We start from the raw sequence: 112702 nt of genomic DNA on the forward strand, positions 1-112702 counted from the left end.
ATGGTCAAGTTAATATTAGTTATGGATACCTACAAAAAATAAACGTGTTTTCAAATCTAAACTTGGCATATTTGGCACTAACTACGCTCACTAGAATTTTTTGTTTTAATTTTGAGTTTTAATAAGATTTGATTAAACATTGACGTTGAAATGGGAGTGCTTTATATATATATATATATATATATTGATGTCTGTGATTACTTAGACATTTAAAATATATATATATTTGTCTCCTTACCCTTCTACTATTCATGACAAATGATACCCAGGTTTGAAATTGATTTGAATTTAGTTTTACTAGCAAAAGTCTATTAATTAATTATGACTAACAATAATAGTATTGACGAGCCCAAATGTCTCCTCTGCTTTCCAAAAAAAATAACATATGGACACTATAGAGGAACATCACAAACCTCTTACAAATGCAAGTTAAATTTAAATTAGACTACATACATTCCAACTCTGATCAATCAACTCAATATTCTTTACTCACCTTTGTCTTTAGATATCAAGGCACATTAAAGATGCTACTCCTTACCTTGATACTTTATCTACATAAAGTTTCCAATTTGTTAGGGCATTTCATGTATTGCTAGACGTGAGAGTACATGTTGTTTGTAGTTTAGAGATAATGTGTTTTTCTTTTTCTTTTTTTTTTTCTTTTTTCTTTCAGTTCAAGTAATGAGAAATCAAAAAAAAAAAAATGTTGGTAAGAAGTAATTTTAGTGATGGTATTAACTTGAGACTGTGCCCAAAAAAAGTTAAGTTCTTATAGCAAGTGACACCTTTGTTTTTTGTTTTTTGTTTTTTAAATTTTTAAATGTTAGTTAAGTTTTTATAGTAAGTGGTATGCTATAATATATGTACAACTTTCTCCAAAACCATATTACAAAAAACATTACAACATTATCTGTGCATCGCACGGGCAACTTACTAGTACCTGTAATTGCAAAGCACTTAGTGTTTGATATAAATGGTTCAATAGTGGACACAATTTTTTTTTTTTGGGATGCAAACGGAGTGGACTATATTAACTTAGCGAAGTACAGTCGAAGTGTTATGTTACAACCAACAAATATAGACACAAAAAGTTAGGGGTATGCGGTATGCCTTTGCATCATCCTTATATGGTCCCAAAAGAAAGAAGTAATAAAAAATGTGGGATATGTGTCATAAAGTATTTCCCTCTGCATTTGGTTGCTCCCTCTGTTAGTTAGTCTGTCTGCATGTCTATTTGTCTCTATAAAAACACGTTCTCAACTGAGGTCCTTGTTTGTGTAAATAGATACCTGCAATCATTGATTAAATTTGTTAGAAATGGAGGATATGAATTGTTCTCTGATGTAATCCATTGAACTGCTAGCTAGGAATCCGATTCTAATCCCAATTCCAAGCCAATTGTAATCCATAGTTCCAGATCCAGTGATACAGATATTCAGTTTAATACAGAATATCATTAGCCAACATCCTTTATCAACTCAAAGAATGACCCCTGTACTGGCCATTCCTGGATTTCCTTTTACACTTCCATTTTACAGTCGGCTCTTCTTGAATGGTTCATATTTCATTTCTAAAATTCCATTTATTAAACCATTTGGCAATTTCGGTGCCAACATTGGTAAGAAAGGCATCATTCTTTGCATAGTATGTCACGGCTTTCTATCTAGCCCATCTTTTTGCTTTCAGAAAAATAACAAGATTCCACCAAATCTCTTTTCAACTAAAGTATGCATTGAATAGTTAATTTACTTACACTTCAAGTCTTCAAGGAAAACGATTTCACCCAAACAAAATTAAAAGATATATACTTTGTCTCAATGCTTAAGTCATTCCTGTTCCATGCTTTGCCAATGGCCTAAAAACGAATCATGTGCCAAGCCAAGTCATGATCTTTGGTGCAATAAATCCACCTATGTACAATTTTGCCATCACTTATTTGCAATTATATCCAAACTCTGTGGATCGTATTGCCATAGAAACATATAAGGTCCCAAGGGCTGTCTAATTCAGAATTCCAAGATATAGGATTTCTGGTGATAAAAACAGCTACTAAGACTTTAAAGGCATTGATTTACTTTAAACAATAAATCTATTAAATGATGCATCTCAAGAATATTTTCAAAAAAATTGTTTATATAAAAAAAAGAATGTTTAAATTGCATCATTTGCTGATAGATTTTGATAAAATGATGCTCATTTACAAAGTGAAGGACTAATTGGGTTTTGTTGTAATCTCGATTCCAAGTCAATTGTAATGCAGAGTTCTGCAACTATACTACTAGTGATACCCAAATTAAGAGAGAATCTCATTAGCCAACATCCTTTATCGACTCAAAGAATGCCCCCTGCACCAGCCATTCCTGGATTTCCATTCACTTTCATTTAACAATCAACTGTTATAGAATAGTTCATATTTCATTTTTAAAATTCCATGTAATTAACCAAGAGCATATGAAATTTCAGTGCCAATATTGGTAAGAAAGGAATCATTCTTTGTATAGTATGTCATGGCTTCCAGCCCCTCCTTTTGCTATCAGACAGATAATGAGATTCCACTAAACTATCTAAATTACATTTCATAAATACAGTTTAAAAAAAAAAAAAAAAAATTTCAATTTAAAAAAAGAAATCTCAATTTAAAATAATACATTGTAACACTTTAAAATCTATATTACCTTCAATCACACCTAAAAAAAAACTCCCAGTCTCATATGATGAATTGAACTTAGGAATTTTGATATTCTCCTCAAGGTCATTCTCCACAAATCCTTTCTCCTTAATTACATGGCCTTCTAAATACCTCCTAACAGAGTCTAGAGCTAAACATAACTTTAGCTCTCTTGGAGCTTTAACCTCCACTTCTACAAAAGTTGTGGGATCCTTTACTATCCCCGGCAATGTGGTCAAATCCATCTCCACATGCAATTCAGTCATAGAGAAGAACGCTCCAAGAGAGCTAAAGTTATGTTTAGCTCTAGACTTTGTTAGGAGGTGTTTAGAAGGCCATATGATTAAGGAGAAAGGATTTGTGGAGAAGGACCTTGAGGAGAATATCAAAATTCCTAAGTTCAATTCATCAGATGAGACTGGGAGATTTTTTTTAGGTGTGATTGAAGGTAATATAGATTTTAAAGAGTTACAATGTATGATTTTAAATTGAGATTTCTTTTATTAAATTGAAATTTGTTTTTTGCAGATATAGGCCAAGGAATTGAAGATAAAGTTTTAGATGCTGTTGTACTCCAGGCTTGGAGTAAAAAGTTATTTGGGGATGATGGTACAGATGATATTTCTGATGAAATGATTATGAAGATGTGGATTGGATGGAGCTCATTCAAAGTTGGCCTTGCAAGAAAAAAGAGGATAATATAGGAGTGCTCTCTAGGGGTGCTGTGAGGGAAAGGTTTGTTCTTTCAGATCCTAGCATTAACTGTTTTTTCTCCTTGATTTTTTTCTGTGCATGTGCTTGGAATTGTTTGGTAGGATCATTTGAGCCTTTTTGGTGGAAGAGCAATATATCGTGTTTTTGAACTTTTTTTGATGTTTTTGGTTTGCTGCAAAATAAATTTATCTCAGGGAAAAGAAAATTACCATGAGGTCTCTCTTACAAGATAGGTTGTCATGAATTCTCCCCCTTTAGCAAAGATTTTGCATAACTTATAATAGATTGGGGCAAGGTAAGCCCTATGGGGTGGTACAGTTTTGGGTATCACGCTTCACGAACTGGTGGTCACTAGTTCAATTCCCTTCTGCTCTCACATGGGGCAAAACCTCACTAATGAACTAGAAAAGAAGAAACAATTTTGGGTGAAGTAAAACATTCAAAGCTCTCGTGTTTCATCCCTTGTGCGGGATTGATAAAAAATTTGTTCTTTCCTAAATCAAAATGTACTATTTATTAGATCTACTAATTTTGACTAGAGTACATGGTTTTGTGGGTCCATTTGAGCATTTGTTTTGCTGAAATCTTATCAGTGGAATGCACAGTTAAGTTTTACATGTTCAGGATCCCCATAAGTGTGGGAAAGCCCATAGGAAGAGGGATGAGGGCCCCCTTATTATGTGTTTTATCATGATGGATCCATTATTTATGTGCTTTGTCACCATTGAATTATTTTAAAGCTGCTGTTGGATGATGAATTGTATTAAAGTTTGTTATGATTAATTAAGGTTTCTTTGTCTTCTTGGTTCAGATGATTTTGATGAATGAACTTAGCAAGAATGCTCTGGAGGAGTTGTCAGCTGAAAAAAGTTCTGATGATCGCATACCCCACATTTGCAACAGTCCATAGGTTTGTGCTGCCTGAAATGATGTTCTTCAAATGACCTGAAGTTATTTTTACTTTGTAGATTTGCAAAAGATGTCACTCGATTTGCAGAACTGCCGTCATTGGAATTGTTTTCTTGAGTTAGAACTTTCTTTTGATGATTGTTACATTTATTAGGACCTCTTCAGTTACTCTGAATTTTTGTTACAACAATGAACATACTCGTTGTGGCTTTTGTAGCTTATTTCAATTGGCCTTTTGGGTTATCTAAGGTGGCTGACATTGACATGAATTTCTTCAATGCTTCTGCTTTATGTTTGATTTGTTTTCTTATTGAGATCTTAGTTTTATGAATCAGAAGATGATTTAATTGTCAAAACTTACACTAAATCATTAAATTAGCCTTATTATGGCCCTTGAAAGAGGACAGATTCTTACAGGGTTTTGGTTTGCAATTGGATTGTTGTCGTCCATTTGATTTCTTTTAATGCTTGTCAAAAAGTTTTCAATATGACAAGTGTTGTGCCAGTTGAGCTACATGCCTCTTGGCAAATCAAAATCATTATTTTGAAGATAAGTGATTTATAATTTTTTAGATTATGCTAATTTCATCAATTTTTGATAATAAAAAAAAATCAACTATTAATCATGTCAATTTAGACTTTTTGTGTCACTCTCTCTATTTTCCTCTCCATTTGAATCTATGTATGTCTCTCTCTCATCAATTCTACAAATCCACCAATGCTGTGTATGTCACCAAACAAGTCATGAAAAATATTTAATGTGTACTAGAGAGAAAAGAGGTTTCAAGGTTGTGTGAAAATTTTCTACTTTTGAGTGTTGCAATGTTTTTTCAAAAAACAGAGATATCATACGTATCTAGTACGAAGTAAGGATGTCCGAAACTCTCTTTATTGTTGCGACCTCAAAACTACAGAGAATTGAGGGTGCCTGTGGATTTGAAAGCACAAGTTTATTATTAGTATTTGTCGTTCTCTTTTCTAACAACTTGCAAAACTTTTTATCCAATTCTCAAAACCCTCTTTCCCTCACACAAATCCAAACAAAACCCTATTTTTTTTCTTGGGAAAACTCGCAAGAAAATCACTTACTTTCTCTGAAAAAAGCTTCCCCATACCCCAATGGGAAAGATCGGATTGTTTGACCTTGAAAAGCACTTTGCTTTCCATGGTGCTTCTCGTAGCAACCGAATAAACATAGCCATCCATATGGTGTTTGTGGCTGCTTTACTCTGTGCAATTTGTTGGGTTGCTAGCAGTTTTATTGCAAGTAGACTCGGGTTTTCACTAGCTTGGAAGGTACAATTCTTAGTTTATTATTAGTTTTTGTTCATAAATTTACTATGGCTTCCCTTTTGTATTTGAAATTGAAAGGGTCTTTTGTTTATAAACTGTTTTGTTATGGGAGAGTTATGCATTTATTAATGCTTGGAATCATTGAGAATCATTTGTGGTTGCCGCAGTAGATAGCTTACATGTGGTTTGGAATTTGGATAATCTATGGTGTTTTGCATAAGGGAATCCCTTTTGTTTTGGGACAATTTGTAGTAATTTTCAGGATTCTGAATGAAGAACATTTTTACATATTATAGCACTAACATAAGAAGAACAAGACACTCCAAAATTCCTGAGTGACTTTGTAGAACATGGACACACCGAGGACACACTACATGCGTGTCCTACTGGGTTACTGGGTCAAGAAGAAAAAATATAACTTATTCTTTTAAAAAATTCCTTCGATTTTAGATAAGTTTTTAAAGATTCTGATAGTTATTATTTATTTTGAAAACTTAGAATACACATGAAATATGCTTAAAAATAAATAGTATATACATAACGATATATTGATTAATGCCATATTGTCCTAATTTTTCAAGAATTGCAGTGTCACCGTGTCCCATGTAGTGTCGTGTCCACATCCATGTCCATACTTCTTAGACACTAACTTGCTTTTTAAAATATTTTGCAATTGAGCCGGTGTTTATTGTTGTCATATGGCCACTATGACAGTAAAAAACCACTCTTTTGTTTCCCCTTACTGTGCTGAATTAGTATTCAGTTTTGTTTATTACTGAATTTCGTTGGGAATTAATTGAGTTTAGGATCATTTTTATTTTCTGAAGGAATATGTGTTATTGGATGAATGGTTTTTGGTTCTATGTTGTGCTAGGAATGTACTAACCATATTTTGATGAAAGTAAAAGTGATTTAGCATCTTATTTTGTTTGTTGCTTTCATTGTTTTCTTGGCAGCCTTATTCTATGCTGAGATGAATGTTATTCTGTTCTACTGTCATATTCACATTAGACTAGTAATCAAGATTATGTAATACTAGAAATGCTAGAGCAGTTCTGCTTGGCATTCTTGTTGCATATTATGATATAATTCCTTATTCTGTCTTTTCTTAGTTGTTTCTTTGGGGCATATTGTCTTCCATTTTGTTTCCTTATATTTTACAAGAATAGTTAAGGAGAAGAATTTTTATCAAGTGAGGATGGCTTGTCATGCATTATACATAATTTGTCAAAATAAGCCCATTCATAACTAGCAAATAAATTTTTTTTTTTTTATTTTAAAATTTTTTTAAAAAGTTTTTCTCATAAACACATTCTTAGGTGTGCAGCATCAAGGTCCTTTGTGAATTGTAACAGGTCCTTCTTGAGGTTGTTTTATAGTTTTTAGCTATTGCCAGCTCAGTTGTGATGTCACTATATGAGGAAGGAACATAATCTCTGCTTGTTACAAAGGAACCCATTCAAAAAAAAAAAAAATCACTGAAAGCTTTCTGTAATACGTCTTTTTAATTGTATTGGACTGTGTGCCTTACTGATCTATCCAACGACCAATTGGTGAAGGATGAGGGGGCACAAATTTTTGATCGCAGACCAAGCCCATTGGTATTGGAGTGAATTGTGAAATCCCTCACAATTCCTCCCTCACAATGCGGCTCCAACAACTTGAACCTATGACCGGGCTCTGATACCACTTGTCGGACCGTGTGCCTTACCGATCCATCCAACGACTAATTGGTTAAGGATGAGAGGGCACAAATCTTTTATAACATTCGATCGCTGACCAATTCCATTGGTATTAGAGCGAATTGTGAAATCCCTCACAAATTGTTATATGAAAACATTGCAAGATGAATAAGTAAAAAATGTGGGGGGTACTCACATTTAGATTTGTTGACTCCTTTGTCTCTATCTGTTTATCATCTGGCACTAGTAATTTTATGAGTTTAAGATGTAGCTATTTGAGGAAAGAGCATAATATTTACTTGTTACAAGGGGCCAGTCCTTTTTTTTTTTTTTTTTTTTAAATTAAGCTGAAAGCTTTCTGTAATTGGTCTCTTTAATTGTTATATGAAAAAATTGCTAGATGAATTAGTAAAAATGTGGGGGTACTTCATATTTAGATTTATTGAGTTCGTGGGTTCCAGTTAGCTCAATTGGTTAAGTCTTTGATGGTTGAATAAGAAATCTGGGGTTCAATCTTACACCAAAAACCAATTAGTGTCTTGGTCTGATGATAAAGAGCATCATCAGGAGCGGACGCCATAGGTTAAAACTCTCTAAAAAAAAAAAGATTTATTGACTCTTTTATTTGTTTATTGATGTATACTCAATATAAACTGAAGTTTATAGCTCCAGAGACACACCTTGGAATCATCTCCTTCGATTTCCATCCATTGACAGTGACACATTGCACTATTACAACATGGCTCCAATATGCTTGTTCAAAACATGAAAGGAACTCATAAGTGTATTGACAAATAATAGCCTGTCACATTTTACATCTTGATGCTGTTTGGGAAGAAAACCAATACACTATGGGCTAGACAATATTAGGAATGCAAGCATTATAAGGTTAAAGCATCAGAAGTTTGCACCTGAATTAACGTTAAAGGTGCCCTTGGTCTCTGGTTTATTTAGGAGAGTGAAAGTGAATGATGTGTGAAACCCACACAGCTATGCTTCTATGAGTGAGAATGATTTCAAGAAAAGAGTGCATTGATGCTGAATGAGGCTTGTTTATGTTTGGACAATTAAAATCCCTTACATAATTTATACTATCAAGAAGAAAATAGCGCGTTAGTAAAAACTTAAAAGTACAGGAAATTGGTGCTAAAGCGAGCAACAGCTTTGTTTCAGAGAAACAAATTTAATATAAGCAAAAAACCTTCTCCTCCTGCACAGCATGGACTGATATACGTCCCTATGCCATCCACAAAATCTCCAATGAAAAATGAGAAGCACTGCCAACCAACTAGTAGGCCAAAACGTAGTTGTTAGCATTATTCTTATATGAACACACACACACACAAAAAGAAAAAGAAAAAAGAAAAAGAAAGACACAAATAAAAAAAATGGTAGTAGTAAGATCCGAAACAGCCATGCAACCATTATTCTTTGTAACCAAAGAAGATCCACATTTCTTAACCCAAGATTTTATGACTCTAAACTATGAAGGGAACTAGGGAAGTAGCATCCCTTTGATATTTAATTTTCTCAAGACTAATGTTCTGTGAAAATGGTTAAAGCTAAAGCAATATGCCCCCATTTCCATCCTATAAGACTTAAACGCTCTATTTGTTTCGATGTAAAATATTTGCAGGAAAATATTTTCATCTTACAGTGTTTGACAGTGTATATGAAAATGTTGTGTAAAAATATTTTCTGGTGTTTGGCACAATGTAAAATGGTAAAAAAAAAAAAAAAAAAAAAAAAAAACCAGTAAAAATTTAAAATTGTATTGAGACATCACTAATGGCTAAAAAGGTTGAATCTACTTACACACGTTCAAAATAATGAATAACATTCATCATGATCGTTAAAGCGATACTATAATAAATTGTACTGAGACATCACTGATGATTAAAAAGATTAGTCTACTTATAGTACCACTTCTTCGAGCTTTAGCTGAAGCTTGTAAATCATCTTCTTTTGTTGTAGAAAGTTGTGTAGAGAAAGTGTGTAATTAGCTAGTGCACAGAATTTTGTGCAATAAGCAATTGATCAAAACAATGAGACAAGCACACAATTATATTAAGCATATCACTAATTAACCTTTCAAAAAAATTATTCCAAAAATAACGTAGTTACAAATTTTCCAATTTAACTGAGAAACTAAGGGTTTGTTTGGATACTGCTTATTGCTGAAAATTGAAAATACAGTAACAATTTTTTTTTTAAAAAAAGTGTGAATAGTGCCGTGAGACCCAGTTTTCAAAAAAATTGCTAAAATCTGTACTTGCGGGTCTCGTAAACAGTGCACGGGACCCACAAAAAAAATGCCGATGCTCATTTTTTCCTTTTCATCGCAATCCAAACCCAGCCTAAAATTTAAAAAAAAAAAAATCCCAAAAAGTTAAAAACTCTTGAGCCAAAAAAAAAAAAAAAAAAAAATCCCTAGAATGCCACTGTTTGACTAAACTTCCTATGCAATCAAAAGACAAATGTACTATTCTCAACAAAATTGGAGCAAAAGGAGCAGTCACAAGCAACCTAGGTCATGCTGCCTTGACGGGATGGTGCAGCAGGTTTAACAGGTGGAACCCTCGATTGGAATGGAGCACTGCTGTCCTTCAATAATTGCACCTGGAACAAGCACAACAAAAGGTAATAAAGGGTCCGTTTGGATACAACTTATTGTTTCTTATTGTTGCTGAAAACACTGTAACAAAATAATTTTTAAATGTATAAATAGTATCGTGGGACCCATTTTTAATATTTTTTAATGTATAAACAGTGCATGAACACTGCGTGAACAGTGCCACACTGTTCATGCACAGTAATTTTTGTCCCTCAAAAGTCAAACAATGCGAAAAAAAAAAAAAAAAAAAAAAAGAAAAAGAGAAAACGCAACTGAGGTAAAACGCACCGCAACTATAAGTTCTATCCAAACCCTCACAAAGTATGTTTAGTGATAACAATATCTAGAGAACTATACAAGTATAGAGTTACTTACCACTGATGCAAAAGTTTTGTTTGGAACATTCTCAGACTTCTTTGAAAGATGCTCAGACTTTTTAGGAAGATCCTCAGCTTTCTTTGGAATATCAACAACCCTTTTTTCACTAAGAGGCATCTTCCCCTTGGCCAATGAGGTTGTTTGATTTGACACAGAAACAGTAGTTTCTGTAATCAAAGAAAATAATAAATCCTTTATAAATTCAAAAATAAGACACCCTTGCCCAAACAAAAAGAGGCAACCAGAGAGAATGAGACCAAAAAAAGAGAGCAAACAATTGGTAACATGACACTTACTAGGATCAGTCATCAAAGGAGCTTTTGGAGCACTTTCTTCAATATGATGATTTGCCACAGTATCAACCTCCACAGATTCAGATATGAACCTAAAAACATCATTCAAGACAAAGTAGTCATTCTCTTGAGGGGCTAAAAAGAAAACTTGACTGAATTTCGTTCCAGTATTTTCCTTTCCAGTTAAAATACCAGTAACTAGAACAATCACCCCATTGTTAAATGAAAGCTCAGAATCAGCAGTCAATATTTCAACCTGATAGTTCAGGTAATCCAAGGAGAGTATCTTGTCCTTAATGGCCTATTTCAAAATGAAAGAATCTGCAAAATATTTCTCAACCAATACAGCAGAACCTACAAAATATATCTGAACAAAATATAACATCTATATTCTATATATATCTAAAAGCTGAAGTGTAGTATTTATTATTGTTATGCTCCAGTTGAGCCACAGCAGCGTCCACGTTATTATCATTTTTCTTTCCAATTTTCCTATAATTTTTTTTTACATTTACTCATTTTTTAAATATTTATACTTTCTCCAACCTTTCTCTAACCTTTACCTTTTCATCTCTCCACTACCCTCTACCTTAATATCACTTTTCATCTTTCCCTTCATCTTCCTTTTTTTTGGTCATTTCTTATTCACACCCTCTTACTATAAATTTGTCATTCTCTCTTCCATTCTTTACTTACTTTTCCCTCACAAAAAAAAGGTTCTCTCTCTCTCTCTCTCTCTCTCTCTCTCTCACACACACAATTTTTTGGCGGATTTTTTATTTTTCTTGCATCTTTACTTTATGTTGATAAATTGTTGTGTTCTTTAGAACTTTATATTGAGCTGATACAATTTAGTTTTGTGATTTAAGTTTTTTTTTTCTCTCTTTAATTGTTAATTTTATTACATGTGTTTTCTGTAAATTCTTAGTTTGGGTTGCATTGGATTCATCTATTTAGTTATTCTATATATGTTATTTTTGTACAACATGACATTTGTTCTATGATATTCCTTTTAGACTTGATATGTTATCTTTTCATTTTATTATTATTTTTTCTCTCCTCATGTGCAGTGATTGACTTCCACCAAAACTATTCTATTTATATATTTAGAAATCTATTTCTTCTTAATTCCAACAGTTTAAATTTTGTATGGGCCATAAGGAACAAAGGGGTCCATAATGCATTCATGTTCTCCTTATATTGTTAAATCTGAGTAGTTGAATAATATTGTTGTTTAATTTACAACTACTACATATTTTTTTCTTGAAAGCTACATACCATCGATCGTAACACCAAATGGATATTTCAAAATTCATTTGCATGATTACTTTGCTGTGTGGTGAGTTGAAACATTTTTTAGCAATAGTGTACGTTAGATTGTATGTGTAACCTCTTGACTTGCAAAGGGTAAGCACTGATTTATACTAAGTTTTTGTTATTGGTATTCTTTAGAGATATAATGGTTGATAGGTCTAATGAGGCTCCATTAATTTATGTGAGGCTTCAATCTCACTCAAATGACAAGCAATAAAACAAGATAATTCATGTTCAACTTTCAAGTTTATTCTTTTTATAAAAATAAAAAAATGCTTAGTTTTCTGGTAACCACAAATTTGTTTTGTTAACTCAACATCATAAAGTAGCTTTAATTTAGTTATATGGATAGGGTTTATCATTTTTCATGTTGCAATATATATATATATATATAAGCTAATTATTTTTGTGTTTTAAGTTTTTTTTTTTTCTTTTTTTTTTCTTTGATTGTTAAATGTTATCCTATTGCATTATAAAGAATATAATATTATTCTATTACATAGCATGATTTGGATAATTTTATCATATAAGAATTTTACATAAGTCACATAGACAATAGTAAAACAATAATAATAAAATATATATTTATGAGATAACTCTAAAAAAATTATCACGTACAACACGCGAGTCTGCGACTAGTTATCATAATACTAATGAATCCAAAATATAACATTATTCCATAATAACTCCAAAACATGTCAATCAGTGTTGCATAACCATCCATAAGCACACTTACAATAACAAAACCCAAAGACTACGACAATATAGCTAACATTAACACATAACCTTCCAAAATATGGAATTGTTCCATAATTTTAATGACCTAAAGAATACCATGATACCACTAACATGTTTCACACAACATATCCAGCAACTTCAAGTTAGAAGGTTTTGTTGAAAAATTTCTCCAACCAAAGCATTCTCATTCTATCATTTTTATTTTTTTTTTTTTTTGTTTCTTTCACTGGGTTCTTCCTTCTTTCCTTTTTTTTTTCTTTTTCACCTGGGTTCACCGTCCCTGTTCTTCCTTCTTTCTTTTTTTCTTTTTTTTTTACCCACCTGGGTTCACCGTCCCTGGGTTTCTTCCTCTTTTTCTTTTTTTCTTTTTCTTTTTTTCATTGGGAAACTCACCGAACCCAGTGAAAAAAAAAAAGAAAAAAAAAGTTGCAGTGGGTGACAGAGCTAGGGCCCACAAAATAGTGTGAAAAATGTTGAGTTATTGCATTTCAGTGATGTGCCAAACGGATATTAATTTTAGAGTGATGGGTGATGAGTTATGAGTATTGAGTGATAAGTGATGAGTGATGAGTGACGGAAATTGAGTGACCAAAAAAAGGTGGCCAAACAGCCTCAAAGTGTCCATAAGAATCCCTTTATGCATGAATAAAAAATCTTTGAAATGCAAAAGTAATAGCATATGTTTGACCTTTATGCATTAGAAGAGTAGGTATGGAGGAATAAAATTTTTAGTAGAAGAGTAGAATGAAGGAATAAAATTTTTAGTTTGGGTATAGGTGCTATGGGTTTTGAGGACCTCAAAAGTCTCTTTTAGTTGAAAAATAAAGTTTTACTTGTTGAGCTACTGAAATTTTCTTTTAGTTGAGCAATTGGTTAAGAAAAGGAATACGTTAACATAAAAAGTGAGTTGTACACTCTTTAGTCTATACTAGAAGCCTCTCAATACTGTTGTTAGTCAATAGAAATCCAACTCACAAGATCGTGAAAACCCAAGTTTTTCAAAGTGTTTAGAACCACTGTGTTGTATCTGATGTGTTTTGGCAAGTTGGGTTTGCTTAAGAGGCCCAAGCCTGATAGGTTGACCCATGTGGTTTGCTTTGACACCTTTGGGCTGAACAAAGTGGGCCCACTTCACCAACCTCTAGCCTTCACCCTCCAAAGTAGCAGTGATTTTTAAAGAAAAGTGGGCCTTAGTTCAATTGAAAGAGGATACACGCATGGGCCTGTCAAAAATAAGTTGAGTTGGACAATTTGAATTCTGAATAAAATCAGATCCCCCAAACGTGACTCCTTGAATTACTGGTGGACTTTCTAGTCCCACAACCACTGGCAGCCACCTCCTTCCCCGGCCTTCTGGTAATAGTGCAGTAAACTAATGCAGTAGAACAGAAATTGAAAGGGAATTAATGGAGAAAGTGAAGAAGAATGTTGACTGGTTCGAGGGAGTCACCCTCCAAGAACGTAGAGAGGGAACACGGAGAAGAAGAGGAAACAAATTGTAGTCTTATTTCTGGTTGTTCTCTAAAAGGTCCATCACAAGTATTTAAGCTAGGCTCACCTTTACAACTGCCAATAGGAAGCCAGATTTAGCAACTAATTTCCCAATAGTCCAGTTGTAAAATTAACCCCACTATTAACTAATCTATATCTATATATATCTAAAAGCTGAAGCGTAGCATTTAATATTGCTACGCTCCTGTTGAGCCACATCAGCGACCACGTCATTATTTCTATTAATAAAAAAATATTTTATTTTCATTATTTTTCTATTAGTGTTTTATAAATTCCCACTTCAGCTTCCATAACACCCATGACTCTTTATCTCCATTGTTTTCAACTTCCCATGTAATTTCTTAAATGCCTGAGACTCTCTATTTCCTTCTTTCTTGCCTCTTCCTCTCCTCATTAAACTCAACCAGTTCATACCTATTCAGTTGCCACTGTCCCTATAAAATTCCGCACAAATTAGACTTGTAGGGAGCTCTGCAGTTAAAGCTCTCGAAAGGATAGAACTGCTATGCCTTAGGTAGTCCAAGATGGTCTAAATGATCGGCTTCACAAGTTCATGTCCTCATTGGAGAATCCAAATGCAATCAGTTACTCTTCACATCTACATATGGATAGCAGTGAATCACAAGTGACTGTAAGCAATTAGTTTTGACCAACCCCTTTCAAATGAATATGTATCCTTCATATTACTCGTTACTTTAGGCTTTTGCTCACATGAATCTGTATCCTTCATTAATCATTACTTTAGGCTTCTGTTGCTGTAACAAGCTAGATGATATTGTCGATGATCATGATAGTATTAGTTGGTGTTGAAATTTCTATTAAGAAAAATAGGACTTATGAATTAATTAATGAATTAGCTTTTTTTTTTTTTTTTAAATGATGGATTATCCAAGTATAGTCTCTTTCAAAATGGCGTTTTTTTCTTGGTTTACTTAAAAAGTCTCTTGTATTCTAAATGACCTCAGAAAGTTACCTTCTAACTTTAAATGTCAAATTGCTGCTGCTTGATCATCCCTAATTAGCCTGCCAATCTTTGTGATATTTTGTGAACTATTCATGTCGAACATGGCTGATTCTCCCACTGGGCCACTTAGTCAATTGGCTAAGGCTCCAAGTGGATGGTCCCATGATTTTGCATTAGCTAGATATGTGCATGTATGCATGGTAATTTCTTTAACTTGTAGAAATTAAGACTCAAAATACATATAAAATGCATTTTAATTTCAAATATGCCAATACATAAAAATATATTCATAGGAGGGATAAGGAAAAAAAAAAGAGGAAAATAATTCCCATAAAATGAAAAACTACGTCTTATACAATGGCCATAATCTGCTGCTCTCTCTAAATTTAATGTAATACTTCTTTTGGCATTCATGAAGAGAGTTATTTTCGATCCACGTCTCTAGATGCCAATAGCCATAAAGAGTTTTATACTTGATTCCACAGATCCCTCAGATCAAATGTGTTGCGAGAATTACTTGCATTCTCAGCAACATCACTGATCCTTCTTGAGAATCGTCAAGTTTGTCTCCCCCAATGCCCCATTATATTATAGTCCTCATTATCCTCAATATGATATGACTCCTCCAATGCCCCCATTATAGTCCTCATTACCCTCTTCATGAATGCCAGAAGAACCAAACGCCCATTTTCTAACATTATCATAATCTAAAATTAAAAATATATATTACATCACCTTAATTTCGTTACATTTCTAAACAATGTAACGTTGTATTCTTGTATTGAGATTAAATTAATGTAAGATTACAATAATGTAATATTACGGTGTAATGTAACATCACAGCAAACCAAATGCTCCCTAAATGTAGACTAAAAGAGTGATGGTTGATGTGCCTCCGAATAATATGAAGAGTACTAGAAAGTTGTTGGGGGCTAAGACTAGGAGTTTCTTTGTCCAATTCTACATCTTCACGCTTAGCGGATATAATCATGTTGTTCTCTAATTATTACGGTGTAATGTAACATCACAGCAAACCAAATGCTCCCTAAATGTAGACTAAAAGAGTGATGGTTGATGTGCCTCCGAATAATATGAAGAGTACTAGAAAGTTGTTGGGGGCTAAGACTAGGAGTTTCTTTGTCCAATTCTACATCTTCACGCTTAGCGGATATAATCATGTTGTTCTCTAATTCACATAGCTTATTTATTTTTATTATCCACATCATATTTGAATAAACTATCTAAATATTTTGTGATTCTAATGCATTAAAATAATAATAATCAAAGTCTTTTCTAAAATGCTTCATTGGATATAGAAGTCATCAAATATTTTAAGAATGACTCTTTGTTTGCATGGGTAATAATACAAATGTATGATTATATGAGTATATTCTTTATTGTTTTAATTAAATTAAATGACAATAAATTGTCTTCTCCATTATATCAGAGGAAAAAATGTTTTAGGTTTTAATTTTTATTTATTAATATTATCAATAAATCACAATAATCATTCTTATAATAGTTACATTCTTATATATATATATAGTCCACAAGTTTGAGAGTAATATTCAATAGTACAAAAATTTACACCATGATTCTTCTTTTCATTTTTCAACTTATTATTTTTTTTTTTTTTATCATCTCAATTTGAATTCATTATTTAGTTTTTGTAAAATCTATGTTTACTCTACACTATATTTAATTATGAAGTTTCTAGGGTATAATATTTGATGGCTGATTCGAATGATTTCTAGACAAAATTTTGTTTGAATAATTTGATAAGTTGTGTTATATTTCTTTGATTATTTTTTTTTAGTAATCGTAGTTGATTAACTTATGCCTTAAGTAATTTCTTTTGGCAATTCACAAAATGTTCCTTAAAGAACTTTCATTACAAAATTTTTACTTTTAAATAAGTTTAATTACAAATGATCATTAATAATATTCCCACGCATAGCGTGGGTCTGCGGCTAGTTAATATAAATTTCATAACAACACTTCAGCATCATAAGTTTGCTGGTCACATGTGATCATTTTCAAATTATCATCCCAACCAAATACACTTTTTTTTTTTCCCGAATCTCCTGGATGAGTTTCCACTCTTTTCTAACCATACGAAGACGGTTATGCAGATGTGATACATAAACTTCACACCAATTTCTTTTGCCACTTTGTCAAGGGATTGAGGCTTATATTTGTTTGAGGGCTTGTTGCCTTGTTCAGCCTCAACAACCAAGATTTTAAACAGCATGTCACACATTGGTTGTTGAAGAGGAAAAATTATACATGACGAACTAGCCTGTGTGGACTGGATGGAATTTTCCAAGCAATACTGATGTGGACAGATTCCATAAGGACGGACTCGACACGGACGGGTCAAGTGCCCGTATAGCATCCAACTTGTCATCTCATGTCCTCCAGGAAACCCTAGATGGAAAATCCTTGCGGCCCACGCTTGGACATCACAAAATCCTTGTATAAATGGAATTCCGATAGAAGAAGGATTCCGGAAGATGCGCTATTAATGAAGATCTTCTCTATAAGGAAAAGTCTTGTCCATCACATTTGGGATTACTCAAGAGAATTCCTATAAGGAAAAGAATTCTACACCAAGAAGGAGAGGTCAGCCTTCTACTACTATAAAAGCCCCAATACTCTCAGAAATCAAGGTACACATAATTTTACCTTTCTCTAGCACTCTAGAGTTGTGACAATAGTTCTAACTTGACCTTCGGAGGGTATTCGGCCGGCACCACACCGATGCTCTCTGTGAGGTTATATTTCTTCTTGCAGGTGATCGTTTCGAGCGTGTGAGGATCGTGTGATTTACTAGTGATTATTACGGCATCATCAGTTGTGTCCACCCAAGTTGAGATCCTAGTTCTTTCTCCTTGTTTTTTAGAACTTTTTTCCCTTTGTTCTTGGACATTGCTATAGCCAAAAGGACAATCTAATGAATCACAACCATTATGATAGTAACAACATAAAACATTATTACAAAAATAAAACTTGAAACTATGGAACAAAAAATTCATCATCCAAAAATAATGCAAAGCCATGTTGACTTGAACTTGAGGAACCAAATAAAAATTTTAACTATTTGCCCACAAAAATAATCAATTATTGCATTATAAAAAGTATACAGGATATCTACTTATGCTATGTTAGCAACCAAATACAAAGCCAAATAAAGTTGACAGCACATAATCATAGAAAGCTGTAATACACCATCAAAAAATAACTCCAAAAAACATAACCGAATAAATTTATGCATGTCTCCTAATTATGTAGTCAACCCACATTGCTTGACATATCTCATCCCTCTTATTATTCCATTCTCTACTTTCCACTATAGCTTCGCGTAGGCTAGGTTGGACTCGACCACTAGACTTTGTCTCACATGTTTCAACTTGCACAATTGGGTCATTAGGATCAACCCCCATGATGTGATTGTGAATAACACCACATGCTAAAACTACATCCACTTGTGTATTAAAAGACCAAAATGGTTTTGCATCCAAGACATGAAAACGTTTTTTTATAGCTCCAAACCCCCGCTCAATGGTAGTTCGCAAAGAAGAATGATGAAGGTTGAATAATTCTTTTGCATTTTCAGGTGGATGATCACTAAACTCTTTCAAATGATATCGAACACTTTGATAAGGAGACAAGATTTCAAGTCTATTTCCATAACCAACATCACCAAGGTAATATTTACCTACAAATTATAAATCAATTCTTTTTTAAAAATTCCAGCATAAAACCAAACGTAAAGGCTAGTTATCTATATAATACCTTCTGGTATATGTCCCCTTGGTCTACTAAGTGCATCATTTAAAATATGAGAATCATGAGCACTGCCTTCCCAACCAGCTAACATATAGGTGAATCCCAAGTTAAACATAATTGCACCTAACACATTTTGTGTTGTCCCCACCTTTCGACCACGAAACCTCCCTTGGATTTCAATTGGAACAAATGCACAAACATGAGTTCCATCAATTGCTTCCACACAATCCTAATGATGACCAATATTAAGTAATGTTCATTTCAAAAATCACCTAACAAATAAAAAAATAACAAACAAAATTTGAAAAGTTTACCTTAAAATAAGGATAAAACCTTCTACTATTCCTTATCTTTAGGGGTGTAGAGTTGTTAGGTAATCTAACAACATGCCTATATAACTGCAAAACTGCTTTAAGGACAATTTTAAAATATCAATGAGTTGTCTCAATCAATCTATGGAACTTGGCAGCAACGACTCGAAACCTAACATTATGGCCAATAGTATGCAAAAACATTAACACCTACTCTGAATAGGCATGTAGATAGTCTCATGTACCAAGTTTCTCTCAACAAGAATTCTACATAATTCATAGAAAGCTATAGGTCTCATTCTTATCATAAAATTGCAACATGTGTCACCTCAATGAAGAATAACACTTAAAAAACCATCTCTTTCATAATCCTGATTCACACAAGGTTGCCTAATTATAAATCTCCTAGACCTAATATCTTCTAATATTATAGCTCCCACAGCAAGGACAGATGCAACTATGGCAAGAACTGTTGCTCCGATTTTTTGGTTATCCATCTACATAACAAAACCAAGATAATGGGGTTTTTTAAACTTTTCTTTAGCCACACAAAACTAAAACAAAATAGATAAAGCCAACCACACAACCAAAAAGTAGAGGCTAGTACAATGAAGAAGATGCATTTTTATTCTTTTAGTCAGATTGCATGTTACAATTGTTTACATAAAATAAAATAAAATAAGGGATCAAAGTTGAGCGGCTGTAAATTTTTACATTTTTATTTATTATTTTTATTGACTACATGATGAGTTGTCACAGGGTCAATTTTTCTTTTAAATTTTCTGCCTATGATGGCACTAAGCCCCTAACTTAGTCTCAACCAATACACCACACACACACTATAGGAACACTTAGAACAGAATTATCAAGGGAATTCACACACACACAGAACACACAGTATTTACAAGGCACCAACCCCAACATTTATTACTTAATATCAAGTACAAAGGAAGCCTGGAGAATACACACGAAATTCTCTAAGCCAAAATTACACACCCTGTTGTTGATAACCCCAACAGTCGTGGCAATTACTGCCAAGTAACTGTCCCCTTGTCCAGGACTCGCTGCCACATGTGGTCTGACTTAGGACACCTTCAACTGATGCTGTCTTGGTCTGCTCTCACGTTTCTAGCCCTTTCTCACCAGGTTTGAACATTAGGAGAGGCAGGAACTGCTTGGTAATTGCTACTAACTGCTACTGCACACTCTACACATGTTAGCCCATGTCTCAACACATCATGGGGCTTCTACCCATGCTCCAACAGCCCATACACATCCAACACGTTTTAGAAGCCTTAGCCCCTGCCCAAGCCCTTTTCATCATCATCACAGCCTACACAGCATGCCCATATGCAGCACCTCAAGTAACTGCCATCAACCTACTCACATAAGTCCATGCATTCTGCTAGCATCAACTAACCCAATGCCTTGCACAACATATGATCATCACAGCAGTCCAGCACTGCCTTGCACTTAAGCCACCAAGCCCACACACAAAGCAACCATCAGCCAAGCCACCAATGCCATGCACCATTTTATAGGGTCAGCACCACCTGCTGCTGCCCAACATCATAATCCGTCTCTGCCCCCCATGGCCCTCCTCTGCCATTGGCCTTAGGGCATCATGTGGAGTAAGGTGCCTCCACATGTTGCCCCTCATCATGCTCATCATTCTGAATCCAGTAGGGAGACCGGGCTTGTCCCCCTCAAAGACCAGTTAGGAGCTTCACTAGATAGGCATGAGGAGCCATTGGTGTGTTGAGAAAACATTGAGTCAAGTGACTGCCCTAATGTTGCCCAAGCACTCCAATTCCTCATGCCATCATCAGCAACTCGTAAAGCTCCTAACATGAGTAGTTATTAGTTGGTATAGCTTAAAACACATATCAGAATACTCTCTCAACTTGATAACTCAGCAAGTTGAGGTATAAAAATACTCTGACTGACCCTCCTGCTTTATTGTCAAGTAGCCCTAAACTAAGGAGTAACTAATTAACCACTAATTATGGTTGTATAAAATATAAACAATTGATTAACTCAGACCCACCTGATTGATATGACCTATTTTGGATTATTTTAGCTAATGCTTTGGTTGGTATAAATATAAAAAACAGCCTTTAATCCAAGGAACAAAGTGCAAACATGGCCTCAAAGGGAATTAAACATTGAATTCATATTAGATAAGCTACTTCAAATTCTAACAAGGAATCTTGGATCTCAAACATATATCATAAACTAGTATACAATAACTTCATCACAAATTATCATAATGCCACACATAAATAAATCCTCCAAAAAAAAAAAAAAAACCTAGATTTGAAAATCATAAACCCTAATTCAATATGCCTCCATTTCCATAACAGTGTTTGGCACAACATAAAATGAAAAAAAAAAAAAAAAAAAAGGGTAAAAATTTAAAACATTTTTTTATTAACTTCCAAATAATACATAGTGACAGACGAATGACTAAAAAGGTTGAATCTACTTATACAAGTTCAAAATAATGAATATACATTGATCATGATTGTTTAAGAGGTACTATGATAAATTATACTAAGACATCACCAATGTTTAAAAAGGTTAATCTACTTATAGTACCACTTCTTTGAGCTTTAGCTGAAGCTTGTAAATCATCTTGTAAACTTCTTTTGTTATAGAAAGCTGTGTAGAGAAAGTGTGTAATTAACTAGTGCACAGAATTTTGTGCAATAAGCAATTGATCAAAACAAGGAGACAAGCACAAAATTATATTAAGCATATCACTAATTGACCTTTCAAAAAAATTATTCCAAAAATAACATAGTTACAAATTTTCCAATTTAATTGAGAAAATAAAATAAAAAATAAAACTACCAAAAAGTTAAAAACTCTTGAGCCAGAAAAGGAAAAAAAAAAACCTAGAATGCAGCTGTTTGACTAAACTTCCTATGTAATCAAAAGACGAAGTTACTATTCTCAACAAAACTGGAGCAAAAGGTGCAGTCGCAACCTAGCTCATGCTGCCTTGACTGGCTTGGCGTGTGGCCTTTCCTACACCATTTTGGTAGACCCTATGGACAGTTTCTTCATTCCGTCCAGCATTACCGTGAGTTCGATTTGAGAAATCACCTCGCCTCTCAAAGTCATTTCTCCCATAGCCACGGCCTCTGCTAAAATTCCCACCACTGAAGTTTCCACAGCCCCTAAAGTTATCATTTTGATAATGGTAGACCCTATGGACAGTTTCTTCATTCCGTCCAGCATTACCGTGAGTTTGATTTGAGAAATCACCTCGCCTCTCAAAGTCATTTCTCCCATAGCCACGGCCTCTGCTAAAATTCCCACCACTGAAGTTTCCACGGCCCCTAAAGTTATCATTTTGATAACCAGCCCGTCCTGAAAACCTCCCTCTGTCATTGTTAGCTGCAAGAAACACTAGACAATCAATTCCAACCATATGAAAAAGAAAGCAACAAAGGTAGCCATGGCCCATCCAGCAGGCACTCAAAGACTCCAGACTTTCATCACATAAAATAACCGAATCCATGAGACAAAAACACATAAGTTACTTCACAACATTAAGTTAACAAGCGTACCACACATATCCACAGTACGAAAAGTTAATCATGACAGCCATACAGAAAACAGAGGATGAAGTTTTGTGTGTCCTTGTTTGTGAAAAATGTGAGAATGAAGCTTAGACTGTACAACAGTAGTTTAGATAGGTAAGTTATTGTCGATTAAAAGGTTAATCCCCAATATACAAGATAACAAATTAGGTGGCGAAGGATATAAAACAGAAATGTCAATACCTCAATAGCACTTTGCATCGAACTGGCAGATTCAAATTCCACAAAACCAAAACATGTCCCCTGTTGCTGGATAGAAGATAGCAAAATAAAAAACATGTGAACATCATTATAAATAAGAAATCTAAATGGAGTTAACCAAGTTAAATATGAAACATACCTTGCTGCTTCTAACTTGAATACCATTATGCTTAATAGGCCCAAAATTGTTGAAAACCGCTTCAAGTTGTTCAACAGTTGCATTCATAGGCAGATTTGGTACAAATATGGCATGAGTCTTAGCTGGACATGTACAATCATAGATATTAGAAGAAACAAGCTGGGTATGAAAAGGGAAGTTTGTATAACATCTCAAATTGAACACCATTCCAGTTATCAATAAATAAGATCACGAGAAGAAATAAACACCTGCAGATATTTCTGGACAAAATATAATATTATCATAATACTAATGAATCCAAAATATAACATTATTCCATAATAACTCCAAAACATGTCAATCAGTGTTGCATAACCATCCATAAGCACACTTACAATAACAAAACCCAAAGACTACGACAATATAGCTAACATTAACACATAACCTTCCAAAATATGGAATTGTTCCATAATTATTAATAACCTAAAGAATACCAAGGTACCACTAACATGATTCACACAACATATCCAGCGACTTCAAGTTAGAAGGTTTTGTTGAAAAATTTCTCCAACCAAAGCTTTCTCATCCTATCATAATGCCACACATAAATAAAACCCCCCCAAAAAAATCCAGATCTGAAAATCATAAACCCTAACTCATATCAAACAACCAATGTCAAAATCATCAAATAAATAAATAAATCTCACACAAATAAATCAACACCGAAAAACCCATATGAAAAATGATAAGAAATCAAATATGTGTAAAAATTATGATTCATCAAAAATAAAACCTGAAATTTTGAGGAGTTTTTCCAGCAAGGAGTAGAAATCGAACCTAAGAAAAACCAGAGAAAGGTTAGAGATGAAGACAAACGAAAAGAAAAGGAGAAATCTAATTTAAAAACACAGAAAACTACTTGGATTTCGCCGGTGATGGGTGGCGCTAGTGGAAGCTGGAGCTGGCGGTGGTGCCTCAGATCTTGGAGCCAGGGATTGATTGGATCGGAGGTGGCTGGGTTTTTTTGGAGAGATCTGATCTGGGAGAGTTTGAGCGTAATGTGACCATGGGTGGGAGTGAAAAGAGGAGTGATAAATATCAGGGTGTGAGGGAGCAAGCAAATGTAAAATTACCAAAATTTTAAGCGTAAAATATTTTACATAAATTTGCTTAAGATTGATTTAATTAATTGAAAATATTTTACTTTTGATCAAATATTTTATTGCAAAACAAATATAGTAAAATTGGAAAATATTTTTTTGCAAATATATTACATCGAAACAAATGGATATTTACCAAAGTTTTGTGTTTGGGAATTTGCTGGACGTTGAGGTGTTTCATGGTTCTTGTTTTCTGTGTCCTCCAGGCTGGGCCAAGGATATGCCTTGGGAAGGACTCTGCATACCTCCAAATGAAGATGGCATTGGCCATTTTGTGTAGGTTCCACAAATTCAGTTTGGGGCCAGGTCATCCAGTAAAGTACAGGATGATGACAATACTATCAATGGCGCATGGCTTGAAGCTTACCATAGCAAGACGATCTTAAGATGCCATAGTAGCTGTTCTTCTGTCATGCAATTAGCATCAGACTGTAATGCAAGGGCTGAACAGTTTATTAACCATTTGAAAGCTAAAACAGAAAAAATTACTAACTATCTTGTGCAAAGAAGAGAAATATGGAACATTATAGCACTACATTTTGGGGGGAAAAGGGTAAGCTTGTAGTATCCACTAAACTAAGGAGTAATCTGGCGCATCTGATTCAAAACCAAAATAATAAAGGATCATGATTTTAGAGGGGCTACTTTACTTGCTTTCTTAATACTATGGGTGTTAAGGAGGAAGACTGGTAAATGTTGGGATGTTCAGCAAATAGCTATAAATTTGAATTCTTTCTTCAGCTTAAATCTGAAGTTGTTCCATAAATATAAAATCATGAAGTAATCTGATCTAATGCAAATAAATCACAGTGTGGATATTATATACATGGAAGTATGATGGTAGTAATTGTTTGCTTATTTATATTCACTTGAACTATAGTGAAACTGATCTTGATGAAGACAAACAGCAGAAACTAAGAAATGAATTTCTGCTTCTGGTCTTGCCATTCATTGATTTCAGCTTCTATCTATGCTTGCACTATCGCGTGAAAACCTGAGTATGGCTCATAACCGAAGAAGGTCTGAAGAGCCTGAAGCGATTTAAAATACCAGATATAAAGCATAGTCAGAAATGGAAAAGGAATCCTGTTAATTAAAATAAAATTACATACCTCCAGCAGCACAAACAAGGGAGCCATTATAAAGGCTTGAACAAAATTATCCAAAAGAGCTCATGATCATCCCTGCAGAACATGATTGAGTTTAAGCTATAATAGTCTGACAGATCATTAACCATGTCGCAAACAACAAAATTAGTTACCTCAAAGATCCCATGGCCAATAAACTGTACAATCCAACACAATAGCTGAGCCGCAAGCACAACCTTGAAATAATTTGGTTAACTGAAATGCAGTGAACTTGAATGGAGATGCATTTTGGAAGAATCCATCTTTGAGCCACCTCTCAGGTTTGAATGAAGCTGCATCAGGGCACCAGTTGTATTCCATTCTACCCATTGAGTAGGGAACACAAGTTACCATGCCTCCTGCTTTTACTTTGGTTCCATCTGGCAAGACATCATCTTTTTAAATGCCCTTGGGGTCCTATAAACAGAAAATTTTCATTCATTGAGTATGCTCTTGAAAGGAGCTTAGAGAAGTATAATTTATCTGAAAAGCAGGTCAATCTGCTTCATTCATGGAAGAAAGTTGTAGTCCAGTATAGAACATGAAATTCTAAATATTCCATACTCCATAGCCTACATGCTTTGGTACCATAATGCAGCTTTGTCCATTCTGCCCTTGCGGAAGAGCTATGAACTAGACCATTTGGAGTAGCTATAGGTGGACATCAAAATGATTTTTCCTTTGGATTTGCTTCTCACTCTTCAGCACACTCCAATCATTTTAACATGCAGAAGGGTTACTAAACAGGAGAAGCAATGTCCCATTCAAGTCATCTGTTATGTCAACTATTCTTGTTTTATCGAAAAAAGATAGGGAATTTAAACTGATTTACTTTCCCCGCAGAAGGTTTCATAGCATGCACCAGTTGAATGGAAAAAAAGAGGCCAAACCTGAGGGACTGCTGGGTACAAACGAAGTGTCTCTGTGATCACTGCATGCAAATAATATAACCTCCCCAGAGAATCATTATTCAAGAGTCCTGCAAATTGTGTTACTCTTTGATTGAATGATTCAGAGTCCTCAGTGTCACACTGAACCAATGATACATTCTCTTCTTTTGCTTGTTCTTTTTCAAAAGTTTTGAGCTCCAAGTAAAGCTTCTCAGCTACATCAGCATGGTCATTATCATGTATGTAGCCCATGAGAGAGTAGTTGCTGTTGTGTCACGGCCAGCAATCACAAAATTCAGAACATCTCTGAGATTCATGTCTGTTGAATTGCTTTCCATGTCTTCACTTAATTCAATAAATCTTGACAATGTATCATGCTTTATCTGATATTTTTATGGTGAAAAAAAACTTCTTAATAGTGAATTTGTACCTTTCAGTAATGCTAGAGAAACAAGCTTTAGAAAAAACATAAAGAGTTTCTATCATGTTAGCACATTTTTTTTGGGGAAAATGGGCATTTGCCCCTAATTTATAAACTATACAGCAAAATGTCCATGTTTTGAAATGATTTAGCAAAATGCCATTGTTTTTGAAACTTGATATCCTCAAAATCGAGTTATATGTATATTTTTAAGTAAAACTCGACAGTAGTGATGTCGAGTTTCACTTAAATTTTCAAAAAAATTTAAGTGGCAAAATATGCATAAAACTCGACACTGCTATTGTCGAGTTCTACCTGTAACTCGATTTTGTTAAAATCGAGTTTAAAAAATGGGGGCATTTTGCTAAATACTTTCAAAACCGGGGTATTTTGCTACATAGTTTGTAAATTAGGGGCAAATGTCCATTTTTCCCTGTTTCTTCTGCCACTCTCTCGAGCTTCTACTATTTCTGCTTCCCTTCTCCGAATAACTGAGTAGGTGAAGTCATCAATGATTTTAATGCACTTATCAAGTAAAGCTTCTTTGCCCACGATCAGAAGTTTCTTTATTTTTCCACAGTGGATCAATGAACCGAAGTGTCACAATGATGTTTGCATTGTCAAAAGCCTGAGCAAAGTGATTATCTGGTAGATTTGGACCCAAAGTCCCAATTTCCACGCCAAATCTAACCTTACATATAGAGTCCAAAGTCATCCTCATCAACAAATCTTAGAAAAGAAATTTTTTATATTTATTTAGACAAGGCAGTACTAAAGGGAGGAGCTTTTGAAAATATGAATTTAATGTCATTCCATTATGAATTTATTTGGCTAGATGTTTTTGATTTTTACAAAACCTAAATTTTAGATTTTCTTTTCTCGTCTTTTTAGTTTTATTTTTTATTTTTATGTTTTGGGAGGAGAGACATAAAAGGGGAGTAAAAATGAATATTTACCCCTATTTTGATAGAGGTTGGTTACGAAACCTCTAACGGAGCATACCTTAAGTGGGTAAAGTTGCACTTTTCAAACTACGGATAGGCAATATGAATTTAGGTCAAACCACATGTGGTTTTATTGTAATTATCTTCTAAGAACAAATCTTGGGTTAAATGTCTGTATACCATTGCCTATCCATGTTGGCTCTCGGCAGAAATGAATTTGGGGTCTTAGTATGCATAGTCCATTCAATTACAACAGCAACAAAAGCTGAGGTTTATCCATCTGGTTCAGGAAAAGAAAACTTATAATATGTAATATATGTGAGAGGACAATCCACAAGGACTTGAAGAAAAAATTTTTAGCACAAATTTGTGATTTTGGGTCACTATCATTGCTATATGTAATTTTATTTACAGCACATGTTACTAAGAGGGAGCCGGGGATGGCCCGTTTGGGCTGCCATTAGTATCCTTGACACCCAAAAGAGAAGGGGGCAGCAAAAACAACCTAGCAGACCTAATAAAAATATAATTTGCATAGAAGATTTGATATCACCAGGGCAGTGCCTCATTTGAAAGAGCCAGCAACATTACTTCTGACTGTTTTATGTTAGGGCACTCATGATGTGCTAATGCAAATGCTATACATCACTGGCTAGTTGCCTCTGCTATTTCATCACAAAGTTAAACATTGGGAAATTAAAATCTTAAGAGATGAGTAGCTTGATCCAAGTTATCCAGTCATTCCATCAGTGGATAAATGGTTATATAGCTAATGGATCTCAGTTTGGTTGCTGCAGCAAACAATGGTAACATTTATAAAAATCTAAATTCATTTCCCCCACAAGTAACCTTCCAACGAAAAAAAAAATATATATATATTGACAAAGAAAAAGAAAGGGAATAAAAGGAACAAGGTCATTTCAATTCTCTATTCACGTATGCAAGTTTGTGTGTCAACATTACAGAATTACCCTGTAAATGTAGGTATATTATATGTACTACATTTCATCCCCGGTTTATATAGGTTAATAAGTCATTACAATAAGAATACAACATAATGAGTTGAATGGTTGGGTTTACATGAGACTTCACACCCTAGATTGATTGTCATCAATAGAAGATTTGATGTTACCATAGAAACTGCTCAGCAGGGTGGGAAAAGGGCTAATTTTAGCAACTTCCTTGGATCTAAAGTCCAAACTTTACAAGGATCAGTTACTAAGAACACTACCAAATACAAACAATAACTTAGATCTTCAATCTCCAAATGCCTAGTGTTTTTGTGAGAATGTAAGGTTCAATCAATAATAAATTACATGATAAAACAGATTACATACAAAAAGACAAGTCTCGAGGTTTTCCAAGATCATCATTAAGACTTAGCACGAACAAATGGTCACCATTTGAAATTTAACTGAGCAAAGAGAGATAACAGAGAATCAGAAACAACCAATAAGCCTATTGCCATCTTTAAATGGTTAGTCATGTTATGTGTAATTCTGTTAAAACATTCTCTGCACATGAAGTATCTTGTTTTTCAATAAAATAAAAAAATTATATTCGAAAGAAAAAAAGAAGAAAAGAGTCAAGTTAGATTGCAGTCATTACACTCTGCGAAATTGTTTTGAAATGTAACAAGGAAATCACATCATATTCTACCAAGTTCATTTATGGAAAGACACCTGGAAGTCAGAAGTTCAGAAAAAAGGGGGGGGGGGGGGGGTGGAATTTTAACTTGCATGATTCTAATGAATTTTTCATTTTACTTTACTCACATATAACATGTCATGAAATAATGATATTAAAAACTAATTTTGTGGATTTAGTTTATGGTTTATACATTTGAAATTTAATCTATAATATGATAGCAAACAATAAGAGATATTGATTTATATTGGAGTGTATGGTGTATGTCCTAATTAAGAATAATCTTTTCCATTTGAAATATTGTAATAAAGTATCGAGATTTTCTTTGATTTTGTTGGATTGCAGTACATTAATTGCAACTTTTCGTCAAAGCCTGCAAAATTTGGTAGATGATTGCAGCCTTGCAGGCAGATGGCCTTTTGGATTGCCAAGTTAGATCAAATGTTGCTTTCGTGAAGCCAATAAACGTGCGCAGCTAATAAATGTGCAAATGTCTAGCTATTTAAATATTTATTTGAGATTTGTTTATTTTGTTAAAATTAAAAATAAAAATTTAAAAGTATTATAAATAAAAGTAAAAATTAACTAAAATAGTACAGTGAGACCTATAGATAATATTAAAAAATGCAATAAGAGATTCATAAATAGTATAAAAAATAAATTATAAAAAATAATTTTTATCAAACGCACACTGAAAGTGAATCTTGATAGAGATTTGTTTTGTATGATAATCCGCCTATAGAAGTCTTAAATATTGTAATTCTAAGGTACTAAACAGCCTCCATCTTGAATCTTATCTTGAGTTTTAGTTTTAATTAATTTCCATGTTGCCAACAAAAAAGAAAAAAAGAAAAAAGAAAAAGAGAAATAGAATGAGGGAATGGAGATACCAATTTGATTTTTTTTCTAAATATTTTTTTTTGGCGTGAATACTAATTCGATTTAACTTTTCATAATATCACAGAATTTGGCAAGATACAGTCATATATTAACGCTAAAGTAGTCTATTTAAGGGTTTGTTTAGATACTGCTTATTACTGAAAACTGAAGATACTGTAGTAAAATAAATTTTAAATGTGTGAATAGTGCCGTGTGACTTATTTTTAATGACAATTTTTCTAAAAAAAAGAAGTTTGTGGGTTCTGTAAATAATGCACAAGACCTACTAATAGACACAAACGCACAACACTAGCGTTGAAAACGCTATCCAAACTCCACCTAATAATTTTGCATGACTTGCTCAAATTCCCAGTGAATTTTAGCTCCTCTTTCTCAATATAACTATACAAGTTTACCAAGTTTGTCATAGTATATACAACAATGTTAGTTTCTCAAAAAAATATATACAACAATGTTAGAAAAGTTATATACCGCTAGTTCATAACCTATACAATGATAAGAGCATCCGTAGCAGCTGGTGCAAAAATTATGCTATTTTGCCACACCAAATGCCTACTTTATTATTTTACTACATCATTTTACAATATCTTATTTATCACATGTTATATAATTCAATTCTATACATTAAAATAATATTTACTACACATTAAAATGATATATTACCCCCTCCCCATTATCATCAACAACAGCAACAACAACAATAACCCACACCGCAGATCAACCGCCACAGCCCACAACCACTGGCCACCCCCACAGATCAACCACTGACCACCAATATCAGCCACTGCTACCAAAAAAAAAAAAACACCATCAACCAAAATCTTATACCTATCCCAATTCTCACACCCATAACCCCAATCTGAGACCATTCCAAATCTCATACCCATCCCAAATCTCACACCTACAACCTGATCAACCACCATCAACCAAATTTAGCCAACCACCAACAATCAAAACAACCTACCACCAAAAGAGAGAGAGAGAGAGGGAGAGATCGGCGAGATCAGAGCGGTGATGACGACGGTGATGACGATGGCGATGATCGGAGTGGCCTCGCCCATGCCGCTTGCGCCTCCAACGATGGTGATGATCCAATCAAAGTGGCGATGAGAGAAGAGCTGGGTTCGATCGGTGTGGCGATGGCGATGGTCCAATCAGAGTGGCAATGACGATGGCGATGATTCGATTGGAATGGTGATCCGATCAGAGTGACGATGGCGATGATCCACTTGCGCCTCGCCCATTTCGTTCTTTCTCTGTTGAGGGAAGAGCTGGGTCTGATGTGAGAGAGGGAGTCGGTGAGAGAGAGAGAAGAGAAAAGAAAAAATGAAGAGAGAGGAGAGAGAAAAGAGAATATAAAACAATAAAATTTTTGCAACAGATGTTCATATCGTTGCAAATTTGCAACGATACTGTAGTTTTTTGAGATTTGACACATCTCATAAAGTTTCATTTTTGTGTTTGGTGGTATTTGGCACATTTGCCACACCTGCTGTGGATGCTCTAAGCGGAGCCTCCCCCCCTCCCCCCCCAAAAAAAAGAGAGAGTATATATTATAGTATTAAACAATTATTATTATTACGTTTATATATGAAATTGTGGGGGGAAAAAGCTCAATCTAACGTAGTGGGCCTAAGGCCCTATTTGCGGAGTTTTGTGTGTCCGAAGAGAAAGAACCGGTTGAGATAAAATCCATCTGGAAGAAGGATACCCGAAAACGAATGATGGATACAATTCGAAGAGGTCCTACTCATCGGATATGAATAGTATTGATTAATCAAACGTGTAGAAGGTTCGAATGGTCTTCCTAGCGACCCTAATGATCAAGATAAGTTCTGAGTATATTTGGAGACGATAAGAACGAAGAAATATCTAAAGGAAAATCTGCTATCACCGTATTAAATGCACTATAACAACTTTTCTGGCCACATTTATGTGGAGAAGACCCCTGAACAGTGTAACCTCAGCTACCGCCACTTACAAAAAGCTGAGGAAGATACATGACATGACATGCACTCAAGTAGGGACCTAGATAAAGAACAAGTGGACAATGGGGATGATGGGGGAGGATGCTATAAAAAAGAAGGGAGAAAGAAAGGCCTTATTGTAGCCTTAAGAATTGTAACTAGTACTCAATTTATCATAAATCTCTTCGAACTTCAGCTTATTTGATCTTTACGTGTACTTTCATGCTGGTTTATACTTGTATGTTGTGATCAATCGTTGTAAGTTCCATAGATAACCTAGCTCTATCATCCACATTTTACAAATTTATTATTTTGGGCTTGGGCCACAAATCCTAAACCTACAGAAATTATATATATTATATCATTAAGTGAAAATATGATACACACACACACACACACACACACATATTAATAATTTAATAGTTAGGGATTGAGAGATTTAAATTCGGGACATTTATATTGGAAACACCAAAATATGTCAGTTGAGCCACAAAGACTCTTGACTAATGTGTTAAATATATAATGAAATTTAAATTAAATTAAAAATATAAATTAAAATAATATCATGTAAATTATGAGGCCTTGAAAGTTTGTGGCACAATATTATGAGTTTAATCAAAAGTTAAACTATTTTGGTTTTATATAGATTATTAGTCAACAACCCATGAAATTTATTAAAAAAAAACAATTTGATAAAATGGTTTTATTAAAAAAATGGTTTTCTCACTCTTATATTTTGTATGAAAAATGCTAGAGTTACAAACTTTTTTACAAACTGCTGATGTGGTAAGCAGTTATTGGTAAATAAAAAACTACTGTTATTGGTGGGTCCAAATGAGAACAAGGAAGAAATTGGCCACAATAACAATTTGTAAAAGTTTTGTGAAATAGTTTGTAGTTGTAACATTACTCATTTTGTAAATAAATACGAAATTTTATCATTATGATAGTTATTTATTAATATTTATTATGATTTTGTTAGCATATGAAATATTAAATTTGATAATTATGGTAGGCATTAATAGTTATTTATTATGATTTTTTTTTTATCTGGAGCTAATAAATATATAATTATGGTAATTATTATTAAGTATTTATTTTGATTGTATTCATATATGAACTAGCTATTATTACTTATTTGAAGAAATTATGATGCAACAAGATTCTAAGTGTGGGGTTAAATATAAATAACATACAAAATATATATGGAACGAACACCATAGATTTTTTTTTATTTTTATTTTTTATTTTTATAGAGTTTCAAATTTTGAGAATCTGAGACCATTCCAAATCTCATACCCATCCCAAATCTCACACCTACAACCTGATCAACCACCATCAACCAAATTTAGCCAACCACCAACAATCAAAACAACCTACCACCAAAAGAGAGAGAGAGAGAGGGAGAGATCGGCGAGATCAGAGCGGTGATGACGACGGTGATGACGATGGCGATGATCGGAGTGGCCTCGCCCATGCCGCTTGCGCCTCCAACGATGGTGATGATCCAATCAAAGTGGCGATGAGAGAAGAGCTGGGTTCGATCGGTGTGGCGATGGCGATGGTCCAATCAGAGTGGCAATGACGATGGCGATGATTCGATTGGAATGGTGATCCGATCAGAGTGACGATGGCGATGATCCACTTGCGCCTCGCCCATTTCGTTCTTTCTCTGTTGAGGGAAGAGCTGGGTCTGATGTGAGAGAGGGAGTCGGTGAGAGAGAGAGAAGAGAAAAGAAAAAATGAAGAGAGAGGAGAGAGAAAAGAGAATATAAAACAATAAAATTTTTGCAACAGATGTTCATATCGTTGCAAATTTGCAACGATACTGTAGTTTTTTGAGATTTGACACATCTCATAAAGTTTCATTTTTGTGTTTGGTGGTATTTGGCACATTTGCCACACCTGCTGTGGATGCTCTAAGCGGAGCCTCCCCCCCTCCCCCCCCAAAAAAAAGAGAGAGTATATATTATAGTATTAAACAATTATTATTATTACGTTTATATATGAAATTGTGGGGGGAAAAAGCTCAATCTAACGTAGTGGGCCTAAGGCCCTATTTGCGGAGTTTTGTGTGTCCGAAGAGAAAGAACCGGTTGAGATAAAATCCATCTGGAAGAAGGATACCCGAAAACGAATGATGGATACAATTCGAAGAGGTCCTACTCATCGGATATGAATAGTATTGATTAATCAAACGTGTAGAAGGTTCGAATGGTCTTCCTAGCGACCCTAATGATCAAGATAAGTTCTGAGTATATTTGGAGACGATAAGAACGAAGAAATATCTAAAGGAAAATCTGCTATCACCGTATTAAATGCACTATAACAACTTTTCTGGCCACATTTATGTGGAGAAGACCCCTGAACAGTGTAACCTCAGCTACCGCCACTTACAAAAAGCTGAGGAAGATACATGACATGACATGCACTCAAGTAGGGACCTAGATAAAGAACAAGTGGACAATGGGGATGATGGGGGAGGATGCTATAAAAAAGAAGGGAGAAAGAAAGGCCTTATTGTAGCCTTAAGAATTGTAACTAGTACTCAATTTATCATAAATCTCTTCGAACTTCAGCTTATTTGATCTTTACGTGTACTTTCATGCTGGTTTATACTTGTATGTTGTGATCAATCGTTGTAAGTTCCATAGATAACCTAGCTCTATCATCCACATTTTACAAATTTATTATTTTGGGCTTGGGCCACAAATCCTAAACCTACAGAAATTATATATATTATATCATTAAGTGAAAATATGATACACACACACACACACACACACACATATTAATAATTTAATAGTTAGGGATTGAGAGATTTAAATTCGGGACATTTATATTGGAAACACCAAAATATGTCAGTTGAGCCACAAAGACTCTTGACTAATGTGTTAAATATATAATGAAATTTAAATTAAATTAAAAATATAAATTAAAATAATATCATGTAAATTATGAGGCCTTGAAAGTTTGTGGCACAATATTATGAGTTTAATCAAAAGTTAAACTATTTTGGTTTTATATAGATTATTAGTCAACAACCCATGAAATTTATTAAAAAAAAACAATTTGATAAAATGGTTTTATTAAAAAAATGGTTTTCTCACTCTTATATTTTGTATGAAAAATGCTAGAGTTACAAACTTTTTTACAAACTGCTGATGTGGTAAGCAGTTATTGGTAAATAAAAAACTACTGTTATTGGTGGGTCCAAATGAGAACAAGGAAGAAATTGGCCACAATAACAATTTGTAAAAGTTTTGTGAAATAGTTTGTAGTTGTAACATTACTCATTTTGTAAATAAATACGAAATTTTATCATTATGATAGTTATTTATTAATATTTATTATGATTTTGTTAGCATATGAAATATTAAATTTGATAATTATGGTAGGCATTAATAGTTATTTATTATGATTTTTTTTTTATCTGGAGCTAATAAATATATAATTATGGTAATTATTATTAAGTATTTATTTTGATTGTATTCATATATGAACTAGCTATTATTACTTATTTGAAGAAATTATGATGCAACAAGATTCTAAGTGTGGGGTTAAATATAAATAACATACAAAATATATATGGAACGAACACCATAGATTTTTTTTTATTTTTATTTTTTATTTTTATAGAGTTTCAAATTTTGAGAATTGAACCTCATATCTCTTATTTAACTATTAAAGATTTTACTAGTTGAGTTAACTGGAACCCACTTCTAATTAAGGGGTCATATATATTATTGTAGAATATTAATGTGTAAATTTGTATGGTCTCAAAAGCTTATGTGACAAAAATTATAAATTCAGTCGAAAATCAAATGGTATTTGGTTTTATATATATATATATATATAAGATTATAGATTATAAATGACATAAGTCATGAGTTCCAGTTAACTAATTTGGTAAAATCTCTTGATGTCCAATAAGACATATGTGGTTCAAACCCATCTACAATAAAAACCAATTAATGTTTTAACCTAACGATAAAGAGCAAAAACTATGGAACGGACACCATAAATTAAATTTTGTCATATATATATATATATATATAATGACACAATTCAAAATGCAATGATATATAATTTGTATAAATTCCAAGAATACAATATTAGTTCATTTTTGCTTATATATTAAAATTATTCTATCTAATTATCTCAAATAAAATATTCCCAAGCATAATTTAATTATTAGTCATTAGCATAGATTATATTCATGGTATTGATTTATATGAGAAAACAATTAGTTGATCAAGTATTTCATATACAAGTTAGAATTTGTTAAACTAAATAATAAACCAATTAAAATTTTGAAATCTAATTTGACGATGAGCTCAAGCTCATTCAATATTTGATATTTCACTAAGGTAGTTTGACACTTAACCCCATCCCCCTTTTCCCATATTATGCTTGAAAATATGTAAAAACTTGGTGAAACATCAAATATATAGAAGCAAACATTATCTTGATTATTTACTTTACACAAGTATCTTGTAAATAATAAGTTTTAGATAGATTAATTGGTGTCATCGAATAAGAGATATAAGATTCAAATTCCATCTACACTATAAAACTAATTAGTGTTTTAACTTGATGATAAAAAATAATCATTATAAAATAGATGTCATAAGTTAAAAATCTACCGTTTAAGCCAGCAGAAGAGCAAGACTGACTCCTTTGGGCTATATGCCTCATAATGAACAAATGGGTTGTTTCCTGTCTGACTACAAGTCATTCCTTGAAGCCCAAGTCAGTAGATGAGTAAAAACAGGCCCAAAGGGTTGTGGATCTATTTATGGACGAAAGAGCACCTTTTTTTTTTTTTTTTTTTTCTGTATCAGACCATTAGACAACACTCAGCCCCGTTAGGCCATTAATCTTATGTCTCTAACACAGGCGACTTGAAGGGCCCAATAGCTCCATTAATCACGCACGATATAGGCCAGAAATGTTATGGCCACGAGCCATCCATTAGTCAAGGTGAAAGGCCACAAGAATCCTGTGCAACACAACCTAACTCATGGCCCAAACATATGATGAGTTCAAGAACAAAAGTAAAGATTATAGAGATTATGAAATTTTTATTTAATTTCATAATAATTCCTATAAAAAAAATTTCATACCAATTGAGTTGGTATTAAATTTTTATTAGTTCTCAACAAGTATTAATAAATCAGTAGTTGTGAATTTTATGTGTTTATAAGAGCAATGCTAAAGACACAACAAATTTCACAACAATTGAGCCGATAAGTTTTTATTAATTTCCAACAAACACTAAATCAATAGTTGTGATTTTTTTTTTGTTGGGTGCCTATAGACTTTATTATTGGTTGGTGGGTTTTCTATTTATTTTATCACCATGTTAGCTTAGAACACATGAATTGAGGGGTTGTCTTTAAAAAAGACAAATAAATAAAAACTGTGTTTATAAACTTTCTCATTGGTTGGTCTGTTTCTTATGCATTTTTTCAACGTGTTAGCTTAGGACACATGAATCGAGGGGCTGTCTTCAAAAAAAAAAAAAAATTTTAGGGGTGTAAAAAGTGTAGGAGTTAAGACGAATAAAAAAGAGGCAAAGAATTAGAGAAGAGCTCCCGGCGAGGATCGAACTCGCGACCTTTCGCTTACGAAGCGAACGCACTACCACTATGCTACGGAAGCTTTTTGACTTCGCTGGTCACATGATAATTATATATAACCATCATCATCACCTGCTAAAACCCTCAAATACACGCCATGCCAATGAAAACCAAAGGTTTTAGCGTAGAACAACTCAAAAACCCAGAACTGAGAACTGAAAGCTGAGAGAGAGAGAGAGAGAGAGATGTGTGGAATAGCTTTGATTATCTCTGGAACTCGTATTGACTTGTCATCTCTGCTTCTCGACTCTGTACCTTCAGCCTCCTCTACTTCCATTGATGACCAAGTAGGTTTTTCTAGTTTTAATTTTTATTATTATATTTTTAAATTCTTGTTTGTCAATTTTTTTTTTCATTTTTATATTTAGAGAACAAGAATTTGATATTGCCAATGTGTCATAAAGTGGTTCATAATTTAATTAGATTTTTAGACCCAAAAAAAGAAAAGAAAAAGAGTGGAGCAATCAAAAATATGTACCAGAATTTAGTTATAGTAGTTTTTTTTTTTGTTTTGTTTTGGGAAATGTGAGGTATTATTCACTTATGGGAAATCTTTTTCAATTTTAGACTTATTGCTTTTTTGAGTGGAGTGATAAACTACTGCTTGTCCCAAAAGCTCGAGTTTTAACTAATACTCCTGCTCATGTGTGCGCCCAGACTCCCCGACATGTGGGTTTTTAAATGGGGGTAAAGTGGGGGACAGTGTTCGACTTATACTCATCTATTATGATTTAATTATATTTAGACAAAAAAAGTGTAGCATAATTTAGTTAATAGTTTTTTTTTTTTTTTGGAATGTGGGGTGTTATTCACTTATAGGGAATATTTTCAATTTTAGAATGATTGCTTTTGAATGTGGGGGGAAGAGCTTGTTGTAGATATTGTCTATATGAGTGGCAAACTGGCAATAGTTTTTGCGTGTGTGTGTGTGTTTTGGTTGTTTTTGCTAAAGGGCTATGACTCTGATGACATTTATTTCTTGAAACACAAGAATTGAGTGGAGTGATAAACTGCTGCTTGTCCCAAAAGCTTGAGTTTTTTTTTGGAAATGTGATTAATTTAATCATTTAATTGTTACTAACACTCCTCCTTACGTTTGGGCTAGACTCCCCGACACGTGGCTTTATAACTTTTTAAATGGGAGGTCAAGTGGAGACAGTGTTCAACTTATGATCATCTATTATGATATCGTAATAAATTGTCATTGATCCCAAAAGCTTAAATGGTTAGGAAATGGAAGTTTAATTATTTGATCCCAATTCTAACATGAAAGGTGATTTTGTGGGTTCAAAAGCCACTGGTTAAAAAATAGCATGTTGTGGTTTTTTTTTTTTGGGTTAATCTCTCTCTCTCTCTCTCAATATATTGCTTGTGAAAGTATATGATTTAGTGACTTAATTGAGTTTTGATAGTGTGCTAATTATTTTATAATCCTTGCTGTTTCAAAAAAAAGTGACTAATATTTTTTATTGGTGCACTGTGCATCAGCTGGTATTCTCGATAGATGATCTTAAAGCAGCTCTAGGGAGGAGGGGTCCTGATAGCTTGGGTAGCAAGAAGGTTTTCCTTTATTCAAAGACTTCAAGCTCCATTGAGGAGCGAGAAATTGTATCCTTCACTGGTGGAGAAGAGGCGAAAGAAAGGGACGAGTCCTGTTCACAACATGTTGAGGAGAAAAATGATTGTTGCTTTGATACACATGGACAAACTCGTGAGGTAGAGAATGGTTTTAGCATGTCCAATGTTGTGGCAGAACTTCACTTTATTGGTGCCACATTACAGCTCCGGGGGATAAATCCTATTGTTCAGCCCTTGATGGATACATATGGGAATATTTTTGTGTATAATGGTATGCTTACTTGTCTCTTAATGGATTAGATCAGAGGGATTGTATTCATCATGGTTTGACCTTTGTGCTGCATATATTTCTTTCACAAACTTTTGGCCTATTTTGTCACACTGAGTTTTTGTTGGATATGGGTCCTACTTGTGTTTCTTGTTGGTACTTGACATTCTTCAAGTAGATGTAATCTCATATTGTTTGATTGGTATATCTTTATTTTCATTTTACTTTGCTTAAAAAATAGGCAGGGCAAAAGTATAGCTATACCTAGAAAAAGGTGAGGCTTTAAAAGGATGTCCATTCTAAGTTATTTTAAAAAAAAAAAAAAACAATGTACATCCTATTTAAGGATGAATAAGCTAAATTAAACAAGAAATTAATGATCAAATGCATTTGATTTTATATAAGACACTTGATGTTTAAAACTGGTCTCTTCAATTTCATTCATTTAGTTTTCAGATATAATCTTGGGTTCTGATTTTATGTTCTACTTTGAAGGAGAAATATTTGGAGGAATTAACATTGATAGTGATAGCAATGATACTGAAATTCTAATGCAAGCTCTTGGAAACTGCTGCTCGTGCAATTCCCATTTACACAAAAGAACAAGCTACTGTCTTGAAAAAGGAAAAAGTTCTGTTCCAGAGGTTCTCTCTACAATTAAGGGGCCATGGGCTGTCATCTATTGGCAGGTAACTCAGAGTGGTAAGTTTCTATTTATTTCGATTAAATTTTTGCAGTATCTCTCGTTTCCAGAATCTTATTTCTGAAGTTTACTTGTCACATTATGTATAGGAAAGTTCAAGAACCCTGTGGTTTGGTCGCGATGCATTTGGCAGACGGAGCCTTCTTGTTCACTGGCCTACTTTGGAGGACCATCGGTTCCTGCTATCTTCTGTATCACCATTTTCTTCCACTGAGGAGAGTTCTGGTATACTATGCTTAGTAGAACTTTACTCATTTGGTTCTTAGGGTTTGGCTTATGTTGTTTAGTGCATTGTAATGATGATTGATAATACAATGTGCTGAAGCTGATTTCTGTTCTGGAGTAATTCTGAAACAAAATGTCAAGTAAATTATGCATGCTGTTTTATTTTTCATTCTCCCATTTCTATTCCCTGATCTTTAAACATTGTGTGATACGATATTTCTTCACGTCGCTCTCCTTGTATTCCATGTCTTTTCCTTTCTGAAATTTTGTTCTCCACACCAGTCTCCTTGTGTCTATTAGTTCAGATGTACACATTGCTTTAGTGGATCTCACTACTTTGAAAATAGATTCCCCTCTAAACATTGCTCAATATGACATTTCTCCAAGCTGAGTGAATTTGGGCAATCTGAAATGACATGCTATGAACTTTTAAATGCATAAGGTGATCATAGAATGTGCAGGGTGGGAGGTATTCTTTATGGATTGTTGCTTGATAAACCTTCTTTTTGATAATTGTAATTAATGGCAAAGGAAGGGAGTTTATTGGCAAGACTCTTAATAAAGCTGTTGCTTATAATTAGCCATAGGCTTTATTGAGCCAAAGTGAGCAAGTACTGCCATGAATATATAAATATATATATATATATATATTTTAAGGGCACTGCATACATGTATACTGTTGGCCAAATGCATAAGTTTTTACCATTGTTGCATTTAGTACCATTAAAATTACAAGAATATTAACCCACAAGTCCCTTTAATTTTTCTTGCAGTTTTGTCAATTTTTGACTCTTGATATGAGTGAGATTTTTATATCAAGTGATGTTATTTTAATCCAGGCTTTGAAGCTGAAAATGAAATTAACAACCACAATTTTTGGGAAGAGCTTACATGTGGGATATACAGCATATCTTTTGATGCTCCAAAATTGGATGGGTGCCTGGTTGGTGAGGTCAGAAAACATGAATGGACAAATTCCATGCTAAAAGAACTGATTGTTTGGGAGAGAACTTCTGTTGAACCCAAACCTGAAGATTTATACTCTTCTCATGGCAAGATTCTTATGGAGCAACATGATGTGCATTCAGCTTGTTCAAATATATTGCCATCCAAATCAGGTGATTATCATACCATTCTGTAAACAGTTGCATGTGGAACCTCCAAATTTTAGTTAAAATATACTACTTACCACTTTTGTCTCATGAATATGATTACTAATTATAATTCTAGGTTTTGTTGCAATGATGCTGTAACTGTCGTTTTGTATTGATTAAGTAGGGCCCATCCAAGCTTCAATTTCAGGGACGGCAGAGACTGTACTGTTTGCTTTAAGGGAATCTGTGATGCGGCGCACTTCACTGCATAGAATATTTAAGGTTCAAGATCTGATTGAACTGAATTACATTTGCATTAGTTTCATGCTATAGAGTAGTGGGACAGATATTTTTCTTAAACATTTTATTGTAAAATGGAAAATTAGGGAATATTTTCCAACTAAATAACCTTGAGTAGGCTCAATTATTTCTTTTTTGGGTTATTTGATTTATTGCCTTTTGTATTAATAGAATTCTTTTGACATGAAATGCATAGGCAGTTACTTGTGATATAAGACAAGAGGTACTCACACCAGTGGCAGTTCTTTTCTCCGGAGGATTAGATTCTATGATACTTTCAGCATTACTAGATGAATGCCTTGATCCCAGCTGTGAGTGTTCAGTAAAAGCTACATTTATTTATTTTTCCCCCTTCTTAATGTTGTGTGTTATATTTGTATGAATCTCAATGAGCTGCAATTTTTAGAGTTGAAACTGTAAAGCTAAATAATGACATGCATTATAAAATCCTTTTGTCAATCCTACCTGTAAGCTCATGTCCTATCAATTTTAATGACAGATGAGATTGATCTACTTAATGTGAGTTTTGACGGTCAGTCTGCTCCTGATAGAATCTCTGCCAAGGCAGGAGTAATGGAGTTGAGAAGAATTGCACCCTTGAGAAGGTATGGACTATGATTTCCCATACTAAAAAGCTTTCTGTTTAATGAATTTCTGCAATTGTCTTGCCTTGTGCTATCAGTTAACATGATATTTTAATTGCAGGTGGAAACTTGTAGAGATTGATGCTGATTTATCAACATTGGACCTTGAAACAAAGCACGTCATGTCACTAATAAATCCTGCAAATACTTACATGGTACAAAGTTTCTTTCAATAGATAATGCAGTTTTTCCTTATTCTAGATATGTTTTGTTTTAAGCTTCCACTGAATCAGATAAATGGCCTTGTAATCTTTTGTTGTTCTAACTTATACATGTTTCCTGACATTATGGGAGGACATCATAGATACACATAATTATCCCTTTTGTGTCTTAAGAAACGACTAAGGAGAGTTACTTATTTTCCAATACTTTTGATGTTCCTTTAGCATAAGCTTTTATTGTAATTCACCTTTAGATCTCAAAAAGTGTCTTATGATCTTTAAGCTTTTTTTTTCCCATGAAATAACAAAATAACAGAGTAAATGTCATGTTTCTAGATCTCCCTTCTCACCAACATAAGTGCTATTGATCTGAATGGATAGAGTCTTATATCTTATTTAATATTGCTGGACCTGAATATAGGAATAGCTTTATGGCTGGCTGCTAGAGGCAGTGGCTGGGTGTATGAAGGAAATAACAATAATTGTGATGAGGATCTTCAGTGCAATGAATGTGTTAAATACAAGTCACAGGCCAGGATTGTCCTTGTTGGTTCTGGTGCTGATGAGCAATGTGCTGGATATGGTAGGCATAAGACAAATTATTGAAAGGGAAGGTATGCATTTTTCATAAATAAATTAAATAATCTCATGACTTTTTTTTTGCATGTTTGAAAACCAATTTGTGTGTGTATTCACGCATGTGTGGATCTATGTTTATGTTCACGTAATTACTTTGCTGTAAAGTAGTTCTTTTGTTAATATCAGTGTGTATCATATAGGTCTTGAAGTTGCTGTAATATTCTAACCTGTTTTTGAATATCATGTAAGTCTTCACCTACTAGCAATTTAAGGTGTGGAACTGGCTCCTAATGCTTCTTTCAAGAGGCTGTAAAGAATCTGTGGCCCCTAGATACTTTGCTACTAAAGTAGGTGAATGTTATCACATTATTATAGTAATGAGAAAATAAGTGTGGTAATAAAATGGTTGAGAATGTTCAAACAAAATTTAGTTGCTGAAAATTTCTGAACTTGGGCCTCAGAATCTAGGCAAAGCTCCTAAAATTTCTTTTGGTACTTGCATTAATCCTTGTCAATTTGATAGCTAATCATGACCAAATGATGCGGCAGAAAAGAGTATCCTATATGCACCTGCTGCCGGTACAATCCTTTGGCAAGCTTACTTATTTTAAAAAAAGCCTTGGCAAATTCAAACTGATTTTGGATCAATGCCTTCAGAAATACTGTATTCAGCTTGTTCGTTTGTGAATGCGCATGCATGTGCGAGGGTGTCTGTGTGTGTGGTTCAGTGGCTACTGGGCTTCACTAATAGGAACTGTGTTCTTCTGTTGTATGTATTAGTTTTAGCGCCCGTTTGGCATCCTGTTTTGAAAAGTAGTCTTCTTTTAAAAACTTCATTTTTTTTCTAGATACAGGCTTTTCAAACAATCCATTTTCAGAAGGCCGAAAAGATAAGCTGTGCCAAATGGATCCACAGGGATAGGATCTTCTGGAATTTCAGTACTAAATTCATTCTAAGAAACTGAAAGAATTACCGGCTTCCTGTGCATTATTATTTGATTTTCTCCTATTTAGAGCAGCAGTGATTTGATATCATTCAGTATATTTGTGACCTATCACTGAACAAAGTAATGTTTGGAGTAATTGATGTTTATATACCTACTTGTTTTGGTGGTCTCATATGCTGCCTTCAGTTGGCTTGGGCTACATGAGGAAATGAAATTGGACATGCAAAGAATTTGGAAGAGAAACCTAGGAAGAGACGATAGATGTATTGCTGATAATGGGAAGGAGGTATTGCTCACATCTTGAACAAAAACACTTTCTTACATCATTGACTGGTCACATGTGGCAACTATCTAATTCTTCCTTTTCTGCTTTTAAAAAAAAGGCTAGATTTCCTTTCTTGGATGAAGATGTTATAAGGACTTTGCTTGATATTCCTTTGTGGGAGATTGCCAACCTTGATCAACCTAGTGGAATCGGTGATAAAAAGATTCTGAGAGAGGTCAGTGCTATATCTTTTTTTAGGTTTACATTCTCTGTCGTGCCCTAACATATGAGACATGATACGGGCACAGAAATACGGTTATGTACATGTTTCTATATATATATATATATATATATCATCTGGGAATGTGCCAGCATACATGCATGTTTTGTAAGAGCATCTGCTTCTGGGTTTTATGCATGATATTTACATTTGTACTTTACAATGCATAACACTATATGATGTGATTGAATTCCTTCTATGCCCCAGAGAAATGTAGTGTTAAAAATGAATACAGTTTTATTAAGGAAATGGCTTTGTAGTTGTTGTCAACATGAGTATTGTGCTGATGGGTATTTGACAAACCATCTGTAGGGAGAAGTTCCATATGTTGCATTGTAGCATCTCAATCTCTATTGATATTATATTCTTGAATTTGGGGAGTCATCTAGCTTAAAATTGGTGATGGTTGGGATTCAAATGATAGCCTAGTGGTAATGGTATCCTTTGAAGTGCCTCATACCTGTGGTTTGAAGCCCACGTCCCCCTTTCCCCTACCTAGCTATCTCAAAAATTGGTGATGGTTGAAGGAATATGATTACCATGACCGACAAGTTGAAGCTGTGTGTGGTGGAAACTGAAGGTTGTCATTTGAAAATATTAGACCATAATTTGGTTAAATAAGTCACTGTTTATTCATTGCCCATTATTATACCAAAAGATATCTTGTTCATGGTTATAGTTGAGATGTCAAGCCAAACGTGTGGGTGACGCAAAGTTCTGTGGAAAGAAAATTTATTGCTGTCTAACAGGATTTAACTTTGAACTGCTCTATTACCTATCCAAAAAAAGAACTTTGAACTGCTCTATTGAATGAAGTGGACTCTGATGGAGTGTAGGGAATATAAAAACCTTATACGGGCTTAGGGATACATTCTGGTTTGATCCAAGTTGAAGTTTCTTGAGGTTCCATTCCAATTCATCACCTTGCTATCTTAATATAATCAAGGGGAAATGACAGTTTTCCCCCCTGAGCTATACCCCATTTTACACTTTGCCCCTTAAACCATCAAAATGCACGATTGACCCCCCAAAGTTATAACGCTATAATATTTAACCCCCTTATCGTCTGTTTTAGGGTTAAGTCTAACGGAATTTAGCATTAAAATACCAATTTGCCCCTTCCTCCAAAACATACGGTAGACGGTAGCCAAGCTAATGGTGCTTAGTTGGTCTTTTTGGATGATCAGAACTAGGACTAAGACATGGCCCAGATTCCCATGAGGGACAACAGCGGGGAAATCTTGGACAATGGATGAAAGCCGGATCTAGCAAACCAATGCCTTAAGCCACTCAAATACCTCCAAGTTGTTGATCAAAATTTGATCTGCAAGTTTTGGTTGGTTGCCCAAAGGGTTATTGACTCCGATCAACAGCGTAATCCATTATTCATGAATTCAAAATAGTTTCACCTGACTCATCATTTTATTAAGAATAGACTCATATCATCTCAATTCAAAAGGAATTATTCTCCCATGTTATAAAAAATTATGAAAAAAAAAAAACCTATGATTTTGTACGAGTTGGAAACAACCGAAACAATCTGTGTAGGCTGAAACATCCTGGTATTTAAACCCGATACATTTCAAGGGTCTAAGTGTACAGGGTTACTAACTAGTATGAAATCTATTGACCACTGTAGCTGGTATGGTACAGTAATTATAACTTTGGTACTGATTTCTCTTTTACTGTTATATGCAAAGTAATCTTACATGTTCATTTTTGGATTTGAAATCCATTACTAAATCAATGGCTCTCAATTCGGGCTTAGTATCTCATGTCATGAATTCTGGCCAGATGTTTAATTGTTTATGCATTATGTTTGTTGAAGGTTGCTCAATTGCTTGGTTTATATGAAGCAGCAGTTCTGCCCAAAAGAGCAATTCAGGTATGCATACCTATACAGATGTTATAACATTTAAATGTATGAATTGCCATGCTTTGGGTTTATGCAGCACTTAGCACTACGAATTCTTTTCTTTTTCTAGGTAGATAATAATATCTCTTCTCAAGGGGATGCTGTGTTTTTTAAATTTTACTATACATATAGCATTTAACAGTCAATCTATCTGATTATGCTATTACCAGCATTCTGTCATTTTGAACAATGATTAAATCCATAGTATCAATTGGACTAGTTTTCTAGTTATAAAAATCTCTCTGAATTGGTTCTGCAATGAAGTCGTAAGTCAAATACATGCAAAAGAACTTTCAAGCTGGGTTAAATACAAATTGTTCATGAGCTTTATCTAGAAGAAAGTTCTGTTGCTAAACACTATTTGATTCTTAAGTGATTTACTCTTTTTCTCAAAAAAAAAAAAAAAAGTGATTTAATCTTTGTTCTTTACTGGTGTAGTTTGGTTCAAGAATTGCAAGGGAGTCAAATCGAAAGAATTTTGGTAGTAACCATGCAGCAAATCAGGCGTCTGCTGGAAGTGCAGTAATTCAATTGCCATCAAACTTGACTTAATACCGCCCTTGGGTTAATTCTTCACATGTGTTCCTCTCTTTCTTTCTGGAGCTTTGATCTGCTCCAATCTGGAGTTCCTGCATTTTTGGTCTCGGCTCTATAAATGAATGACGACAATGAGCCATCACCAACATTGTTTTTGTGCACATGCACACAGATCTCCGTTCCTCCGGCATCATAAAGCACCTTATTACTTTGTAACTAGAATTTAAATGATTTTGTTGTATGAATTGAGATTCGAGAAGATTTAGTCTTTTTAATTGATCCTAAGTTATTCTTTAATTAGAGTTGGAAGAGTCATTTCACAGCCATGGCTTTGACTAATTCTTACACTTTGCATTTTATCATAGCCACCAGTTGAGCTTAAATAATGAATTATCTGACAATTAAGTGCCATAATTTCTGATTACAAGTCTCTGGTGAGAAAAATTGAAGCAACTTGCATATAAAGTACAAAATTATGCAGATTAGTTAGCTGAGGAAGGATGTCACCTTAATATATTTTTGCTGTTTATCATGAGCCATCTTATTTGTAAAAACCAGTGTATGTTTGATGTTCAGGGTAAGCTGTACCTAAATTTTTTACTTTGAAGAGATTTTTTTTTTTCTCTCCTTATTTATTGCAAATCATACTCATCCCAAAGTTTATGGGTGAAGAATTGTTGAATTCTCTTTTGGAGGAAGCTCGAAATGTCAAGGATAAGTTTCAGATAATCCAGTGGCACACAACGACAAAGACCAACATACAAAGGAGGCATCTCATCAAAAAAAAAAAAAAAACATACAAAGAGGCCAAACACTGCATGAAAATGAAACACTATCAAATTGCACTACATAAACCACCGACACCCAGAGAGTTAATCAAATTCTTTGAGTGAGAGAGAGAAGCCAAAATGTCTTTCTATTTATTTCTTTTAAAAAAAAAATGTTAAGTCTTGTTTATTCTGTTCATTCTTTCATTGGATTAAATATGTTAGTCACATTATTTTGTTGTTTTTGTTAATTCTGGTTTGTTTGCAATGTTATATGTGAGGAATTTGCATCTCTGCTAATTTTATTAGAGATCTTAAGTGCAGTATTTCTGTATTTGTATTATTCTATTTAATGGGTTGTATTATTCTATTTACAAGCATAGAAATCTTATTCTTTTACTAGTCTTCTTGGCTGGAATCATAAATGGGTAGTTTCTATAGGCAAAGTAGGAGTGTCATTCTTCATGGACGGAGTATAATTTTAGGAAAAGCATTCAGTTGGGGGGAGATAACGTTCTATCGTTAGGGATGTGATCAAAATGTCGTCCAGTTTGAATCTTGTTATTGAATATATTTTGATGATCTTAATAATTAAATCATAAATGTCTAGATACAAGAACCCTTAAACTAGTTAAATTATTCTTGTGTGTACCGTACATTTTTTTCACATAAAAGTAGACCCTACATGTGGGTCTTGCACATAAATCCATGTTTATGTGAGAGAAAAATGTTATACCCTAAGTGTAAGCGTACATAATATTTTCTCAAAAGCTAACCCCTAAATTTGTCTAAATATCCATTATACCAACATTGAGCACTTAATATATTCATTTGCTCAAGGTAGCTGCATTTTTTAGCATTCATAATAGTTTGTGCAAAATTTTATTTTATTTTTTATCTATTTTAACATAAGAAGCTACTTTTTTCTATTTTAAAAAACTGTTTTTCAGAACTCTTATATCAGATTATTTATTCTAAAATCTATTTAATTAAAATATCAAATTTTCTTGATTTTTAAAATTGCTCATCTCTCTTCCCACACTACAACTAGCATTCACTCTTTTCCTACATCATTGGGAAACACACAAAAAAGAATAAAAAAACAAAATGCACAATCGCAATGCTTGTGTATATTTGCATAAGTCTTGTAGCAAACATGTGATTTGCACAATTGATGTGTAAGTTGATGTGGGTAATTTTTGGGTTTGATTTAGCAAAATTTGGGGCTTATGCTATTTTACATACACAGATGTGAATGCTCTTAATTGTATGTTTCAACATTGTTTTCAATAATCTAAACATCAAAAATTTTTTTTTTTTGGCCCTAGGTTAATTTTTTGTGATTGGTTCTTAAACATTTTCCCATGTCTTCACTCACGTACTGCATGCAACCAAGCTGTGTGTGATCTATATCACCAAGTTCTTATGCGCACCATTGTGTTAGTTTGCATGTGAAGGAAAATGATAGATTAACTCCTCGTGTTCGTAGCTTATGGTGTCATATTTTATACTAAATGAATTGGAGAATTCTTTTACTTTCAAATCAATTCCATATCAAGTTTCAGATTGATGGTAATTCCCATGAGAAAAAGCATCTTGAGCATCTCCTTCTACTATTGCATCGTGACATCTCTACCTTATCTGCACCGAGCTCATTAAGGCTAGTCAAAATGATGACTTACTACATGCTTTAGAGAGGAATATTTACTGCATTTCAGTGTTTTCATTTCAGTCATACGTACATCATTAGCATGTTCACTGTTGCTGGGTCAGCATTCTATTTTGAAAGGCATAGTTTGTCCAATATGCGTTTTTGTGTGTGTTTTGAGTACACCATTTGTCCCTCTTCGAACTATGTGATCCTCGTAGGTGCTTGTTTGAACTTTTGCAAATTTTGAGATATGAACCATCAAATAACTTGGGGCAGGTTTATTAAAGAGATCCTTATACTAGATATGGAAGAGGTTGGTTTTCTGGTGGAAAGAAATGAAATGTATCCCCGAGTGGCTTGAAGGTGTTATCAAGATCTTGCCCCATAGATTGCCATAGAGAGGAACACACAATGGTAAATATTGAAATTTGATGGTGATCATGAGAGAATGATACCAAATTTCAATTGCTTGGAAATTAATGCACAAGTAACTTCTTTTTTTTTTTTTTTTGTGGAGAAACGTGCTCAAGTAACTTTTAGAAAGAGTAGGTAGATATACCAATGGAATGCTTTGTTTGCTAATGTGGCACTTAACAGACATGTTAGCAAACCACTAACGGAGAGGTTAATTTTGCTAACAAAAATAAATTTTAAGGTGTAAAATTCAAGTAACTCCAAATGTTAGTTTTGTTGGCTATGTTTGGTTCTCAAAAAGAAAACAAGGAACAAAGTGAAAATTTTTGCTACAATTTTTTTGGGTGAATTTTTTGTAACTCTTTCTTTTGCACAATCAATGGAGGCTGACTCTTTGCAGGGAATGGTTAGGACAGGGTTCACAACTAAGTCCATGTTCTTTATTTAGATTCTCTTTTTGCCTACATGTATGCTTATCTAGGTTTTTCTGTCTAATTCAAGTCTGAGTAGCTTATAGTTGGCAATGAGATGATGTCTTGGTTTGGTTTGCTTGTATTCGAAGTTATGAGATTAATTCCTTTTTTTTTTTTCTTTCTTTTTTTTTTTTTCTTGCTATCCTAGACAAGTTTGGTACGGGCAGTTGTTCAGGAATGTGGTGCACATTTAATCATTATCAGGTATCGGATCATCACTTATTTGTATGTTCTTTGCTTTAGATTTTGAAGACTCTGTTCTTTGTGTGGTGCTGAAGCCTTTATTCTCTTAAAGTTTTATAGTTTCATGTCCTCCAGACTTTTTATTTGTTTCATCATTTTGTGATTGATTTTATTCGTGGGTGTGTTCTGCAGTCCACACTCTGTTCATAGAGCACATGCTGGAGAAAGTGAGAAAGTTTTGCGGGAGGCATTTTCAGAGGCATCATCCCACGCAATGTTGGGCAAGCCATCAGTCATCTTTATCGATGACATAGATGCACTCTGTCCTCGTTGTGATTTTAGGTATGTAGATGAGAACGTTGATGTATTCGTTACGTCACCATTTGATGTATGGACTTTTGAACTGCACTATCTATTAATATGCGTGGCAAAAAAATTAATAACATAAGGAAATTGAGTACTTGAAGGTTATAAGGAGAGGAGAGGAGAGGAAGATTCTTTTTTTTTTCCTCTGTAAGTTGGGGCTTATGATGTAAGTGGGTTGAGGTGGGTATATGTTTATTGAAAAATATGGTATTAGGTAGTGTTGTAAATCAAGGCTTTGTTAGGTTGGCTTTGTTTGAGTTTCTGGCCCTTTGGAATTGGGATTATTGTAGTTTCATTAGGCTCTAATCAAGGGGTGTGGTATTGTGAGTATCATATCCTTGGTAATTGAACTGTGGATGATGTTGATCATGAGCAATGAGATAAAATTTCTAGTGTCTTGTTGATTAAATTTCTAGTGGCCAAAAACTCAAGCTTTTCTGATCTCTATCTTCTCTTCAACACCTATCTTTCTAACTGTTCTGTGCGTGCACTTGTGTTGACATTTGAGGCACACTGCAGATATAATGCCATATGCTTTTTTCATTATTTGCCTATAAGGTGATGTGGAACATGGCATTAGCTGAACTGTGTCCCTGTGACACTGATTGTAATAGCTGCACTAGGTGATGTTTCATATGCAGAAGGGAGCAAGATGTTCGTGTAGCCTCTCAGCTCTTTACACTAATGGACTCCAGTAAACCTTCCTCAAATTCTGCACCACAAGTTGTCATAGTTGCCTCCACTAACAGGTTATTGTCTCTCTCAGATCTATAGAGTTAGAGTTTCTGCTGCTCTATTTTCCTACAAACTTGATTATTGTACATCTATAAGAGTTTCTTAAGAAATTTACTTTGTCAACATATTTTTCATTATTGGTTATTAACTTATAGAATATATTTGGAGTTGCTACAAATATATGATTTCAGGTTGCCTTAGCGCATTTTTCTGTAGCTTTCCTGCTGTAATTTTGTGATTTTTTTTTATTGTATCTTGATTGTAGCAATTTCTTAAATTGAATTGTGTGAAAATTTTATAATTGGTTATTACCATTTGTTCTATGTCAAAGCTTATTTCAAAAGGCTTATTGTGGGCAGTGAGCTGTTGTTTCGTAGTGATTTAAACTTTTGAGTCTACCTGATCTTCTACAGAACTTAAGGCACTTGAATTATACTATGAGTTTAATATCATATAATTTCCAGTTCCATTTCCTTTGTTTTGTATTTTGTACTGTTTGTATAAACCTTTAAATGTATTTTTAATATCTGATTTTTGTGTACGAAGAGTGGATGCAATTGACCCTGCACTAAGAAGATCAGGGCGCTTTGATGCTGAAGTTGAAGTTACTACACCTACTGAGGAACGCCTTCGAATTCTCAAGGTTAGCTTGAGTCTCTTAAATTTATGAGCCATCCTTGGGTCCATTATTCTATGACACTCATCAGTCTCCCAAAATGCTGCCAGTAGTGCTTCAAACTAATTTTAAATCTTTTAGCTAGTTTGATAGGAGGTTGGATAGTTAAGTACACTATTATTGGCTGAAGGTTGACATTATTTGTGTTAATTAATTTTCAGCTCTACACAAAGAAGGTTCCTTTAGATCCCAATGTTGACTTAAGGACCATAGCTACATCTTGCAATGGCTATGTTGGGGCTGATTTGGAAGCTTTATGTCGTGAGGCTACCATAATTGCGGTCAAAAGGTCTTCTGATGCAAATGAAGATGCCGGTGTGCTCAGCTTAACAATTGAAGACTGGGAACATGCAAGATCCATAGTTGGGCCCAGCATAACAAGAGGTGTTACTGTGGAAATCCCAAAGGTGACTTGGGAAGATATTGGAGGACTAAAGGATTTGAAGGTTTGTAATATAAACTTCTCATTTTGCATTGAAAGCCTCATGGAACTCCTAAGGACACCTTTTTTCAATTCTTGGGCAGAAAAAGCTCTGGCAAGCTGTTGAGTGGCCTATTAAACATTCTGCTGCATTTTCAAGGCTGGGAATATCTCCTGTACGAGGAATTCTTCTCCATGGGCCTCCAGGATGCTCAAAAACCACCCTTGCTAAAGCTGCAACTCATGCCGCCCAAGCTTCTTTTTTTTCCCTAAGGTTCGAACTTTTTGCTTGTCCCAACAACTGATATGTAGACTCATCAGGAGTATTTTATATAATTAAGAAATTAACAATTCTTACTTGGAAGACCTTACAAGCTGCTTTCATGCTGCATTTGATGTATGTTATTATATGCTTTGCGTTGAAGTCCACCTGTTTTATGAATCACCTGCTATAAGCACATCGAGATTACTCATCAGAAAATTAAAAAGAAGCATTTGAGACTGAAAGCTTCAAATTTAACTATCTGGTTTCTCAATCAAAGTGGTTGACAAAATAATTTTTTACCATCACAAAACAATCTTGAGTTTAGCAAATGGGCTAGTCAATGAGCTGCACCCTATGGAGAGATTTTGGGTAGTAAACAGTGCCCAAGGAGACTGAACCTATAATGAACTAAGAGGTTAAAACAATCCCTTAATTCCTCCAAATCAAGTGGCACTTAGAGCGACTAGACTGATTTAGATTTGACTCGACTAAACTTAGCACATGCTTCCATTTTTACTAAAATTTTATTACAATTCTTTCATGTGGTTTGTTCAAAATTAGTTCAATTTTTAAAGGTTTTAGTACTACCTATCTGTGACAAGGAAATATCTATTGCTTAATGAGTTAATGTGCATGCATGTGCAATGAACACTATAAATTGATTACTACTACATTAACAAAATTGCCAAAAACAGATGATAATTATGGAATACTAGCCTTTGAGCACACGCTTACACACATGTTTAAAGACTCTTTTATTTTGTTGGATAAAAGTTAATAATTTGTATCTATTATAATTTGGGATTATTACATTTTTCAATAAAAAAAAAAACATATAGGTGTGATAAAAATTTATTTCACCTACAATCGTATAATACTCATCAGACCCTAGGCTTTTTTTTATGATTGGAAAAAGTAGTAATCTCAAATTATATTGAATGCAAATTATTTATCTTTATCTAACAAAATAGAACAGTCTCTGAGCGTTATTAAAGTCCTATATTTCTTTTTTTCTAACATAAACAATATATTTACTTTTTTTTTTAGAAGAAAAAAATATATGTACTTATATATACTTCCTCTTTAGGTCTTTCAAGACGTATAAAAGGCAAAATGTTTGTGAGGTACTAGAAACAAATTTCAACCACAAATTATATTATTTACAAAATATCTTACCTTATATAATACTAATTGAATATAAAATACATTATGTTTTCTTAAAAATAATTACTAAATTTAAAATAATTTCAAATAACAAATATAGATGGCTTAATATAAAAAAATCTAATATATTGTAACAACTATAATTTGTTATAAAATATTTTAAAAAGGGTTTAAATTATTATAAAACTCTTTATCAAATTTTCAATTAACTTTAAATTATGGTATAATAATAAAAAGTAAAATTTATATTATAAAAAGTTTGAAATTTTTTATTTTATTTTTATTGAAACGGTGGGCATTGGACTATAAACCGTTATACAAGCAAAATCTGTGTCTCTCTGAGCTTCATCAACCTTAAACCCCATCTCTCTTCTCATTCTCTTCAGTCTTCATCACGCAGAACACACAGCCTCCTCTCACGCTCAGCCTCTCTGTGTGCATCGGCGTTTGGTGGGTTTCGGGGTTGTCGGCGTTTGAGTCCGTGGAGTTCTGATTGTGTTGGTGCTGAAAGGTATATTTTATCGCTATGCCTTCAATGGCGCAAGGAGGTCTCAGAAACTCTACGGAAAACCCTAACCAACTCAACCGCAAGTTCCCCAACCACGAAGCCAAAGTTGACCCCTTTTCCAGGTTTTTTTTTTTTTTTTTTTTTTTTTTGTTTCTGTTTGGTTGCTACGAAAATTAGCGCTTTTCCGTGAAAGAAAAAACGGATATATAAAGTTTTAAGTCTTTCAATTATGTTTTGTAGATAAACGAATAAAAATTGACCCTTTTTTTTTGTTTAATTTTTATAAAAATTATAATGCAGGAAGCAAAAGATTGCACAACATAGAAAGTCTCTTCCAATCGCTTCGGGTATTTGACTTATTACACTGTTGCTTTCTGTTTTTTCTTTTTCTTTTTTTTTTGCTGTTTTTTAGTTTAAAGTTTCAATCTTTGTTTTTGGGCTTTGCTTATTAATGGGGTTGTTGTTTTTTGTTTTCTTAGTTGAGAAAAGACTAGTTGATGAGGTGAGAAAGAATGATACTTTGATTATTGTTGGTGAAACTGGCAGTGGAAAAACTACCCGTAAGTTTACTTGTCTAGAAAGAATGTCATGGTGATTATTATTATTATTATCAATGAATGGTGTATTGTGTGAATGGTGCATGATAAAGGTGGTGTTGGTGGAACCATGTGAAAGTAAGGTTGCTCCAATCACAACTTGCCACATTAGCAAGTTGTGAAAAAAGACATGTCCCTAGTATTGTGTGTCTTTTTACCCCCAAAAGTACCCTGAGCGATTTTAGTTCCTAAAGTTTAAAGCGATCGCCTTTAGTCAACAAACTTAAAATGATCACTTTTATTTGCGAAAAACTTCAAAGTAATTGATTTTATTCCCGGACACAGCTTAAAGTGATTGCTTTTTAGTCTATAATGTTTCAAATGGAATGATAACGTGTGAGTTTTTGGTTTGGCCATGTAATCTAAAGGACTAAGAGCGTTCACTTTAAACTTATATGGACTAAATTGCTTATGGGTTACTAACTATATATTTCTGCCTTTTTTTTTAAATAAAATAAAAATGATACAGTGGATTTTATTTTGTAGAGTTGCCACAGTTTCTATTTAACGCGGGATTTTGTCGGGATGGGAGGACTATTGGGATTACTCAACCTAGACGTGTTGCAGCTGTGACCGTTGCCAAACGGGTTGCTGAGGAATGTGATGTGCAGTTGGGGCAAAGAGTTGGGTACTCCATTAGATTTGATGATACGACTTCTGGCTCAACTAGGATCAAATACATGACGGATGGGTTGCTATTGAGGTAAAAAAGTGTTACCACTTGGTTTCCTTTTTGTCATTGTGTCACATTTTCACCTAGAAGCTGCATTCAGAAATTTTTTATTATTTGTGGTGATAATTGTAATGACCTAAGGAAAAGTGCTAGTCACATTTGAGCTATACCTCAAAAGGACTAGCACAGATGTGGCTAGCACTTTTCCTTGGGTCGTTACAGTAAAATTTGAAACTGTATTTTGATTAATGTGTTGCTTGTTGGCTGGTGTCTCGATGCTACTAGAGATGTGAAAATATTATATCGTTTGATGAAGGAGATAATGGATCATAATATAAACTAGCACAGGTTTCAAAGAAAAAATTCATTACACTAATTTATTACCAGCATAAATAATATATTGAAGTTTGTGGGTTTGTTGGGTGAATAGATCAACCAAGGATTGGTAAAAATGAGGCCGTGGAATATGAGAAGGAAAAAAGAGCTGACTAAGTACTAAGAATCCTGTGAAATGTTTTGGATTGTGTTGTGAAGTTGGCCCGGAAGTTCAAAATATCACATTTTTTGCTTTGTTGTAAAAGGGTTTGTCAATATGACTTTCTATCCCTGAGATTTTCTCATGTTTGAACTGATATGAGTTTTGATGCATTCACAGGGAAGCATTATTGGATCCATATCTCTCTAAGTATTCGGTGATTATTGTTGATGAAGCCCATGAGAGGACTGTCCATACTGATGTTTTGCTGGGCTTGCTTAAAAATGTGCAAAAAGCAAGGTCAAAAACTTCCAATGACCGCCTTAATATTGAAAACAAGAGGACAAATGATCGCACTTTGCTGGGTAAAGATAATGAAGATCAGACCATTAGTTTTCTCAAGCAGTGCCAAGGCAGCAAATTCCCTCCATTAAAGTTAGTCATCATGTCTGCCAGCTTGGATGCACGTGGTTTCTCTGAGTACTTTGGCGGTGCAAAAGCTGTTCATATCCAGGGTCGACAATTTCCTGTGGATATTTTTTACACTCATTATGCTGAGCCAGATTATTTAGATGCAGCCTTAATCACCATATTCCAGGTTCTTAAATAGCTTTCCTTTTGTGTCTCAATTAGCTCAACTTCTGCGTGAAAGTTTTTCAAATTTTGTCACTGAGTTTCTTTGGTCATTTGAGTTTTATTTTATCTTGACAAAGGGTAGTTTGCATTATCAAGCATTCGTATTTTGTACTAAGGCTGTTTATAATTTACTTAAGTTAACTTTTATGTTTTTAAATTCTTTCCATGTTATTTGATGTGATTCTATCATTTAAACGAGTTAAGTTCTATCCCAAAGATTGTTATTAAGAACAATTTAACAGAAACCAATCTTTTCCCTAGCATTTTTCTCCTCCAAATGCACCACATCAAGCATAAAGGTATAGCATTCCACATATCAAGACTTTGATGTCGTTTGAAGCTGTGTCCCTAGCAGCCCAAAAGCTCTCTGACCCAAGAGATCCAGAAGATTTTGAAAACTAGCAACCAAAGCTCCTTAGCAATAACACAATAACAGTTTTTTTTTTACTTATCAAAAAAATAAAACTGTCTTCCTATTTGCTTTTCACATGCAGTACCAATCAACAACAATTTTTAGTTTGTGCTTTTTTAAATTTTGACTTTAAAATTATACCCATGTGTTTTCTTCTTGTAGATTCATCTGGAGGAGGGCCCTGGTGACATACTTGTATTTTTGACTGGGCAAGAAGAGATTGAATCTGTTGAAAGACTTATCAAGGAACGACTTCAACAATTACCTGAAGGTAGACAAAAGTTGTTAACTGCTCCCATATTTTCGGCTCTTCCATCAGAAAAGCAGATGCGAGTTTTTGCACCAGCTCCAACCAGTTTTCGTAAGGTCGTTTACTGTTGCATGTCAGCTTTTATTTAGTGTCTTGTGCAAAGATTTAATTTGATGCTCGTTGATTTTAAATATCTATGATACTTTTAAATTATCTGAATCTGGGAAATGTGATGATTTTTTAGGCAGTGAACATTGATCCTATTTCAATGTAAGACATAGCTGTTGTGCCTAATGCCATTTGGCATACAGAATGTTTACGCATCAAGACAGCATTGTGTTGTAGAACTCCTTTATTGAGCAGACCAGCCAGTCTGCCCTTGGGGTGACTATTTTTTTTGTATTCTCAGATAACAAAACTGTCAGCATCCCTGACACCACTGATAACTTCTATAATTTCTAATTTTCTATAGATTTTACTAAAAAACATCACTGTTACCATCCATTTTAACACAACTGTGACTACCTCAACCATCATTGGTCTTTTTCTTTTTCATTTTTGTGTTTATTAGCTAACTAAAATTGTTAATAGCACCTTTCACCATCACCACTGCAATTGCTGTCACCACCACTTACTCTACTACACTGCACCTACCACCTTTGCCACAGCACCATTTTAGCTGCTATTAGTGCTGCTTCTGCAGCTGGCAGTACATCCAAAAAAGCTAACATGATTCCCACCTTTTCTAAACCTTTTTCTACATTATCATTGCTGCTGCCACTAATGACATAACGGCAATATGCCACCTTTGTCACTTCTCCTGTTATTGCTTCACTGCTATGAGTAACAGTTTCTTTCACTACTGGCCCTGTCACTACCAACTGCTGCAATTGCCACCATCACTCTATCCATCTTTATATTGTCTGGTCTTCTAAGGGTCTGCACAGCCATCACCATGATGGCCCTGCTGATGAAACTCCAATCATTATGGGAATGAATTTTTCAAATAAACTGACAACTTATCTATGTTTTATTCTTATGACCGAAGAAATTAATTGAACTTTGTCAATTAGCCAGCCGACTGAATTTTACATTGTTAAATGTAAGAGCCACTTCTGTTATGTAATGTTTTTGTGTTATTGAGATATAATATATAACAATACTAAAGCCATCACAGAATGAGTTATGATATCTGATCAAGACAATACGTTCTGTTTTAAGTGGTAGTGAAAACTACAGACTGATTGGTTAAACAGCATGCCTCCTCCCTCTATGAAAATATGATACATTTCGAAATTCTTTTAGCCCTCTGTTATAGTGCCAAGCATAAATGACCCAACTATACTTGAAATGTCTCTAGATAATCTTGCAGTTGGTAATCTAGCTTTTTTTTATCTCCCCTTTTTATTTCCAAATTGTCATTCTGTTGTAATAATTAGTCCTTTTTTTTTTTTCTTTTTTTTTCATTTTGACTAACAACTTAATCTTATCAATGCATTGGTTTTTTAGGTAATATTAGCAACAAACATTGCTGAGACATCAGTTACAATACCTGGAATCAAGTATGTTGTAGATCCTGGATTTGTAAAAGCACGCTCCTATGATCCACTCAAAGGGATGGAATCTTTGATTATTGTTCCAACGTCTAAATCTCAAGCTCTTCAAAGGAGGTAAGCATAGAGGAGCAGTTGAGTTTGTATGATGATCATGAAGAAGGTTTAACTGATTTTTAATTGCTTGCTGATTAATTTTATCTTGCACGCTTATTTACTAAATTTACAACCATCTTCATCACCAATTGAGCTTCTGCTTCTCTTTTCACTTAATCATGGGTCCGTGCTTGTTATAACAGCAGTTGCCTCTATGAATTGAGTGTTTAACTTAATAGGGTCTTGCTTATATCTTAACAACACCTGTACTTTGTAGTCACCAATTGAAATTCCTTTCAATTAATACAAGGTTTTGTTTGCCAAAAGAAAAAATGGTGACATAGTTTATTACTTGTAGTTGTACTATTAATTTGAATTTGGACACCAGCCATATATACCCTGTTTTTATTATCTTCGTCTTAATGCATGCATATGGTTATCTCTCTTTCTTCCTCATTTCTTTTTTGTTTTTTTGGTGTTCTGATCCCACGGTTAGATTGGTATTCCCATGGAAACTTAGAAGGATGTTTATGCACATTAATCCAGGATGACTACTGATATCCTACTGCAGTGGACGTGCAGGGCGTGAAGGACCTGGAAAGTGCTTTCGTCTCTACCCGGAGGGTGAATTTGAGAAACTTGAGGATTCAACAAAGCCTGAGATCAAGCGATGCAACCTCTCTAATGTCATTTTGCAGCTCAAGGCTCTGGGTGTTGATGATATTCTTGGGTTTGACTTCATGGAGAAACCATCAAGGTAAATATTTGTAGACATTTCAGCATTTTTGGGTGTGTGCAGGTTTATGTATTATGATGACTTGAACCCCTAAAATTTACGACTTGACTTGGATTATTTTTGGCTGTATGCATCTTCTTAGTTAGCTCCATCTTAGAAAAACCCCAAGCCAACCTATTAATTCATTTGAAAAAATATGTAAAATGTCAGGAAGTAAAATAGAGTGAAAATGTACTTGGGTTGATTCCAGCAGTTGCAGATTCGTTGTAGCTGACTATTATGAGAATCATTATTACTTAAGTGCACATCTGTAATTAATGGCTTCATATTTGTATTTAAAACTGGCTTGAGGTTTCAGTGAGATGCTTTGGCAGTCTTTTGATTCTTTTTCCGTTTTCTTTAATTGGTAAGTTATAATGCACCAAGTGGGTCTTGAACCCTTGACTTTGTCCTCCATCCCATTCTTAGGGGATGAGGTGCCATTTGAGCTAGAGACCTCATTAGCTTGGTAGTCTCTGTTTCTCAATGCTGCTACCTCTTGGAATCTGTATTGTTTTCTAGAAGGCGTGTAGCTATTCTTATGATCTTCATTTTATAATCTGTTATGTTGTTCCTGGGGGGGGGGGGGGGTTCTTTTTCCTTTTGCTTTATTATCTTTCAACGATGTCCATTGGTACATGATTCATTTTCATTTTTGAGCAGGGCATCTATTGTCAAATCACTGGAGCAGTTGTACTTGCTAGGTGCTTTAACAGATGAGTGTAAGCTGTCAAATCCAGTTGGCCATCAAATGGCTCGGCTCCCATTAGACCCTATTTATGCCAAAGCTCTTATCCTGGCTAGTCAGTTCAACTGCTTGGAAGAAATGTTGATAACTGTTGCCATGCTTTCCGTGGAATCTATTTTTTACACTCCTCGTGAGAAGTTAGAAGAGGTATGTGTGCATATCAACTAATGTATTTGTTAAAGACATTGGGTTTATGTTAATGTAATGACCCAAGAGGCCCAACATATTGTAAACCCATATAGGGTAACCCTAGCTCTTATATATAACCTAATAGGGTTCATTGTAATAAATAATTGAGAATATAGTAAAGATGTAGCTGTAGGGTTTTATCTCGTGGATGTAGGCCATTGACCGAACCACATAACTCGTGTTCTTCTCTCTTTCAACTTTCCCAAGGATATTGACTTATGAGAATTCACATAATGTAAAATTCCATAAAAGAGCCACAGGTTGAGTAATAAAACGCCCAAAACTTCATTGACTCTACAGCTCATAAAGCAACGTGATGTTTGCCTATTGCAATCAATGCAGACGCATGAGATAGACCCGTAGGTCTTGAATTATTATTATTTTATTTTAAACGTAGTGGCCTGCAAGAAATAGGATGGAGATGGCGGCTGTGAGAAGTTGTGAAGGATTTTCAGATTTGTGGTTTTGGAGAAACAAAAGGACAGATTGTGAAAGAGTGGAAGCAGTTGAAGGCCACAAGAAAGTGGCTTTGATACCATGTTAAAATTAAAGATGAAATAGAAGAGTATGTGGAAGCAAGCGAGAAAGAGAGAGAACAAGAACACACAAGGGTTTTCGTGGTTCAGCCTAACGACTTATGTCCATCGTGTAAAGCCCTAGTGGCTTCATTGTTAGAATATGATGAAGTGTAGATAACAATGATCCCAATAGGATTTATATAGGAGTAGAGTCTATGGTTAGCCCTAGACGGGCTTTACACTAAATTTGGCCTCTTGGGCCATTACATTAACATAAACTCAATATCTTTAACAGTATTCCTTATTATCTCCTCATTGGTATTATTGTTGGGCAATAATACTTTAATGACTGAATGAATGCCTTGATATCATTTACATTAGCCAGATGTTAAGTAATATAAGCAAGTGGTAATTAGCAAGATTTTTAATCTATAGTTCTGATGGTTCTGTTTGGTAAAGCTATTAGATATAGCCAAAGGGCCCAGTAATATTATGTGGATCTGTTGAGTAGGATTTCAATACTTCAATGAGTAGTAGGAACATTAGTCTTGGCAAGAATTGTGGAATGTAGTTACAGATTAAGTCATTTATGGAACTCTTTGATATGGATTTATTATCAGCTATTTTGTGTGTATATTAGAGAGGACTATTGCAGCTCCTTGTTGCTTTGATGTGATTGAACCCCACCCTCCCCCCCGTATCCCCTTTTTCTCAATAAAACCCCACCCTCCCCCCCGAATCCCCTTTTTCTCAATAGTTCTTTCAGCTGAAAGTTCCATGTTATTTCTATATTGGTCAGGCAAGAACTGCAACAAAATGCTTTTCAAGTCCGGATGGAGACCACCTTACTATGATTAATGTATATCGTGCATCAAATGAGTTCTTAGAGAAGAAAACGGTAGGGCTTAGCAAGGAGAAGAGTGAAAAAATTCTGAGGAAGTGGTGTAAGGATAATTTTATCAACAGTCGTTCTCTAAGGCATGCTCGTGATATTCACGGGTCAGTTTACTATTATCCTTGTCAGGTTTATATGTAATTTCTTATGTCTTGTTTTCAAAATGATATTCTGTCAAATGGTCTCAAACCTTCAGAACTTACTATCTGATCTGTTATAGTTTCCATCGCATCAAATCTGCATTCTTAAGTTGGTTAGGTGCTTTGTTGTAGTCAAATTCAAGGGCATGTTGAACAAATGGGTCTTTGTGTGGCTTCTTGTGGAGATGACATGCTTCAGTTCCGCAGATGCCTTGCTGCTTCCTTTTTCATCAATGCAGCTTTGAAGCAGCCTGAGGGAACATACAGGTATTGGATGTCACCTTGACACGAATGATATTTTAAATTCATTTGGCAAATCTTCAAGGTTTCATTTCTGCTTATAACCCTCTAATGAGGTCAACCTTCACTATTTGAGGGTGTTCCTTTAGGGTTTTTTTTTTTTTAATGTTTTTTTTTATGGATAGTCACTATATTTGACCTTCACTTGTCATATGTTTGTATTTTTGGTTAATATAAAATGGTCTGTTAATTAGACTTCTCATATTTGCCTGATTGATTGACAGGGCTTTGGCAAGCGGTCAGGTGGTGCAGATCCACCCTTCTTCTGTGTTATTCCAGGCTAAACCAGAGTGTATTATTTTCAATGAACTAGTCCAAACTAATCATAAATACATCCGCAACATAACCAGAATCGATTACTTGTGGTTATCTGAGCTGGCTCCTCAGTATTATTGCATGCAGAATTAAATCTTGGTGTAAATACTAATAGGTAAGACCACGAATTGTCTCAATTTATTTGATCATTCTGTGGATGATCTTTTTGGGTGCATTATTTAGATGGTTACGTCTATCACCCTTGGAATGCTTAATTTATCATAAATATAATCAGAAAATCCAACCATGTTCTATCTGTATGGGTCCAGGCCTAAGTCAATTAGATAAAAGCAAACTCTAAGCCACTTTTACTAACACGTGTAGGCATGGAAGGTTGCTTCCCATATTGGCTCTTCAATGTCAGAAGATTAACTTGGTTGGATAGCTGTACTGTACTAATCAAAATCTCACCCTTTTCTAAAAACCAATATGATTTATAATGTAGATGGGGAAATTTTAAAATTTTGGAGTTACTCTATGAGTCGCCTTGGTTAAAAAAATGCTCCTTAAAAAATAAATTTATGCCAGAAATTTTAAAGAATGCCAAATGCTGCAGTTTAATTTTTAAAATTTTTCTACTGAAACAGGGGAAAAGAGGTTAGAGAATTGGCATTCTGTAGCGGATATTATTCATTGTTCAGAGAAGTGGCTGTATTTTGATGAATCTCCCTAGAAGGTTGAACTCGATGGTTCCTGGATCATTTGCTTGACAATGACTTTTCAATCTCGTCCAGCCACTAGTTTCTGGCTGCTGTTTCATGCTATTCACAATGAGGGGCTTCTTTACACCCCTGGTCCTCGTTCATCTATGGACATTGTGACCAATGTGACGGAAGCTTTTACTGTGGCTTTTGTATCATAATATGTAAAAGCAAGCATGCTTTTACTTATAGCCTATAGGCATCTAAGCAGACTGAATTAGTTGCAGCTTTTTGAGTGCCTTTTACAGTTTACTTGCTTTGACATACGTACATGTTTCAGTTTAGAACACGACTACAGTTGATCCAGATGGGATTGTGGCAGCCTTGAGCATTGTGTGAGTAACTGGAGTCATCCAGCCAGAATGGTTTGAAAGATAGCAGGAATGAAGCTCAGTTTGCCCTTGTATTATTTAATTTTGTTTTAGGAATACAGACATTGCTCTTGAATGTCGATGATGCTGTATGTAAATTTATAGCAATTTTATAAACTTATTGGCCTCCTTATCTTTGTAGAACCTCAAGTCTAATCAAATTATAGAGGATCACCTTTGATGAATCAATGAGGCCAATCCCTTTTGCTCTGGCGATAGAGACACTCTTTACTTTCTGATGTAAACTAAGGTTCTATCCAATGATTTTATATTGTAACTCAAGATGATTGTCCATACCAATCTCTCTACAAGAGAACATGATAAACACAAATCCCCCAGAATGGGATTTTTGGCTAAAAGGTTCTGGTCATGCACCTCTCTTCTCAAGGCCTCAATCCTTACACAAAATAGTAGTAGAGATTATCATAAATTCCACCAAAGTCAATCTGAATCCTAGTGCACCTAGGCCTAGCATGGTAAATATTTGGCATTTTGTGGCTGGCATATGGTAAACAGCATGATGCATATCTGGTCAAAGTTAATCAAGTACAATTTAGCATGATCATGTGCATGCATATGCCATTGTTCCCCTTGTGTAGCTGTAACATGGATGGTGATACCTTTGGCATCTTCCAGCCTTCATAATACATGTATTTTGTAAGCATGTTAGTACCAATCTGCATGTATGAATTTTAGCTTTTCAGGTTTGGAAATGAAGGAAATATGGAGTATTAAAGAAGGAAAATGAAGAAAATTCAGTGACAATATTTATTTTGTAATGTTCATGCCAAATATTAAATAAGGTATTACTCATGAAATAGATAAATTTAAAATTTTGAATAGAAATGAACTTGCAACAGTACTCACTCTGTGCCATGATATGGCACATTTAGCAACTGGCTTTAATTAAAGTGAGACTGCACTCCATTTGGTTAACCTTGATCAATGGCCTGCCCAATAAATGGAACAAGAAATGTTACAAATAAATTGAGAGGTCAAAATAAAGCTTTTGTGGGCTTGTACTAAACTCATTATGAAACAAGCATTCATCAGTCATTTCTAGAGTTTTCTATCCTATTCAGATTGAACTGTCACTAATATTTGCCCTTTTTCATAACCTCCTGAGGTGGTAAGTTATAATTGGTTTAACATCATTTTAATACGAGCTCACCACTAACACAAAATTTTCACATAGCAAGTTGTGAAATTATATGTAAAATTTGTGTTAGCATTGGTGTTCGTATTTAAGTGATGTTAGATTAGGAAGTTATGAAATTGTGTGTGAATAAATATGTATCCTCTTTTTGAGTTAAATTTAAATACAAAAGCATATATGGTACATACATTCAAAAGGAATATTTTGAAATCGATTTAGTTTTACAATTTCATATCCATTTATTGAGGTTGCAAGTTGTTAATGATAGATAATAAAATAACGTCAATAATGGGCCCAAATAAGAATTTTTAAAAACTACAAACTTAGATGTGTATCATTACTCTAAGAAATATGTGGATCAAAAATACGAAAGTAAAATAAAACTTTAAAAATTATACATAATTAAAAATTATCTTATGAGACATCTCTCTCACAACATGTGAGACCCACATATGTTGTGAGAGATATCTCAAAAGACACCTTCTTACACATAACATAATATAATGTCTTTTATTAACGGATATTGAATACTAATATACTATTGGGTTTCAATTAAAGATAAATTTATTGAGTATTACAGTATTAAGAAGTAACAAAATTTAATAAATAATTACTTCTTTAACATCCATGTGTGATAGCACCCAAAAAAACAAATCAATTACCACCAAAAAAAAAAAAAACCTCAACCTTAATCACGAGCTACTCTAATGTGGGTTTCAGTTAACTCAACTGGTAAAGTTTTTGAGGGTTAAATAAGAGATTTGGAGTTCAATCCATACATACACCAAAAGCTGATTGGTATCTTAGTTTGATGATAAAAAACTATCATAAAAAATGGACTTTATAAGTTGATACTATCTTAAAAATAAAATTAAAAAAGCTACCCTAAATATAAAATAGACACTTGTTAAAATGGCCTACCCTAAATTTAAAATAAATTGTGGCAAATGACTCTTAAAAGTCTTTAGTGTGAAAAAGTAAAAAAGAAAGAAACAGTAAAAAGTGAAAAAGTGTGATAAACAAAGGGCGCGTTTTTATGTTCAATCACATGCGATGTGACATGCCAGCCAGGTCATCTTCCGCCACATGATCCACAGTTTATTAGCCGCTAAGTACAATTATTTATTATCTGCACCCACTTTTTTCCTCATCCCATACGTCTAAAGACTTTTTGTCTTGCCTTTTTTATTTGTTGATCTTGATTCTTAATAACGCCCTTCATTATTTCTTTTTCTTTTTCTTTTTATAAATAAAATGTTTATCCTCCACCATCTTACATTTAATTTAAGGGCGTTGTTAATAAGTACCATAAGGTGCCTGTTAATTGCAATTTTTGACCCTTTTTTGTAGTTTGTTTGTCTCTTTATACATATTAAAATAAGCTATGAGACTAGTTTTATGTTTTTTTCTTTTATTTATCTAATTTTTTTATTAAATGAGACTCACATTAATCCAACCTTAACAAACACTGCACAGTACTTGTTAACATTTGCCTTAATTTAATTCCATTACAAATTTCTCTTGACAAAAGTGAAAAACATCTAAAATTGTCTTAATTAAGTTTTCAAAATGAGCAATATTTTGAGGCATTTTAAAATTTAAAAAAATTAATATTATAACATGATTTCATCAAATTAAGTCATGGCAAACAAAATTATGACAATAAAAGTCTATGAAATGACCATCTTTTAAAAACCAAAAAGAATTGCTTCTCAATTTTAACATATTAATTGTGGGAGAGAGGGACCTAAACACAATATAAAACCATGGGCCCAATCCGAGGATGAGCAAAGGCCCATCCATGTGCCAATCCAGATTTGACATGTGGACTAAGTCTGTGGAGAGCAAACATGAAGACCATGTTGATTTAGAATAAACATATGAATAGAGGTCCAAGGAGGGAAATCTGACAGACCCATCGTGCGAGGAGCGAATGCACCTCGAGAATGCCTTAGTTGGTCACCTACACCAAAGAATAGGACATCGTGGAAAACTTCAGAGACATGCAAGTAAAAAAGATAGGAAATATCAAGCGAAGGAAGTCATTACCTCCACATTCAATACATTGCACCAACTAAACTAGCTGCATTTATAAGGAAAAAACACCTAAATAGTAGTTCCACAGCTCACAACACTCTCTACCGCCTCTAGAAGGGTCTTGATGGGATAAACATCCCAATTACTACCTTAAGACATACAAGTGAAATGTTGAGATTCATTAAGGGAAACTATATAAAGGAAAGGAGCCTCTTTAGAAAATGGGTTGAAAGACAGAAACAAAAGGAACAGGATAAGGAGAATCAATTTGTATGAAGCTAGTAGCAAAAAATATATGAACATTCCCTCCTTGGACCATCCCGAGGAAGAGTTTGTACACAAATTGTGTTTAATTTCATCGTACTAAGAATCACAACTTCATTGATTTCATGCTTAGACCATACAAAGCATCACAATTGACTTCGAAAGCCCACTCTCTTACAAATTAATTGTGTTGGACCGAAAATACTTAGTACCACTATTCTAAGTGAATTGGGCCATTTTTTGAGCTCCTACATTAATCATTCAATAATTTTGTAATTCATTAATATTATTATAAGAGAATTGCAATTCAAATCTCTCATTCCTATTTATTATAACCATTAATTATAATCAAAATTGTAATTCAATTGACATTTTAAAGTGTTTTAAACGAAAATATTCAAGATTCAAGACTCTCTTTCCCAACTGACGGACTTACCAGGTTGAATGGTACCTCCCGTGTATAGAGGATTGGAAGGATCCTAATTCCACCCACATGGGGCGCGATGTTAACTATTTCAAATATATATATATATATATATCTTAATTATTGAATAATAAAGTTTAAAAAAATTAAATTATTAAAAAAAAAAGCATTAAAAATTTAAAAACCATAGGTAAAAGTTCAAAGAATCAATCTCTCTCTCTCTCTCTCTCTTTCACCAGCTCTACAATAAATACTAAACTCACTCACGTTGCTCTCTCTCTCTTACTCTCTCGCTTAACTCACTTTCTCTCTCTCTGGTGCTTTCAGAGAACTTGCCTTCAGATCTGATCCCCAGCAACAAAGGTAAACCAATTCACCAAACCCTAAACCTTCCTCGATCTCCATTTTCTAGGGTTTCACTTTCATTCACAACACTATGCTCTCTCATCAATTCCTGCTTTCAATTTTTTTTTTTACTGTTTTCACTCTCACTGATTTGATACTTCCAAAAAAAAAAAAAAGATTTTGTCAATTTGGATTGAAATTTTCGTTTTTTGTTTGGTTGAAAGTAAAATCAGTGGGATTTTGTTGGGTTAGTAGTGGCAAAATGATTGCTATATATATATATATATATATATAACGAGTGACGTGCATGTTTGTTTCTGTTTCAGATCTATATTAATTTTTTTTTTTTTTGCTTTTCTTTTTTTTTTTGGTCCTTCTTTCTAACCAAACCTTTAAATATATTGTTATTAAAATACTAATAACAGCTTTAAGTGAAAAAGATGCCAGCTTTTGCAACAGCGTCTACTCTTTTAATGTTACACAAAATTTTGTACTATTTTTAGAATGACAATGTCCCTGTGAATTGCATTAGGAAAGTGGCAAAGATATCGTGAGTATAGTCATACCGTGATGAAATTCCCAGTGTTTTGACCATCTGCTCGCATGTAGTTATTTGTAGAAGTACTATGGATACCAGCAGGGATCTGCTTGGTAACATCTACTGGTGGAGAAGCCGTGGCAGGTTTGGGAGCAGGTGAATTATTCACAGCTGGCGCTTCACTTGGAGCAGCTTCAACATTAGTTTGGACAGGTTTAGGAGCAGGAGCCTCTCCACTGCCAAACAGATAGCCCAAGGAACTCTGTCCTCCACCGCTGCTAACTCCGCGACCCATGCTCTCTCAGTTCCTCTAAAACAAGTTAAGAGTCTGACATGCAGGCAAATAAGAAAAAAGGAGTCAGAATCTAGATCAAAAGTTAAAAGAAAATATCATAAATCATAATAAGCTATGATGCTAAAGGATGTCTTCAACATATGCCTTCATATGCAAGTACCAAGCATGAACACTTGATCAAAATTCACCTCAATCTCTAACTACCACCCAACATAACTGCTCTATGTTACGCTAATGAAAACATCAGTAAATAAGTAAAATCTGCTCTGTCCTACAGAAGCCAGTCAATTGTAGACTACCTTAGACCAAGCAATATTATTATAGTGACCAAATCCTAAAACCTTTACCATTAACTTGATTCTCAAACTACAAGGTGTTACTACCTTTGAATTAGTAATGGGACTAAAGAGTGAACTTGTACATAACAAAAACAGGGGGTGAAAAAAAAAAAAAAAAAAGCACAATCACCCCATGCTCACAACTCACGAGATTAACAAAGCTCACCAAATTTCTAGTTAAATACCTACATTGTCTTCACCCCACCCCCCTTTTTGGTTTAATCTAAGTTAATACCATGATTATGACAATCGAAATCCACCTCAGTTTTGCTCAATTACTACATTAAATGTATATCTCTATAACTATCAAAAGAGGCATAAACCAAATTACAAACTATTAACAATGGCAAAAAATTTCATCCAACAACAACAAAACCTTAGTCCCAAACCTATGGGATCAACTATGGATCCTCAACAGACTAATCAGGATTGTTCACATGCACTCTTCTCAGCCATTCTAACCTACCTAAAACCACACCTTAATTAAATGTCCCTTTATTTACTTCTTCTACTAGTATTATTTTATGTCTTCCTCAAACTCTCTTTTCATTTCCTCCACTTGAAACCTACCACTGGTCGCGACCACATGAGTAATTTTTGAAAAATTATAATATAACAAGAGCAGATACGAAACCAGAATGACATGGGTACGACGCCCCAGATGAAGTTTGCACATTACCAAACCATTCAGATAAATTTCATCCATTTCACATAAAAAGAATGAATTTTTCACATGAATAAATAAATAAAAATCAGATCCACAATCATTGTGAAACCCTAAAAAAAAGATACCCAATCAAATCAAATCAAAGCAAGATAAATGTCCAATCACAGACGTACACTGTACAAAAAAGAAAAGCAAAAAAAAAAAAAATTAATATAGATCTGAAACAGAAACAAACATGCACGTCACTCATNTTGCAATGCTTTGCATGCAATATTCATATGTTTTGGTTTCTTTTCATCTTTCAGACCTGTTTTTCCCTTTTTTGTGTTCCAATTTTTGTTTTTGCTGTTATTGATTTATGCTGCCGGGGAGTCTGAATGTTTGAAGGTTTCTTTTCCCTTCCCTAGCTCTCGCTCTCTCTCTCTCTCACAGCATAATGTTTAGGTTATAGATGTTTTTGAAGGAAGAGCTCTGCATTTAGACTCGTACTTGAGCCTGTTAAGGATATAACAGCCTTGTAATTTGGTAGAATGGCGAGAACACTCGATACCTCATTTTCCAATATGTGTATATTTAGTCTCAGCTTGTGTATCATACATTGAATCATACGTGAAGGGCTTTGTTTATCTCTGCTTTATCTTTGTTTTCATGAAGTTTGATTATAAATATTTAGAAAGAATTGTCTTTAAAGCATCAATCTTTACCCTTTTTGAGGTTCAAGATGATGTTTTCTTTTTGCTAGTATTAAGCATTATGTTAATGAACGTCAGTTTTGCAAAAGTAGATTTGATTACAATTCTTATCAAGTTTTTTGGGGACATTATGGAGTTGAGAGAAGGTATTTAACGTTTGTGGCTTATGTAGTAGGTAATTGAATATTACTAATGTTACAGTTGAGTTATTTTTCCCGATATAACTAAACTGTAAATAGGTAAATAACTTAGCATAAGTACTTACTAAAAAATAAGGATAAAGATTGATATGTTTTATTCCTGGATGCAGGATCGGCCCTCTACTAAGGTCCATTCTGCCCCTGGTGGTGGATCTTCTCTGGGCTACCTCTTTGGTGGAGGACCGGCTGGTGGTGGCGGTAACTGAGATATGCTGGCATATCTGCAAAATGGAAGTACTGTTTATTGATTTTTGTGGAACCTGTAATTTGGACGAAGCAGTGCTGTCTTCTTTTATGTAAACAATGAAAACTTGCTGGGGTCATTTTATGTAATATATTGGTTTTGTGGTTGTTTGGATAATTCAATCAAGAGTTCCTTATTCTATATGCATAAACATTTGTTACAAAGCTCAGTTACTGTTAAGCACAAAGTTACATTTAATGCATAATTGTTTCATACTGTGTTTTGAGTCACATTTTGGTGTCTTCCTTTTTCCCTCATTGCAATCTATTTCTGCTTCCTCCCCCCACTGAATCCTTTGAGACTTGCACACATTTTTCCAAAATCCATTGGCAGGTTTATTAGCTGTTGACTCACTCCTTTGTGAGATTGCATCAGGCTTGGTAGTGTTTAAAGTTTGGATCCAGCTTGGTTGGAGTCATAGTGGTGTTTTGAGCCATATGAGCATCTGCCATCTGTGACAGTGGTTACAGACATCTAGGCTTCTGAATTTGTTTCTTCCACTAGCTTGTCCAGGTGTTCTATTGTTATGACTTATTAGGCACATACTGCCTACCTGAATTCTCCCTCTGGTTTCGGAGGGGGTATATTGCATAATGGGTATACATTCCTCTCACATAGATATGGATCTCCCCTTTGTTGGGTTCACCCCCACATGAGAGAGGTGTTGCATATATCTATTACTCGCTTTTAATTGGAAAAAAGTAAAATGTATTTCCATTTAAGTTTATTTATTTCGCAACAGATTTTCATGCATTTGTACTCCGTATGAACCGTGGAGTATTGTTCAAATTTCTGTTAAACACATCAACTTCAACAATGGAGCAATCGGTTTTAAACAAATTATCCCCTTGGAAGTTTTAATCCATTACCAATATGGATTATGGAATCCAATTTGTGCACTTGTTAACTCCATAATTCATTATGGGTCAGGCTTGTCTAATGTCACGTTTGTTGTGGAGTCCCCCCAAGTAAAATTTGTCAAAATTGACACATAAATTGCTGTGGCAGCAGATACTGTAAGCTAGAGGTCATGGTACAAACGTTCCAGATCTCTTTCAAAATAGTTTTATTTGTATGACTAATGCAGAAAGTTTAATTCCGTCTAACTAAACATCTGGTCAGGGTCTGCCTCACTAATAAAAAAAATGCAGATTATATGTTTGCTTCATGGTGCGTTTCTGCATAAGTTGCTGTTGGTACAAGTAGAAGTTGTATAAAACTCAAAATCCAGCAAAGCAACTATCCACCAAACTAGGTGCAGTTGCTGTTGTTCAGATAGCGTCTTATGTAGGAGGAATAGGAGCAGGAAGTATCCCCCATTTCCTCCGAACATCCTCCAAATCCTCATGAAAATGCTGTTCATAATATATACACATGAGATCTGTACACTGCAGGCCAGCCCGGACGGCCCATGGAAAGTAGTGCTGGAAAAACAATTTCCTTTGCTTCTCATTGAATCTTGCAGTGCCCCCTACAACAGACAGCATGCACATGGGAAGGTACATTTGCTCAAACTCTATCACCTTGAGTGCTGACTCACCAATTAAGTTGGTAGGGAGATCAAAAAGGGTGTGCCAGAAATCATGCACCTCACGAGCCCGCGTGGCTACATATGCCAGTTCATCTGTGTCCATGAACCGCACCGGTGGTCTGTCATCGGGAGAAAAATTTCTTGATCCCATGAAGTTTGCATAGGCAGCACCAAATGTGTTCGGTGGTAGGTCCCAAGCATGCCCCACTTCTGTAGATATCACACGTGGTTGCTCCAACAAAACAGCCTGTCAAGTAGATAAATTGTTCTTGGTTATGAACAATAAAATTAGAGGCAATACTCATGGCCATAGAGTTAAGAAGATGCCAGCAACAAAATGAGAAAAAAGAAATGTAGCATTAGCTAGGGGGCCAACAGAGAAGATTTAACATTAAAAGAATGGTCTATCTTCCAGAAAGGATTTCTCATTGATCTGCGCATCATACAAAACACTATCAACACAGTATCACTGGGGGTTTCACAAAAATGAAAATTCCAGTCTCAAAATTAAACTGAAATTTCAATCTTTTTGGGGGTCACATATCATCTGTTTATGAATGGGAAAAAGATTAGAAGTACAGAAAAGTCAGTTACAAATGCAAGATAAATATGAAAGAATTGGAAGCATAAGTACATTGAAACAATGACAAAATGTAGGTTGAAGGATCGAAGAGGCTGTTCTAACTAGTTTGACCCTTCATGAATCAAGATACAAAAATTTTGGTCGATGGGCAATTTGTATCCCACCCAAATTTATACACTGACAAATTCTTTTTCTTGATAAGTAAGATTGTTATATAAACGAAAGGCTACTCTATGCATGAAGAACATAGAGCAAACCCAGAAAATACAAAAAGGAGAAAACAGAGAAAAAACAAAAAAGAAAACCAATCAACAAATTAATTACAAAGAGAAAGAGAGCTAAGGAAAGAAGGGAGAGAATCACTAGTTGTGAGTCCCCATGCCCGAGACCAATCAAAAAGAGTCCCACTAAAAGAAGCAAGCATCTGATCACCGGAACTATCCAAATCCTCAAAAGTCTGCCAATTCCGTTCCTTCCAAATACACCAAAGGATGCACAACGGAACTAAATTCCAAATCTGAGACGAGTACTTTCCCAACCAATTCCACCAGCCAAAAAGCAAATCTGGGATCGATCTAGGTACAACCCAAGACAGGCCAAAAGTTATAAAGACAAAACTCCATAACCGATAAGCCATCTCACAACGAAGAAGTAAGTGGTCTACTGACTAGGTTTGGATAGCGCTTCTTCTTGCTGAAGGTAGAGTTGCGTTTTTTTTTTTTTTTTTTTTTTTTTTTTTTTATTTGAGCCATATGAGCATCTGCCATCTGTGACAGTGGTTACAGACATCTAGGCTTCTGAATTTGTTTCTTCCACTAGCTTGTCCAGGTGTTCTATTGTTATGACTTATTAGGCACATACTGCCTACCTGAATTCTCCCTCTGGTTTCGGAGGGGGTATATTGCATAATGGGTATACATTCCTCTCACATAGATATGGATCTCCCCTTTGTTGGGTTCACCCCCACATGGGAGAGGTGTTGCATATATCTATTGGGTTCACCCCCACATGGGAGAGGTGTTGCATATATCTATTACTCATATCTATTGGGTTCACCCCCACATGGGAGAGGTGTTGCATATATCTATTACTCGCTTTTAATTGGAAAAAAGTAAAATTTATTTACATTTAAGTTTATTTATTTCGCAACAGATTTTCATGCATTTGTACTCCGTATGAACCGTGGAGTATTGTTCAAATTTCTGTTAAACACATCAACTTCAACAATGGAGCAATCGGTTTTAAACAAATTATCCCCTTGGAAGTTTTAATCCATTACCAATATGGATTATGGAATCCAATTTGTGCACTTGTTAACTCCATAATTCATTATGGGTCAGGCTTGTCTAATGTCACGTTTGTTGTGGAGTCCCCCCAAGTAAAATTTGTCAAAATTGACACATAAATTGCTGTGGCAGCAGATACTGTAAGCTAGAGGTCATGGTACAAACGTTCCAGATCTCTTTCAAAATAGTTTTATTTGTATGACTAATGCAGAAAGTTTAATTCCGTCTAACTAAACATCTGGTCAGGGTCTGCCTCACTATCCACCAAGTAGAAGTTGTATAAAACTCAAAATCCAGCAAAGCAACTATCCACCAAACTAGGTGCAGTTGCTGTTGTTCAGATAGCGTCTTATGTAGGAGGAATAGGAGCAGGAAGTATCCCCCATTTCCTCCGAACATCCTCCAAATCCTCATGAAAATGCTGTTCATAATATATACACATGAGATCTGTACACTGCAGGCCAGCCCGGACGGCCCATGGAAAGTAGTGCTGGAAAAACAATTTCCTTTGCTTCTCATTGAATCTTGCAGTGCCCCCTACAACAGACAGCATGCACATGGGAAGGTACATTTGCTCAAACTCTATCACCTTGAGTGCTGACTCACCAATTAAGTTGGTAGGGAGATCAAAAAGGGTGTGCCAGAAATCATGCACCTCACGAGCCCGCGTGGCTACATATGCCAGTTCATCTGTGTCCATGAACCGCACCGGTGGTCTGTCATCGGGAGAAAAATTTCTTGATCCCATGAAGTTTGCATAGGCAGCACCAAATGTGTTCGGTGGTAGGTCCCAAGCATGCCCCACTTCTGTAGATATCACACGTGGTCGCTCCAACAAAACAGCCTGTCAAGTAGATAAATTGTTCTTGGTTATGAACAATAAAATTAGAGGCAATACTCATGGCCATAGAGTTAAGAAGATGCCAGCAACAAAATGAGAAAAAAGAAATGTAGCATTAGCTAGGGGGCCAACAGAGAAGATTTAACATTAAAACAATGGTCTATCTTCCAGAAAGGATTTCTCATTGATCTGCGCATCATACAAAACACTATCAACACAGTATCACTGGGGGTTTCACAAAAATGAAAATTCCAGTCTCAAAATTAAACTGAAATTTCAATCTTTTTGGGGGTCACATATCATCTGTTTATGAATGGGAAAAAGATTAGAAGTACAGAAAAGTCAGTTACAAATGCAAGATAAATATGAAAGAATTGGAAGCATAAGTACATTGAAACAATGACAAAATGTAGGTTGAAGGATCGAAGAGGCTGTTCTAACTAGTTTGACCCTTCATGAATCAAGATACAAAAATTTTGGTCGATGGGCAATTTGTATCCCACCCAAATTTATACACTGACAAATTCTTTTTCTTGATAAGTAAGATTGTTATATAAACGAAAGGCTACTCTATGCATGAAGAACATAGAGCAAACCCAGAAAATACAAAAAGGAGAAAACAGAGAAAAAACAAAAAAGAAAACCAATCAACAAATTAATTACAAAGAGAAAGAGAGCTAAGGAAAGAAGGGAGAGAATCACTAGTTGTGAGTCCCCATGCCCGAGACCAATCAAAAAGAGTCCCACTAAAAGAAGCAAGCATCTGATCACCGGAACTATCCAAATCCTCAAAAGTCCGCCGATTCCATTCCTTCCAAATACACCAAAGGATGCACAACGGAACTAAATTCCAAATCTGAGACGAGTACTTCCAACCAATTCCACCAACCAAAAAGCAAATCTGGGATCGATCTAGGTACAACCCAAGACAGGCCAAAAGTTATAAAGACAAAACTCCATAACCGATAAGCCATCTCACAATGAAGAAGTAAGTGGTCTACTGTCTCTCCACAATGTCGGCACATAATACACCAATCCACAAAAAACAATCTCCTCATGGTAGTGATCAAATTATAAAAAATGCATTCATAGTGCAGCAAAGTTTTGACAATTACGTTCTGGATGTGTTGCAAAGTACCAATTAAAAACCTAAGAGAAAAATTGAGTGACTCTTTCACTTTTCTAATAACATAAAATGTATCTCCACAAATATTGCAAACTTGACTCAATAAGTATTCAGTCCCTCATGGGCCTCATTAGTCATCAAATGCATAATATAAGAGCGAAACGGAAATATATTTAATCTTTCTTTTCCTATAACATGGATGTTTTTCATCATGACTGTTCTTCAATTTATGACACTGATGCTCTGATACTTCAAAATACGACACATTCCTATTAGAAGAAATTAAAAATTCATTGATAAGATCCCAAAGAAAATTAAGGGATCTTCTCGCTAGCAATACAATTGTTCATTCATAGTGACCTCCAAGCTTTGCAGCCTTCCAAAATTTAAAGCAATGCATTTGCACCAGCAATTCTATATAGTTGTACAAAATTCTGTGATTTTTCTTCTTTAAATATTCTCATTCCCTCAGCATATGAATGAAGAAAGTATCAATCATGGATTGATCAGCATTAGCATGGTTCATAATGAAGCATCATAGGGAACAGAAAATAACTAGTTCCTTTGCAAGAACAGAAACAATCAATACCCATAAACACAAAAGTAAAATTTAAATTTCGACCTTCCAATAAGCAAATTTAACAGTAACACGTGGGATATACCAGGAGTATCAAAAGGCACCAGCAAGCTAATTTCTATAGAACATGTTTTCATTCAAAATGAACCCAAAAAAAATCTAGTTTAAACACTATGAAATTTCGGTAATCAAAATACTTCATTTTCATGACAACAAAAACATAAAGACAGGCTTGTCAAGTAGAAACAATGGCCACGACTATGAATACCATAACAATCAACATTCACACAAATACACAACAGGCTATCCAGTAAATTCAATGTCATCATTCATTATCAAATCTAAATATGTCATAAACAACTAATAAGTTTGGAGAATAGACTTACTCTGCCTTCTGGGCTCCTCTTCATCCTCTCGAGAACTCTTTCAAAAGAAGGCTTTCCAGTAGTCTCCCCAAGGGCTGCTATTAGATCTGCTCTTCGTGGATTCAGCAATGCACCTACTGCCGAGCCGACTGCAACAGCAGCCTGCTGCCATCTTTTAAGCGGGGTACGAGCACCTACTATCATCCTATCTATCCTCCTCACTATCAAATTCTAACCAAATCCAAACAACGACAATAACAACCCCCAAAAAAAAAAAAAAAAATTCAGTACCTTACACTAACATGAAAGTCCCCAAAAAACAAATAAGAATATAGAGCCACAACAAGTCTTGACAAACTTATACTCAATGAAGCATTTCAATCCACTCATTGTCAAATTCTAACCACACCAAAATAAAAACCCAAAAATTGAAAAGGTAGAATATGAATCCACAACAAGTTTGCACGAACTTAAACTCTAAGAGGCATTTCAACAAGCACCTTCTGTGCCCAAAAGAGGCAAAGCAAGAATTCTATGTTTTCTTAAAAATAATCTAACCAAAAAAAAAAAAAAAACTACTAAAAATATCATAAGTTTTAGATTTTGATGCATAATAATAATAATAATAAATATATCATAGCAACCAACAAGAAATGGATATAAGTAAATGGACAATGCAAGTTCAGGACCCACTTCTCAATATAAAACTTCTTTTTGTTTCTTGACAATTTTCTAGGCAAACAAACAGAAAACTAAGATGAAAAGTTTAGAATTACCTGAAAGTTTCTGTCGGTGGAACAAAAAAAATTATGTGAACACAAACGTTATTCTGACTAAACCCAGGCGGCGATGGCGGCGAAGGCTTCAGGGAAATCGAATCGCACTTAATGTGGGTGTGGTTTCTCGCCGCCACCGCTCCAGTGGAGAAGAAGAACACGTTGGAGTTCTAGAGAAGAAGAAGAGCAAGAGGAGACGATCCGATCAGGTATTTGATATGTTTTGGGTTTTGTATTTGGTTTTGTTCATGGGTCTTTGGGGCTTGGTACTATTTGATATGTTTTTTTTTTCTTTTTCTAAATAATTCTATTTCACAGTAAGTTAAATAAATAAATAAAAAGTTAAAAAATTACTTTTCAATCCATTTTAAAATAATTACTAAAATGAAATAGTTTCACATAAAATATATTTTAGAAAATAACTTATTTTTTAGAAAATGTTTTTGTCTAAACAAACAGGGCAAAGTGGCAAAACTAAATACAAAACTCGAGTTCAAGTGACTCGAGTTTTATGTGCATTCCGAAATTGAGTAATTTTTTAAATAATTTTAAAAACGTGCTAACTAAGGGATGTGTTTGAAAAATGCATATATAATTCTTCAAAAATATCTGGGCTTTTACTATTTCAATTCGGGCCACTCCATATTGGGGCTTGATAATTGGGCCTTAAGACGTATATAAATCAGCTGAAACATCTAAAATCATTGCTTGATTATCTAAAAATAACAAAATTCTTCACATGATGATACAGCTCTTCTGGTAATTCATGACTCTTAATAGTCTCTTTTTGACTTTTTCAATTTTTTCTCTAGGCTTCGAGTCTAGTTTTTCAACAACAACAAAAAAGTTACATTATATGCACACCCCACATTCTTTTGAGCTCATTTTGTTACAATATATATATAGAAATTGTTGTAGGTATTATGAGTGAGAAAGGGTTTCATAAAAATAAAAATAGAAAATAAAAAGAATGAGAAAGAGAAAAGCACATACCAAAAAAAGGTACATTATGTGTATTTACATTGAGGGATTTATATAGTAGATGAACTCTACTTAGCCCTAACCAACCATATGTTACCCTAGGTTTACAATGAGTTGCAATCTTAACCCTAGTTGAGTTCTCTAACATCCCATCATGGTTAATACGAAAACTTGAATTTAATTGAAAATACTTCAATGCCCATTGACCGAAATAGGATTGTTGTCAATTGAATGTTGGAGGAAAAGGATGTTGGATATATTTCAACAGTTTATTTTTGTGATAAAGTAACATGAACAACATACAGATCTAAATATAAGCAATAACACAAATAGATATGATAGAATAAGAAGAAATCTGCAAATAATTAAAAAAACTCACAAGCCAAATACGTGAAGGATGAATGATTCAGATTAAGTCTTGTGTTTAACACAATCTCCTAAAAGCATATTTCGCCTCTCATAAATCATTGTGGTGCTTTGAGACTCACAAGCGTTTGCCTCCCAAGATAAAATGATTTATAACATGAAAATGAAGCACACAAGGTCGTGCTCTGCGAACTACTTAATGTCTCTTTCTCTCTCTTTGACACAAAATGAAAATGCAAAAAATATTCTCACTGAGAGAGTTGTTTGAAAAGTAGTTTTTATGAATGAGAGAATATGAAAATTATACGTTCCTAAACAGGTACTCTATTTCTATAATAACTGCTGTGCATAGACTAACTGGCTCAAAAATTAAAATAATAAAATATTATTATTTGGACAAGTAGGCCCAGTCCACGTATGCCAAACGCCCAACCCAATGTCCAACTCATGAGCATATAAACTTATATATTATCTCTTTCCTTTCCTATGTGGGACTCATGATTTTTTGACCACTTTTAATAACATCTTTAAGTGAACATAGAAAACATCAATTTATTATTCACTCCATACTATTTTTCTAACAAGTCCACACATGAATAGAAATTGATAAACACAATGCAAATGATGATGCAGACACAGAAAGAGTAGAAGAAAAGTTATTGTATCGGGAGAAGTAGTTTGTGGCTTTGAACTTTCCTTTGTGAAAGACTATCAGATATACTAGATATACTAGTTAACTAGTGAACATGATGTCTTGAACTGTTCAGCCGTTTGTGTATACCAAGACAATAGAATTCACACAGCTCCTTTTCGAACATATTCCGTTCTTATAGTTGTGTTCATTTTGGCCCTAAACATATCCTAGTAAATTCATGAAGTGCTTTAGAGAATTCAGCCTTAAAACTCTCATGGAAGCGGCCCACTTCACACTCATATAGGTGAATCTTATTAAGAGTATCCTGCTATACCCCACTTGGAATTCCAAGATATAAGAATCATTAAAGGCAAAGCTTACCCTCAACATTGCTTACAAGCATCACTGGGTGGGAGATGTAATCTCCATAGTGATAAAAACTAGTCTCCACGATTCGGTTGTCCCTTTGAACCTATATCTTAGGATCTCTAGTCAACTAGGTTAGGTTGCCATCTTGAAGACTTTTATGTCATAGGCTTTAATCCCATTCCCATTGATGAGCAGTTACTTGCTTCCTATTCAAACCTTTGGTTAACGGGTCCGCTATATTCTCTTTCGACTTTATGAAATCAATGGAAATAATTCCATTGGAGAGCAATTGCCTCATGGTATTACATATGCGACGTATATGTCGAGACTTACCATTGTACATATGACTCTGTGCCCTAGCAACAGTTGATTTGCTATCACAATGTATACAAATAGAGGGCACAAGTTTCATCCACATTGGCATATCCTCCAGAAAATGACAAAGTCACTCTGCTTCTCCTACTTTGTCCAATGCGATAAATTATGATTTCATTGTGGATCTAGCAATGCATGTTTGCTTAGAAGACTTCCAAGATACTGCTGCACCACCAAGTGTAAAGACATATCCACTCATGAATTTGGTGTCTTTTTTGTCGGATATCCAATTAGCATCACTATACCTTTTTAGTACAGCTAGATACCGAGTGTAGTGCAATCCATGGTTTAGGGTGTATTTCAAATACCTCAAAATCCTAACTAATGCCTTTCAGTGGTCTTCCCCTGGATTACTAGTGTATTTACTCAACTTGCTGAAAAAATATGTTATGTTCGGTCTAGTGCAGTTTATTATATACATAAGACTGCCTATTATTCACAAATACTCTAACTGAGATATGCCTTGCCCTTTATTCTTAGTTAGATGTAAATTTACATCTACAAGTGTTCTTACTGGACTGTCATCATATTTCTTGAATTTCTAAAGAACTTTCTTAATATAATGTGATTGAGATAAGGCAAGTCCATCAATTTTTCTATAAATTTTCATTCCTAGAATCACATCTACAACACCTAAATCTTTCATGTCGAACTCACTAGTCAACATTCTCTTGGTAGCTTTAATGATATAATTATTGCTACCTGTAATGAGCATATCATCAACATAAAGACACACAATGACATAGCCATTTGCAGTATCTTTAATATACACACATTTGTCACACTCATTGATTCTAAACCCATTTGACATCATTGCTTTGTCAAATTTTTCATGCCATTGCTTTGGAACTTGCTTTAATCCATAAAGTGATTTAACCAGCAAGCACACTTTCTTTTCTTGACCAAGAACAATGAACCCCTCTGGTTGTTTCATATAAATCTTCTCATTTAATTCACCATTTAAGAATGTAGTTTTTACATCCATTTGATGTATTTCAAGGTTATGCAACGCTGCAATAGGTATCAACATCCGAATGGATGTTATTCTTGTAACATGTGAATATATGTCAAAATAATCCACACCTTCCTTTTGTTTGTAACCCTTTACTACAAGTCTTGCCTTGTACTTGTCAATAGATCTATCAGATTTTAGTTTCCTCTTAAAATCCATTTATATCCTAGAGGTTTACAACCTGGTAGAAGATCCATTAGTTCCCATGTATGATTTTGTAAGATGGATTCAATCTCACTATTGACAGTTTCTCTCCAGAAAGGCGCCTCAGGTGTAGAAATAGCTTCCTTTAAGCTTTGAGATTCATCTTCTAACATATAAGTTAGAAAATTTGGATCAAACAATTTTGACGTTTTAGTCCTCTTACTTCGTCTAGGCTCAACCTCATTCCTCTCTTCCATCAACTCTTGATCATGAGAGGTACTAGATGTAGGCTCAAAATTTCTCATAAGGGAACTTGATACTTGTGTGGATTTGTAAGGAAATATTTCTTCAAAAAATACTACATTCATTGATTCAATAATGGTATTCACGTTCATGTCAGGAACGTTAGATTTATGAATTAGAAACCAATATGCACTACTATTATGAGCATACCCAACAAAAACACAATCCACTGAATTTAATCCTATCTTTATCCTTTTAGGAATAGGGACAACCACCTTTGCCAAACACTCCCACACCTTTAAGAATTGATAGCAAGACTTTTTACCTTTTCATAATTCATATAGCGTCTTATTGGTTTTCTTTCTAGGCAATTTATTAAGAATATAATTGGCGGAAAGAATAACTTCCCCCTACAAGTTATGTGGTAAACCGGAACTTATCAACATTGCATTCATCATTTCATTTCTTTTAAGGTTCTATTTTTCCTTTCAGCAACTCCATTTTGCTGAGGTGAATAAGGTGAAGTGGTTTGATGAACAATATCGTGCTGTAAACAAAACTCACCAAAAGATGATTCATATTCCCCACCTCTATTACTCCTTAGAACCTTAATCTTCTTGTTGAGTTGATTCTCAACCTCATTCTTATATTGCATGAATGCCTTAATTGCCTCATCCTTGCTCCTTAGCAAGTACACATAAAAGTATCTAGAGCAATCATCTATGAAAGTGATGAAATATTTCTTACCACCTCTAGTTTGTATAGATTTCATGTCACATGCATCACTATGTATTAAATCTAGAGGTTCAGTGATTTTTTTAACTGATCTAAAAGATGCTCTAGCCATCTTAGCTTCCACACAAGTTACACACTTCTAGGCAATAAATTTAAATTGATTAGTTTATGTAAAGCATGATAATTAACACGACCCAATCTAGCATGCCATACATTAGATGACTCAAGCATGTAAACAGAAGATATACCCTTATTATTATTAATAGTAGGAAAAGCAGTCATTACATTCATCTTAAATAAGCCATTGCTCAAATATTCTCTGTCCACATACATTCCACTCTTAAAGAGTGAAAATTAATCAGTCTAAAAAACCAACTTAAAACCATTTTTGCTCAACAATGAACCAGAATAGAAGGTTCCTTTGAATGTCTAGCACATGCAATACATCCTTCAAAGTAAGATACTTGCCCATAGTCATCTTTAGCACAACCTTTCCATTTCTTTCAATCTTAGAGGTTGAAGAATTACCCATGAAATTTTTTTCTCCACCATTCCTTGGTATTTCTTACTACTATGTTCACTTCAAAAATCATTGCAGAAAGGTTCATGTTGGTTTGAGCCACAATAGGATTCACAACAATTTTGTTTGACATTTGTGTTCAACAAAATTCAAACAAATTGAATCCTCAAAAGTCAAAACCAGCCAAGTTTAAAAAATAAATATAAATATTTATAGAGTGTTTGGTATATGCACTTAAAAATTAAAAATATGTGTTTGAAAATATGTGTAAAAATATATATGAGAAAAAAGTGTGTGAATATACATATAACATTATTTAGAAATTAAAAAATGAGTGTACTAAACAGACCTTCCCTTCAAAAGTTACTGTGCAAAATAGAAAGTCAAACCAACTATTATTATTATTATTATTTTTTTTTTTTCTTCAAAACCGAATTGCTGAAATAGAGCACGCACAGTACGAACAAACACAGAATATCTTTCGCAATAAACGATAAACTCAAACCAGTTTTTTCCAGCTTTTATAGAATACACAAGAAATTGCATGAAATGATGCCAACACGAAAAAAGAGATAAGAGATTGCAGATACAAAGCAAACAGACCTTCCTTTCAAAAGTTACTGTGCAAAATAGAAAGCCAAACCAACTATTATTATTATTTGTTTTTTTCTTCAAAACCGAATTGCTGAAATAGAGCACGCACAGTACGAACAAACACAGAATATCCTTCGCAATAAACGATAAACTCAAACCAGTTTTTTCCAGCTTTTATAGAATGCACAAGAAATTGCATGAAATGATGCCAACCCGAAAAAAGAGATAAGAGATTGCAGATACGTACAAAGCAAACATCAATCATATGGTCTACACGCATGACTCTACACCATGCCCAGTCAATCAAAAATCCAAAGGGACAAATATCCTAATATTATATAATATAATTAAAAAAGGTAGATAGCCTTGAAAAATCAATATCACTAGCACAGTCAAACACGTAATCAACTTTTGAAAATGGACGAGTTCTCGGTCAAATTCTACAGGATATTAGATCTTCAGCTCTTGTCTTCAACTGCTGGAGCACCTTTCATCATCTGAAAAGGGATGGCAACAGGGCGCCTAAGAGTTAGCCAGAGATTCAGAGCTCACGGGTCAATCTCACATATGGAAGGACTAAGGAGGTCCTCACCACCTTTCGTTCAGCAGATTTTAATTGATGACCTATTGTAATTCTTTCTCTTGTCCTGCTGTAATCCAATTTCAGATCAATGAAATCCATATTTTCCTATATAAAAAAAAAAAGTTTTGAAAATCATAAATCAATTTATAATATAAACAAGTAGATATTCATGCTCAGCGGTAAACATTAATCCCAGTTTTTTCAAGTTTTGCGTAGAGTATGTGCAACTGTCGATTTAGTGTTCTTCAACAAATACAAAATTCCTTACACCGTAAATCACAAAAATATATATATATATATATATATATTTTAAATCTGCTTTAATATGGTTGGATATATTTCAACAACTTATTTTTGTGATAAAGTAAAAAGAATAACATACCGATCTGAATATAAGCAATAACACAAATAGATGTGATAGACGAAATAATAAATAGATACTATATATATAGAAGAAATCTGCAAATAATTAAAAAACTCACCGATCAAATGCGTGAAAGATGAATGATTCAGATTAAATCTTGTGTTTAACACAATCTTCTTAAATCAAATTTTGTCCCTCACACAATCACTATGGTACTTTGAGAGTCACAAACATCTGCCTCCCATGATAAAATGACCTATAGCACGAAAACGAAGCATACAAGGTCGTACTCTGCAAACTACTCAATGTCTCTTTCTCTTTCTTTGACACAAAATGAAAATGCACAAAATATTCTCACTGGGAAGGTTTTCTGAAAAGTAGTTTTTATGAACGAGAGACTATGAATTTATACAATTCTGAACAAGTACTTTGTTTCAATAATAATTGTTATGCACAGACTAACTGACTCAAAAATTAAAATAATAAAATATTATTATTTGGACAAATAGGCTTTCCACATATGCCAAAAACTCAACTCAATGTCCAACTCATAAGTATATAAACTCATATACTGTCTATTTCCTTTCTTATGTGGGACTCAATATTTTTTTTACCACTTTTAATAATATCTTCAAGTGAATATAAAAAATATCAATTTTTTATTCACTCCATGCTATTTTTCCAATAAAGGATAGCTACATCAAAGGGGAAAAAGATGAGAAAAAAAGAACAGCAAATAATGCGATAAACTTAATGGATGTCAACTTTGTAAGTCTATTAAAAAAGTAATGTGTGAATCACATAAATAATGACTCATGATTTATTAATTTAAAAAGTGCCGCTTAATAGTTTGAAGGAAATTCCTTCAAATCAATCTTGAGGAAAAATTTTCAAATCTAGTAGGGAAAAAAAATTGGATTTTGTTAATAAGTATTCTTAGAGTAATTATTAATAAATCATTTTAAAAACTTTTAACACCACATTCATAAAAAAAAACTACCTTTTCTAAAAATATTTCTTAAACCAATATGTTCATTAACTTTTTCCAAATCGCTATTCCCAAGTTAGGCTGAAGCTAAAAAATAAAATTATATGCTATTAAGGAACGTTCATGAATCATGATAGCTTGAGGTTTTTATGGGTTTGATGATTGTCCTTTTGGTGTTAATAATTCATTTTAGAAAAGTTTTGAAACTATTTTTATGGAAAACGAAAAAAATTGTCAAAATATTAATTACTTTTTTTTTATAAAAATTTTATTTAAATTGATTATTAACCAGTGCCTTAAAAAAATTCGTTAACATTTTCCTTATTCTTTATTGTAAAACCAAACACTAATTGGTTTTTCAAAAAGATTTTTCACAAGAAACTTGAGTTCTGTTCTAATGGAAATCGAGTTTCACAAACTCGATTTCCACATTTTTTTTTTGGTCCATGTCAGACTTCACGCAAGAGGAATTGGGTTGGAACTCGAGTTTGTTAAACTCGAGTTCAAAAAACAGTCCAACTTACTAAAATGTTTCATCCGCATGCTCTCAAGGACAGAACTAGGATTCATACCTGGGGGGGGGGGGGCAAAGCTTAAAGTTAAACCAAAAAAAACTTATGAAAAAAAAACTAATATCTATTTCATATTCAACAAAATACTACATACAAAATAAGTATTTCTTAACATTTTATATTATAAACATATCAACAAAGTATAACATATAAAATAGTGCTTCTTATTTTGTCCACGATTTTGTTTTAGTCCATATATATATATATATATATATATATATATATTTTTTTTGTAGTTAAAGGGGCATGAATTTTATTTATTTATTTATTTTATTGTAGGTCAATATCTAAATATTTTAGATGAGAAGAGACAAATATATATATATATATATATAAAAGAGCAAATCTTAATTTTCTTTTATACTAGTTTTTTTTTTTAATTTGGTTTTTGGGGGGGGGGGGGGAATGGCCCCCCTCTGCCGAACATGGGTCCGTCCCTGCATGCTCTGCACCAATTTTTTTCTAAAATTCTACTATTTGACAAATTTTGCCCATGAACCAATGTCATTGTTTATTTATTTATTTTTGTGAGGCTAGGTGAACCTAATGTCGCCATGTGAGTATGTGAAATGGACCATTCATTGGAAGATTTTCAATGACTTGGGACTTGGGACTTGGGAGAGCGCCCTACCCACAAGAATGCATACCCGAACCAGTCCACGCATGAACAAGTCCTTTTCAGGTGGCTGAAGAAGTGAATTATCAAAAAAAAAAAAAACAAAGGTTCACGAAGGAGTAATTGCAGTACTTGTGTTTTGGTTTTTTTTTTTTTGGTAGGATCGTGTTTTGGTTTTTTCGATTAACGAAGACACGTGTGTTGTTCAAGAGTACCATTTTAGGTGATTTTCTTTTTTCATTAATGACACTTTAATGAATGAAGGATGCAACCAAACATAATAAATGATGGTTAGTTAAGTTTACAAACTATTTTATAATATTTTTACTAATTTTTATTAATGTTAATTTTTGTACTTACTAATAATTATTTATTATATTAACCGTTTGTAAAATAATTTATGATTTTAGTTTTTTTTTTTTTTAAGCTTATTATATGAAGGTCTAGCTCTAATTAATGCTCTGTCGTCACTTCATTTGGGCTAATCTTGCTCTTTTTGAAAAACCAATTAGTGTTTGGTNTACTACATACAAAATAAGTATTCTTAAACATTTTATATTATAAAACTATCAACAAAGTATAACATATAAAATAAGTGTCTTATTTTGTCCACGATTTTGTTTTAGTCCAATAAATATATATATATATATATATATATTTTTTTGTAGTTAAAGGGGCATGAATTTTATTTATTTATTTATTTTATTGTAGGTCAATATCTAATATTTTAGATGAGAAGAGACAAATATATATATATATATATATAAAAGAGCAAATCTTAATTTTCTTTTATACTAGTTTTTTTTTTTAATTTGGTTTTGGGGGGGGGGGGGGGGGAATGGCCCCCCTCTGCCGAACATGGGTCCGTCCCTGCATGCTCTGCACCAAATTTTTTTCTAAAATTCTACTATTTGACAAATTTTGCCCATGAACCAATGTCATTGTTTATTTATTTATTTTTGTGAGGCTAGGTGAACCTAATGTCGCCATGTGAGTATGTGAAATGGACCATTCATTGGAAGATTTTCAATGACTTGGGACTTGGGACTTGGGAGAGCGCCCTACCCCAAAATGCATACCCGAACCAGTCCACGCATGAACAAGTCCTTTTCAGGTGGCTGAAGAAGTGAATTATCAAAAAAAAAAAAAACAAAGGTTCACGAAGGAGTAATTTTTTGTTGAATATGAAATAGATATTAGTTTTTTTTTTCATAAGTTTTTTTTTGGTTTTAAGCTTTGCCCCCTCCCCCCCCAGGTATGAATCCTAGTTCTGTCCTTGAGAGCATGCGGATGAAACATTTTAGTAAGTTGGACTGTTTTTTGAACTCGAGTTTAACAAACTCGAGTTCCAACCCAATTCCCTCTTGCGTGAAGTCTGACATGGACCCAAAAAAAAAATGTGGAAATCGAGTTTGTGAAACTCGATTTCCATTAGAACAGAACTCAAGTTTCTTGTGAAAAATCTTGGAACTCGAGTTTCATAGACTCGAGTTCCACTTTTTTTTTTTTTTTTTAAAGGTCTAACTTACTAAAATGTTTCATCCGCAAGCCTTTTTGCTAGTATTTTTTCAAAAAGATGCTTTTCTGCAAATTTTGCCTTGGTTCATGAATATAAAACAAAGCTCTACGTCCCTTAAAAAAAAAAAACAAAGCTCTATGACTATCAATTGCTTAAAATGGTATGTAGTGTATAATAGTATAAAACTTACATTACCCTCCTTTAAAAATTATTGTAACTTTTAAGTAACGTTTATAGTGTGTTTTTGTATTAAATTTTTTTTTTCTCTCTCATCTATGTGTGTTTCTAAAAGAAAAGAGTTCGGGATAGTTGCTTCTAGGACTAAATTGTAAACAATTGCTTATTACTTTTAAAATGATTCACTATATTTTGGCACTGCTTATGATAGAGTCTTTTTGCTTAATATTGGTAGAAATAGAGTTTATTTGTGATATGTGTATTGTTCAAAGTTATTTAGGTGTTTGAGGAGAGAGATAAATTTTGGCAATAATATTGTTGAAATTGTGAGAAAAAGTAAAAGAGATGAGAGATAAATGATATGACGAAGGAGGAGAGAGAAAAGTAATTTCGGCAATAGTGTTGCCGAAATTGCTATTGACCAATAAATTAGTATTATGGTAATATCATTGCCAAAATAGGTGAAAAAAAAAAATGAAGAAGAAGATTATGACAATTTAAGTGCCGAAATAGGAGAGATGAGAGAGGAAACAATTTTTTTTTTGGGCAATCCCAATGCCAAAATAAGAGAGAAGAAAGATAATTCATATATCCTAATATTATATACATATTTATATAATTTCAACCTAACATAGATAGTGGCAGCCAACATGCAAGCCAGGGTGGTTATAGGACCACCCTGACTTGCAAAAAAAATGTATATAAACACTTGCCAAAAAATTATTATATGCTAAACTAATCTATTGTGACCATCCTAGTAAAAATTTTGAACACCCTAACTTGAGAATTACAAAAATTTGTGTTAAAAAAAAATAAGAGTAGACAAATTTTTTATTTTGGGCAATCACAGTGCCGAAATAAGAGAGAAGAAAGATAATTCATATATTCGAATATTCGAATATTATATACATATTTATATAGTTTTTGCCTAACATAGACAGTGGCGGCTCTATGACCACCCTGACTTGCAAAAAAATGTATATATACACTTGCCAACAAAATATTATATGCTAAACTAATCTATTGTGACCATCTTAATAAAAAATTTGAACACCCTAACTTTAGAATTATAAAAATTTGGGTACAACAAAAATAAGAGTAGTGCTACTACATTCACAACATTTTCATAATAATTTTAGAACAAATTTAATGTAGTAAGCTATTACTGATTCTAATTTATGCCAAATACTAATATTAATTTTTTACTCACCAATAACAGCTTTTTGCATAAGATTTATTGTAAAAATGTTATGGACGTAGCATTACTCCAAAATTAATTCTGCCTCCAAACTTAATTCTTAATCCCTATTTCTTTAAAACTTAAATAACAACAATAAATATTAGCTCAAATAACAACAAACCTAAACCAAACAAAAACAAGATAAAACCAAACAACAAGTGAAAAAAATTATTCAATGAAATGCCTATTATAAAACAAAAATAAATAAAATTTGTAACTCGTTCAACCTATTCAATACAAAAAATTTCTAATTTTATTTTTCTTTAAAAAAAATGGCTCCAAGAAAAATATTACGATAAGTTAAATTTCTTAGTGACCACCCTAACCACAATTCCTAGAGCTACCATTAAACATAGATTTTATACCTATTAGAGCAACTGCATCAATCCGGCCAAATTTTTCCGTCTATTTTACATTAAAAACCTACTTTTTCTATTTTACACTGCCACTTTTCCAAAATACTTATATCAGTTCATCTATTTTACAATCCCCTCTATTTAAATAATAATATTTTTTAATTTTTATTTTATATTTTTATTTTTCCCTATCTTTTTATCTTTTCTTTTGTACTTATCTTTTTTTTCTTTGTCCTTATCTCATCTCTCAAACCAATCTTTGTCCTTCTTCTACTTCTTTCTTCTTCTTTTCACGGTAAACTCCTCCTTCTTCATTTCAAGGTCATGGTTAGATCACCTCCCTCCACAAGCATCTTCTTCTTCTTTTTCCTCTCATGGTGAAATCATTTATCCACCACAAGCACCAATCTCCACCACAAGAACCACAAGAATCAAAACCCACAAGTACAGACTTCATCAACCCACAAGCACCGATCCACGAGCATTAAAACCCATTCCCGTCGATCCACAAGCACCGATCTCCGCTGTAACACCAATCCACAAGCATCTAGACCCATATCCGTCAACCCACGAACTCTGGTCTAGTGCTACTAGCACCACAAATTTTTTTTAAAGGTCTAACTTACTAAAATGTTTCATCCGCAAGCCTTTTTGCTAGTATTTTTTCAAAAAGATGCTTTTCTGCAAATTTTGCCTTGGTTCATGAATATAAAACAAAGCTCTACGTCCCTTAAAAAAAAAAAACAAAGCTCTATGACTATCAATTGCTTAAAATGGTATGTAGTGTATAATAGTATAAAACTTACATTACCCTCCTTTAAAAATTATTGTAACTTTTAAGTAACGTTTATAGTGTGTTTTTGTATTAAATTTTTTTTTTCTCTCTCATCTATGTGTGTTTCTAAAAGAAAAGAGTTCGGGATAGTTGCTTCTAGGACTAAATTGTAAACAATTGCTTATTACTTTTAAAATGATTCACTATATTTTGGCACTGCTTATGATAGAGTCTTTTTGCTTAATATTGGTAGAAATAGAGTTTATTTGTGATATGTGTATTGTTCAAAGTTATTTAGGTGTTTGAGGAGAGAGATAAATTTTGGCAATAATATTGTTGAAATTGTGAGAAAAAGTAAAAGAGATGAGAGATAAATGATATGACGAAGGAGGAGAGAGAAAAGTAATTTCGGCAATAGTGTTGCCGAAATTGCTATTGACCAATAAATTAGTATTATGGTAATATCATTGCCAAAATAGGTGAAAAAAAAAAATGAAGAAGAAGATTATGACAATTTAAGTGCCGAAATAGGAGAGATGAGAGAGGAAACAATTTTTTTTTTGGGCAATCCCAATGCCAAAATAAGAGAGAAGAAAGATAATTCATATATCCTAATATTATATACATATTTATATAATTTCAACCTAACATAGATAGTGGCAGCCAACATGCAAGCCAGGGTGGTTATAGGACCACCCTGACTTGCAAAAAAAATGTATATAAACACTTGCCAAAAAATTATTATATGCTAAACTAATCTATTGTGACCATCCTAGTAAAAATTTTGAACACCCTAACTTGAGAATTACAAAAATTTGTGTTAAAAAAAAATAAGAGTAGACAAATTTTTTATTTTGGGCAATCACAGTGCCGAAATAAGAGAGAAGAAAGATAATTCATATATTCGAATATTCGAATATTATATACATATTTATATAGTTTTTGCCTAACATAGACAGTGGCGGCTCTATGACCACCCTGACTTGCAAAAAAATGTATATATACACTTGCCAACAAAATATTATATGCTAAACTAATCTATTGTGACCATCTTAATAAAAAATTTGAACACCCTAACTTTAGAATTATAAAAATTTGGGTACAACAAAAATAAGAGTAGTGCTACTACATTCACAACATTTTCATAATAATTTTAGAACAAATTTAATGTAGTAAGCTATTACTGATTCTAATTTATGCCAAATACTAATATTAATTTTTTACTCACCAATAACAGCTTTTTGCATAAGATTTATTGTAAAAATGTTATGGACGTAGCATTACTCCAAAATTAATTCTGCCTCCAAACTTAATTCTTAATCCCTATTTCTTTAAAACTTAAATAACAACAATAAATATTAGCTCAAATAACAACAAACCTAAACCAAACAAAAACAAGATAAAACCAAACAACAAGTGAAAAAAATTATTCAATGAAATGCCTATTATAAAACAAAAATAAATAAAATTTGTAACTCGTTCAACCTATTCAATACAAAAAATTTCTAATTTTATTTTTCTTTAAAAAAAATGGCTCCAAGAAAAATATTACGATAAGTTAAATTTCTTAGTGACCACCCTAACCACAATTCCTAGAGCTACCATTAAACATAGATTTTATACCTATTAGAGCAACTGCATCAATTCGGCCAAATTTTTCCGTCTATTTTACATTAAAAACCTACTTTTTCTATTTTACACTGCCACTTTTCCAAAATACTTATATCAGTTCATCTATTTTACAATCCCCTCTATTTAAATAATAATATTTTTTAATTTTTATTTTATATTTTTATTTTTCCCTATCTTTTTATCTTTTCTTTTGTACTTATCTTTTTTTTCTTTGTCCTTATCTCATCTCTCAAACCAATCTTTGTCCTTCTTCTACTTCTTTCTTCTTCTTTTCACGGTAAACTCCTCCTTCTTCATTTCAAGGTCATGGTTAGATCACCTCCCTCCACAAGCATCTTCTTCTTCTTTTTCCTCTCATGGTGAAATCATTTATCCACCACAAGCACCAATCTCCACCACAAGAACCACAAGAATCAAAACCCACAAGTACAGACTTCATCAACCCACAAGCACCGATCCACGAGCATTAAAACCCATTCCCGTCGATCCACAAGCACCGATCTCCGCTGTAACACCAATCCACAAGCATCTAGACCCATATCCGTCAACCCACGAACTCTGGTCTAGTGCTACTAGCACCACAAGAATCAAAACTCACAAGCACGGACTCCATCGATCCACCGATCCACATGTGACCAACACCAGCACCGATCTGTCTCTCTGTTGGTTTGTCCACGTTGGTGTGTTTGTGTTTGTGTGTATTTGAGGAAAAAGAAGACGAGGAGAGAAGAAATCGACTCGTTTTGCATGGAGAAGAAAAAAAAAAGGTGTGAAATGTGAAATTAATAAAATAATAGTATACATAGCTACAGTAACCGTGCATATATGCATGGTTACTATAGCAAATATGTAAATATACACAATTTTAAAAGGACTGATGTGAAAGATTTTTTGAGCAAAATTTGTAAAATTTGTTGCTTTTTGTATTTTGCAAAAATTTGCATCCACTAATGTGGATGCTTTTACCATGATATATATATATAGACTATAAAAATTGGAATCTCTCTTTAGTAAACATTCAAGGCCCATTTGGTTTCCCCATCACTCAATTTTCTTAACTCAGTTTCCAAAACTCATAACTAAAATTCAAAACTCATCACTCGGTTCTCAAATTCTACTTTCCTTGAAAATCTCAAAACTCCTATTTGGTTTAAAAACCCACTCACATAACTCATTTTTTTAGTCAACTTTTTGCTAAAGCTGTGGACCCCATCCACTGACACTACACAATGGTGAAACCGTTTCCTACCTGCGCGTCCAGGTTCTTTTCTTCTTTTATTTTTTTCCTCTTCTTCATTTCATCCCATCAGAAAACCACTTATTTTCTTTTCTTCCCTTGCCTCCCACATCAACACAAAAGCACAACAGAACAGGTCCTCTTATGGTTTCCGATCTTCCTTCATTTTTCAATTTCAGTTTCCTACCCATAAGACCCACTTAATACACCTCTTTCTAGCACTGAAATTGTATGCCTCGCCCTCCGTTGAACCGAGATCATGGTCAGGGGCAGTAAGCACATGATGGTGACGATCTGGTCTTTCTCTCTCTTTGATGCCACACAAAAAAATCGAAAAGAATGCATAGCAAACCCAAACCACAAACATAGCAAACCCAAACTCAGAATCCTTAGATCGAAAATCCAAATCACGAAATTACACACAAAGATGAACCGATTTGGGCTAAGCTTGAACTGATCTCACGGTGGCTTGTGGTGGTGATGGTGGTTGCTCGTGGTGGTTTCTCTGTATCTCCCCTCTTCAATTTGCATTTGATTTTTGTTTCTCTCTTCTTTGTTTCTTTCTCAATTGTTTTTTGTTGGTTTAAATCAGTGATTATTGGGTTTAAAGTGGTGGGTTGTTCAGGTTCGGATTGGTGATGGTGGGTTTCGGTGGTGGTCATTTGGGTGTTGGCTGGGTTTCACGGTGGAGATCTAGTTTAAGTCACGGTGGAGGTCGAGTTTGAGATTGGGTTTTTGGGTTTCAATTGTTTCTCGGTCTCAATTCTTGCGGTGGAGGCATGGCTTGAATCGGTTGGGGCTGGTTTTGTGTTTCGATGGTGTGGATTAGCGGTTGGTTTTGTGGGTTGATTTTGGCGATGGTTGAGTTTCAATTTCACAGTGGTTGTCGGCGGCGCTGGGTTTGTTGTGGTGGTGCTTGCAACAATAATGTCAAACAGCCTTTGAACGGACATGACAACACACAAGTTACGGGCCCCACAAAGTTCGAAAATTTACGTTGGTGCCATTGAGTTATGTATCTCAGTTTTTGAAAACACCCGTTTCCTGTTTTCTATTTCCATCACTCTGGCTCAAATTTTTGAGTTTTGAGTGATTAAAATACAATATGAAAATCAAGTCAAACAAAAAAAATTTGTGTAAATCTCACATGTTTTGAAAATTTAATTATGAATTTTGAGTGATATAATTCAAAACTGCTCTAAACCAAACATGTATTCAAAGTTCATGTAAAGTATCAATAAAAAATTGTGCGTACTGAATTTCAGTTGGAACATGTAATTTTAACTCTTTACCTCGATGAATGAAAAACATGGGCTACAAACAGGTTGGACTAAGTCCAAGAGTTTTATTTTTTATTTTTTTCTCTACCACTCCTAATTTTTCACGTAAATAATTATCGCAAAAGTCAGCATGTTTTACGTGGTTGTATAATTTTTTTATCATGGGAGCATTGACCCTGACAAGTAATGCGGCGCCGACCTATATATATAGCTGCAGTGCCCTTTAATTAATTAAGACTGGCTAGAAGTGTACGCAACGTAAATCTACGAAAGATATGATGCGTATGAATTGATTTGCTTCTGACTCTCTCTCCCTTAAAAGAAGAAAAAAAGGAAAAAGCTGTGTATATTGCTCAGCCTATTAGCTGCACGCCTGAACTGCACACAGTGATTAACTTGCTGCATGGGATTGGCCACTGATATACGATATCGTACTTCCTTCAGTCTGCACTCTGCAATGCATGCCTCACCCAAATCCTTGGAAAAGGAAATTGCACGATCATATTTGTCATTCATTACTGCATAAATTTAACGTCCTACCAAGGTCTCTCATTTCTTGACTCTCCCTTCTTTTTTTCTTTTTTTTTTAATGCTTTCTGGATAATTGTTTATGCAGGGGCTCCATTCCTTGAGTTAAAGGTCATATTAACTAATGTTTTTTTTGGCATTAGTTAACAATTTAGTTAAATAAAATTTTTATGAAAAAAAATAATTAATATTTTGATAATTTTTTTATTTTTTATAAAAGTGATGTCAAATTTTTTTTAAAATTGATTGTTAACTAATACTCTATGAGCATTCGTTATTAAATTTTTTTTTTTTGTAAGACGTATATAGACTTTTAATTTAAGAGTATATATTGCAGCTTGATGGTAGGAGTTATTATATTATTTTATATAGTGGGTGTTGAGTCTATGAGTCCATACTAAAAATTTCATTTTTTATTCAACGAAAAAAATCAAGAGTGTATAAAATGAATATGTCACGTTATTTTTATATAAATTCTACAATAAAATCTAGTTCATAAGCATTAGCATTCACTTTAGTCCGTATATAATAGAAAAATATGTAAAATTTACATTGTTTTGCCAATAAATGACCTATATCAGTCTGTGTATAATTTTGTAAATTTGTATGTTTGCTATAGTAACCGTGTAAATTTACACTGATTTTATTCATTTTCTATTTAGTTGTTTATTCTTTCTTCACATATATTGATGATGAAGGAAGAGAATGGATGGTGGTTGTTGTGTATGAAGGAAGAGAAACAATTTAAAAAAATAAAGAAAAATTGATATTTTAATAAAATGTTGTGTAAAATAGATAATATGATATCGGGTGTTTTGAAAAATGAGTATGTAAAATAAAAAAAGTAGGTTATTACGCTAAATAAACAGAAAATTTTGCACTAGCTGATATAAATGCTCTTAACATGCTTTACCCAAGTGTGTAAATCCAAACGTTTTTCATTGTAGCCAATTTGTAAAAGTTTTTATTCTCAAATATTTTCTCTCTCCTCTCTCTTTTCTCACATCACTCTCGAATTGATTTATTTATATTATTTGTCGGTATAGTTTATATTATTGTCTCGCTCGGCTCTTTTTTTTTTAGGAGATGAAAGTGTATTTTTTAGTTAAGTAGCCACATGACATAATTTTAAAAGGGGAATCGAAAGAACAATATATAAGGTACTGTACATAAGTTTTGTTCTTATTTTAATGAGTTGTATGTAAAAATAGAATCTGAGATGTTGGGTAAGTTATAAAATGGAATAGTAAAATAGATAAATTAGATTTTAAGGATGTAAAATGGATACATTTTTGCATCTCCGGATGCTAATGTTCTAAGTTATTAATGGTGAATAAAAAGGTTGTGTTACTAACGAATTCAAATTATAATCAACAACAATTTAACATCTAGACTTTGTTCATATAACAATTTAACACATAAGCTTTGTTGTAAAATTATTGTGAATACACTATGTCAGTAGCATATATATTACTCTACTCATGGTTTATATGAGCATGAATATAAACCCTACCACTTCCTTTACACTTCAACCTAATTTCTATGTTTTGATTTTGCAATAGTATTAATTGTTCTTCATTGTGTTACAAAATGAAGGATGTCTAAGTAGTTCATGATTATTTTGTAATTTGTACTACAATATATTGTTATTCTTGGTTAGTAAAAGATCCTGTCCCATATATATTTGTTTTGGAATTATTTAAATATATAGATAAATTTAAATGTTTTCTACTAACATTATGGTAACTTGAAAATATTCTAGTAACTCCGTTGGACCTGTTTTATAGCTTTCCTTCATCCATAGGCAACCTTGAATCCTTTTGTAAGCTTGTGCTCTCTTGTTCTTGCTATTTGCTCAAAAGAAAAAAATTCATGGACAAAATTAATTTTCATAGTATTTGATACTCATGTCACCAAAAAAAGCGGAAGATAATCTGACATGGAATTATATATGTAAGAAAATTGTCAACCAATTCATTTGCTTCTATCTGCCTTTATCTATTGCAAGACCTATTGTTTGTAATCACTTGGATTTGCTTTTAGCTTTCAATTGTGCTCTTCAACCAATCAACAAAAAGTTTATTCAAACAACAATAACTATCAACTCATAATTCTAACTGAGGTAGATGTATACAAATTCTTACTCACTTTTCACTAGCTACATCCAAAGTTTGATGCAACCCTGCACTAACAATGGAATTTTACTTTAGTCTTTAACTTACTATAAGGGTCTGTTTGGGATCTGCTTATTTTGCTGAAATTGAAAATTTTTTGTTGAAAATACTATAAATAAAGGTAAAAGTTAGCTGAAATAGTACAGTGAAACCCATAAATAATACTAAAAATAAGTTGAATAGTAAAATAAGTGCCCCTTTTTTTTGGGCGTTTTGCAAAAAGCTGAAGCAATATTTGCGTTTTGAGCCAAGGCAAATAACGCTCTGGGAACGCGCAAACTTTATGGAGCTGAGGAGGTCCATAAACAAAAAGGGAATGCGCGTTCTGGAAGCTATCCGTTGGCTCTTCCAAAAATTACCAAATTACCCTTGAAGGTCCATAAACATCAGTTCTCAGTCTGTGCTCTTCTCTGCTCTGCCGAAAGCCTTGAAGCTCACTCACGCTCATCTTTTCTTTGCTTTGCCCTCTTCGTGGTAAGTCATCCGTGCGCCTCATTCCTCTCCTCTCATCTCATCTCTCTGCTCTTCCCTCACCATTTTGCTACAAACACAGCACCACCTAACAAAATCAACACCACAATCAACCCAAAACACAATCAACAAAATCAACAATCAACCCACCGGTCTACCACCACAATCAACAAAACCCATTTCAAACCCAACTCAAAATCAACCCAAAACAAAATCAACTCAAAATCAAACCCAAAATCTACAGAAAATCAACACAAAATTTAACCCATTAACTGAAAACCCATAACCCAAACCCAAAATCAAAATCAAATACAAACCCAATGTTTCAATCATCTTCATCTTCATCATCATCATCATCTTCTCTCTTCCTCTCGGCTTTCAAATTGTCAAAAAAAAAAAAAAAGAGCTCAGCGGTGGAAGTGTGGAACGCTCTGGAGGAAGTGAAAGAGAAAAAGGAGAAAGAAAGAACAAAAAATGAAAAGTAAAGTGAAATGTTCTGGAGGGAAAAAAGGGGAAAAAGGGAAAAAGAAAAAAGAATAAAGAGAAGTGTACGAGTGTGGAGGTGTGTGGAGGAGAAAAAAAGAGGGGGAAAAAAAGAAAAAAAAAACGAAAGAAACAAATGTTATCACAGTATTTTCACAATTTTTTCACAAGAAATTTTAAGGAGTAGGTTATTATTAGCTAATATTGGTAAGAAAAAAATAATTTTTTTTTGAAAGAGAAAAAAATGATTTTAATAGTACGTTAAAAAATCAAAATCAATATCATTTTTTATCACAATATTTTCACAATACTTTCACAATAAATCTTAAAGGGTAGGTTATTATTAGCTAATATTGGTGAGAAAAAAATAATTTTTTTAAAAAGAGAAAAATTGATTTAAGTATATGAAGTAGTTGATTTAAGTATGAAATAAACTCACGTCCAAAAAAAAAAAATTATCTTATATATACATCGTCCTTTTTAGTAATTTATTCCTCAAACTGCCGCTTTTATAAGTGCTAACAAAACACTCAATTTTTTCAAAAAACACTTTTTAATAGCTTTTACCAAACACTCAGCTTTTTAAAAATGCACTTTTTCATTATGCACTTTTTGAAAACTCAACTTTTTCATTATGCACTTTTACAAAAAGCTGAACCAAACTCACCCTAAGTTGGTATCACCTTCAACTTTTAACTTTTAACTTTTAGATTTTAGTTTTTATGAATAACTTTTTAAAACTTTACTTTTTCATTTTTTTCTCACTTTTTCAAAAAATTTCAAGGTACAAGTATATTTTCAATAAAAAGCTAGATAAATTGTCCTAAGTGAACACTAAAACTAGTTTAGGGCTAGCTTAAAAGTTAGTTTTTTTTTTTAGATGTTATGTACAGTATTTTAAATTCTCATTTTTTTTTTTCACTTTTTGAAAGTAAAAATACAGTTTAACATATTTTTTATATAAAAAAAATAAAAAATTAAATAAGTTATTTCTAAACGGACACTAATAAAAATGCCGACACACTAATATTTAAAATTGTTCCAGTTCTATCCAAAATTTTAAGAAAAGACACCAAATTAAAAACGACAAAAAGACTTTTTGCTAATATTATCTTCTCCAATTCTAATAAAAATAGACGATATTTAGGAGCACACAAAACAAATTATGCTATTTCTAGAATCACTATACAATTCTAAATAAAGTTGACGGTCCTGATTATCTTATCACTATGATCCGATAGCAATAAGTGGGACCCTAATCTCCAAAAACTTTAAATCTCTTAAAAAAAAAAAACTTTAAATCTTAAATTCTTTATATACTCACGATCTTGCCCACACAAATAGTATCCCAAACAATATCCTATGATAAAACTTTGGCATTTTTTAGCTGTGGGGATGACAGAAAAGACAGGCTACGATTTAAAAATTGATTCGCATCCCCCAAAAATCTGTACTTGTTTGTTTTCGTGTTTCATTTTTTGCAATTTTAACCAGGGTTGAAAATCTTCTAAGTTTTAACAAATCTATAACTTTTAGAAATTGGTCTCCATCATGGTTGCAAACAAGATGAGCCGAATAGAATATTCAAAGTTTAACTTATTTTATTTTGAACACGAGTTGAGCACACGCTTTGTTTCACACTCTCTTTTCCAACTTTCTACCTTAACACGGCCGTCGATTGTCCCTATAGTTGTTGATCATCCCCTGTATTTGAGTCATCGTTAGTCGTCCTCCTTCATGGTCTCTACGAAGGGTCTAAAGCGATTATGGGGTTTGATTTGGAGGTCAATGAATATTTTGGTTTTGAGGTGGAGGTGGAGGTAGAGGTGGATTTTTAGTTTGATTTGGAGGTGGATTTTTCGGTTTCAATTTTGGGTGAGAATCTCAATGTTTGTTGAGAAAACAAAGGATAGCTAATGGGGAAAAATTTTATGAAAAAAATAATATAAATAATGAAAAATAATTATTTAAATAAAATATAATGTATAATGTATAATATATAATTTTATTTTAGGTTAATTTTAAAGAAGATGGAATAGATAACATGACGTAGCATTTTGGAAAATTATTTAGGTAATTTTTTTTTCTAAAATAGACATAAAATTTTGTATGAGCTAATGCGAATTCAATAACAATTAAAATTCAAGTCAGATTCCACATGTAACCTCAATTTCATGAATTCATTTTTTTCAAGTTAACATTTTCTATCCATTAAAGGATTTGATAAGTTTTTTTTTTTTTTTTTTAATTTTATTTAAAAAACATGTTACTAAAATGAGAATTATATATGTTCTGCTCCTATTTGTTCACTTATACTCCATTAATTACAATATGCATTTAATGGAATAGATAAAATAGAATAATAAGGGTGAAGCAATAGACTTCTAGACTTTTATCTCATTTTACTCTATATATTTATTATTTGTTTGTTTTGAAGTAAAATATTTTTCAAAAAATGTTTTCTCATTTTTCAAGTGTATGTTTGTAAGTAAAATATGATCAAACTTATAAATATTTTCCGTTGACTGTAAAATCATTGGTTCGGTGGGATGTGCAGCCGAAGCCACTGCTCTGATTACCGTCGCCAACAGTTTGACCATTGAAGACATTATTTCGATGATCAATGCTGGAGGTTGTTCCAGTGGTTGGAGACACTGTTTTCGGTCACCAGTGATGGCAATTCGGTTACTAGAGACACTGCTCCATCAACGATCACTTGCAGTTAGGTGCTAAAGCCACCGTTTCAGCAATTGGTCATCAGACCTCTAGCACCAACGGTTTAGCCACCAATTTTGGTGGTTTGTTTGTAAAATTTTTTTGGTTAAAATTTTTTTACAAACAAACCGCCAAATTTTTTTTACAAACGTACCTTGTAAATTTACGAACGTACCCTGTGAGGGTGCAGCCTGAAACAAAGTAGAAGTGGAGGACCAACTATACAATTTTTTTTGTTTTTGTTTTTTAGGAACAAATACAATTTATTTAACCTCACCCTTGTCTACCGACTTCCAAGCTCTATAGTTTCTCAAAAAAAAAAAAAAAAAAAAAAAAAAAAGACTTCCAAAGCTCTATTTATTGAACTCCATTCCTCACTGTCTTCTCGTGCGTCGTCTCAACTTCTCTCTCTCTCTCTCTCTCACTCTGAACCAAAGACAACCTTTTCTTGAACGTCTATAGTTGAAAATGTCGCTGGAAAACGAGTTTTTGTTATTCATTCCCAGTATGTTTCATTCATCCACTATTAGCTACAAAGCTCTTCTTTGCTTCATGCTTTTCATGGCCATCTTAGCTTTCTGGTTGGCTCCAGGTGGGCTAGGGTGGGCTCTCTCCAAGTCCAAAACTCCTTCTTTCATTCCTGGTCCGCCAGGGTTCCCACTCACTGGCTTACTCACTGTTTTCACTGGGCTAACCCCACACCGAGTTCTTGCCAACCTTGCACATAGATTCAAGGCCATGCCTTTAATGGCTTTCTCTGTGGGGTTCACTCGGTTTGTCATCTCTAGCCACCCTGAGACTGCTAAAGAAATCCTCAATAGCTCTGCTTTTGCTGATAGGCCTGTGAAAGAGTCAGCCTATGAGTTGCTCTTTCATAGGGCTATGGGCTTTGCTCCATATGGTGAGTATTGGAGGAACCTAAGGAGGATCTCAGCTACCCATTTGTTTAGTCCGAAAAGGATTGCTGGGTTTGAGGGTTTTAGAGGTGAAGTAGGTCTTAAAATGGTGGAACAGATTAAGGCTTTGATGGTTGAGAATGGTGGTGTCGAGGCTAAAAAGGTGCTTCATTTTGGGTCTTTGAATAATGTGATGATGACTGTGTTTGGAAAGTGCTATGAGTTTAAGGAAAAGGGAGATGGGTTTGAGCTCGAGAAGTTGGTGAGTGAAGGGTATGAGTTGCTGGGGATATTCAACTGGAGTGACCATTTTCCTCTCTTGGGTTGGTTGGATTTGCAAGGTGTGAGGAGGAGGTGCAAGACTTTGGTCTCGAAGGTGAATGCTTTTGTTAGAAAGATCATAGAGGAGCATAGGACGAAAAGGGTTGGTGGGACTTTGGCTGATAAGGAAACTCTTGGGGACTTTGTTGATGTCCTGCTTGATCTGGAGAATGATGAAAAACTCAGTGACTCTGACATGATTGCTGTTCTCTGGGTATTTCTCTTTTTCCTTTACAAAGTTCTTACCTCTATACTTAGTGTAGCTTTCTAGGACCTTTTCAAATCCAACTTCATATTGAACATTTGAATATATGTTGTTGTTGTTGTTGGTGTTTATTTTATGCAGATATATTTCTAACATGATAAGAAAACAGTATCAAAGTTTTCAACTTTATGTTAGTTCTAGCTTTCTAAGGTCTTAGTCTAGTCTAACTTTATGTTGAATATATTGTTGGTGGTGTTGTCATGCCAGATGTTTCAACAGATAAACATCGGGAGCTATTTTATTCACACTTGATTAAAGTAACTATGAAAAGTTTTAGACTTTATGTTACTTTCTAGCTTTCTACGGTCCAATATCACAAATGAAGCTTTCTACGGTCCAATCCCGTACTAAGGTGTATTGTTGTTGTGTAGGAAATGATTTTTAGAGGAACTGATACAGTGGCTATACTCTTGGAATGGATTCTTGCAAGAATGGTTTTACACCCAGAAATCCAGCTGAAGGCTCAGGCTGAAATAGAAAATATAGTTGGAAGCTCAAGGGTTGTTTCTGATTCTGACATTCCCAACCTGCCTTATCTGCAAGCCATTGTCAAGGAGTGTCTCAGGGTTCACCCACCAGGGCCTTTGCTCTCATGGGCTCGTCTAGCTATCCATGATGTTCATGTTGGTGGCCACTTTGTTCCAGCTGGGACAACAGCTATGGTTAACATGTGGGCTATCACTCATGATGAGAAAGTGTGGTCAGAGCCAGAGATGTTCAAGCCAGAGAGGTTCATTGATGAAGATGTGAGTATCATGGGGTCTAATCTAAAGCTGGCTCCTTTTGGTTCAGGAAGGAGGGTCTGTCCAGGAAAAGCAATGGGTTTGGCAACTGTGCACCTCTGGTTGGCTATATTGCTTCAGAGCTTCAAATGGGTTCCTTCTGATGACAAAGTTGATGTGGACTTGTCTGAGCGCCTTAAGCTGTCTATGGAAATGAAGAGTCCACTGCTCTGCAAGGCTATTCCTAGGGGTGCTTGACACATGTTGCTCTGGGGTTGGGTTGTGCTGAAAAAAAATGTGGGCCTGGTTCTATTTCCTAAAATATAGGTGCTTAAAAAATTAGGTCTAGGTTTTAGTAGTCAGTTATCTTCCAGCTTTATATTATTATATATAGTACGCCAGGGTTTATGGGTCTGTGCCAGCTTCGTTTTGTGCTATTATGAGAGTGAAGTTACATAATACTTTCTTAATGTGGACCTTATTGCTGCTGCGGCATGTTTGTTTTTTCTTTTTTTTTGGGCTTATGTGTGTAGAAATGGACCTGATGGTGGCCCCAGCACAGCCTTACCTATCATATGGCATTAGCTATAAAATATAGGCTTTATGTATGCATGGCTCTGTAGTCTTCAAGTCTGTACATAGTTTTAAATGCTTTGATGTGGAATGACAATCTTAGGTATATTGTTCTATCTAGTAGTGGTTTTATTTTTTATTTTTGTCTCTTTTGTTTTAGTTTTTTAGTCTGGTCACTCGAAACAATTGGACTCTTGGAGGTCCAACCCCTGAATGTTAGGAATAGTTTCATTGTATGAAGGTCGTATGCATGGGAAAATAAAGGCAATTGCATGCGTTTATTTTAAAGGTACAAATCATAACAATTTAGTACTAACATATCCATTCCAACAGTAACTCCAACACAGAGAGAGAGAGAGAGAGAGAGAGAGGTATCTCTCTTATATGGTCTAGATCGAAATTATTAACATTATTTCGTTACTTTATGTAGGTCATATTGTCACAATTTGATGTGATAAAGACATATTTGAAAGAATGAGAACCTTCATCTAAATAAAAATGATGAGAATATAAAAAATAAACAAGTCTAGCTTGTAATGAAAACCAAATAAACAATATTGGGGCTGGCCCCAAGAAACACAAAAGAATGTGCTATAACCAAGAATTAATTGGGAAGAATTGTGTCAAGAAAATTCTCAGCAAAAATATCTTCTAGGTTGTAATTTTTTAACTCCTAATAATCTCTCTCCACAAGTTGTTTATAGTGCGTTGTGACTCGTAACCTTTATGCTTTCGGTGATTTAGCCAAATAGAGTGAGTGCTAAACAATTCATATTTCAAAATTTAGTGCATTCCACGGGAGTGACACACAATACTAACATTGATATAGCATGTTATTATATACTAATATTGCAAATAGCATTCTCATTAGGTAATGTTAAAAATTAGACATGGCAAAACGGGCGGGTCGGGTCGGGTTGACCCGTATTTTTCACATGAATTTTTTTTTATTTAATTTTTATATAGAAAACAACATGTATCTGTCATTTGGAAAGTTATGCAACAAATTACTTAATGTAAAATGCATTATTTTGAATTCACCACTTATATCAAGAATGAACTCAATTAAACTTATTAATACTTATTCAACAATTTTAAATTATACAAATCCTAACATTACTATCTAAAACAAAATAACACAAAGATAAGTTAAAACAAATACACAAGTTTTATTTCTACACAATATCAACATTCCAAATATAAAACAAAATTACAAATGACTTATTGGATAACTCATTTGATAAAGAATATAAAAATATAAGAAATTTACAATCTTGAAAATTAATTTTATAATCTATTATCAGTTGTGGTTGATACTCTATTTCAATTTGAGATATACTTTAAAATTTGATTGCTTACTTATTTATACATGGTCTCTTTTATGAATATCATATTATTGTTAAGCACACACACTCTAGGATATATCATAATTTATTTTGAAAAGCTGTTTATTTTGGACATAAATTATTAAAAAATAGGTCTAAGTATTCATAATTTATGCTAATTTGATACTTTAGCTTCACTATTTTTACACTTATGAATATTTCTTACATGTCTACAATTTTAAATCTATGTTTTTAACTCTACTGTAACCAGATTATCTTGGCATGTACTTTGTTATTTGATATCTAAAAATATTCACTCATTACAGAATGTTCAACCATTAATCTTTCAATTAATTTGCATATAGTTATGTAAATGTATCAATTGTTTCCTTAAAGTTCACAATAAACAATTAAACCAATATTGTTTTAGTTTTACTATTTTTTTTACCCAAAAAAAAAAAAAGTTTTAAAAAAATGGTTCGGGTCGCGGGTCGGGTCGGGTTGACCCGCAAAAAACACGGATCAGGTCACGGGTCAACCCGTTTTTGCTTCGGGTCAAAAAAATCGGGTTCGAGTCGGGTTTTTTCGGGCCGGGTCGGGTCGGGTCAGAAAATTCTGACCCGTTTTGCCATGTCTATTAAAAATATAGCTAAACGCCCACAAAAATCCTATATATCAAACTAACCAAAAAAAAAAAATTAACAGTGAATAGTGCTATGCCACACGTAGTGACAAACGGTTCATTACCAAAAATAAAAAATAATAATTTTTTTTATTATCTCTCTCTCTCTCTCTCTCTCTCTCTCTCTCTCTCTCACAGAGAAAATCAACCCAATAATCCCTCATTGCAGCAACCCAAGCAAAAATCAAGCCAAAAAAAAAAACCTAAAAATGCACCACCAATCTAACCGATCACCATCTCCACCTATAATGATGGCAACTGCCTATGCCCATGCACTATGGCCCACTGTTTCCTATCTAGACTCCACCCACTATCGCCCACGGGTCTTTTCCTCCGCTCAGATCTGTGATTTGGGAACAGAACACCACAAATGGGTCTTCAACCCCCAAGCGATGGCGCCAAGGCCGATGGTGACGGGTGGTAATTCACGAGTCGATTTTGGGTTGTCCTATGTTGTGGGCGTGCAGAGTTGAGAAAATTTGGAATTAAAAATGTGAACGTGAGAAAATGATATATATATATATATATATATATATATATATTATATATATATATATTTGAGAATCAAGAAAAAATGATATTTAACGTTGATGTAAGTGTACACGAAAAAAAAAAAACTAAACTAAAAAAAAAATAGAGTTTTTTAGATTAGTTTAATTAACTAAAATTATGAGAGGGCCGACGTGCAGGGGCGGAGCCACATAGTGGCTTGGGAGGGCCCTGGCCCCTGCAAAAAAAAAAAAAAAAAAAAAAAAAAAAAAAAAAAAAAAAAAAAAACTCCCATTAGAGTAGGTAGAAAAAAAAAATTGGGCTCCTCAATATTGGACAGTCGGCCCCCATACCCAATTCTCAACTATTCTCCCAAGCCCAGTTTAAATATTCTCCCAAACCCAGCTTTAGTTTTAGGCCTTATCACCTTATGTACTCCAAATAAAACAAGCTGGCCCGCTCAAGTCCAAACACTAAAAACAAAATTTCACTTTCTCTTCATCTCAAAGAATCCACCCACTGACCCACAGAATCCATTTTTTTACTTCTTATTCTTTTGTTTTGTCTTCTTTGATACACTTTCATTTGCACTGGTACTGTTGCCTACCTACAAGCCCCCAAAACTCCAGTCCTCTATACTCACAGTTCGGAAAAAAAAAAAAAATCCTGACCAATTTTGTTCTTTCTTCATCAGTTTTAGTTTTGAAACTTGGTGACTACTTGGTGACTGGTGAGTTTTATTCTCTTTCTTAAGCATTAGACATTCATCTCTTTTTAGTGTCTTTTTTTTTTTTTTAATTTTTCTCAACTATCTACACCTAAATATTCACATGCTCTTTATATTTTCATAGATTTTTAGAGAAATACATGATTAAAGGCATGGGGAGATTGTTTGTGATGAGTCTTGAAGGGAAGATCTAAAGTTGGAGGCAGTCAGGCAGAGGCAGTAGGCATTGCCACACGGGTGACCCATCTTTGCAATTTGTGGAGACAAAATTTCTAAGGTAAAATTGTTTTGATTTATTACCTATTTTTGATTAGTTAGATATCATGTGGCTGTGGGTGTTGTTAAATTGTTTGGTTTATATTGTGTACCAATACTTGTGTGTTTGATTTTTGTTTTTATTTGAGGGGTTATTATTAATTAAAGTCGTATTAAAAATGGGTTGTATGTTTAAATTATAGTGGAAATTTTGTTTTTTCTTGAGTATGAACAACATCCATATAACTAAGTAAAAGTTTCTAATTAAAATTTTATTATTTAAACTTCTTTTTAGGTTAATTTTTGAGTCATATTCTTAAAGTTTAAAGAGTTATGAGCAAACGAAAAATAATTGATGCATTCTTTAAGAAAAAAATATTAGCAATTCAGAAATTAGGACACCTGTGGCTATAGAAACAAATGTTAATACTTCAATGCCTGATAAACACCTTGACCCCTCCAAATGTTTAAGAATTCAATCTGAAGAGATAGATTGTGATCCAGGATCACGTAAACAAATATGTGAATTCTCTATCAACAAATAAGATGAAATCCGATGAGCTTATCTCAAAAAATGTCCATATCAACCTAAAAATATAGACTATCCATACAATGATGATACTCATTGTCGTCGATTTCAATTTTATGGTTCAAATCGACCCCCTATATAAAAATTCCTGGCTACGCCCCTGCCGACGTGAATGCTACAATGACATGAATTTGGACGTAAGGTATATCGCTTTCATGAAGGACCCGCAATTTAAATTGATAGCAACATGCATTTACGTTATCCCCAAAAGACCAATGGAGCAATGACAAAAGTTGACTGCCTCTAATATATTGTAATAAGAAGGACTACAACTAATTATATTAGGACTTTTAAAATACTTATTGGTCAATATAAAATTCATGTTAGGTTATTTGTTTAAAAGAAAAAACAATAATTTGTTCAATGAATATAAAATTCATGTCAGGTTATCTCTTTTGAACATATTTTAAAATTTGCATCCACTAAGCAAAATTCTAAAAGCTTACTAGGGGATGAGAATTTGATCCACAACACTCTCTCCTACTGTTTTTTAGGATCCACTTGAAAATGCATACATATATATATATATATATATGAGAGAGAGAGATTCTAAGGTTCAATTAACATAGCTACTTTCTTGTGATCTTTTTTATTTTTAATTTTTTTTTTAATTTGATAGTACATGAAGAAAATTTGAATCATACACTATTCGGTTGAAAACATTAGAAAGTACAAATTGAGTTACAAAACTCTTGACACTTTTTTGTGAGTTAAAAGATCAGCTTGTTTGGTATTCGATTTTGGAAATGTGGTACCACAGAGAGCCATTTTCATCATGTCCACATTAATCAACCTTATCATTCTGTTAGCAAAACAGCCAAAAGGAGTGAACAATTGTCCATTCCTTGGCATCACATGTGTACTCCCATTCCTCTGCCTTTATTCTTCTTTTTGGTTCGTGCAATATATCTTTGTCCTTGCCATAGCATTTTAATGGAAACTAGATGCCAAATACTAATGGTGCATATTCTTTTCAGGAGGACATATTGATTTGCAATCACACAAATAGTATAATGTTACTCAAACATAATAATCAATCTTTTTCTTAGTCTTGTAACACTCAATTTTGTTCTTAATTATGGTATAATTAATGGTAAGTTGTAACTCTTAGGAAGAATCAATGTCTATATCTTGTGATTTTTTATTAACAAATTGAAAGCAAAGTTGAAATCAATCGGAGATGAGAACAAAAAACTCCCCTGGGGGATTTAGGAATTAATTAAGTTAAAAAGGAATGATTGACATATGTAATCAAATCAAAACCAATACTTACCAAATACTTAAGTCATTCTCACTTCAACAATTTGCCTCCAACCACAACAAAAACAACTAGCCTTATGATATGCACTTCAGGCATTTTTAAAGGCTTTTTTTTTTTTTTTTTTGGTTAGAGAAAGACCATTCTCCCTAGTCCCTCCTAAAAAGGAAAGAAATTATAACAAATAAACATAAAATTTTAAAATCACTAATTGAACAATTTAATACATCACAGTGCCAAACATTCAGTAGCATATATAAATAAATAAAGTTAACATTTTTAAAAATAATATAGCTTTTATCTTTTCATGATTTCGTCACACATTTAACATAAAAGTTACCAAAATTTTTATCTTTTAATAAATATTATGAAAATATACTACCAAAAACTACGGGATACCCAAATGACACTAAATGAGAGAATTAATAGATATAAATTCCATACTATTAAGAGTTTTGGAGAAAAGTTAAACACTGTTATGGTAAAAATATGATATAAGATCAATATATATTTTTAAATTTTTAAAAGACTTTTTAAATATTTAGTGAAGATAGTTTTGACAAAACAAAACATTGAACAACAAAGAGTTTTATTCCATTCCAATTATACATATAAAATAGATAAGGATAATAATGGAATAAATTAAACAAGGACTACAAAGAAAGAGTAGAACCAAGTAAGATTCCTTATAAGTGGCTGTCATTTTTATTAGTTAGAATTAAACCTATTACAGAAGTTCATTATTAGGCAATGCATGCACTTTGTAGTATTGCTGATCAAATGATTGAAGAATAAGAACCCAAACAAATATTGATATAGTCACAGCCTGCTTTTAAAGGAATATATCTTGGAGGACTTTGTTCCTTGTAAAAGCTTACTACCTTTTCCCTTAAAGAAGATGCATTTTAGATTTGGGTATCCATATACGGACCATACCAAACTATAGGTGCCAATGAAATGCAAGCTGCTTTTTTTTACTCTATTTTGATTGATTCTCATATCTATAGATATTATCTATCATATATTGTGCAGTACAATTCCCGAATCATAGATTTGTTCATTACAATATAATAGGGCTAGAAATGTACCAAACTATTTATAATAACTTGAGCTCAATTTTGGAAAAATGTTTGCTTATGTTTATTTTCTTTTAGCAAAAAAGTTAAGTTCAAGCTTAAGTTTAGGCTTGACTGTTGAATAAGCCAAGTTTAAACATATTCATGTGTTTGTGAACCAACTCATGATAAACATGAGACTTTATTTAATTATATATGATGTTATATTTTTATATGCATATTTGTCTAAAAATATATTTATATAACTGAAGATTAGATTGTGTAAATTTGAAATTAGGTTCATATGATATCAAATTATGATTTCCAGTTTATTGATAATATAATTTATCTATTTGTAGTAAAAGTCTATTGATTTGTGAAGGGATAAAATTTTTTAATCATAGTTTTATTATATATGGGAAAAATATAAGTCAATCAAGTATGTAGCTCATGAATAAGTTCAAGCATGTTTGACAAAAAAATGAACCAAACTTGAACATATAATTTTGTTTGATGATAAATCCAAGCTTAACTCATGTTCAAAATAAAATTTAATGAACACGTAAACTTTTAATACTTAGCTTATTTATAACTCTAGGCAATAGTAAGAGGGAGTAAAGGTTATCTCTACCTAATCCATATATTCTTATTATAGTGTAGTATGATATTGAGCTTTACATGGTTTGCTTTACTAGCTATAACCATTTATATATGGCATGAGCAGAATTTTTTTTTTCTTTCAACCATTACGAGGAAAGGAATTAATATCCTTAAGAAGGATAAATAATACTTTAAATGATTAAATTTATTATTTCTGAAGATTTAAATTTTTGGGACAAATAGTCGTTTATCAAGTTTTAACTACATCATTGTAATGATTAGTTAAGTAAATGTTAGAACTTGTGGGTTTTAGTTAGTTCAACTTATAAAGTTGATGGTTGAATAAGAGATTTGGGGTTCCGCTTAAACTAATAATTAATTGGTCTTTTAGTCTAATAATAGAGAACTATT

At 33.7% G+C, this 112702-nt stretch overlaps 7 protein-coding genes, 3 long non-coding RNA genes and 2 other non-coding genes across 14 annotated transcripts in view; 7 read left to right on the forward strand and 5 right to left on the reverse strand.

Moving 5' to 3' along the window:
- LOC136061215 (uncharacterized) overlaps window positions 1–81 on the forward strand; it is a 2197-nt gene extending 2116 nt beyond the window's left edge. Inside the window, exon 3 of the long non-coding RNA XR_010629143.1 lies at window positions 1–81. This exon is cut by the window's left edge and continues 358 nt beyond it. This is a non-coding gene — a long non-coding RNA (uncharacterized LOC136061215).
- Window positions 82–2679: 2598 nt separating this feature from the next.
- On the forward strand, window positions 2680–4569 carry LOC111992648 (uncharacterized). The gene is made up of 3 exons (XR_002880861.2): window positions 2680–3116; window positions 3197–3403; window positions 4194–4569. It is a non-coding gene; the product is annotated as an uncharacterized LOC111992648 (long non-coding RNA).
- Window positions 4570–21932: 17363 nt separating this feature from the next.
- Window positions 21933–23984, reverse strand: LOC111992640 (uncharacterized). Its single transcript, XM_024024503.2, has 4 exons — window positions 23900–23984; window positions 23128–23249; window positions 22971–23036; window positions 21933–22581 (listed from the first exon to the last, which is right to left on the reverse strand). Exons 2-4 carry the CDS (start codon window positions 23212–23214, stop codon window positions 22210–22212), a joined length of 525 nt encoding a protein of 174 aa, XP_023880271.1. The 5' UTR covers window positions 23215–23249; window positions 23900–23984; the 3' UTR covers window positions 21933–22209.
- Window positions 23985–37754: 13770 nt separating this feature from the next.
- Window positions 37755–37826, reverse strand: TRNAT-CGU (transfer RNA threonine (anticodon CGU)). Its single transcript has one exon. It is a non-coding gene; the product is annotated as a tRNA-Thr (tRNA).
- An 83-nt stretch (window positions 37827–37909) lies between these two features.
- On the forward strand, window positions 37910–44588 carry LOC111986573 (uncharacterized). 2 transcript variants are annotated; one of them, XM_065773930.1, is made up of 11 exons: window positions 37910–38091; window positions 39293–39653; window positions 40146–40339; window positions 40443–40578; window positions 41418–41696; window positions 41857–41954; window positions 42169–42283; window positions 42472–42577; window positions 42678–42769; window positions 43184–43391; window positions 44490–44588. In XM_065773930.1, the coding sequence occupies exons 1-10, from the start codon at window positions 37990–37992 to the stop codon at window positions 43381–43383; spliced, it is 1683 nt and encodes a 560-aa protein (XP_065630002.1). In that variant the 5' UTR covers window positions 37910–37989; the 3' UTR covers window positions 43384–43391; window positions 44490–44588. The 2 variants fall into 2 exon arrangements, with proteins under 2 accessions (XP_065630002.1, XP_065630003.1); XM_065773931.1 differs by lacking the exon at window positions 44490–44588 and having other exon boundaries at window positions 42678–42771; window positions 43199–43313.
- On the forward strand, window positions 44492–51236 carry LOC111986565 (uncharacterized). The gene is made up of 4 exons (XM_065773953.1): window positions 44492–44589; window positions 44692–44803; window positions 50754–50809; window positions 50981–51236. Exons 1-4 carry the CDS (start codon window positions 44579–44581, stop codon window positions 51234–51236), a joined length of 435 nt encoding a protein of 144 aa, XP_065630025.1. The 5' UTR covers window positions 44492–44578.
- A 1369-nt stretch (window positions 51237–52605) lies between these two features.
- Window positions 52606–53428, forward strand: LOC136067727 (cell division control protein 48 homolog B-like). Its single transcript, XM_065773954.1, has 3 exons — window positions 52606–52614; window positions 52727–53011; window positions 53091–53428. Exons 1-3 carry the CDS (start codon window positions 52606–52608, stop codon window positions 53289–53291), a joined length of 495 nt encoding a protein of 164 aa, XP_065630026.1. The 3' UTR covers window positions 53292–53428.
- A 1290-nt stretch (window positions 53429–54718) lies between these two features.
- LOC111986571 (pre-mRNA-splicing factor ATP-dependent RNA helicase DEAH10) lies at window positions 54719–64848 on the forward strand. Its single transcript, XM_024018239.2, has 13 exons — window positions 54719–55045; window positions 55224–55270; window positions 55403–55483; window positions 56006–56222; window positions 56848–57265; window positions 57878–58081; window positions 59475–59635; window positions 60186–60371; window positions 61053–61284; window positions 62644–62843; window positions 63012–63146; window positions 63404–63609; window positions 64082–64848. The coding sequence occupies exons 1-12, from the start codon at window positions 54942–54944 to the stop codon at window positions 63585–63587; spliced, it is 2169 nt and encodes a 722-aa protein (XP_023874007.2). The 5' UTR covers window positions 54719–54941; the 3' UTR covers window positions 63588–63609; window positions 64082–64848.
- Window positions 64849–72735: 7887 nt separating this feature from the next.
- LOC111986533 (ubiquinone biosynthesis protein COQ4 homolog, mitochondrial) lies at window positions 72736–79133 on the reverse strand. 2 transcript variants are annotated; one of them, XM_024018176.2, is made up of 3 exons: window positions 78852–79133; window positions 78097–78306; window positions 72736–73544 (listed from the first exon to the last, which is right to left on the reverse strand). In XM_024018176.2, the coding sequence occupies exons 2-3, from the start codon at window positions 78277–78279 to the stop codon at window positions 73050–73052; spliced, it is 678 nt and encodes a 225-aa protein (XP_023873944.1). In that variant the 5' UTR covers window positions 78280–78306; window positions 78852–79133; the 3' UTR covers window positions 72736–73049. The 2 variants fall into 2 exon arrangements, with proteins under 2 accessions (XP_023873944.1, XP_065630004.1); XM_065773932.1 differs by lacking the exon at window positions 72736–73544 and adding an exon at window positions 75260–76010.
- LOC111986575 (small nucleolar RNA snoR53Y) lies at window positions 77595–77679 on the reverse strand. The gene has a single exon (XR_002880197.1). It is a non-coding gene; the product is annotated as a small nucleolar RNA snoR53Y (small nucleolar RNA).
- Window positions 79134–98749: 19616 nt separating the features above from the next.
- On the reverse strand, window positions 98750–99943 carry LOC136067738 (uncharacterized). The gene is made up of 2 exons (XR_010629144.1): window positions 99654–99943; window positions 98750–99424 (listed from the first exon to the last, which is right to left on the reverse strand). It is a non-coding gene; the product is annotated as an uncharacterized LOC136067738 (long non-coding RNA).
- A 2961-nt stretch (window positions 99944–102904) lies between these two features.
- On the forward strand, window positions 102905–105431 carry LOC111986572 (cytochrome P450 78A5). The gene is made up of 2 exons (XM_024018240.2): window positions 102905–103965; window positions 104388–105431. Exons 1-2 carry the CDS (start codon window positions 103003–103005, stop codon window positions 104994–104996), a joined length of 1572 nt encoding a protein of 523 aa, XP_023874008.2. The 5' UTR covers window positions 102905–103002; the 3' UTR covers window positions 104997–105431.
- Window positions 105432–112702: the final 7271 nt, after the last annotated feature.

This window comes from Quercus suber, unplaced genomic scaffold (genome assembly GCF_002906115.3).
Source record: "Quercus suber isolate HL8 unplaced genomic scaffold, Cork oak 2.0 scaffold_83, whole genome shotgun sequence".
In the NCBI taxonomy this organism is placed as follows: domain Eukaryota; kingdom Viridiplantae; phylum Streptophyta; class Magnoliopsida; order Fagales; family Fagaceae; genus Quercus; species Quercus suber.

What these genes read in the sequence shown, in the direction of transcription:
- LOC111986571 (XM_024018239.2), top strand. Translation starts at nt 54,942, where the DNA reads ATGCCTTCAATGGCGCAAGGAGGTCTCAGAAACTCTACGGAAAACCCT. An exon ending in CATGCTCGTGATATTCACGG is followed by an intron (nt 62,844 to 63,011) that starts GTCAGTTTACTA and finishes GCTTTGTTGTAG; the next exon opens with TCAAATTCAAGGGCATGTTG. An exon ending in CAGCCTGAGGGAACATACAG is followed by an intron (nt 63,147 to 63,403) that starts GTATTGGATGTC and finishes ATTGATTGACAG; the next exon opens with GGCTTTGGCAAGCGGTCAGG.
- LOC111986573 (XM_065773930.1), top strand. Translation starts at nt 37,990, where the DNA reads ATGTGTGGAATAGCTTTGATTATCTCTGGAACTCGTATTGACTTGTCA. An exon ending in CTACTTCCATTGATGACCAA is followed by an intron (nt 38,092 to 39,292) that starts GTAGGTTTTTCT and finishes ACTGTGCATCAG; the next exon opens with CTGGTATTCTCGATAGATGA. An exon ending in AAATCCTGCAAATACTTACA is followed by an intron (nt 42,770 to 43,183) that starts TGGTACAAAGTT and finishes ATTTAATATTGC; the next exon opens with TGGACCTGAATATAGGAATA.
- LOC111986572 (XM_024018240.2), top strand. Translation starts at nt 103,003, where the DNA reads ATGTCGCTGGAAAACGAGTTTTTGTTATTCATTCCCAGTATGTTTCAT. An exon ending in ACATGATTGCTGTTCTCTGG is followed by an intron (nt 103,966 to 104,387) that starts GTATTTCTCTTT and finishes GTTGTTGTGTAG; the next exon opens with GAAATGATTTTTAGAGGAAC.
- LOC111986565 (XM_065773953.1), top strand. An exon ending in ATAAAAAGATTCTGAGAGAG is followed by an intron (nt 44,804 to 50,753) that starts GTCAGTGCTATA and finishes TTGCTATCCTAG; the next exon opens with ACAAGTTTGGTACGGGCAGT. An exon ending in GCACATTTAATCATTATCAG is followed by an intron (nt 50,810 to 50,980) that starts GTATCGGATCAT and finishes TGTGTTCTGCAG; the next exon opens with TCCACACTCTGTTCATAGAG.
- LOC111986533 (XM_024018176.2), bottom strand. Translation starts at nt 78,279, where the DNA reads ATGATAGTAGGTGCTCGTACCCCGCTTAAAAGATGGCAGCAGGCTGCT. An exon ending in AGAGGAGCCCAGAAGGCAGA is followed by an intron (nt 73,545 to 78,096) that starts GTAAGTCTATTC and finishes TCTACTTGACAG; the next exon opens with GCTGTTTTGTTGGAGCAACC.
- LOC136067727 (XM_065773954.1), top strand. An exon ending in GAGGACTAAAGGATTTGAAG is followed by an intron (nt 53,012 to 53,090) that starts GTTTGTAATATA and finishes ATTCTTGGGCAG; the next exon opens with AAAAAGCTCTGGCAAGCTGT.
- LOC111992640 (XM_024024503.2), bottom strand. Translation starts at nt 23,214, where the DNA reads ATGAATGCAACTGTTGAACAACTTGAAGCGGTTTTCAACAATTTTGGG. An exon ending in TTCAAGTTAGAAGCAGCAAG is followed by an intron (nt 23,037 to 23,127) that starts GTATGTTTCATA and finishes TCTTCTATCCAG; the next exon opens with CAACAGGGGACATGTTTTGG. An exon ending in CGATGCAAAGTGCTATTGAG is followed by an intron (nt 22,582 to 22,970) that starts GTATTGACATTT and finishes TGTTTCTTGCAG; the next exon opens with CTAACAATGACAGAGGGAGG.